The sequence below is a fragment of the Myotis daubentonii genome, chromosome 7 (genome assembly GCF_963259705.1).
Source record: "Myotis daubentonii chromosome 7, mMyoDau2.1, whole genome shotgun sequence".
NCBI classification, from domain to species: domain Eukaryota; kingdom Metazoa; phylum Chordata; class Mammalia; order Chiroptera; family Vespertilionidae; genus Myotis; species Myotis daubentonii.
In genome coordinates, this window is record NC_081846.1 from 43,355,075 (window position 1) to 43,499,253 (window position 144,179).

Genomic DNA, 144,179 nt, shown 5'->3' on the forward strand with positions numbered 1-144,179 from the left:
CATGAGTGAGGGACTGAGATTGTGCCCAGAGAGAAAATTATTTGTAATTTGAAGTTAAAACCACCTGTCAAAGCAAGGACTCAGTGTAAAAAGCAAATGGGCAGGTAGATCCATAGATGAGTGGCAGGGGATAAGAACCACCAAGGCAGCTGGCAACCTGGGCATCAGTCTAACTGTACAATCAGAAGAAGAGGCTATACCTGACCACAGAAGCTTCAAGTAACACTTTTGCCCCAGAGTTTTGTGAGGAACCCCTTACGTATTGTGCATGTCCCAATAAAACTCAATGTGCTTGAGCTGCTTAAGGTTGTATTTCACCTATGAGTCAAGAGCTTCTAATTCCCTATGTTCTTTTCATTTGCTGGTCTTGTAGGACACTGAAGTGTATCTGTGGGTGAGAGGAATAACAAACTCTTCAAGAATCAGAATGCTTTAAATTCTGCCTTTGCTTCTTGTTCTTAGTCTTTAAGTAGTTTGGGAGTAAAAACTATCTATTACAAAGGAAAGTATTAAGAGTTAAAAAATAAAAAGCGTATTATATCCAGCAGTTAGTTATTCGGTCCATCTTTGGTAACTATTCCCCTGGTTGATTGAAATCTGTCTTTTCTACGGCTTCCACCCATTGATTTTAGTTCTAACCCAGGACCACATAGAACAAATCCAAATGATCTCTGCCACACTATATAGTCCTCGAATATCCTGAGGCAGCTTGCATATGTGATCAGAAATCACTGAACTCATGAATATCATGTGCCTAGCACAGTGCTGGCTTGTGGTAGCACCTCATAAATGGTAGCTGTTGTTATTAGCTGTATTATCACTGTTTTGTTTTGTTATTTTTTAGCCTTTTTTTTTCATAAGCCAAATCCTTTTAGGAAAGTGGTTTATACTGCTGTCACAGAATTAACTAAACAGAGGTTCCAACTTAATTACATCAATAACTTTATGTGTAAATGTTAGACACCAGGGTGATGGACAACTGCAGATATCTTTTTTTACTCTTCACTACCTGTACTTTACCTTTGCTATGTGCCAAATTACCCCTGAAGGCTTGGCTCAAGTTATTTCCTCTTTGAATCCCCTTCCCCTCTTCCAAGGAGAACTGACCATCCCATTTCTTCCCTTGAGTTGAGATTGAATAATAATATTACTTCCAACTTTTTTTGGTATATATTTCTTTGTGTTCTAGTGTGAGTTTTTATTTGGGATGGGTTCCTAAATGTGGATTCAATAGGTCAAAGGTTATACATATTTTACATTTTGATAGATAATGTCAAATTGTCATGCAAAAAAATCTGTACCAATTATATTTCTTCCAAACATTGCATGAATGACACAAAAAAGCTTAACCTATCAAAAATATGAGGTTCCTCACTCTAAAAAAAATGATAAAACAGTTAAGTTTCCACTTTGACCCATTGAAAGACATTCTCAGTAAAAGTATATTTGCCATTTCAAAAGAGTATTTTATAGAGGGGCCTAAACATTGGTCTTTAGTTCTTTTAGACAAGTATTTATAGTTGAAACTATTTGCCATTTAAATTCAATTCACCAAAATTCAGTACTTAAACAACTGAACAACACTTCTGGTTTCTATTAGTTTTCTATCTTTGTATATCAGAGACTTTAGTAATAGCTCTGATGACTTATATCATAAACAAAGAATGTGCTTAACTCTTGATATTCAAGGAATGTGGCTAAATGACCTTCTATAGCTTCCAGTTTAAAAAGAAAAACATCAACCACAAATTTACTTAAATTCTTATACTTCTGATTTGAAATTCTAGCATCTCATATGTAAGCTTTTTCATTTATTAAATATTTTTATTAGTTCCTACAATATGCATGTGTATTCTGCTATGTACTAAGAGGATTGAAAAACTAGATATGGTTCTTCTAAGAACTTCCACACATATAAAAATATATTTAGAGGAATCTGTCCATCTATTTATTCATCCATCCATTCAATTATTCATTCAATAAACAGTGTCTCTGTTGTAATAATACAGTGGGAACTCAAAGTTGAATAAAAGGTGATCCCTGTCCTCAACAAAGGACAATCTAGTGGAAGAAACAGACATGCTTATGTCCTCCTGGGGGATTAGAGAAGGTTCTCCAGGAGAGGTTGGCTTCCTTTCCCCTCCACCAGCAAAAGGAAACCCTAATTATCTACAGGGAGATGTTTGAAGGGTACGTAGAACTTCAATAGATGATGTAAGAAGTTCATTCATGGTTGAAGAAATATGAAATATGCTGGGCAAAGGCGTGCAGATGCAAAAGTACATTGGAGACCAGGTTAGAGGGGGAAGGCAAGTAATATAGCAGATATTGAAACTGTAATTGGAAAAAGTTCGCTAGAGTCAGTAAGAAGGAAGGGTATCACTCTTATGGGTAAGAATGATTAGAGAAGACTTTATGGAGAAAGAGGAAATACTTAAACAGGAGTTGACTAGGGGTCTAACGTTCTTAGGGAACAAAGGAATGGATCTATTTCGGAAACAAGAAGTATCCAACATTGTATCACACTCTTTCCTGCTTTAGGGTTTTCACATGGACTATTTTCTCTGTCAAGAATCCTCTTTGCCTGTAACAGAATGCTTTTGGTAGCCATTAACAAAAAACTCAAGTTGGATGGACCAGTGGTTGGTTTGGCCTTCAGTTCATAATACCATCAGGGCTCCATCTCACTGTGTTTATGCTAGTTCTCTCCTGCATGTTGGCTTTATTTTTCAAGGCTGGGTTTTCTTCTGGTAGAGAGGTGGCTGCCTCTAGCTCCCAAGCTGCACGTCCTTGTTCACATCCAGGAAGACAAAACAGCTCTTTCCCTTCCACCTTCAAAAGGAAGCCCTGACCATCATTCTGATTAATTCAACGTAAGTCACATACCCACTAAGAATCAATTACTTTGACCTGAAGTCTGTCATATACTAATTGGCTTAGGCCAGTCCATCTCTGAACCAATCACTCTGACAAGGGTGCAGCAATCAGGGGCCCAGTCCTTGAGATGAGGGCAGGCTCTCTATACCAGTCCAAACTGGTGGTTAATATACTATGTGTGCAAGGGGTATGTGGGATGAAGGAGGAAGGAGGGAGGTAATCACAAAGTCTACTCTATTTCTCCATTAGGCTGCCCAGCCAACTCACTGCTTCTGTAGTTCTCATCTTAAATGTGAAGGTTGCAGAAAGGCTTTCCCTGATCTACCAAACTAAATTAGTCTTCCTGTTCTAGCTCATCATGGTGCCCTATAATTTTTCTTCATAACACTTAATCACCTTTAAGTTATATACTTCTTTGTGTGATTATTTGTTAGAAGTTTGGTTCGTTCACTAGACGCTAAGCTATATGACAGCAGGGACTATGGATTTTCCTTCACACAGGTCGCTAGCTGGCACATAAGAGGCATTCCATAGGAGTACGTGAAATGAATCAATGGATTCATCTCATCTCCTATTCAATAAGGAGAAATATTTTGATCAGCTTCAAAATTGTTATAGCAGGGGAGGGAACATAAAAGTGAATATTAAGCTCAGAGCTGTTATAATGTGAGCTGATAAGGATCACGTACAACAGATAAGGTACATGGATTAAAAGACTCACTGTTATTGTAAATGACACTGTCAAATTTCAGTTTTGCATAAAAAGTCTTGTCATTTGTAATAATATTTTCTTATCAAGGTTACATCTCACAGCAGAGTAAATTTTAAATGCACTTGCACAAACCAGTACTGTCTTGCTTTTCTTATAATAAATTATCTGCATCAGAAATGCATAATCATGGAATGATAAGGAGGTTTTTATATGGGCTAAAGAAATGATTATTATCCAGTAGAACTGCTGTCATTCAAAATATACATTTTGACTCCTGGCTGTTTCAAACTTTATTTTTTTAAAATATATTTTATTGATATTTTACAGAGAGGAAGGGAGAGAGATAGAGAGCTAGAAACATCGATGAGAGAGAAACATCGATCAGCCGCCTCCTGCACATCTCCCACTGGGGATGTGCCCGCAACCCAGGCACATGCCCCCGACCGGAATCGAACCTGGGACCCCCCAGTCCGCAAGCCGACACTCCATCCACTGAGCCAAACCGGTTTCGGCCAAACTTTATTTTCATATTAAGTTTAGTACAGTTTTCAATTAGAGGAATTTAGAAAAAAAATCAAGTTTTAACACTTTGACATATTTATGTCAGGAAAGGTGGGTCTAATCAGCATTTGGTAGGGTGACTGTGGGTTCATCTATCTAGTACAATAATTTCACTTTGTTAGGCAATCTCTGGGAATAAGCATTCATTTGAAAAAATAAATCATCAATGGATTTATTTATTCTGCTCCTCACCCATTGTTTGTCTTCATTATTTGCTATATTATATAGTACTGATTAAAATGTATAAGAATATCATTATATGAAGAAATGAAGACAGTATGCACAATAAAAAAATAGAAATCCCAGGCTTTTAGTTGACAATAATATATATTTTTTAGCTTGTGCAAGATACAGGTAAAGCAATGAGAGAGATTTTTGTGTGGTTAAAATATTTGTTGGGCCCTGGCTGGTTTGGCTCAGCATATAGAGCATTAGCCTGCGGACTGAAGGGTCCTGGGTTCAATTGTGGTCAAGGACACTTACCTCACTTTTAGGCCCTATCCCACATACAGTGGGGAGGCAACCAACTGATGTGTCTCTCCACATTGCTGTTTCTGTCTGTCTGTCTCTCTCTCCTTTCCACTCTCTCTCTCTCAAAAAAAATATATAATTTACATTATATATAATATATATAAAGTTTTATATATATTATATATATAATGTGTGTGTGTGTGCATGTGTGTGTGTGTATCACATATACATCTCAGTCTTCTTTTGTTCTGTTCAAGAACACACTTTAGGCATATTTGAAATCATTATACCTTGCACAAAACCAAAACAGGAAATGGGCTTGTCTTTAAAATGTTTTACTCTTTGAGAAGCTCCTGGCTGTTTCCTAAATCTAAGTGGGGTTTTTAACATCGCATTAAGAAAACTAGCTTAGTCTGGAGGCAAAAAAAAATCGACATTAGGACATTTGTTTTATCTCAACAGTGACTTTGATAATTGCACCAGATTCCTGTGCCTCAGTTTCTCCATCCATAAAATGCTTTTCAGTTAGGTGTTCAGTGTTTGTTGAATAAATGAATGAAATAATAATCAACACTTACTGAGTTTTCACCATGTGCTAGACACGTTATATACATGATCACATTGAAGCCCTATGAAGCACATGTGGTTATTAGCTATTTTATAGAGGAGAAAGTTAAGCTTAATTAACTTGCCCAAAGTCACACGGTTAGCAATGTGTGAAATTTGAACCAGGACCGGCTAACCCCAGTGCCTGTGATCTTAAACATGCTATGTCTGAGTTGTCCCTCTGCTCCAGGAGGAGAAAGTCAGCTAAAGGCAACTAACAACACTCCAGCTATCCCTTGCCTGGTGAACTTGTGCCTGTGCTTTGTCGTGTGACACTGTGTGAAGAAGGAGCTTGGCATGGCTGGAATCTCTCACCAAAATGACTGGTCTTGAAGATTGAGTCACTAAGGTCCTTCTAAACCAAAGAGAGAGTAATTGATCTCAAAATGTGTATTGCTCTTTGGCTCCTTTATGGTTAAGTGAGGGGCATAGAGCTAAGTATCACTGCCACCTCTTTCAGAAATCTAAATATAACGCCCTCAACAAAATTTGACACCTAGCAGAATAAATGACCCAGGGATGCCTCAGACCCAGATGGCAGTGGTTGGAGGTTTGGAGAAGGAGGCCCCACTACAGTTTATGGGAGACACCGAGTATCCTAATTAATATTTACAAAGTGTATACGTGAACATTGAAGTTGAGTTTATGAGACTCTGAAAACCTTCATTTCATTTTATAACAGTGCCACATACTGACCTGGCTCTGTGGAATTTGAGATGAGACTCTATGTTCTTCCTTAGAATTTAGAAATACATTCCATGTTTTGAAATCAGATTGAAATTGGATTGATATAGTGAACACATTCTGGGCATAAACTGAATATTTTATAAAGCTGAAGTGAAGTGACAGTGACTCCATACCACTGTGGGTGTCAAGGGTGTGCTCAGCAAGGCTAACCCTGTGAGTCTTGAACAAAATTGGAGAAGCCACAGCACATGTGAAAGGTCAAAGGGAACAAACGCACAACCTCTTAGGTCAGGCATGGAAAACAGGCATCACAAGCCTATAAGTATATGTCTTCCCTAATTTATTTTTAATATATCTTCCCTAATCTATTTTTAAAATATCTTTTAAAAAATTCAGTTTGGTTGAGAGGAAGAAAACAAAGAAATTACCCCAAGGAACAAAGAGAAGATAGGTAGAGTGGAGGAGAGAACTGTAAGGAAAACAGAAGAAATGTGATTTCTGAGTATTTTCTTAACTAGAATCAGATAACTAAAAGAGGTTAATGCTTCATAAATTCTAAAAAGTGCTTATCAAGCCCTAGCCAGTTGCTTAGACCATGGCCCCGAGGACCGAAGGGTCTCAGGTTTGATTCTGGTCAAGGGCATGACCTTGGTTTCAGGCCCAATCCCTAGTGCTGAGCCGGGGCACGTATAAGAGGCCACCAATTGATGTGTCTCTCTCACATCGATATTTCTCCCGCTCCCTTTCACTCTCTCTAAAAATCAATGGAAAAAATGTCCTTGGGTGAGGATTAACAACAATAACAAACAGTGCTTATCAAAACAAGAAGGTATTTTAAGGCCCTCCCTCTGGAATGAAACCAAACACAAAACTATTTAGATTGATACAAGCCAGCAGACAGCAAAATACTCTGTTAATTTTGGAAGCCTACCATATGTCGTGAATACAACAGAATCTCTTAACATACCCTGTGGTGTCTGAGTATTGGATGACATAATATCTTTCTGGTTTAATTGTGCATTTCCTTGCTTCCTTTGGTTTCTTTCTATCAAAATAGAAATATTCTATTGATGCATATAAATATAAAAAATTAATAGTTAATAATAGAACAACTTAGTATGCTCAAAACATTTAAAAAATCAAAGCAAAGCATACATAAAATATTATAGAAACTTCTAAAAGACAGTTTTCTGTGTTAATTATTTACCTTCCAAATAATATTCAGAGCAATAGGATTTTTAAAAAAATATTTATTTATTTATTTATTTATTGTCTAAAGTTTTAAATATGTCTCCTTTTCCCCCAATTGATCCCCCCAGCCATTCCCACCCCAGGCAAGCCCCCACCGCCCCAGTGTCTGTGTCCATTGGTTATGTTAATATGCATGCATACAAGTCCTTTGGTTGGAGAGCAATAGGTTTTAAGGTGGTTATTCATGCCATGTACAATGCATACTTATGAAAATGGCTGTAGAAAATAGAGGTAGCTAGCTCTGAAGAAATTACCTAAATTATGTAAAATAATTAAATGGTATTAAATTATTAACTTATAAAACTGAGTATCATAAATGTCTGACGTAACACACTTAGATATCTGAGCACAATTACTTTTATTTACTAGAAGTATTTTTCCTTGTATAAAATATATAAATAGCTGCACTTTAATCATTTGAAATACATTTATAAGAAGTTAAAATATTGTGTTTATGGAATCAAAATCCATTAAGACAACATCTAGATATTTGATTATATGTATTAGGGAAAAAAAGGTAAAATGGCTTCGTGTATGTTAAGGCAATATTAATACCGATGCACTCAAGAATGAAGACAAACAGAATTTTTACTCAAAATGCTGTACAGATAAATATCATCTTTTCTTTTCTCCACAGGTCCTTTTATTTCCATGTGAAACGTAAAGGGAGCTCCTTTTAAAGAATTTAAGGATAATGAAGTAGTATAATTAATATTCTAAGTAAAAACAAATTGCCACACATATGAAACTTTTAGTTCTGGATCATACATTTCAAGGAAACAGAATATAATAAGATGACTTTAACATCAAGACTAAGTCAAATGACTGCTTTGTGCTTCAGAAGGCACTTGCATCTTGCAGAGTGAAGGACCATCGGGAGCATAAGTTATCATTGTCTGACTACAGAGAATCCTGGTTATTTAGCTCTGGCTAGATAGCTGCTTATGTTATTTGCTTTAATTCTACTTTTGACTTCATATAAACAACAACTTAAGTTCTAGAACTTTTTTTAACTAATATTATAACATTAAGTATAACAATACATACTACATATATTAAATAGGAGTAAAAGTTTATCTATCTTCTATCTATCTATCTATCTATCTATCTATCTATCTATCTATCTATCTATCTATCATGGTGTCAGGTACATCAATGTAAAATTGCATTTAGGAAGTCCATGAGTGACAAAATAAAAGAATTAAAAAAATAAGAAAATAAAGTCCATGACTGAATAGTGACTCCAAATTAAGAACCAAGTTTAATTGGGAGATTAGAGGAGCAGATTCTTTTGAACTCTTCAATTTTTGAAACTATGTACATGTATTATTGTTTTATTTTCTAAAAAGAAAACAAAGTAGTTGACATTTTCTTAGGCTAGAATGGGGGCAATAATATGTTATTAGTTTTACCACAGGTAAAATGGCGTATTTTAAAAGTATCTTGCAAGGTCCGAATTAAAATTTTATTCAATTCTTTCTCATTGTTTTTTTTTTTAAGTAATACTATCTGAATTTCAGTTAGTATGGTATGATTGTGTCTAAAAAATAATTAAAGTCATAAAATCATCTTACAAGAACATTATGACTAAGATGAGAGATACTGAGAAGGTCTTTAATGTTTTGCAAAACATGTAAGAAAAAGAATTATGTTGAGTTGGGACAATGCATGGAGAGGCCGGTTTCACGGTGGTTCTTTAAGGGAGTTGACATTCCCCGTATTGGAATATGTAGAAAACAGGTGCCTGGCTGCAGGGCAGTTTATTTTTTCCAGCTGACCTAATAAAATCACATATATACATACACTTATGTTTTATTCATGGGAAGCAACAGGACATGTATGTTATTGTTGATTTAAAAAATGTTTTTATTGATTTCAGAGAAGGAGGAAGGGAGAGGAAGAGAGAAACATCGACATCGATCGATGGTTGCCTCCTGCACGCACTCCAACTGGGGATGGAACAGGAAGCCTGGGCATGTGCCCTGACCGGGAATCAAACGGGACTATGTGCAACCAGCTGAGCCACACCAGCCAGGGTGTTATTGTTGATTTTTAACTCAGGATAGTTTAGGACAAAAGGTAGGATCCAATAATCTGGTGTGTCAGTGTAATTATAGAGGTGAAATAATATTAAATGCTTGATTTTTGTGCCATAGGTTGAGATTTGGAAACTGACATCAACTTTTTTGAACTGGCCACCATGCAGCCTAAGTTACGGCAGTCACATAATTCTTACTTGCTTATGTCTCCAAGTTTTCTGGTGGTTTTTAATAACAATATTTTGTTGATTTAATTAATGAGATGACATTGTAAGATAACTTTCCTACTGGAGAGCCTTGCTTACTTCCGAATGTTCAGTTGAGTACATATAGCAATAGTTCCTTTTCATTGAGTGCTTACCATTTAGTCCTCTCAAAAATCTTTATAATGGTGCCACTATTGTTTTTGTACTTTACCAATAATGAAACTGAGACACAGAGAAGTTAAGAAACTTGTCCAAGAACCTGTTCATGAATGTCAGAAGTGGGATTAATTCAAGTCTGTCTATTTCTAAAACCTGAGCTCGTTCTACTATGCCATCTTCAGACTCCAGATCTTGTTTGCAACCATTTAGACAATATTTTGTTAAAAACACATCCATTTATTAAAGATTAATTATCTCTAAATGTTTTGACAAGTTTTCCTAATTCACTGACTTAACTAACAGGCCACCTATTTCTTCTGAGTTTTGTTCCTGTTCATTCAAAAATGTATAGTTTTATTATCTATCGTTCTTTTTATATTTTTACAGATTGTATCTAATCTGCACAGTTTCATTCCAGATCTTTAAAAGTGACTGACGGAATAAAGTGTTTCACATTTCCAGTTTCTTGCTGATTTACAAGGAAGTCATTGTCTTTACATCACCATAGAAAATCCCCAATGTTATTCTTACACCTTTCTGTGTCAAAGAACGGAATGCCAGGAAATTCTTCTGTCTATAAAATGCCACTCATTTAAAAAGAGTTAAAATCTGAGTTTGTTTTCAAAAGAAAATGATCAGCAATGCAGTGAAACGGCTTCTGATGAAGGAAGTAAATAAAGCCAATAAATCACCAGCAAAGGGTTGGCCATCATAATGGACTCTGTTTTACGTGCCCGAACACTTCCCCTTAGAACTTCTATGCATTATTTTGTACTTACTTATCTGTTGCTTTGTCACTGTTCTACACTTTCATGCATTCCTCTTTTGTCATCTCAACTACTTTATAGTTTCACCAGAACAGGATCCCCCATATTATAGTTTTATTTTAATTTTTTAAAGACATGATTCGAAAAGTCTCATGTTATGAATAATCGTCACTCAATAAATACCTAATGAAAAACACTAAAATAATCATTTCTACGTGAAAGGAAGAATTCACACCATAAACTAAGAAATGCTCTTTGTTTGTTAAATACCTTTTTTCTAATTCTAAAATCATAGTGTATGTTAAAATGTGTGCCTCCTCAAGAGCAAACACCAAAGGATTAATCTATCAACAAACTCAGTTTTTTTGTGAAAAAATCATGAGGACAAAAAATGTTTATTAAATTTTATGAAGGTGAAGGCTTAGTCTGTGGGTGGTGAATATCTCACCCATCTCAGTCGTAGGTTTTTAAAAAATTGAAATGGAAGGAGCATTGAAACCTTCTTGTCTTGGCACAAGAACATCACACTCTTCCTGAGAAACTGCTAGAGGTTTTGGTTTGTGGGCATGTTACTCAGGCTCTTATTCCTTCATTAAGCGACCCAAGAACATTGATTTTACTATGTAGTTTGTCTTTCTGTATTAGATTCATTTGGGATTATTTGCCAAGTATTATAGACTCATATTAGTTGGATCTAGATGCTCTGGACTAAACCTTTTTCAAGGCATAGGAGGAGAAAATGCCTTGCCCAGAGCCCTTTTCTTCTTAAATCTAATCTTTTCCCTCCTTGAGCCTGTTTTTGGGGGACAAGATAAACACCAGGTACAGCTAGAAATAAAACTTACCTCTGAAGACCCCAGAAAAGACACATGGGTTCTACTGGTATGTGTTTGATTTATAATTTAGACATAATTTTTGTTTTGTTTTGGATGATGGTTGAAGTAAGGTCTTCTGAAAAGGGCCCACAATATTCCTGACTCTTATAGCTGCTCTCCCCGCTACCCCATCAAAGTGCTTGCTAAATTTTCTGAAGTTAGGACAGCAATTAGACCCATAACAATGAAGTTCATTAATGAGAACTAATTGAAAATTAATTCACCACGACTCTACTTGTTGTGTTGTTAGTGAGCAAGTCTCGAATCATCAGAGCATGGCAAAATACTTCAAAATGACACATAGGTTAATGAGGTGGTGAAGCATCAGAAGGACAAAGTCTTGTAATATTAAAATAGCCACCAAGCTTAAAGCAGCTGCTCGTCCCTCCCTTCTGACTTCCCTTCCTGCCTCATTCCACTTTCTTGTTACATTGTCACTCGACAGAGTAGACACCAACACGCTATCTCTTTTCCCAACAAGTCTTTCCTAGAGAAGAAATTCCACAATATTTTCCAGCTTTTGATTACTAAATATGAACTTGGCAAATGTCAATTTATCTACTCTCCAAATCTTAAGGAATCCACTTTTTCATTTTAAAAAATGTTTACTATGGAAATTTTCAAGCATATACAAAAGAGAGAATGCAATAATGAAGTCTCCTTACCTGGCTTCTATAGTTAACTACCAGGAACCCATTTAAAACCATATCTTAGTAAATTTGAAAGAGCAAATATTTAGACTTAATATTAGAGCAAAAATTTTCTTTCTCATTAAATAGATATTGTGTCATAACAGGCTTGCATTTGTTTCTTTCTTATTTATCTAAAAAATGGTAAAGGCATTGTATGTACAAGGTGGAACTAGGAGAGATGGGACATTTATTCATTTAAAATGCTATCTATATCTCTTCTGAGAAATCATCTAGGATTCTCTCAAATCATATTTACATGCAGATAGTTTCTAATTTTATGTTTATATTTATGGAGTTTTCTTTTCCTCTGTTAGGTCTCAGCTGTCATTAACATTTCCCTGTGTCTTTTGGTCACTCCAAGTGGGCTTGTTCTCCATTTTCATTCTGTTCTAAACACAATTCATATGTATGCTGGTATTTAAAATACAAGTAAGCTGGTATGTGAAAGAATCTGATGAATCACTTCCTTTTTTCTCTATCGCATTATTTTATTATTTTTGAAAATGAGAAATTAAGGGAAGAATTTTGAAGATAAATTCTTCTCCATTTCATTATTGCCAGAGTCAATTTGTATTTCCTTTATCATTAATCCTTTTAGAAAATCTCATCTCTTGACTTGTCCAAAATTTATTATTCAAGCATTCTAGTTTCAATCTCAATCCAAAGAAGAGAATAAATACATTCTCTCTGTTATGTCTTTAAGAAAGTTTTCTAGGAAGCTATTCAAAGCTATTGAACTGTTCTGGAAATCTTTATACATTCTTTCAAGGAATAGAGTTTAGATATACCTTCACAGTAGAGCAAGGTCCTCTTGAAAGTCCTTCTTTCTTCACATATTCTGTGTATATATAAGTTTAATTCTCCACTTCTCACAAATCACTTCAGAAAAATTCTGCTTTATGTGCTTTCCAAATTTTATTTAAAAAAAAGATATTTCCTTCCATATGACATTATTCTGATTTAGTCAACTAAATTGTTTAGGCAAACGTATATTTATGAGGTTGCTTTATTATATTTTGAAATAAGAATTTTTAAAACGGGAAAACAGAAAACCTGACAGAGTAAAAAGTTAAACAGCCTATGAAAACACCTAGCACTGCCCTAGGTGGAGTAACAGATTGCTGTTGGGCTCTAACTTATTTATTTATATTTCTTATTTATTTAATTGCTAAGAAAAGTTCTTGTGTAAGTCAATTTTTAAAAGATTTGATGTAACACTAGCCATGACTTTATTAGTACTAGAGTCAACTTCAAAGGAGAACTGGAGACATGAAAAAAAAACACATGAATTATCTTAATTTTAATCTCTATTAAATTTATCTGATATGTTTGGTCAGATATTTTCCTCCTTTGGATTTCTTCTACACTTGCAGTTATTGATTTAAGGAATAATATGCATCTATTTAGGGTCCATCCATTGCCTAATTCTGGGATATGTGCAAGTATACTTAGTAAGAAATACAATGTGATGAGTTAACAGGAATCAGAGAACAGAAAAGGAAATAGACTGTTCAAATGAAGAGCTCCATTATGAGAGAGGAGTCCAAGACTAGATGCAAGAAGAGCACATAAAGTTGTCTTCTCCTTCACAGAAATACAAGCTTAAATACATCATGTTTACCAAGTGAAATTCATGTACATGGTATTTCTTGAATTTCTGCATGTCTCTTTATTTTCTAAAAGTCATACCCATTTTCTGTGCACCTTGGCAGTTGTCATGAACAGAGTATTTGAATGACAGTATCAAAGAAAATATGTCTGTTTTCCTTTATTATTAACAACCAGTCAATTAAATATATCTAATTTTCCTTCGATAACTTACAATGGAACTTACAGTTGAGACTTGATCGTGTAAAAATTTTTTTAACTGTAAAAAAACACACAACAACAACGAAAAAAAGAATCCTTGGCTTAATTTGACTGAGCATTTCAAAGCTGGTATTTGCAAACTCAGAAAAAAAGAGCTTTTCATTAATCCACGATTTGGAAACAGTTACTCTAACCCACAACCACATACAAATACAAAAATCCTAATGGGACTATTTTCTTACTAAGCCTGTAACAGTTTACATTCACCTAATGGCCTGGGGTTATGAGCAAACTACTCAATTAGAGAATTTAGGCTGGTTGCCCACATATTTTAGAGCAAATTATCCCTTCACAAATGCAGAACCCCCTATATAAAACGCCTAACCAGTATTTCCTGTAAAAAAATACTATTCCCTAAATTCCCACCTTAAACCTACTAAGAATTTCTCTTTTTGCTAGGGCAAAGATTTTATGGAAATATTTGTTTTTATATCACATACCTTACTGTTGGTCTTCCTGTGGGCTTGTGTTTTGACCTTAAAGCAGCTAAAAAATTATAATCAAAACACTTCTAAATAAGATATTTCTTTTCTAAGTACTTTTGCTAAGTACTTAAGTTAAGAACTTAAGTTGTAAAGAATAGAGCCCTGCCAATTCTTTGATAACAGATCTTCTGCTTGGGGGGTTAAATGAATTTCATGGTTATCCTTAACACTTACTATTTCTTCTTAGGCCTCTTTCATTTAAGAGGGGGTCGGTGCTTCCAATCTATAAACACCCATTAAAAGTTCTCCACCCTTTTATACTTGGCTGCTGGTCTTAATTGTCTGCAGATGGGTGGATCACTGCGTTTTTATTTCAAAGGTAGAGATTTGCAAAATGTAAACGAGCCTACTAAAAGTTCTAAATCAAGACTCAACATCCATTAAAGGGATCCATGTGTAAATGGGCATAGAACTCAATCTGAAAGTGTCCTTTCGTAAAAAAAGTTTTCACCCACATCTAAGTGAAAATGTGTATCACCTCCAATGCATTATACATGTATTCAACACAATCAGTGCATTGCCAGAGGGGTATTTAACATTTTCATGCAAAACTTGGAACTACGAAAAATGTTTGCAAAGCATTATGTTTTCTCTTATAATAGTTGATAGATAAGAGATTTCACATAACTTATCTTACATTATAAATTTCAGTAGGGTGAAAACAAACAAAACATTTTTATATTTTAAACAAGAAAATAAAAAAATCCAATACAATATAGACCTAGAGCATTAACAAACATATTTTATTGCATTTAATATAAAATCTTAGAAAGTGACTATTTTCAGTTCACCTACTAAATTATAATTTTCTATCCTGGCAAATCCTTTTTAAAAAATGAATCTCAATTCACAGTATTGCTGGTCACTGAGACCTGAAACCCGAGCCAGTTGTTCTTGGCACTGTGGTGTTCTGGCTTATCTTGCCTAAGGGACTGACAGTTTATCTCAGATTCTACAGTTTCTTCCATCCTTCTTTCACTAGCATTTCCCCTTAGTCTTGCTTTTCATTAGCCCACCCTGATGGCTAACCACTTCTAATCCATAAATTAAACAGAAGGAAAACACAAAAGTGTGCTTCTTTTATCTCTGGAAATCAAACCCATCACAAACTCAGTTTAGTTTGATTTCTCTGGGTGTAAAATAAATTATTTCAAGTACCACGAAATATTGCTAGAATACCTGTGCTTAAAAACAAGTCTTATATATATTCACCTTGCAAAAGAGGATGCGATGCAATTGTTTTGGTCTATTTTATCCACTTTGGCTTTGAGCCTTGTAATCTGTACCCAGTAGTCACATCAAGGTTTGAATATCTGACAAGTACATTTCCTTCATCTTTTTTTTTTTTTCTAAATGCAATGCACAATTTATTTAACGTTAGGGGAATGGTGTTTTTACTGAACTCCAGTTTTAATATACAGATTATAGTGACAATATTTAAAAGATGGTCCTGTCTTTGAAATTGCCTTTTCTTCTTTCTTTTTTTCTTCTTCTTTTTTTCTGCACCACAAAAAAAGGCAAGCAAACATTGGGTATCTAAATAGAAAGAAAAAAAACAATTTAAGTTATTCTCCTTCAGCTTGCAAAAATACATTTACAAGCTCTCAACAAAATTTTACTTTTAAAAGCCATTTTAATATTTGTTATCTTTTTTTGAGTAAAATAAGCTGATGCTTTTACATGTGGATCTTATTATGTGAAAAGCTGTCTAAGCCTGCTATTGAACATAATCATATGAATTACGAACTGTGACTTTATTTCTTTTATAATCTTTGTAGTTCTTGCCATTACTTTTACATGTCTATGTCTGGCATTATGTAGCTTTGAAACTATGCCAAAAATATTTATTGTCGTATATCTGGCATTCTCATACTACGTGGCTGAGTTTGGTTTCCAAGCTGGGCAAAACCTATTAGCAGATACAGTTCGTGGCATTTGTTTGAAAAAAATCATATGTAATTTTATTACCCCCCTGAAACACAACCTTTTGCACTCTTTGAAACATGTATGAAGTTGAAATGCCAATGCTCGAGCTATCTCTTTTTTTCAATTATTCAGCTATAAAGCACATAAAATGGAATGAAATAATAACAACCAAAGAAAACAGAAAAGGAAAGAATGAATTTAAGTGCAAACAGAAACATTTTGAAATATTCACGTGGATGGTCTGTATAAAAATATTTCCCTAGAATGCAGATCCCAGGAAGCTGGAGCAGGCCCCACTGGTACAGTGCAGTGCTAGTCCTTTGTGGTTACATGAATCAACACTAAAGATAGAAGGCAAAGCATGTATGAATAGTTCTTTTATAAATCTCTGTTGCTTGACCAGTAAAATTCTTTTAAAAAGTGTTATGAAGATATTCAGTTTCTGCACTTGTTTATTATGCTGAGGTATAACAAAGAGAACCTTGTGTATTTCATTCTCAATATATTTTTGTGTACATAGATAAACTATTAACATCATTTAAGATGCTTTCAAATTATTATTAAGGTTAAATAATATTTTCTAGAAAAAGGTAAAATGACTTATGTGAATCTAAATGAACACACATAAAATATTTTATTTAATGCATTAATTAATGAGGGAACCAGTGGAGTGTTATTATAAGCAAATCAAAAGAGAATCCAAAGAACCGCATGCATTTGGGCAATATGGAAAGTTAAAATACATTTACAAATAGATGCAAAACTGATGTATGCTTAGAGCAGCGTTTTCCAACTCATGGCACCCCTAAACTAATTATTAAAATTCGGTGGCACACCAAAAATTATGAAAGAGGAGTCCAAGACTGGATGCAAGAGCACATAAAGTTGTCTTCTCCTTCAGAGAAATACAAGCTTAAATACATCATGTTTACCAAATGAAATTTATTTCTCTGGATGAGGCTGATGGTGTAGGGTGGGATGTAGGAATAGAAAGATTAAATTAGATTAAATTAAATTAAAATTAACGATTTTAATTCAGTCACATTGAATGGCTATTGTTGTGTTGGCTGTTGTCATTTTTTAATTTGACAATCTAAGGGAAAAGAGGTCAGTGACATGAGTAAATAGTCCGGTATTGCATGTTTTAAAAATTCTTGCAGCACTCCAGTCTGCCGCTTCACACCGGATAAAGCTCACTGGCATAGAGCAATAATCAATTGCATTCTACTGGATATAATTTATTTGCATTTTTTATGAACAAGAATTATTTGTATTATCTATTTACTATAATTTAGAGATTAATAAATAATAATACTTGTGCCATGTACTTTAGATGGGAAAGATTCTTTTTTTTTTCTTTTTTTTAATTAAATCTTTATTGTTCAGATTATTACATTTGTTCCTCTTCCCCCCCCCCCTAGATGGGAAAGATTCTATTATTTGAAATGTAATGTAAATTATTCCACATTTATATATTTAGTAATGTTTTTGGTCAATAAAATACATATACACAATGTCAAGGAACTGTATTTGTTGCTGGAGATACAATGATAAAAAATAACCCTCATAGTTTTATAGTTCAGTATTGGAGACACACATTAATCAAATAAGCACAAAAATAAATGTACAATTGTAGCTGTGATCAGAGCCACAAAGATCTCTGAGAGAAGTCTTCAGGACCTGAAAGGGTAAAATTTGTAGAACAGTCATCTCAATGTAAGTTAATTTTACTTCAAGTAGCATCTGTATTTCCTGATTTTTGTATTGATCAAAGGTGATACTTTAAATTAAAAACACATTTAAGAAAATTTTTTATCTTACTGAGTCAATTATTCATATAAAACATAGTAATTCTGCAGCACACAAATAAGGCTAACATTTACATACTTCAAGTATTATTGTAAAAATACTGCATGACATAAACTTCTGTGTTAACTTAGTAATTGGGATCACAGAAGAGAATTATAGATGGTCATGATTAGTGAAGTCAAAATTAAATCAGCGAATCTTTTGCCGAAACCGGTTTGGCTCAGTGGATAGAGCGTCGGTCTGCGGACTTGAAAGGTCCCAGGTTCGATTCCGGTCAAGGGCATGTACCTGGGTTGCGGGCACATCCCCAGTGGGAGATGTGCAGGAGGCAGCTGATTGATGTTTCTCTCTCATCGATGTTTCTAACTCTCTATCTCTCTCCCTTCCTCTCTGTAAAAAATCAATAAAATATATTTAAAAAAAAATCAGCGAATCTTTTGCCAAATGCTTCTGGAGTCCTCCCTCCCCACACTCTTCTCCTTCATAGTTCAGTGGCCAATGTCCTTGTTCAAAAAAACTACATGCAACATACTTGGCCAATAGAAAGAGGTCACTTTTCATTCCATGACATCCTGTATTCTGAAGTCCCTGTTGGGTTACCCAGCGCTCAGTATCCCTGAGCACTTTTGTTGCCCATTTTCTTCATTCACTTAACTGTATTGGCACAATTCTAATTAGATTATTTTTATGAAGCTTAGTCTGATAAAATAGAATAAGCTTCAGATGCATCTCTTCTGCAAAAGGTTGTAAATATCTGCAGCACAAAAGCTAAATTTACACATATGAATGTGACCCTAGCAAAATAATATACATTCGATGTTTTTTTCCCATGGTAGTGGTGATAATGGTGAGCTAATGTATGGATGAGTCTGATCTTATGTGTGAAGCCATTAAAAATGATCCAGCATCTTTAATCCTTTACCTTGAGTCTTAGATTAGGTTTCCTAGAAGCAGACCATCAAATGAGGATTCATGTGCAAGTGAAATAAGAAAATACTCCTGGGGAAAAACCAATAAGGGGATGCAGAAAGCAGGGCAGAAAAGAAAATACAGCCAAGCAAGGATGAATCTCAGGCCAACTCCTACTGAGGGTAGCCTCATCCTTTGCCTGCATGGGAACTCTGGAAGGTAAGTTGTGGCTCAGAATGATCTTGACCAGAAGGTAAGAGAGTTAGCTGGCACTTTCCTGTGTTGGCAAAGTGAGATCCAGTGTCCTCAGAGCATCTTTTGAAAAATAGCTCAGTGTTTGCTGTTGAAAGCAGAAACACACAAAGGTAAAAAGGGATCTGAGGATATTGGGGATAAACATTGATAGTTTTGCAACATACTGTTTGGTCCCCCAAAATTCATTTTCTTCTTCTTCCTGGTCACATGGTTAGATTATGATTGCAGCTTCTCTTGCCAGTGTGGCCCTGTAGCTGTCTTCTCTTCAGTGGTACTGAGTGTAAGAGATGTGTGCCACTTCTGGGCCCAGGATAACTTCATCCATACTGTCTTTTCCTCCCTGATGGCTGGAACTCAGGGTGACCCAGTTTATACTATAAAAGTAATGGCAATAATAAAAGATTTGATGATGAGCCCTAGTCGGTTTGGCTCAGTGGATAGAGTGTTGGACTGCAGACTGAAGGGTCCTGGTTCAATTCTGGTCAAGGGCACATACCTGAGTTGCAGGCTTAATCGCTGTCCCTGGTCAGCGATTCTGTCTCCCTTCTACTCTTTCTAAAAGTCAATGGAAAAATATCCTCTGGTGAGGATTAACAACAACATCAAAAATTTAAGATTTGATGATGCACATGATAGAAGGACTGGAGTCCCTGAAAGACTTCACGGAGCTGAACTCCTTGATGTTCCAGAGCAATCACACTGGACTGTTAGGTAAAAAAACAAACCTCTTCTTCACACCACTGAATAATATTGTTGGTTCTCTAGCACAGCAACCTAACCTTTTGCTAATTAATACACGATGCCTATTTTATCATAACATTATGTTATATTACAGATCCATTTTTGCTTATTTCTGATTTCTTCTATTAGAATATATATTATAGGAGAGCAGGAAATTTGCCTATCTTTCTCTTGTTGGCACAAAATATCCAATGAGTACTTCTTTAGTGAATAAGTGAAAGTGCAGCTACCTTGCCCTACAACAATTAAAATTTTAAAAATTACATTACAATGAAAGAACTTACTGTAATATTGTTAGGAGTGACATAGAACAAATGGAAAAAGTTTAATGAAAAAAAACACAAATGACTAATAAGATAAATACTGATATATTAAAAATGGACAGAAGATAAATGATATAATCTTGAAAATAAAAGGGGTTGAAGGGCACCTTGGTAACTGTCTTTGTGTCTTAGAAAGGTGATTATAAAGAGGTTGCTGACCAACTGTTTTCCATGTCTGCAGAGGAAAAACTAGCAGGAAAGAGCTTAAACTGACCTGACAGTAATAGTGATTAAACATTAGAAAAGGCTCCAGAGTAATACTGTAGAATCTCTGTCCCTAGTGAATTTTAAGGACAAACCATCTGTCTTAGACATTTCAGGCAGAGCCTTGCAGGAAGAGAGAGGTCTGGATTAAATGATTCCTTGAGCTGGCTCCCTTTCAATTTCAGGAGTCTGTGCTCCTATACCGGGTAACAGGGAACCTGGCAGCGAAATCTTTCACTCCACTGACCAGTGGAACTGATTAATTGGCATCTCTTATCTGTAACTTGAGTTATTTCTCTGGGTGAGGCTGATGGTGTAGGGTGGGATGTAGGAACAGAAGCATTATTTTCTCAAATTAATGATATTAAGAAGTATATTTTGTACCTAGAGCTCTAAGATACTAAGTAATTTCCGTATGGTCAAACTAACTGGAAAAGTCTTGAGATTTTTTTTATACATTTCAAGTGCTAGGTTTTATTTAGTAAAATGTAACTTTAATAGCAATAATGGAAATATAATGATTTAATGTCAACAGTGAAATGACAGAACATAGAGAAAAAATACTTTTGATATTCATTTATAATATTTATTTACATTGGTGTTGCAAATCTAGAAACAATGTAAAAATGCTATTTATGGATACTGCATTAAAATTTATACTATGTTTAAATTACTCATCAATGGTCATATAGAAGTCTCTAAAGACAAACTTTCACTTTTTAGAAGTGAAATTTAGAAGAAAGATTTTCTGTCTTAGAAATTTGTGTTTTTATTACTGAATAATATCACAGCTTTAGTTTTGAAAAAAACTTTTTTATTGGTATACGTATTTTGCATTTGGCATGGAATTGTGAAACAATTACAATTGAGGAGTTATATATTGAAGGGATTTCTAACTGTACTAATAGATAATACTAGTGAAACTTTATACATTTGTTACAAATTCAAAGATGGAACTTTTGAATTCTTTCAGAAAAGGTGGAAAACCCTGCTTTTATACGCTAAGAGTCTATCTATCTATCTATCTATCTATCTATCTATCTATCATCTATCATCTATCTATATTCATTACACTCTTTATGTAATGAATCTTGAAAGTAAATGTTGCTCTTGAATGCATGAAGTCATGTTCAACCTCCCTCATAATTGGAAAAATACAAAACTATAATGAGATATTATTTTAAAAATAATATCTATAAAAAAAAACCCCACCTTTTAAATGTGATCATTCTCTGTGTTGTCCAGGGTTAGAAAAGGAGCACATTACTGATGGGACTAGGATTTAGTACAGCTTCTATAGAGGGAAGTTTGACAATATCTATTGAAATTACAATTGCGTATATCCTTTAACCCAGCATTTCCACTTCTCATGGGTATTTATTGACACATAAAGAAATGGCACATGTACAAGGTTATAGATTGCTGCGGTGTTTGTAATTGTAAAAGATCAGAAAGAACTTGAATGTTCATTAGTAGAAGACTAGACAAAGAATGCTACATTCTCTCAATTGAATGTAATGCAGCCACTAAAAATATTGAGAATTAATTCTTAAGATGTATGCAGAATAGTGTATAGAGTGAACTACTCTTTGTGCAAAATAAAAATTAACAAAAATTTAAAGAGAGAGATTTACATATTTACACAATATATCTGAAAAGCTACCGAAAAAATGGCAACAGTGGCTGCCTATAGGCAGGGGAACTATGAGTCCTGAGGACAGGGTGGGAGAGAGACTTAATTTTCACTGTATGCCCTTTAGCAACTTTTACATTTTGTGTTATATGTACGTATTACCCATTCAAAAAGTAAACAAAATAATTAAAAATAGAAATATCAGGAATGGTATAAGCACTCATTTATTTTTAGTTTGAGGAATATTATAATATTTACATTTAATATAAAATTATAGGCAATTCCAAAGTTTTTAAAACTCTGCCAAACTTTCTGAGTGGGTTATTAATATTTACAATATGAAAACACACCTCAAAGCAATTTAAAAACAACATCCTATATAAAGTCACAGGTTTTCATTATTTTCTCCTTTATCCTTAAAGTATGAGGTCCTTGAAGCTATACTCTTTCACCTAGAAGGATAGAATGGAAAAAACAACACACTACTTCTTTTTAAAATGATCATTTTTACTTACTAAAGTAATATGTGTCATGCATATTTCAAATTTGGTAGTTTTTAAAAATTGACCTTAAACAAGTACCAATTTGAACTTAAACAAGTACTTCCACCAACAGGGTGTAAGACTACACATTCAGAGCACATCTCAAGTAGAATATTCCAAGTGTGTTACTCCATTATCTCAGAAAAATGGCCAAAATATATTTATCTAAATAATGTAGATAGAGAATGAGAACAACTTGCCGATAGATATATAGGTAGAGTTACTACAGGAAGCATAAGGTCTCTGAAGCTCTCTGAAATGAGCCATTTTGCAAAGGGTTGAGAGTGAAATTTAAATAACTTTAGTGGAGGAAAACATGGAGTAGATCATTCTAGAGTGAAGTTATCTCTAATAGAAATTATTAAAAGGTTCCCCAAACAGCAAGCACTTTTTAGTAACACAAATAATGTTTGTAAGATAAAACCAAGATAATTTGCTCATATTCATCTGTTGTGGAGGGTCAAGTTTTAATGCTAGAAAAATTACTTTTGGAGGTATTAAAAGACGGCATCTGTCAAAACAATGGAATATAAAGAGAATAATTCAAATTTGCTCTTAATAAGTATAAAGAGAAATAATATTCCAAATTTTTTCATTAAGTTTTGAGAACCAGTACTAAGGCGAGCCATTTTAGATCCCAGAGCAAAAGAAAAAAATTAGTAAAACTGATCTTGTCATCATATAAAATTTTGATATTTTATTATAGATTTTGAATAATATTGAATTAAGTACTATTTATATTGATTACTGAGTTTTTTGATAACCCTTCCTATATTTTAGACTTGAGGCAGACACCTTGCTCATTTCATCCTAGTTCCAATTCTGTTGGTCACCCACAGAGTAAAATGTTAAAAGAAGAGAAATAAATAAAGCCTCTCAAGGGCCGTTTTCTCAATGTTCTTAATAGTCTATGGAGAGATATTAAAATTAGAAAAAATAGAATTGATGAAATGCTAATTCTAAAAAATTCTTATACATTAGCTATATATATATATATATATATATATATATATATATATATATATATATATATATATATATTCATATATATTATGAAGAAATCAAGATTCAAAGAAGTTAGTAATTTGCTTGTGACACACAAATGGCATATGACTCAGCCATAATTAAAACTTAGATCTGTTTTTTATTAAGGCCCAAATTCTTTCCAATATACTAAGTCCTTTCTCATGGAACTATTGACATTTGAATCAAGCCCCGAAAGAAGGGTAGGGATTGCCAGGAGCAGAAAAAGGGATATGGCATTCCAGGCAGTGGAGGGGATTGTGGATAAAGCCTGGAAGGAATGTCCAGAGACGGATTTACCATGAAACGAAGAAGGGCTGTGTGTCACGAATCCTGGGAGGAAACTGTTACAAAGCTTCTTCACGGGGACTCCAACGACGTGCTCACAGGATCATATATTTTTGCAAAATTTGCCCTAGTAAAATAATTTAATTCCAATCAGAGAAGATTGCTGTGTCTTTCCCTTTTGGCTTTCCTTCCATCATACGTCCCCTTGTGTTAGGTGGCTTTGCAATTGCTCAGGCAATTTTAGGGTCCAGCTTGGGAGCAGTTGATTTGGAGATAGGCCATTTGGGGTTTCGTGCGGTATATTTACATCGTTTACAGCTACTCCTGTGGTGATTGCTAGCCCTCTTCGGATAAGATAACTCATCGGCATATTCCAGTTGTCCATCCTGCCAATTCACTTGGCACGGTGGTATCAAGGTGCAAGGCCAGAGACTATCACAAAATGAGTGGTACCTAGTGAAAATTGTTTATTAGTGGAACAGAAACAAGATTTGCAATGTATGGAGCTAGAAGCTAGTCTGTGGAAAATTCATTCAATCAGATGAGTAAAATGTAAGTGAAGAATTGAGTTCCCATTAATATCTAGTGAAATTAAAAGTTATTTCACATCAGGAATGTACTTGATAATGCAGCATATGCAATTATATATGACTCACTTGTTTGTTTTTTGGCGGGAATTGTGCAAAGTAGGGTTTATCAAAATTCTGGTGTTTGTAGGGCATATACCTGTAGCAACACTAAAACAATGGACATTCTGTGAATTTTTCTGCATCCCAATGTATTAAAAAGTATCTTAGGCTAACTGATTCATCTTATTCTGACAAAAGCTGGTGGTTCAGGGGACTTGATATGCAAAATTACCACTAACACAGTGCAGACAAGTATTGCAGTGACAAAACCCCCGTATATATTCATCAATAAACCAATGTATGCAATATGAGTAGTTTAGTTACACAAGTTTCCAGCTCATAGTATAAATTCAAATTTAAAAAAAATGCATTTGAATTGCTCCTTTGTATGCTTTAATTTTGGAATTTAAAAAAAAAAATCAGGCTTATTGATCATTCTAAGATTCAAATACAGTGGAAAGAAAGTATCCTTTTGGAAGCCAAAAATTTAAACTGAAGACTCACAAAAGCTTCAAAAACTATCTTATATTAAAGTATGAACTAAAAGTGTCAAAATCATGGAGAAAAGAAAGCATTCATGAGGGCCAAGAAAATATAGATGGTTAAAATGACAACAGAAAAGATAAAGATGATAAGAATGAGGATTCTCCTAAAGAGGAAATGAAAACGCAGAAGAAATGGAAAATAGCAAAGCAAAATACAATTTGTGTAGCCAACAAAGGTTGGCAGCAGCTTCATGTTGATGACTTCCTTGACTTTAATAAAGACTCTGGTTTCATTAGATCTGTTACAAAAAGTAATAATGTCATTTAATACTTTAATTAAAGACTTTTTTCCTTCAAACTTGTGAGTCCAATAATATTTATATAGAATCAACAGAATATGAAATGGGCAAAAGAGATATTTCTCAAAAAGATTAAAAAATATTTTAAATAGTCATACTCTTAGATTCTAGCTAGTCTATTCCAAGGCAATAAGAAAAGGAGGTCATAAATATTGTTTTGTTTATAAATTATTTCCAACAAGACAGACATTACTTCTACTGGATGGTTTTTCAGACTTCATGAATATATTGAAAAAGCTGTGACTATTCCATGAGCAAAAGAAAACTACCTTCTTTAAGATCACACACAAATAAAAAAACAGCTAAGAAAGAATATCCCATATTATTTTGAAGTGTTCAATAGAATAGTTGAGGTTATTGCATTTTTAAGGGAATCTTCAGAGGTAATGATGAAAATAACAATCATGATTCAAAAACCAAGTTTAATGGGAATCCTAGAAATGATTGTTAAATGTAACTCATTTTTGCATGAGAACTTGGAAAGTACACAAAATGAAAAACAAGTAACGGTTAATGAACCGGAAAACCAGAAGACTTACAAATAACAAAAGGGTTAACAAGTAAATAAACCAGACACCAAATATTACTTCATTATTGTAGATTCTATGCCGGATGTATCCAACCCTGATTAGATGGCCATTATTGTGCTCTACTGCTGTGACTGAAAACTGTATAGTTTTAAACTTTTTCACTGACTGAAAACCAGCCTGTGGCTTTATTCAACAATGTGGAATAACTTTTGGACAATAGTAACCTGTGGTTGAAAACATTCATGGAGTGTTGTCCAACAACATGGCTGCTATGAAAGGTGAGGAAAAGGGCTCCTAGCACTCTTTAAAGATATTAATAAGTGTGCAGGATGTACACCATGTGCAGCTCATTTCTTTAATCTGGTAAGAGAAAAAGCTGCCTCCACAGTTGTTAACCACGTTGGCATTTTACGACAGTTATTTTCCTTTCAGGTTCCTCTCATAAATGGAGTATTTTACATACACATATTAACTTGGATTAAAAAAAAGTCTAAGTGTAATATAATGCGTTGTCTATTGTAAGTTGTTTAAGTCTTGCAACATGGGTCAAGGACAGTTTATGGACTCTAAAAAGCATTTTTCAAAGATTTGAAAGAAAAACCGCAACACAAAAAAGCAAAACGCTTATTCAAAAAGATAATAAAAATCAAATACAATGTTTTAACTGCAATTCAGAAAGATACTTTGAAACATTTCTGTAAGATACTTAAGAAATTGCAATCCCATTGTTTGAATTATATGAAGGGGATAATCGTTTGTCATGTTTGAATTTATTTGTAAAGAACTGAGAAAAAATTCAGATAAAAAATTAATGGAATATGACACAAAAATGAAAAAGATAAGTACCTAAGTCAATATAAAGTATTTTGATATCAAGAAGAATTTTAACTAGAATGATTTCAAATCATCACCAAAAACAGGAATTCACTAGATGAGATACATTTCAAATAGAAGTAATCGATAGGTTCTTGGATTATTTGCTAATCTACTTAATGAGAGGAGGGAGTCATATAAACACATTGAAACTGGTTGATTTGACATAAAATAATTCGTTTGAAAAAAGTAATATAAAACACATAATATGCCATTTCAACAAGGATATCACGGATGGGTAATAACTCTCGTTGTTTAAATGACATTTCAGATTAATTATTGCATAAGGAAATTTGAAAAGCCCTGAGATCTAATAGTACATATGTGAAAAAAATCTAACAATCTGATAGTACTTTTCCCACATTTGACAGCCATTCTAAAAATGTACATAATATTAATACAAAGCTGAAATATTTTTCTAAACTGTAAATAATGCATTTTTTAATCAACCAAAAGACTGAATTATCTTTCTATTCTTTATAGAAAATGACATTACAAAATCATTGTCATATGAAGAGGCAATTAGAAAGTATGCATGTTGAATTTCTGATGTGGCCTAGATGGAATCAGCCCACTGAAGCCTCTCTCTCTGCTAATTACAACTGAAAACTCAAGACAAAATACAAAAAGCAAACTATCTGGGGACTTCGATAAGTTAAGAAAAGCAGGCAGATTGGGGAAAGGAGTAAACCTAGAGAGTTTTTTGCTCATGTTCTTAAGCTGAGGGTGGGCCCCTGGCAGAGATGGGCATCCATACTGCAGAAAGCTAAAACTCAGAGAAATCCTATTTATGGCTTACAGAGGCCTGGCCTGAGCCATTGGTAATCATCCTCCTCTCTCTCCTTCCTGTAGGTTGGGGGATGGAGCTGAAAGTTCTAAGCTTCTAATCAAGGTTTAGTTCAGCTGTGGGCAAACTACGGCCTGCAGGCAGGAACACTAAAAAAAAAAAAAGACCGTACCCTTTTATGTAATGATGTTTACTTTGAATTTATATTAGTTCACACAAACACTCCATCCATGCTTTTATTCTGGCCCTCCGGTCCAGTTTAAGAACCCATTGTGGCCCTCAAGTCAAAAAGTTTGCCCACTCCTGGTTTAGTTTTTCTAGTGATTAGGTCCTATCCTGAAACTATCTAGGAGACCCTCAGGCAACAGTCAACTCTTAGCATTCCAAAGGCACTTTTATATAGGAGATTGTAAGGGTTTTAGGAGTTCTGTGCCAGGACCTGAGGATAAAGACCATATATGTATTTTTATTTTATCACAGTGGGAGACACAGGGTTACATAGCAAAGGCTTTGAGATTGGAATTACAAATCTCAAAACTCAGACTAACCTTTAAATGGAACATGAGACAAATATAAAACAGCCTAGCAAATCATTCAACCAACCAATCAAAACAAAACAAAAAACCCTGAATTAACATTGAAACCATCACCTTTATTTTTTTTAATTTTTTAAAAATATATTTTATTGATTTTTTACAGAGAGGAAGGGAGAGAGATAGAGAGCCAGAAACATCGATGAGAGAGCAACATCGATCAGCTGCCTCCTGCACATCTCCTACTGGGGATGTGCCTGCAACCCAGGTACATGTCCTTGACCGGAATCGAACCTGGGACCCCCCAGTCCGCAAGCCTACGCTCTACCCACTGAGCCAAACCGGTTTCAGCAGAAACCATCACCTTTAGAAAGAGAGATGAAACTTGTGTTTTGAGCTTATATAGATGGATTGCATGCTACCTAGAATTAGCTAAACCAGCGGTTCTCAACCTGTGGGTCGTGACCCCTTTGGGGGTCGAATGATCGTTTCACAGGGTCGCCTAAGACCATTGGAAAACACATATATAATTACATATTGTTTTTGTGATTAATAACTATTCTTTTTTTTTTTTTACTTGTTCTTTTTTTTTTTTAATTAAATCTTTATTGTTCAGATTATTACATTTGTTCCTCTTTTTTTTTCCCCCCATAACTCCCCTCCTCCCAGTTCCCGCCCCACCCTCCGCCCTCACTCCCCACCCACTGTCCTCATCCATAGGTGCACGATTTTTGTCCAGTCTCTTCCCACATCTCTCACACCCCTTTCCCCCCCAAGAATAGTCAGTCCATTCCCTTTCTATGTCCCTGATTCTATTATAATCAACAGTTCATTCTGTTCATCAGATTATTTATTCACTTGATTCTTAGATTCACTTGTTGATAGATGCATATTTGTTGTTCATAATTTGTATCTTTACCTTTTTCTTCCTCTTCCTCTTCTTAAAGGATACCTTTCAGCATTTCATATAATCCTGGTTTGGTGGTGATGAACTCCTTTAGCTTTTCCTTATCTGTGAAGCTCTTTATCTGACCTTCAATTCTGAATGATAGCTTTGCTGGATAAAGTAATCTTGGTTGTAGGTTCTTGGTATTCATCACTTTGAATATTTCTTGCCACTCCCTTCTGGCCTGCAAAGTTTCTGTTGAGAAATCAGCTGACAGTCGTATGGGTGTTCCCTTGTAGGTAACTGAGTTTCTTTCTCTTGCTGTTTTTAAGATTCTCTCTTTATCTTTTGCTCTTGGCATTTTAATTATGATGTGTCTTGGTGTGGTCCTCTTTGGATTCCTTTTGTTTGGGGTTCTCCGCGCTTCTTGGACCTGTAAGTCCATTTCTTTCACCAGGTGGGGGAAGTTTTCTGTCATTATTTCTTCAAATAGGTTTTCAATATCTTGCTCTCTCTCATCTTCTGGCACCCCTATAATTCTGATGTTGGTACGCTTGAAGCTGTCCCAGAGGCTCCTTACACTATCCTCGCATTTTTGGATTCTTTTTTCATTTTGCTTTTCCGGTTGGATGTTTTTTGCTTCCTCGCATTTCAAATCATTGACTTGATTCTTGCACTCCTCTGGTCTGCTGTCGGGCGTCTGTATAATATTCGTTATTTCAGTCCGTGTATGCTTAGTTTCTAGTTGGTTCCCCAATATAAGATCGAGGGTCTTATTAGTTTTGGTGTAGATCTCATTAAGTTTATCGGCAGCTTCTAAACAGTTCTTGAGAGACCTTAAAAGTGTGGTTCTGAACTCTATATCTTCCTTTGACAATTTTGTCCTGTTTCTTTGTCTCCGCATTTTGTTATGCTTCCTTGGTGCACCCCCTAGTGGTCTTTGTTCGCAGTCTTATAGTTAAATCTTGATTGTTGTAACTAATCCCAGGGAGGGTTTGACCTCCAGGCCAAGTGGCTATGAGAATCAGCTGTGTCAGCAGTGAGAGAACTTCTGTCCTCTAGGGAGGTGCTAATCTAGCCTTTGCCTGAGGCTATCTGGCAAATGCCTCTGTGCAGGGCTTGGGCGGGGCGGGTCGCACAGGATCAACAGGGTGGGCCGGAGAGAGCAGTTATGGCGGCTCTCAGTCCTGTCCCCAGGGGCTCTGCCTCTCTGAGTCCCAGCACCCGCTGCAAAGCTCGGAGAGAAAGCTGCACTCGCTCTGACCGAAGCCAGACAGTCCCGCTTCTCCCGTTTGAGTCTGGGTCCCTAAAGACTCGCCCGGATCCGGTGCTCAGAGTCTGCGACTCCCTCCCGATTGAAAACAACAACCGCGCCCTCCGCCGCCAGCCTGCTCCGCGCACTCCGCACCTCAGAATTTGACTTCAGCACTGCGCCTCCTCTGAGTGTCCGTGTGTGTTTCTCTTTCCTCCTAGTTGTAGGACTTCCACTCAGCCAGCGTTCCTGTGGTTCTGGGTGATGTTCCTTCCGTCTTTTAGTTTCACTTTTGAAGTAGTTGTTCAAAGCAGCAAACTCCGGCGTTAACCTATGTCGCCATCTTGGTTCCTACTATTCTTTAGTTATGTTCAATTTGTAACAATGAAATTGGGGGTCATCACAACATGAGGAACTGTATTAAAGGGTCGCAGCATTAGGAAGGTTGAGAACCACTGAGCTAAACTGTGAAGTCTCTAGACTGCCAAGTCCACCTAAGGTTTCTGACACCAACTGCAAGTTCAGAGGGGTTCTCAAAACCACATTCAGGTTTGGTCATTCACTAGAAGGATGCACAGAACTCTGTGAGAGTTATTATACTATGGTTACGGTTTTGTACGGGATTTAAGATTTGAAAATCAATATCAATCATCATATCTACTCAGTAAAGAAGAAAAATCATGTGATTTCAATAGATGCAGAAAAAGAATTTCACTATTTTTTTATTTGTTATACCTCACCTGAGGATATTTTTTTCATTGATTATTTTTATTTTTATTGTTTTTATTGTTGAGAGTATTATAGATGTCCCCCTTTTTTTTCTTCCCCCCTGTCTCTCCCCCCCACCCCCATCTCTCCCTCACCCCCTGTCCGGGTCTGTGTTCATGGACATGTCCATTGATTTTTAGAGAGAGTGGAAGGGAGGGAGGGTGGGAAGAAAAGAGAAACAACATTGATTGGTTGCCTCCTGAACTCGCCCTGGCCTGCAACCCAGGTTCATACCCTTGATCCGGAATTGAACCTGAGACCCTTTGGTGCTTGGGTTGAAGCTCTACCACTGAGCCAGCCACACTGGGCTGAGCAACAACCTTCTTTTTTTTTTTTTAAACTGATAATTCTCTGAGTATGATCTATCTGGGGAATAAAGAGAAGTCTTTAGCCTCTGTGTCCACAAAGGTAGTGCCTGGGAATGGTTTGGGCTCTGTATACTACACTGCACAGGAAGTTGGTCTCTATCTTGTAGGGAAATATTGGGTTGATTCAGTACTGCTTTAGCATTGGGACTTTTCTAGAACATATGTATATATAAAGAAAACTAGTGCTTTTGGCTATATCTTCTAAAGTGAAGTTCCTATTACACTATAGCTAAAAATTTAACTTTTTAAAGTTTTTCACAATTCAGCTGCATACAGATTTGTGTGGAATTTGTATACATACGTTATAGATAGAATAATATGGCTTGAACAAGAGATTTGTTTAATGCCTACTGTTTGGAAAACTAGATCTTAAGTTTATAAGAAATTAATTACATAGTTAGAATTTCTAGTCATCTAATTTCAGAGGTTTGTCAAGCAAATCAATCCTACCTTCTTTCTCATGTATTGGTTTGTATCTCACAGCATCAAGCATTTTCATTTACTTGTATCTTCCTCTGTCCTAATTTCTTACAACTTTGTCTTTCACTTCTCCATCTCTTTTTCATTCTTTGAGCTTTCACAGTCTCCTTCTATCTAAATCCTTGGCATTTTCCAATTCTTTCTTTTTATAGGACTTTTTTTAATACCCAGTCTTCCATTGGTGATCACTTTGTAAATCACCATGTCTTAATTTTTTTTCCTGTTAGCTATTGCCTGCATATGTTTTACTAAACTCCGTAGGGCAGAAAATTTGTCTTCCATATTTTATGCTTTGTTTTTACACCATGTACTCTTATGACTTTTATTAACAATAAATCTTAGTATGACTTAGATATAGCTACATCTTTCTTATTTTATGTGTAAACTTTACAAGCATACAAAAGAAGATTCAAGTTTCACCAGCTACCTGATTAGTCATGTGTATCATTATTTTTTAAGTAGCATTAGAAGGCCATATTTTGGAATTACTGGGCACCAAGCCAATAATTTATTTTAACCTGCTTAATTTATATATACAGTGTATTTTTTCCAGAACAAGCAAAGTTGTTTTTTTCCATTGTAAGAAGGAAATGTTCTTTTTTTTTTCAATAATTAGATTGACTTCACATGGAATTGTGCACATGACAGAATACCTTGTGTCCTAATTTTAAGTCATGCCTTTCAGATACAAATGGTCTTTGGAATTATGCTTTATTTATGATAATAGGAATCTTCAATGTTAGACTGGACAAATGTCAGTATCAAAATACATTGATAGCCCTAGCTGGTTTGGGTCAGTGGATAGAGTGTTGGACTGCGGAGTGAAGGGTCCTGGGTTCAATTCCAGTCAAGGGCACATGCCCAGGATTCAGGCTCAATTCCCAGTGGGGGGTGTGCAGGAGGCAGCCAATCAGTGATCCTCTCATCATTGATGTTTCTATCTCTCTCTCTCTCTGAAATAAAAGAAAATATATATGTGTATATATAATACATTGATGTTTTTAAAGTTATTTCTGTTGAGTGTTTCCTTCCCACGTCCCGCGTGGTTCAGGGTTCAGGACCTGGAAGTGGAGCCGCACACAAATGAAAGAGAAGAGACAAGAGATAATTTGGGAATATTGGGTTCCAGGCGGGCAAGTCCAACTCAGGAGGAAGGACTTCCTCCTGTGCTCAGGCCTCACCAAGCTTTTATTGATCTGGGATGCACCCATAGCATAGCCCTTAGGCAGGCGGCCCCCTGCAACAGGCAGACTAGCCCATCACCAAGGATTTACATAATAATAGATGGGGAAGTTGCTTCAGCTACCACTGTCTGGACAAACAGAGGTGGCGCCTAGCTCCAACCTTTGCTAGGGCTTCAAAGGCACCCAGCCTTGGGGGGCGGGGGGGGGGAGCGGGGGGGGGGGGGTTCTCTGTCTACGCTTATCAGATAGTGAAGACAATAAACTGTTTCCCACACATTTTCACAGAAGTCTAGACTTTATTTCCTACTTTTTTTTTTTTTTAATTGGAACCTGTGAACCAAATTTAGCACACATTTGCTTCAGGAAAGTGTGATGGATGAGTTTATATTGAAGTGGGCAAGCGGAGAGGTTGCGGAGCCACACTGCTCATTCTGCTGCACTTGGAGCTCTTGACTTTGGTGCTGTTTTTTCCTTGACTTGTTCCTCATCTCCCACATATTCTCTTGTCTTGTTTACTCAACCTACCTTCTGGAGGTAGCTGAGAATAGCTTTAAGTGCCACCTCACTTAGATATATGTGCATTTTCTTTAATCCTTTCCTGAGGATATGTTTTTATTGATTTTTAGAGAGAGAGGAGGAGAGAGAAACATCGATCAGTTGCCTCCTGTACATGCCTGAACCAGGAATCAAACCTGCAACATTTTGGTGTACAAGTTGATGCTCCAATCAACTGAACCACTCGGCCAGGGCAATATATGTGCATTTTTAGTCTGAATTCTAAAAGATGAAAAATCTCAGCGACAGGATTTGAGTAGTGTGACCTTCTTGGTATCATTGTACTTAAAGGCTTACTTGATGAGCCACCAAACATATTTTTGCTTAATAAGAAAGGTGTGTATGAAAGGATGTATTAGTTTTCTTTTCCTGCCGTAACACATTGCCACAACTTAAGTATCTTAAAACAGCACTCATTTATTATCTCACAGTTCTGTGAATCTGAAATTCAGGCAATTTGGCTCAGCTGGTTCTCAAAGACCTTGGATGCATATGTGCATAACCCATGGGCATAGACAAAAGGGTGATTCCTTGATTTCACAAGGCTGAAATCAAGTAATCAGCAGGCTAGCTATATACTTTTCTGAAGACTCCAAGGGAGAATCTGTTTCTAGGTGGTTTAGTTGCTGACAGAATTCAGTTCCATATAATTGTATGACTGAGTTTTCCAATTGCTTGCTAGTTATCAGATAGGAGGCATTCTCAGCTTTAGAGCCTGCCCACATTCCTTGGATTATGAGCCTTTCCCTTCATTTTCAGTCAGCAACAATGGGTCAAGTCAATGTGTGTGTGTGTGTGTGTGTGTGTGTGTGTGTGTGTGTGTGTGTATGAGAGAGAGAGAGAAACATCAATGATGAATATCATTCATTGACTATCTCCTGCATGCCCCCTACTGGGGATTGAGTCCACAACCCAGGCATGTGCCCTGACCAGGTCAGAAACAAAACCACACAATATGACTACTTGTTTTATTACCAAGATAGCACTGCAAGGGAGAGGGGAGAGGTCTGCTTGTCAATAAATGGTGCTGGTTTAAATTTCCACATTGGAAGGAGGTGGAGGGGTGTGAGGGCTACAGATGTCTCACATTCTTCATACATAAAGAAGTTAATTTCAGGTCTGCTTAGAACTAAATTTGAAAAGCAAAACAATAAAATTTTAGAAGACATATGCCCTTAGATTAGGAAAATATCTCTTAAACAAGATACAGACATCACTAATCATAAAGGAAAAGAGTGGTAAATGTGACTCCATTAAAATTTTCTTTTTTCTTGAAGGGAAGGTGTGTGTGTGTGGGGGGGTGGATGGGTGATAATCAACCAAAGACCTTGTATGCATATATGTATCACCCATGGATGCAGACAATAGGGTGGTGAAGGCCTGGGGGCGGGGGGGGGGCGGGCAGGGGTAGGCTGGAGGGGGTCATTGGGGGAAAATAGGGGACATATGTAATATTTCCAACAATAAAGGTTTAAAAAATATTTCTTTTAATTAAAGGACATTATTAAGATAGTGAAAAGGCAAGCCACAGAATGGGAAAAAATATCTGTAGCACACTATATAATCAATTAATACAAATAGATAAGAAAAAGACAAACAACCCAATATAAAAATGGGAAAACACCTGAACAATGAGTCCATGCTCATATAAAAAGATTCTATTCTTTAAAAAAATATATTTATATTGATTTCAGAGAGAAAGGGAGAGGGCAAGAGAGTTAGAAACAGCAAAGATGAGAATCATTGATCGGCTGCCTCCAGCAGACCCCACACTGGGGATTGAGCCCACAACCCGGGCATGTGCCCTTGACTAGAATTGAATCTGGGAACCTTCAGTCCACAGGCTGATGCTCTATCCACTGAGACAAACCAGCTAGGGCAAAAGATTCTATTCTTCATTAATAATCAGAGAAATACAAAATAGTGTCATAATAAGTTAGCAGTACACATCCTTTAGACCAGTGGTTCTCAACCTTCCTAATGCTGCGACCCTTTAATACAGTTCCTCATGTTGTGGTGACCCCCAAGAGGACCTGCCCACCTGCCGCAGCGCCGCCGGTCAGGTAGTTTGGGCTTCCTTTTTTGTGGCAATTGCTGAGTCCCTCCGATTGATTGTCCCGCCAGCCGGTGGCCTGGGCATCCCTCTGCGGGGCGATCATGGGGTGATGGTGGGACCCCCTGACTAATTGCATCTCCCCTGCCTTGGTAGGCCTGGTGCCAGTGCATGTCATAGCGTGATCGTCCGGATGGTCATTCTGCTGTTCGGCCGTTCAGTTGATTTGCTTATTACACTTTTATTATTATAGAAGATTGTTGGTTATATAAATTGGTACTATCATTTTGAAAAATTCTTGCATAGTCTTGTAGAGCTGAAGATAAACATGCCCTATAAACCAATAATTCCATTTCAAGCTAAAAATTCTATAGAAATCTGTTTAGGTGCTTGAGGACACACACACACACACACACACACACACTAAAAATGGCATCCTATCTAATAAAAGAGAAAAATGGTAATTGGCGTACGACGATACCCTTTTCATTGGCTAATCAGGGCTATATGCAAATTAACTGCCAACAAGATGGCGGTTAATTTGCATATGTAGGCACAATGCAGGGAGGTGAAAGGGAAAGCAGGAAGAAGCCCCCTGCCACTGACAGTGATCGGAAACCCAGGGGGGAGCTAAGAGCTGGGGGGCAGGGCAAAGGCGGCCCTGGGGCCACCTTTGCCCTGCCCCCCAGCCATGATCAGAGAATCAGGCGCCTTTGCTGCCCTGGCCAGTGATAGCAGGAAGTAGGGGTGGAGCCAGCGATGGGAGCTGGGCACGGTCGAAGCTGGCAGTCCCAGGAGCTAGGGGTCCCTTGCCGGGGCCTAAAGCGAAGCCCACGATCGCAGGGCCGCTGCAGCTGCGGGTCCCCGCTGCCCGGGCCGGACGCCTAGGCCAGAGGCATCAGGCCTGGGCAGGGGCGGAGCCTGCAACTGTGGGGAGCTGGGGGTCCCCTGCTCAGGCCTGACACCTCTGCCGGAGGCCTCAGGCCTGGTCAAGGGGCCGATCCGGTGATTGGTGATCGGAGGGTGATGAGGGTCAACTCCTCTGGCCGAGGCATCAGGCCTGGGTGGAGGGCGGAGCCGGGGATTGGGGGGATATGAGGGTCCCTTTGCCCAGGCCTGAAGCCTGGGTCAGAGGCGTCAGGCTTGGGCGGAGGGTGGAGCAAGCGATCAGAGGGAGATGGGAGTCCCCTGCCCAGGCATGATTCCTGGGCCAGAGGCCTCAGGCCTGGGCGGGGGCCAGAGCCAGTGATCAGGTGGAGATGGGGGTCCCCTGTCCAAGCCTGACTCCTCTGGTGGAGGCGTCAGGCCTGGGCAAGGGGCCGATCAGGCGATCGGAGGGTGATGGGGGTCTACGCCTCTGGCCGAGGCATCAGGCCTGGGCTGGGGGCAGAACCAGTGATGGGGGGAAATGAGGGTCCCCTGCCCAGGCCTGACGCCTCTGTCAGAGGCGTCAGGCCTGGGCAAGGGGCCGATCCTGCGATTGGAGGGTGATGGGGGTCAACGCCTGAGGGCTCCCAGTATGTGAGAGGGGGCAGGCTGGGCTGAGGGACACTCCCCCCCCCCCCACACACACCCAGTGCACGAATTTCGTGCACCGGGTCCCTAGTTGTTTATAATAGCCTACAGGTTGATATAGCCTACCTATATGTCCATCAATAATAGAGCAGATAAGTAAATTATGGTATATCCATGCAACATAGTAATCTAAGCAATGAAGACGAATAAACCACTGCCACATCCCATGGCTGAATTTTAAAGACATAACATTGATTAAAGAATTTTAATATGTATAAAAAACTTACTCTATAATTCCATTTATGTAGAGTTAAAAAAAAAAAACAGGCATAAACTATATTGTTTAAAAATGAGCAGTTAGGCAGTAAAACTACAAAGAATGTAAACAATTCGATAATCATTATAGTGGTTATTTCTGGGCACTTGGGGTTTATAAGTGAAGGGGCACATTGGGACCTTTAGGGATGTTGGTCATGTTCTACTTTTTGACCCAGTGGAGATACATGAGTATTTAAGTTATAGTCTTTAAGTAGCACACTCCTGTTTTATGGGCTTTTCTCTGTGTTTGCTATACTAACAATCACAAAAAATAATTCTAATCTTTTTCTCTCATTCTTCCTGATTCGTTCTCTAGTTAGAAGCATAGAGACTTAGAGCTGTTATAGCAAGACTACAAAGAGAACACACCGTTCCGTCTTTAAAAACAAAAACACTTCCAAAGTAGGTTCTCAACACCACCAAAAAAAGAAGCTTTGCCGAGAGTGAAACATAGCATTTGACCTTATTTCCCTCCCAGCCCTCGTCAGATTAGCTAAAAAAGTACTACACTGGGAGGAGTATATGGAGCATACCACTGAAGAAGATTGGGAAGCCAGGGAGGGAAGGATAGATTTGATGGGAGAGTGGAAAAACAGCATCAGAGTGGGCTGAGTGCCATTCCAGTGGACAGGAAAGGAGGCCTGGGCTAGAAGCCAGGAAAGCTGTTATCAGAGGAGCTTTTGAGGGCTGCCTACTGCCTACATAGGCATCATCCAGCAAAGGACACTAGCTTTCCTCCGAACTTCCTGACAGTGAGCCTAAGACGCCCCTGTCAAAGATGGAGGGTGAAGTTGTGGTACTGTACAATCTTCCTCTTTCCATTCCTCCCTTCTGTTATACCCCTAGAGATTTTAGTCTGCGGGGCCCAAGAATCTGTATTTTAGTAAGCACTGTGGGTAACTCTTCTGCAGGTGGCCTCTGGTACTGGGGTACCATTGCCCAGGGAAACGCCCATCAGCACTTGTTAAAAATCCGAATTTATGAGCCCCATACCAGACACGTAGAATCAGAATTTCCAGAGAAGGGGTCTGAGAGTTTACTTTTTAAAACAAAGACCCCAGGTGATTCACAGGGAAGCCTGGGAAACTGCTCGAGACTACTTTTTATTTTCTGTTTTTCTGCAATGTACTTAAAAACATCTGTTTATAATAATTGCATTTTGAAAAAAATAAGTACCTCATGGAAAAGAACAGATTACAAACTATATATTTTTTCTCCAGTCCAGATTTCTCCTCAGGGCTGAAGATTCATAATCTGTTTACGTGGCGTCTCTCCTTGCAGTCACAAAAACATCTTAAACTCAGTGTGTTCAAATTGAAATCACCCCCTTCCCCAAAACCCAACTCTATGTCAGTGTTCCCACATCTTAGTGATAGTAGCATTACTATCCACTCACTGTGCCTGACAGAAATCCTGTCATCTCTGACTCCTCCCTCTCCTTCAATCCCCATTCAGCCCCACCAAATCTAAATTCATCATCAAAAGCTAACATTTTCTTTCCTAAATTGTTCCAGTTCCCCGTTAACATAAAACAAACAAAAACAACCATTCAAACCTGTAAAGAATTTTTGTGTTTATTTGAGCCAAACTGTCAACAATTGCTGGGAAGCAAAACCTCTACGTGTTGGGATAATGCTCCGGAGAATGGCAGGTTTTTACCTTGTTTTTATAAATTACCATCAAAGGAGGAACCATAAGTGGGTTACAAGAATCCATTGGTGAAAGATTAGGGAGATCGGAGAACGCAAAGTGGGGAAACCTCTGGGATTGGATAAAAAGTGAAATGATGGACATATGGTTCTTTTCCATCGGTGGATACTCTTTTCCATAGGTGGATACAGGATAGTTAACAGTTGACAATTAACATGACAACAATAACAATGGGGGGAATTTGTGGTCTCCAGCTCTGGTTCCACATGTTGTGCCCTAAAGGGTCTTGAAAAAAGGAAATTAAAAGTTACCCAGACATTTCACAGGTATGCTATCTTAGATGCAGAAAGACAACAGGCTCAGTAAAGATTGAAGTTGATCATTGTCAGGGAAAATAGTGGCCTAGGAAATGACTACGGACTATAAACAGCTTTTAGTTAAATTTTTAATTTCAGACCATCCTTTGTGGTTACTTTAGGTCTTTGAGTTTGCAAAACCGCATGCAGGCCTTCCCTGAACTAGTCAGGTTAGCATGTGGCCTTTTTTTTCCCCACCCATGCCCCCACTTGTCTTTGTTATGCCCAGAATTCAAGATCCCCAAGATACCATGCCAGGGAGCCAGTCCGATGCAAAAGCAGAAGGTCCTTTATTGAGTTAGCTAACCCGACCCGGGCCTCCAGCCGACGCAGCGACCGGAAAACCGAGTGATATCCATGAGAAAATCAGGGCTTTAATAGTGGGGGGGGGAGGGGGGGGGCTAGCTGTGGGCCTTGCGGATTGGCCAGGCGCCAAGTCGGGTCTTGTTACACAGGATGTGGTCATCTCTATGGCGCGCACATCCCTTGCTTGTCATTGGCTAGTTCAAAGAAATCCCGGGCGTGGCCAGCAGGGGCCTGGGCTTCCGGGAAGAAGGCACTCTTCTGAGCACATGGCCTCTGCCCCAACATGGAGGATCCAGGGTAAGATGGAGGGCATAGCCCTCGCCCTTTCAGTCTTCATCTCCTTGTTCCCACCCCAATTCACTTGACTACTACCAACTCTAACCACCATCATAAATCCTAATTGGTCCACTGCTGGCCCTGTTCGTATTCTCACATTGCAGCTGGAATGATCTTTTCAAAACACAGTGCTGATCAGATCAAATTCCCTCCCCACTATGTTCTCAAGAAAATGATGAAGGTTCTCAGTATGGCCAGTGAGGCCTTGCTTAGTGTGGTCTTAGTGCTTCACACTGTAGCACCCTCTCCCTATGGCCTGCAACCTATGGCCCACTAGGCCACAATGGCCTCCTTTAAATCCATCAGACTTATAATGTTCCTTCCTGGCAAGATGCTGTTACATAAGATGTTCTGCTTCCTTTTCTCTGTTCTTCAGTTTTTCATCCTTCAGATCTCCATTCCAGAGTGACTGCCTCAACAAGGCCTTTCCTAAATGTTCTGACCAGGTCAATGGATGATCCACTGTAAGCCCCGTAGCACCTATTTTTTGCAACTTTCATTTATTTCTCTAAATACATGTGTCTCACTTAATTAGACCTTTTAAAATTCCTTTGGCTAGAATAGTTTCCTGTCTCATCTTTTCTGGTGCTCTTGCAATTTCACTTCCTGAGAATCTATCGCAGTATAATTTTAGAATTAGTAGGAAATAGCTCTAATATTTGGACTCAACTAAGCACCACTTTCATTGGCTTTCCCACATAACCTCTGGCTTATTATTTCCGAACCTTTTGAACATTTGTCTCCATCACAGTACTTAGTTTGTTGTTGTTTTCTTGAAGGGTTCTTTCACTAGTGTCAGTTGCTTCAGGGCAGCTGCTTTATTTATCTCAGTGTCCTCAGCACTTAACACAAGGTCTTGTCCTCAGTATTTAGATGGACCCTCGCAGCTTGTAGTCTAGCCATATAGGGCACATGTCCATTTCTCAGCTGGTAAGTCTTCCCTCACTGTGCCTAACACCCTTACCATTTGATAGAAAGGAGGCTGTGGGTACAGTGTTACCTTCAACAATAAAATCTACTTTTCAGTTTCCTCATTTGCAGAAGGATACCTTAAAAGTTGGTGGGGAGGATTAAAATAACGACTCAGTACTTCTCTCCCTCTCCTTGCCAGGCCAAATCTCTGCTCTTCTAGAGCAATTACCTAGAGAATTTTGTGGCTGGATTAGGTTTCTGGAATCTCATCCAGCTAACTCCTCTGTTTCCCACTTCCTGTTTCCTTCCCCTTTGCAAATAGACTCTCTGATGGCTCAATTAAAACTAGAGAATAAATCCTTAGCAAGTGGAAAACATTCCCTACCTATTCTTTTAGAAAAAGAGATCTTCCTGAGGGGAGATGCAGTATTTGCCTAACAGCACAGGCCTTCAAAAAAACACACACAAACCCACATGCTGAAATAGCGAAGGTTGAAAAACAAAATGCTTACTTTCTATATTAAACTAGGCGAACGGCTTTCCTTTTCTTCTGGATTTATTAAGTGCCTGACCCAGCGTACACAACAAGCAAACTCTGGTTCCCTTTCCTTCATCCTGCTACTAGAGATTTTTAGCAGCGAGGACAAGGAACTCCCCAGAGGATTATCTGGTAGCTTCAGAAATAAATTATTCTTACTATGTAGATATCACGTTCAGTTGCCTTTCTTGTTTGCATATTAAACAAAATTTACACTCTAAAAATCAGCGCCACTTTTCACCTTAGAACGTGTAACCAACAGAACAATCCCACGCACGTGTGTGAGCACGGGGTCCGAAACACATGCCACAGCGTAGGTGATACACAACAGCTTTTGCTGCGGCTTCTCTACGCTTCTGCTTCTCCGTGCTACCTGGTGTGGTCCAAGTATCTAGTTACTTAGGACTGTCATTCCCATTTGGCGGGGAAACTGAATGCTCGCCAGGCAACGTTTCCAAACGGGGGGGGGGGGGGGGGGGGCAAACGGGGGCTGGGAGGTTACGTTGTTTGGGCCCAGGTGTCAGATGGACCTTTGAAGGGAATGTTTTCGAGGTTTCAAGAAAGAAAACTCGGCTCATGTTGTCATCTCCATTTTGGAATCAGCCTCACTTGGCATCGGAAGCTCACCGCGCACGTGAGGGGAGCGTGCAGTTATCAAGTGACTCCTTGACGTTCTTGGTGGTAGGAGCCTCAGGCTCTCCTGGCTGTTTTCTCACCGATTTTTTTTTTTTTGGGGGGGGGGGGCTGGTCTCTTCTATGACGTGTAGCACTAACTTGCTCTGCTACCCGCTGGATGACGGCGACCAGGGGGGACTCTTCAGGGAGGAGAACCTCCCATCCGCACCCACCTCCACCTTCAACCCCATTCCTCGCTCGCTCGTGATGGTCCTAGAGGACCCATCTCGGGCGTTTTCTTTCTCCGAGGAGATCTGCAGAACGGGCTGAGGAGGCAGAGGAAGAGGGAGAATAATGGTACCGGTAAGAGTCAAAATCCATAGCATCCCACCTCCGGGTCGCGACGACCCGCACCCGCTTCGGCTGTGAAGTCACCGGGGGCGGCGCGCTCAGGACAGCCGCTCGCCCGCCCTCCCCAACGGCCCGCCCGCTCACAGTCACGTGACGGCGCGGCGCGCGCCGGCCGCGGCGCCGATTGGCTGGCGGCGGGAGCGCGGGGTTTGATGGGAAGGAGTTGGCCGGGCCGCTGTCTCTGTCAGTGGCGGCTGCTGCCTGCTCCGGAGGCGGGCTGCGCGGTAGCGACCGAAGCTGCCCGAGGCGGACGCCAGCGCCGGGCTGTGCCCGCTTATTGACGGTAAAGCGCTGACAATGAGGGCACTTGGGAGGGCTTGGCAGCGGGAAGGCGCGCTGAGCTTTTTCCTGGGAAACACGCTCCGGGTGCCCGCGCTCGCCCTCCACGCCGCCCCCGCCCCTGCCGAGTGGCCTAAGCGCTCCGCGGTGGCGGCCCGGCATACCCACTCCCTGCTGCGCGCTGACCCAGCCCCGCCGCCCGGGCCCTTGGTGTCCCCGCACAATGGCCGCGGCGGTTCTGGAATGCGGGAGACCCCTGCCTTCCCCCCGGGGCGGTGGTGCCCAGCCCTGTTCGCGGCGGGGGTGGGGTGGGGCGGGGCACCGGGGGTGGAGGGGGCTGAGGCGAGCTGAGCATCGGCTCTGCGGCCCACCTGCGTGGAGGCGGAGGGTCAGCAGGCCTTCCGCCGCGCCTTGGCGTTCAGTGTCCGACCCCGACTTTCTGAGTTGCGCGGAGGCGCCAAGAGTCGGACAGATCGGGAGGGACCGAAAACTGTCAGTGTCACGCGGCTCGGCCCCGGCGTGTGGGCGTGGATTGTGTACAGTTTAGGGAAGCCGGTGTGCGGCGGGTTGACCTGTTCTGAGGAATGGTGGGCCCCGGAGGGGGTGGGGGCACGGGCAGGGGCGCTCAGCTGTCGTGAGCATGGCAGCCGAAGAGCAAGTCGAGTCGGCACCAGTAGTTTTCACTCTTTAATATTGGGTGTTGGGGATGGAGAGGGAGTTGGGACCGGTGAACTCCGTTTTGCTGACGGCTCCCTCGCCGGACTAAGTAAAACCTGTGACTCACCAACTTTTCCATGGTTGGCTTTTCCTAATGAGCTCCTGGTTTGTGATGCCTAATGTCACCTGTTTTCTCCTTTCTCTGGGGCCTGGGCGTCACCACTGACAGAACTAACCCTGTTCTGCAGGGTTTTGTGTGGATGTGCATACGCTTGATTTCAGGCTTATGTTCAAACTGGCAGGGAATGCTAATCTCTCATCCTCAGCTGTCCCCACAGTTCCGTTGTAGGAGGACCAAGTTGATTTTGAACACATTTAAACAAATACGAGTGATGCATTTAAAATTAGGATTTCATATAGTGTTTATATATTGTTAAATCGGAAAAGGATATAAGAGGAGGAGGACATTATTGGCTAACATAACTTCATATAAAAAACTTTCTAATCAGATCATCATTTTTTGGTAGTGTTTAGTTCAGAATGAACATTGGCCTACCATGAAGACCAGAACATAATCATCATCTAGTAAAAGTGCTTTTGGAGGTGTACTTCTTTTCAGTAATTTTATTTTTAAGCAATAAATGTGGCAATTTGGGATATTTCAGAAATGCCTTTTCAGTTATGTACTCGAAAGTTAGAGTTTTGGAACAGACCACTTTTAATCTTAAATTGAATAGTACACTGTGTTATAGAGGTACTGTTGATAGTGATTGAGTAGTTTCTACTTAAGTTTTAAACTTGATAAACATAACACTAAACTTCCTTTGCTTTTAAAGGCCTACATGTTATTTTAATGGAAGAATCTGCAGAGTATTTTGGTTTATGTTTTATACTAAAGATGAGAGCAGTACAATTTCAGTAAAAAAAACCCTGCAATTTTATTTTGCAATTTTAAAATTATGAAGCAGGTTCTTTATAGGAAGTTAGAAAGAAATATGTTCATATTAGAAGTACTGTCTGTACTACATGTGTTTTCTGGTAATAGTAATGACAATGGCTACAATGCACTTAAAATTGTTGGATACTGTACCAAGTGATATATAATTTCATTTAATTCATACAATAATTCTGTGAAGTATAGATATTTTTGCCACTTTACAAATGCAGAAACTGAGGCTTAGAATTTAATTTACCCAAGATCACATAGCTAGTATGTGCTTGAGTCATATTTTGAACCTAGACTTTTTCTACTCCATTATTTTAATATGACTTGAAATGAGCTGAAAATCTAAAAATAACATGCCCCAAGATTTTAAATTTTGACATCCAAACCTGAGTGTGAATTGCAGTTAGTAGAAAAAAACATCATGTACTGTGGGGGCATTATTATTCATTGAAAACATATTAGATGCACCTCGTTTGTAAGGTCATGTCAAGTCCCATTATGATATCAGAGTGGAAAGAGACTCTCTGTACATGTTCATGGGAGAGTTCTTGGGGATAAGCCACTTGAAATTGAGCCATCTGTCCACTCAAGGACAAGCACATTGATTTATGCTTCAGAAAGAAATGCTAGTTATTTGGTCCCAATGTAATTTCCATGTGTTGAAAGAAAGCAGAGATGGGCTAGAAAACAGCAATGATCATAGCAGTTAAAACAACAGTTTGTATTGAGAAATTAATATGGGTCAGGCACTGTTTTAAATCGTTTTGAAGGCATGATGCCATTTAAGCCTTTCAACATTTAAGACGGTCATTAACTATCCCTCCTTTGAAGATGAAGATATTGAATAACTGAGGGTAACCTATTTGCCCAAGGTTTTATAGTAAGTAATGGGTCACAGGAATTGGAATTAAGATGTTTGGGTGGCAAGGAGGGAAAAAGTGTTTGAAAATAGAAGAGGTATGAAATTAAAGCTGTAGAGAAATAGTTGATTTATTTAACTTTGTTATACTTTTATATCTTTATAACATTACATGTGCATTATAGTAAGTTAGCTTCTTTAACAAATACCAGAAATTGGTAGGAAAATTGCTGGAATAATGAGGATTTACTGGTTCTTTGATTATGAGCCTGAAAGCATAGATATGGCATTTAATGACTGTTACTCTAATGTTTTAGAGGACAAATTGAAAAGCACAATCCTCTGCTTCAGGGATCTTGAAGGGTAAGCCATAGTTTGTTTCATTAATTCCAAAACAATTCTCCAAGCAAATAATTGATGTCAAAATCAGTATTAATTACAATTTTATGCATATATTTCACATTATATTTATTTTAAAAGTGCTATACAATAAACAAAGGAAGTGCCTGCAGGTTTCTAGTGTCAGTTCTGCTTCTAGCTGGAGTTGCCTGATTTTGGCAAACCATTAGCATCTCTTCCACGCAGATTTATGCATTCAAAGTTAATCAAATGAAGGAATTGGACTACATGATATACTATACTAACATGTCTCCTGTGTTTATAACTTATTTTCCACTTCAGTATCTCTGTTTACCAGCTATATGAGAATGGCACAGGTGCTTTCATGTATTTTATATATAAACTAGAGGCCCAGTGCACGAAAATTCGTGTAAGAGTAGGCCTTCCTTCCCCTGGCTGCTGGCACCTGGGACCCTGGCACCTGGGACCCTGGCTGCTGCCCTCCTCCGACCACCCGCAGGCACCTGGGACCTGGGCTGGCTTCCCTCCTCCGGCCGTCCGCAGGCACCCGGGACCTGTGCTGGCTTCCCTCGGGCCACCCACAGGCACCCAGGACCCAGGCTGGCTTCCCTCTGGCCCCGGCTTGGTCAGGAAGGATGTCCGGAATGACTTCAGGAAGACATCTGGTTTAATTAGCATATTACCCTTTTATTCTTATAGATAGTTCAATCACATATATAAACTAGACTTTATTTCTGATTTTGTGTTAACTGGTTGCTTTAAAAAAAATCAAAACTAAAATGTGTCTGGCTCTAATATATTTGGGGCCTTAATAAATTACTTCACTTCCCTAGCCTCAGTTTCCTCATTTATAAAATGGAGCAATAGTAGTATCTAAATGATAACATTCATGTAATAAAGCATTTATTTTAGGGCCTGCTAGAGTGTAAGTGCTTAGCAAGTGTTTAACTGATATTATCATTGTTGTTATTACTTTCAAATATTAAAAATTCTGATTTGTGATGGCTACAAACTTAACTTGGCATGTAAGTCTGTTACAAATCAAAATGTGTAGGTCAGTTGTGTACAAAACTAGATAACCATACATTAGTTTCAAAATAATGGGATGATGTATACTTTGAAAATACCAACTTAAAGTGGTTCATCTGAATCTCCCCTTCCCAGTCATCTTTCTTGATTATTTTTTAGCATCTTAAGAAGGTTTTAAGGTCTATTTAATGTCTTAACTCAGAAATGTATACTTTCATTCATTAAAGTTCCTGGATTTCCTACAACTGCATTTAGAAATTTGAATATTGAGTTAATATTGAAGGATTAATAATATTTAGATTGCAACTTAAATATGGCTTATAACATTCGTTATATTTATAAACTTCAAAAAATTTTGGGACTGATTATAGTTATTTCTGTCTGTAAAAATTATTCTATAAGTGAAAGTATTTTATAGTTAGGCTCTTTGTTACTTCTCTAACCAAAAAAGTCCAAGATAGGTATGGCTTGTGCTAATTCTAGCCTATTAGTAGTGTTCCAGAGAGTACTTACTTGGTACTGGCGTTATTATTATTTTTTTTTATTACATATATGGTTTAAAAATGTTAAGAATCATGACCCAACTTTTTATTTTATGGAAATGAAATAGTTTTATACATTGGCAGTATGTAACTATAACCTGGTAAAATATATATAAGTTTGAAAGTGTACTTTCACTGGTTCAACTTAAAAGAATAAAAAATTGTATAATTATTGACTGGTAAATTGACTTAGAATATAATTGCTGATACATTTTCAAGCATATGGTAATATTAGAACACATTTCAGAGTAATAGAAAAACAACTAAATGAAGAGGTTATACAGATAGCTGACATGAAGATCAACTAACTTGAGGGGGACTTAGATACAGTTTTAGAGAGAAATGTTTATTTGGGTTTTAAACAGTACTGAACAGATGAGAACTCTGAAGATAGAGTGGCTTTTGGCCATGTTTTTTTTCTGAGCTATTGGACAAATCACTAAACCTCTTTAACTTAATTTTCTTGTAAAATGGTAACAATGAAGGCTATTCTGTGAAAAGTGATAGCATTAACTCTAACTTACAGAAAAGAAAATTAAGGTTCAGAAACATGAAATGATTTACTCAAGGTCACAGGTAGCCTTGAAAACCTTGTTTTCTTATTCAAATCCAGTTGGGTTTCTATATTATTACTTGGAAGGTGATATTATTCTAAACATTGTAAAATACCTTTAATTTCAAATAACTAGTTGGAGACAGCTGAAAGAAAAAGTTGTGTTTAGTCATGTAGAATGAAAAAAAAAATTAAAACTTTTCTGACAAGAACAATACGGGGGACTTACTTTAAAGAACAGAAAATTGCAAAGTAGTATGAATATACACTTCTAAAATGCCTTGCCATTAAAAAGCTTTTCCAGCTTTATCTTCACTTTTAAATATGTCCTAGTTTGGAAGAAAGGATTTTTTAAAGGACGGACTCTATCCCAAGACTGTCTAAATTAAAATTTCACATAAGTGGAGTCCAAAGAAATTAATCTTCTGTGGTATTTTTAAGGAGTACTACAACATCTAAATTATAGTGGATAGGCTGTGTGTTGTAACTTAAATTTTTTAAGTGCTTGTTTTATTTCTAGCTGGGAATTTCTTTGGACAGTTGATGATATTTATCATTGTGCCCAGTTTCTACAATTAAAAGATGGGTGGATTATTTTCCCGATGGAGGGTAAGTTAACTTTTCTTTACAGTCAACTTTTTAGTCTGATATGAAAGTGTCCAATAAAGCTATTTGTGAGAGTCTCCTTTGTGATGTAGACTTGAATAGTAGTTTGATATTATCCCTGACTCTAATTTTTCTTCTCTTAGAAATTAGTTTTTTATTTGGACTTCAGAGTTCTACTTGCTATATAGGTGTCTAATGTCTCTGTTTAACAATTATTTCATTCTGATTTATGAATTGTTTTTATGTCTCTATGTATTCATGTACGAGTAGTTATCTTTTCTTGTTTTTTTCTCATAATACCTAAATTTCAATCTTATTTGAAAGATAGTTGAAAATAGTATTTTATACAGTACTTACGTTTTTACAGGTTATATTTCTTTGCTTAAAACTTGTTGCAAATATTTACTGAAGTCACACTAAATATACTTTCAGGAAATAATAGGTTAAACAGATTTAAAAATGCAGTCTGATTTTAATTGGTTAATTCTTTAGAGGAAATAGCTCAACTTTAGAGCTAGAAAATATAAAATACATTGATAAATATTCTTCTCTAATATAAGAGGAGGTAATATAGTCTAGGACAGTGATGGCGAACCTATGACACGCGTCAGAGGTGACATGCAAACTCATTTTTTTGGTTGATTTTTCTTTGTTAAATGGCATTAAATATATAAAATAAATGTCAAAAATATAAATCCTTGTTTTACTATGGTTGCAAATATCAAAACATTTCTATATGTGACACGGCACCAGAGTTAAGTTAGGGTTTTTCAAAATGCTGACACGCGGAGCTCAAAAGGTTCGCCATCACTGGTCTAGGAAAAATTACTTTGCTTATTTTAGACTCCTTTTTACCATAATAATGGAGTCTAGTAATACTTGGTACACAATTTAGTTTTCAGCTATTGCTGGAATTGCTCTGTTTTGGATTGGCATTATATTTACCCCTGCCCTCCTTTAGAAATCTTTTTACAGAAGATCAAATTTATCTATTTTTTTTGTCTCTTGTGTTAGGTTGGACCATATGAAATTGCCAATTTTCAACAGCTTTGACTTACATAAATAGCAATTTCATATGGTTCAACCTAATGTTAACAACTCTTGTGGGAACTACAATGAATTGATATTCATTACTCACTTAGATTGTTGAGTATATAATTGGTAAACATTTTCTCAAGTGTTGTATGAGTCATTTTGGCTGGTTTTTATTCTAGGTGGTATTAAAAACACCTTTAACAAACAAGCTCTGCTTTAATGAAGCATTTTTAGATGCCTTTTTAAAATCTGATCTTCAGAGAAGTACTTTAGGAATTCAGAATGATTTAGACCTCCAGAGTCCTAACTGACGTTTTAGCAATAGAAAATCAGACTAATTTTAGTCTTGAATTTTTAATATATGAATTTTTTTTGAATAATATCTGAGAAAATTTTCTTGGAGGAAAATTTGTTTCTCTTGATAAAAATATGTTCTGTTGTGTTTATGAATGGTAAAAACGGAGCTATCAGTTAAAGGTACTTCTAGGACTAAAAAGACGTTAAGTGAAAAATGCTTATTTAATCTTATTTATATAGTCTTGTTTATAATTATATTTTTTTAAATCTAAATTTTATTTATAAATAAACAGGAATATATATAGTTTGACAGCATTTGAAAAAACAATTTTCGGTTAAAGTGTTCTTTTATGATTATATAAATTAAGGTGTTTCTAAATTTGCAATACCAAGTTTTAATGCTGTGTCTCATTTCTGTTTCTGTAACAGACAAAACCTTCAACTGTAGAAGTTCTGGAAAATATAGATAAGGTAAGTTCTTTGTCTCTGGGGTGTTTTAAATCCATTTTAGGTATTATGTAAATACTATTTTAGTATATATTATTTTGGAGACTGGATCTGGTATGGGAATTTAGAGATGATAGAGAGTAAGCATGAAAACTCTGATGTTACATAATCTCAAAAAAATCCAGTCTATCACTGATTTAAGATTGTGCCAAGCGATAGTGCCTGTTCTAATGGAATTAGATGTGTACAGCATTGTGCAAATCAATGTTACAGGTGGATAAAGTAGATTATAAAATAGTCTGCAACAATTTTTACTAGTCTGCAAATTTCACAGCTTTTTATGCTCTCTATGATTATTAAAAATGGCTATTTCTTGGGAATACTGAGAGTGATGAATGGATTGAAAAATATAGTATAGATCACTGCTTCAATATTTATGAATTCTTTTTATAGCCAAATATTTTATAGACCTTATACAGGAGAATTCCTATTTGATTTAATACTATTTATTGATGCTAGTTTCAAACCTCCAATTTTTGATAGGTTAAAAACGGTATCTTAAAATATTGCATTTAAAAAAGTGATTTGTCAGAATAGGTATTTTTATTTATTTTTAATTTTAGTTTTTCATATTATGTTCTATTTTAAAATATTAAGATATTCTATTTCATTGAAATTTAAGAGTTCTGTCTATATAATCTCTATCATGTGAAAAATTTTTGTCAACATGTTTATGAAATTTGAGATTAAATAGTATAAAATAATTTTCTCTTAACAGGAAATTCAAGCATTGGAAGAATTTAGGGAAAAAAATCAGAGACTACAAAAATTATGGGTTGGAAGATTAATTCTTTACTCCTCAATTCTCTATCTGTTTACATGTTTAATTGTATACTTGTGGTATCTTCCCGATGAACTTACAGCAAGACTTGCCATGACACTCCCATTTTTTACTTTCCCATTGATGTAAGTAAATTGTTCTTTTTGTTGACCTTTCCTCTTTCTGATTAGATAGTTTTAATATATTTAGTCTTTTTTTAATTAGAAAAAAAAGCAATGCCTCAGATTGAATAAATATGTGTTGTTTTTGCATTTTGAAAAATATTTCTTTAAAAAAGTAAAATGATGTTTTAAGCCTTTTCATATAGTTCAACATACCTGAGGAATATGACCCAGTGACATTAGTAATAAAGACTCTGGCAATCTTTTGTGATTCTCTAATAGAGGTCTATCTTCCCTACGTGTATTGGGCATGGAATGGGCATTTCAAATTGTGGGTAGTGGCAAGTGAGGGAGGGTTTGTAAAACAAAAGGAACAACTGCCCCAATGATTCTGAATATATTCCATTCATTCTACTTGTTTTCCCATTTTTTTTAATCACTGCTATAAAACAATTGGCCCTTATAGAAATATTTTATAATTTAGTACACTACAGAAGATGTAATGTGATTGAGAATTGAATAAAAAATTTGTCCATTCAGTCAATACACCTTTATGGGTACCAACTGCATAGACATTGGATTATAATGGTGTATGGTACACAAAAATACAAAATTTTTGACTGTAGAGTTTAGATAGCATACATTAAATTAAGTACTAAGTATGATGAATATTATGAAAAAGAAGTGCCAAATGCTATGGGAGGATTAACAGGGGGCCCTCACACAATCTGGGGAGGAGGTGGGGGTCAGAGAACGGCCTTTGTATTCATTTTCTATTGCTGCCACAAATTTAGTGGCTTAAAACAACACCCATTTGTTGTATTACAGTTGTGCAGGTGAGAACAGAAGGCTTGACTGGTTCCCTGTATAGGGTCTTAGAGGTCTAAGTCAAGGTTATTAGCTGGTCTGGGATCTTATCTAGGGTCTCTGTGGGGAGAATCTTCATTCAACTTCTGCTGTATCTCTCTGGCTCTTCTGCTGTATTCTGCCCTCGGGTGTAGAAAGCTCTGCTTTTAGGGTTTAACAGATTATATTAGACCCACTAGGATAATCTTTCTATTTTATTTATTTGTTTGTAAATATGTTTTTATTGGTTTCAGAGAGAGAAAGGGAGAGAGAGGGAGAGAGATAGAATCAGTGATTAGAGAGAACCATTGATCGGCTGCCTCATGCACAACCCCCTACTGGGGATTGAGCTCGCAACCTGGGCATGTGCCCTGCGTGGGAATCTAACCATGACCTCCTGGTTCACAGATTGGTGCTCAACCATTGAGCCATACCAGCTGGGCTTAATGTGTTCTTTAAGTCCTAAAAACAACAACAAAATTCAAGAGTTGAGAGATCTTTCTAGTAATTCTCCTGTATAAGAAGAGAGAATAAAAAATGTAAAATCTGTAAAGTAAGAGCATGACTTATTTAAGGGTCAAAAAGATAGGTATATCTGGCATTTGTAATGGAGAGGAAGCGAGCTTGCAGAATCAGGCAGGATCTAGATCATGGAGAATCATGGAGAAAAGTTTGAATTTCATTTTGGGTGAAATGTGAAGTTTATAAAGGTTTTAATGGAAGAATGGCTTGCGATTTAACTTAAAAGGATCATGTGTGCTGCTTTGTAGAGATTAAGAGGAGGACAAGAGTAGAAATGGGGAGGAGGCTATTACAGAAGTAATCTAAAAATGGAAGATGGGTTGGATTGCCCAGTGGCAGTGGAGATGTGTAGATGACTTGTGTTTTGGAAGTAAAACTGAGATAGTTTGATGGTAGAAAATAAGAGGTAAGGGAAAAGGAATCAAGGTGGTGATTCTTAGTTTTTTTGGTTTGACATGGGGGAAGGATAGGATCTTTTTCTTAGGGATTACTATAATAAAAATTTTTTTTGTCTTAGTCTTTAGTGTAAGGTATATTTTCAAATTGGAACTCCTGGAGCTTATAAAATTTTAACTTTGTAGGTAGAAAAAAGAACCAAAAATTGAGGGCATACCATTACAGAATAAATGTCTTGCCATTTTATTTTTCTTTGGAAATCTTTTGGAATGCTTCTTACTTTAGGTCTAGTAGCAGACTTTATAATGCTGTGCGGCTTTCTCTCATTTTCCTTGTATTTTTTCATAAAAAGAGGGGAGAAAAGAAATTTGGAAAGGGAATTAGCATTACTGTGCTAATTTTAATGGCTACCCACAAACTGTGATTTTCTGGAACTGCTGTTATGAGTCAGAAGACTTTTTTTTTTTTTTTTTTTTTGCAAATCATATACTAATTGTTTTTAAAAGTAGAAAAATTTCTATTATTTAAAAATATTTGTTTTTCTTCATTTTGATCTTTCTACTATTTTGAGTATGAAGCTTTATTCTTCTTACTGTGTCCTCTGACTGTTCTGCATCACCTGCATCTAGTATTTCTTGGCTGGCTAAGCTTCAGAGCCATTTCTCACTTTGTCTCATTCATATCTGTGACCTGGTTCTCAACTGCTGCAGCTTCTATTTCAGTGAACTTTTCTCTCTTGGAAACATAGAACAGTTACCCAACAAAGAATAGAATTGTCCTTCTGATTGATGACAATCAAAAAAGCATGAAATAAAATACAACAACGTGAAAGTGGATGTTATGGTAGATAGAAGAAGACTTACCAAAGGACATTTTCTTTTGTGTGTAGTGTGAGTATTGCTCAAGCTTATCCCTGGACTCTTTTCCCTTGGAAATAAAAGTTTTGAGGGTTTGCTTAAAGAAATGGAGGCAAAAGGAGCAATAAAATGTATTGCTTTACTTATCACTGTCTTTATTGATTGCACAGCTTAGAAATCTATTCAGTAAGTGCAAAAAGTGACTATCTCTTGAGTCCAGGTTTTCCAAATACTTTTACTGGACTGAGAAGTCATGGATTCAGGGCTTAGCATATATTGCATAATCATAACTGTTTCAAAATTGTCTTTTATGGTAGATTATCAACATATTACATAAGATGCTTTGAGGTTTTATTATATCTTTTCAGGTTGTAATATGGAGGAACTTGCTGTGATTTCAACCTATTGTTTTTCTGCCTTTCAGATTCAATAATATATATGTCTCTGATCTTTGCAACTCTTACTAAAATGAAATTATAGTATAAATGCTGACCTTATTTCATAGGAGTATTAATGCTTAGTGAGGGGGAAGATATGGGTTACAGTTAAATTTTTGTATTTCTACATTATGCTGGCAGATATGCATTACCTCGAGAGTTGGTTCATTTTCTAAGAGCGAACAACCATGAAGCTTTGTCTCTATCTTGACAGACTCTACAAGCAATGTTTTTCTGCCACAGTGATTTTCAACCTTTTTCATCTCATGGCACACATAAACTAATTACTAAAATTATGTGACACCAAAGAATAATCTTTTGCCAATCTGACAAAAAAAATTAAAAAGGCATAATACTGATTTATTCACACCAGACCACTATTGTTGTGTTGGCTGTTGTCATTTTTTATTTGACAGTGTAAGAGAAAAGAGGTCAGTACTCCTGACTAAATAATCAGGTATTGCATGTTTTACAAATTCTTGTGCCATACCAGTATGATGTGGCATACTGGTTGAAAATCCCCGTTGTACTAAATTGAAAGCCATTTGAGGTTAGGGCTTTGATATTGTATAATTTTTATGCCTCTTTCACACACCTCCTTCTTCCAACTAGCTAGTAACATATTTTCTCAATCCAGCTAGAAGGTTGAAAAACATAATTTGTAGTCTTTTACACTGATAAAAACAGGTACTTGGCTTGATTTCAGCCAAAAGGCTGAGAAGTGATCATTTGTAGCCTTTTGAAGAAAGTTAAATATTTGTTTCATGGCACTCTAATAAGAATACAAAGTATCTCTCATCAACTATAGTTGGCTTTTAAAGGAGAAGATATCTGTGAACATTTCCTGATATTTTTACTCAAGGAGGATACAATTGACTCTTTTTTTTTCTTCTTCTTTTTCAGTTAATCAGCAGCCTAGCCAGGTTCTCCAGCCAGGTTCTCTCTTTATTCTCCTGTTACAGCTGTATTTTTTTGTGTGTGTGTGTGTTACAATTTTCTTTTTTTTTCTAAATTAAATCTTTATTGTTCAGATTATTACATTTGTTCCTCTTTTCCCCCCCCATAACTCCCCTCCTCCCAGTTCCCACCCCACCCTCTGCCCTCACTCCCCACCAACTGTCCTCATCCATAGGTGCACAATTTTTGTCCAGTCTCTTCCCGCATCCCCCACACCCCTTCCCCCCCCCCCAAGAACAGTCAGTCCATTCCCTTTCTATGTCCCTGATTCTATTATAATCACCAGTTCATTCTGTTCATCAGATTATTCACTTGATTTTTAGATTCACTTGTTGATAGATGTGTATTTGTTGTTCATAATTTGTATCTTTACCCTTTTCTTCTTCTTCCTCTTCTTAAAGGATACCTTTCAGCATTTCATATAATACTGGTTTGGCGGTGATGAACTCCTTTAGCTTTTCCTTACCTGTGAAGCTCTTTATCTGACCTTCAATTCTGAATGATAGCTTTGCTGGGTAAAATAATCTTGGTTGTAGGTTCTTGGTATTCATCACTTTGAATATTTCTTGCCACTCCCTTCTGGCCTGCATAGTTTCTGTTGAGAAATCAGCTGACAGTCATATGGGTACTCCCTTGTAGGTAACTGACTGTCTTTCTCTTGCTGCTTTTAAGATTCTTTGTCTTTTGCTCTTGGCATTTTAATTATGATGTGTCTTGGTGTGGTCCTCTTTGGATTCCTTTTGTTTGGGGTTCTCTGCACTTCCTGGACTTGTAAGTCTATTTCTTTCACCAGGTAGGGGAAGTTTTCTGTCATTATTTCATCAAATAGGTTTTCAATATCTTGCTCTCTCTCTTCTTCTGGCACCCCTATAATTTGGATGTTGGCACGCTTGAAGCTGTCCCAGAGGCTCCTTACACTATCTTCGTATTTTTGGATTCTTTTTTAATTTTGCTTTTCCGGTTGGGTGTTTTTTGCTTCTTCGTATTTCAAATCTTTGACTTGATTCTTGCAATCCTCTGGTCTGCTGTTGGGAGTCTGTATAATATTCTTTATTTCAGTCAGTGTATGCTTAATTTCTAGTTGGTCCTTTATCACAACATTGAGGGTCTCACTAGATTTCTTGAGGATCTCACTACATTTATTGGTGGTTTCTAGAAAGTTCTTGAAAAACCTTAAAAGTGTGGTTTTGAACTCTATATCCAGTAGCTTGCTCTCCTCTATTTCTGTCATTTGTGTCCTGTTTCTTTGTCTTGGCATTTTTTATGCTTCGCTATGTCGATAGAGTGGCTTTCTGTGCTAAGTGTCCTATAGGGCCCGGTGGCTCAGCCTCCCCAGTTACCTGAGGTAGACACTCTTGTGCACCCCCTTGTGGGCTTTGTGCACAGTTTTGTTGTAGTTAAGCCTTGATTGTTGTAGGTAACACTGGGAGGATTTGACCTCCAGGCCAATTGGCTGTGAGAATCAGCTGTGTCTACAGTGGGAGAACTTCTGTGCTGAAGACACCCTTATGGGGCAAGACTTGCTTCAATGGGGCTTTGGTGCTCACTGAGTCTGCCCCCTGAGTGTGTCCCTTATGGATCTGTGGAGTTATAATTGGATGGTCCCACTCTGACCACTGGGTACACTGACTCTTGGATCTAAGGAGGTGCTAATCTAGCCTCTGCCTGAGGCTACTCTGCAGAAGCCAGCTGTAAAGCAATGCAAGTTGCCCTGGGGCCTTGGGCAGCTGCAGTTTGTTAAGTAGTTTTCAGATTACAAAGGGCCGGGCCTTTCATATGCAAAAGCCTCCTAGCACAGCTTGGGCAGGGTGGAGCCCCAGGGGATCAACTGGATGGGTGGAGCGAGCAGTATGGCTTCTCTCAGTCTTGTCCTCAGAGGCCCCGGCAATGGCTGCATGTGCCTCCGAGAGAAAGCTGCCCTCGAGTTCCAACTGATGCCAGACAGTTCCGTTTCTCCCGTATGAGTCTGGGTTCCCAGAGACTCCCCTGGAACTGGTGCTTAGAGCCTGAGACTTCCTCCCAATTGAAAAAGACAATTGTGACCTCAGCCGCCAGCCCTCTCCGCATGCACCTCTGCACCTTTGTATTTTACTTCCGCACCGCACCTCCTCTGAGTCTCGGTATGCTTTTCTCTTTCCTTCTAGTTGTAGAATTTCCACTCAGCCAGCCTTCCTGTGGTTCTGGATGATGTCCGTTCCGTCTTTTAGTTGTATTTTTGAAGTGGTTGTGCGAGGCAGCAATCTCCGGTGTTTTGACAATTGACTCTTGAACCAGGTGGAGATAGGGGCAATGATCCCCCTACCCCCCCACTCTGATGCAGCTAGAAATCCATCCACATATAGCTTTTGACCCCCTCAAAGTTTTAACTACTAATAGCCTACTGTTGCCAGGAAGCCTTAATGATAACATAAATAATTGATTAATACATATTTTGTATGTTATGTGTATTATACTGTATTCTTAAAGTGAGCTAGAGAAAAGAAAATGTAATTAAAAAATAATAAGGAAGAGAAAATAACATTTATTGAAAAAAATTCCACATATAAGTGGACCCACATAGTTCAAATCTGTGTTGTCAAAAGTCAACTGTATTTACTTTGGTAGGTAAGAAAATCATTTTGCAAGTATTCCCTTTGCAATATTGATAATATTTGAATATTGATAATCACTTGATAGATTTTATACTTAAAGAATTATGTACTGAGACATAATTAAGAGACACATCCTATTCTTTGATTTGAAGACTCAATATTGTAATGAGATCAGTTTTCCCTGGATTAATCTAAAAAATGTGTTATAATAAAAATAACAATGCTTTAATAATCATGGTACCCTTCTTTAATTTTTAATGGAAAAATAAGCACCTAAAAATCGTCTTGGAAATTCTAAAAAAGGAGAAGAATGAGAAGCAGAGGCCTACGAGGCATCAAATTCATTATAAAACTTTGTTAATTAAAAGTTTGGTACAGCGTATAAATAGAGACAGAGACCAATGAAAGAGACACAGAATCCAGAAATAAATCCCCAAATGATTTTTTATGTATGGTTTTTCTATATGATAGAGATGACATTTCAAATCATTGGGGGGGAAATGATGTTGAGTTATACCGAAAAATAGATAAAAATTAAATATAAAGCTTGATGCCTGCCTTATATCAAAATAAATCATTCTTCTTCTGTCCGAATATGAAGATTAGTCTTGCTAAAACCTTTGATAGTTAAATAAACAGACAAAATAGTCAACATAATTATAAATATTGAGACCTATATATCTTTTCATTTTTAGTTTTATATAGTATTTAAATCTCACCTAAAAACATTTCAATAATTTGGATAGGGCTTATGTGGTTGTTGGAAAGAGAGCGCTTAAGTTTGGCAGAATGAATGAATGATTTCTCTTTAAGCTCCGCCTTCTCTGTGTCATTGATGGGACCAAACTAAGCAGTTTCTGCCTATAGCATGTATGTCTTATTTTCATTGTGATAAACAAGGCTTTATTACACTTTGAGAAGTTTCTCTTGCTACCTCTTTGTGAGATAAGCCATTTTTCTTCTCTGCTTCCACTCTTTTGAGTCCCAGCATGATTTCCATTGCTTTTGGGAGCCCTAACACATATTTTGAGGGTTGGGTTTTAACTATATTTTAGTTTTACCAGAAAAGGAATTTTTGATTTTGCTTTTTGGATTATTTCCAGAAGAGGAAGGGGAAATGTTGATTATGTCACGTTTCTCAAAGTAGGAGTCAGTAATGGTATCTTTAATGTCTTCAGAAAATATGTTGCCACATTTTCATAAATTATGTTTAATTTGGAGAGAAAAACCTTTCTTGAGATAACTAAAACATAGATTCCTGATGTACTTTAATTCTTTTTTGAAATTTTATTTTTAAAATGCTATGAATTTAATTTAGCCTTAAAGAATAACTTACATGCACTTTCAAGTCTTGAAGACTTGACACATGGAAATTTGATAGCTCATTTTCTCCTGCAGTAGTTCTGATCAAAACCAAAAAGAGAATTTATTGTCCATGATGGTGGATTAATGAGTTTTATTTTGAAGTAAGGGAGTCTATTTCAATTCTTGTAGTTTATACACTTTGAAAATTACATGTTTGGTTTTTTTTTTTTTAAAAAATATATGTTCTTATTAATTTTAGGGAAAGAGGAAGGTGGAGAGAGAAAGAGAGAGAGGGAGAAAGAAACATCTATGTGAGAGAGGAACATTAATCGGTTGCATGCACCCTGACCAGCTATCAAACCTACAACCTGGGCATGTGCCCTGACTGGGAATCGAATCAGCAATTTTTTTGTGCATTGGACGATGCTCAATCAACTGAGCCACACTGGCCAGGGCAAAAATTACTTATGTTTTCTAAAAAGTTTCTACTCATTTAAGAAAATTTACTGATTTACTGTAGAATTCCAGGCACTATCTCTGTGATTTTCTCTCTCATGTTTTCTGTTTTTGTTCCCTGTACTTTTTTTCTAATTCATCCCTCAGCTTGCCACTATTTCAATTTGTTTGAAGTGGAGAAATATCATGGGACTTTTTTACTGTTGTGGGATCCATGAGGGTTATGAGCCTTATGTTTAACCTCTTCTCTCATCTTCCTTTCCTTGATAAGGACAATATTCAAGGGTTTTTTAGTACTTAGGTAGCTGTTCAAGTACCATGTGGGAATCTGGTGTGGTTATTTGGTGTTTTCAGATCATAAAAATAACAATATAAAAAGCAAGTATTAGTTATCTGTTGCTGTCTAACAAATTGCCCCAGAATTTAGTAGCTTAAATCAACAAATGTTTATTATCTTTTATAGTTCTTGAGGGGCAGGAATGTGAGAGCAGCTTAGTTGGGCGGTTCTGGCTCAGGGTCTTTTATTCATATACAGAGTGTACAAATTTCATTTAAGCTGTTGGCTGGGGCTGTAATCATCTCAAGGCTTAACTAAGACTGGAGAATTTACTTCTAAGCTCACACATGTAGTTGTTGGCAGGCTTCAGCTCCTCACTGGCTGTTTGCCAGAGATCTCTGTCCCTTGCCACAAGGGCATTTCTATAGAGTTCCCTGAATGTCCTCATGTCATAGCAGCTGGCTTCTCTCAGAACGAGTACTCCAAGAGAGAGATAGATAGTGAGTGGAAAAGGAGGTCCAAGATGCAAGCTGTAATCTTTTATAACATAATCTTGTTGTGACATGCTATCCTTCCTGCCATGTGCTATTGGTCACACAGATCAACATTAATGAGAGAGGACTACACAAAGATGTGAATACCAGGAAATAGAGCACACTTGTGACTATCTCGTGAGCGCAATCCCAGGTGATTCTAATGTGCAGCCAAGATTGAGAACCACTGTCTTAATTGTTGATACTTAGTACAAAGGGATTCTAAATTTTGTTCCTAATCTTTTGTGGAGTTCATAGACCTCTTTGAGAACGTTGAAAGCAGTGATCTCTCCAGAGAAATGCGTTTATTTAAACAAAGGCAATTTTGCAATTCAAAAGAGCCTCAGAAGGCCCATGGATTTTAGATTGAGAACTCTTTTGAAAGCACAGGTAGACTTCTGATGTCTCTGAAAGAAAGGAGCACTTTTTGATTTTCAACATATAAAAGGAAACAGTGAACCTAACTCTAATGGGAAATGTGTATTTGTTTTAATTTTATATGGCTTCTAATTTACTTATTCTAATGATGATTTTTGTTTTTGAATTTTGCCACTTCTGTAGCATCTGGAGCATAAGAACAGTGCTTATCTTCTTCTTTTCCAAGAGAACAGAAAGAAATAGTAAGTTAAATTTCTAAGTTTGTATAAATGCATTAGAAAACTCATAGTGCATTGGTTTGTAATTAAATGGCAGGTTATGCAATGTTATATGGAAATGACAAACATGGTAAATATTGAAGAGTTGTTTACTGTGAAGCATAAGAAAGGTTATGAATGATCAAGATGGTTCTACTTTTCATTTGTGTTATTTCTGTCTTATTCATTTAGAATTTTTGTTTACACAAAACAAAATAATTCATCTAAGTCAAGAGAAATTATATTTGTTAAATTAATCTTTATATAAATCTTATGTTATTATGGAGTAAAATACAGTTAAAAATCTTTTGATTTATTTTATTAATTGCACCATTCTTTGTAACCTCACAGCCCCTAGGCTTTTGTTTTTATTGAAATATGCAAATTATGATGAAATAGTCTGTATTTGTTCTGTATGTGTACAGAATTTTCAGGTCTTAAAACTATGAGCTATAATTAACCAAAGATGCCAATTTAATTTTTAATAAAATTTATGTGACTTATGTTTTCTTTTCTTGTTTTAACTTTTCTTTTTCTGTGTGTTTTGTTTTTTTGTTTTAACATATACAAAAGTAGACTGAATAATATAATGAACCCTCTTATAGCTATCATACAACCTAAAGAGTCTTCAACTCATGGTCAATCTTGTTTCATTTCTACCCCCACTTATCTATCTTCTGTATTATTATTCTGAAGTATATCCCAAGTATATCAATCCATAACAGACTTTTAAAGCAATTAACATAATACATTATAACAGCTGGAAAAGAATTTTTAAAAATCCTGAGGTTAACATAGGGTAATAACATAAGTTTTAGGTGTACAACCTTGTAATTTGATATCTGTATACACTATAGTTTGCTAGCTACCAATAGTCTAGTTTCCATCATCACCATATATTTGACCCTCCCCTTCTCCTTCCCCACGGAAACCACCAATCTTGTCTGTATCTGTGAGGTTTTTTGGTTTTGTTTTGTTTGTTCATTTGTTTCTTTGAAAAGAATTCTTAATATCATTAAATATGAGAGTATTAAATTTCTAGTTATCTCATAAATATAATTTGCTTTAAAAGCATTTTGTTTGTTTGACTCAGGATCCAGATAAGGGTCGTACAGATATATGACTTTCAAACTGCCCTTCTTGCTCATTATTTGAACCCAGTTGAGGTTCTGTGGTCTAGCCCTGACCATCCCTTGCAGACTCTCTTGATTCATTTGCCCTCTTTCCCAGTCTACTTGTCTGGCAAAACCATACCCTGTTTAAACATAATTATATGCTTAATCAGTGACTGCCAAAACCCTGTCCTAGTTAAAAACATTTATATGCTTAATCTATGCCTGCATCAGAAAAGCTAAATTTGTTGGAGGAAAATCATACAACATGTTGACCAGACTTATTGCAAACACCAATGTACACTCAACATTGCACAGTCCTATTTTATAGTTCCCTAGACAGTGGTCGGCAAACTGCAGCTCGCGAGCCCCATGCGGCTCTTTGTCCCCTTGAGTGTGGCTCTTCCTAAGCCTTAGGAGTACCCTAATTAAGTTCATAACAATGTACCTACCTATATAGTTTAAGTTTAAAAAATTTGGCTCTCAAAAGAAATTTCAATCGTTGTACTGTTGATATTTAGCTCTGTTGACGAATGAGTTTGCCGACCACTGCCCTGGTAGATTCACTGTTTTCCTTTTTGAGAGCATTGTTTGAGATTGTATTTTTCCTCAAATTTCTAACATCTACCTCCCTGCCAAAATCTCAGAACCAAACCAAAATACAACAACCAACTAACAAACTAACCAACCAAATAAAAATTCAAAAGCCATAAACAAAACCACACAAAAATCTACCTGGCTACTCTCACCTGATAGTCTCACTTTATGGAGAAAATAGATGTAAACAGATGGGAGCTACCTCTACCACCAATTATATCGCTAGCTCCATCTGTTACTCAGTATGTTGTCATCCTTCATGAAATTCTGGAAGAATGACTTTGATCCTGTATGTGGCTAAGCCCCTCATTTATGCCCTGGATTCTAGATGCTGTCTGGCCATCTCAAGAACTTTGCTCTTATAATTACCCTTTCCTGGAATTATCCTCTCTTTTGCATCACCTGTTTCTGTTGGATTTTCTCTATTGCAGTGGTTCTCAACCTTGGCTGCACATTAGAATCACCTGGGAATCAAAAGATTCCCAGGTGATTCTAATGTGCAGCCAAGGTTGAGAACCACTGCTCTATTGGCATATAATTCTGCCTCAATGCAATCATCTAGAGGGGGAAAAACCTATTCGGCCCCCATTTCCCTTTAGTCTAATATGCATTTCTCTTTCCCCTTCAAAGTCCTATTATCTTTACCTCTAAAATTATCTTGAATCTTACTATTTCTAACCTTTATCACTAGTACAGTTCTACTTCAGGTCATCATCATTTCTTGCTTGCAGTACTGCAGTGGTTTTGTAACAGCCTATATATATAGATTTTTTAATCCTTACCTGAGGATTTATTTTCTTATTAATTTTAGAGGGAGAAAAAGGGGGGGGGGTGGAAAGAGAGAGAGAGAGAAAAGAAACAGAGATACGAGAGAGAGAGAGAGAGAGAGAGAGAGAGAGAGAGAGAGAGAGAGAGAAGAAACAGAGGAACAGATAGAGATGCAATGATGTGAGAGAGAAACATGGATCGGCTGCCTCCCACACACTCCCTGACTAGGGATTGAACCTGCAACCTAGGTATGTGCCCAGCCTGAGAATCGAACCTGCAATTGGAGTGGGGCAACACTCCAATTAACTGAGCCACCTGGCCAGGGCTATATAACCAATCTATTTTAAATTAGATCTTGTGTCTCTTCTATTTAAAATTTCTAATGGTTTCTTATGGCAACCAAAGTAAAATTTGAATTCTTACCTCAACTCTCTGGCTTATTCCATTTCTCTAACCTTAATCTCCTTCCACTCTCCTTTTTTCATTTTTGCTACAGCCATACTGGCCATCTTTTTGTCATACAAATAAATTTAAATTATCTAAGCCTCAATTTATAAAATGTAAAGAAATATTTGTTTTGGCAGGACTATTGCCAAGTACCAAGCAAAAATACATGTAAAAACATATAAACACTGTTAAGTGTTATACACATGTGGCCTGATGGTACTAATTTTTCTTTTTCTTTTTCTTTTTTTTTTTTAAAGTATATTTTATTGATTTTTTACAGAGAGGAAGGGAGAGAGATAGAGAGTCAGAAACATCGATGAGAGAGAAACATCGATCAGCCGCCTCCTGCACATCCCCCACTGGGGATGTGCCCGCAACCCAGGTACATGCCCTTGACCGGAATCGAACCTGGGACCTTTCAGTCCGCAGGCTGACGCTCTATCCACTGAGCCAAACCGGTTTTGGCGTCTTTTTCAATTCTTACTCTTTTAAAATGTTTCTTGCCTTAGTTAATGGGTTAAGACCCAGTATAATATTGAAGTGGGATAGCAGGTAAACTTGTCTAGTTCCTGATTAACCATTAAGTAGGATATTTGATATGGTTAAAAAAATATTGACATTTTTAAAAATCAGATTAAGGAAATTAAGTTTATTGTATTGTTTCCAGTGGTATTTAGTAATATAGCAGCTTCTGGGAGGATAGTAAGAAGTTTAAAACAAATATGCTTTCTGACTTCATGGAACTAACAAAATGGTAAAAAACACAGTAAGTCCTTGGAAACACTTTTCTAAGGAAATCAAATGTGTGAAATTTTTTATTTAAACATTTTTATTTCACCAGATATTGAGTTTGTTGTATATACTTTTTTCTCTTTTATTCAAATATGTGAATGAAAGAGAAAGAGGCACATCGGGACATGGTTATTATATAAAAAGATTATGCTTTAAAAATTTATTTTAGGGATCCTTTTGTTTAAAAAAATGTTACTAATTCATTTGAATAGGTATTGCATATACATTTAATATAGACTTTATAAAAGATTGTCTTGCAATCTTACACTTATTTTTAGCATAAAGTCAGGTTACATATATACATATATATGTATATACATACACACAAACACACATATATATGTATTTAAGCCTGAAGCTATTTGTCATGTTCTTGCCTTTTTTTTGGTTTGTTTTATTTTGTTATTGCTTTTTGTTCTCTATTAGTTTTATTTTCTTTGTTTTACAAGTTGGAAAGTATAGATTAAATTAAGAGTTGGCAACTACAGCCTGTGAGATAGGTCCTTGTATAGCTCATGATCTAGGAATGGTTTGAACACTTTCTTTTTTTAAATTCTTTATGTTGAAAGTATTACATATGTCTCCCTTTTCCCCATTGACCCCTCCCTGGCCACTCCCACCCCCCAGCACATGCCCTCACCCCATAGTGTCTGTGTCCATTGGTTATGCTTATATGCATGCATACAAGTCCTTTAGTTGGGTTTGAACATTTTTAAATCATTGAAAAGATTCAAAAGAATAATATTTTGTAGCATGTTAAATTTGTATGGAATTCAAATTTCTGCTTTTATTGAAATACAGCCATGCCTATTCACTTGTGTTGTGTATAGCTGCTTTCATTCTATAGTGGTAGAATTGAGTAGTTGTGACAGACTGTACTGTTGCTCTCAACACTTCAGACTTGTTGCAGCATGCATGACAAGTCACAGTGACATAGTTATAATTTGACAGCATTTCAAGTGCCACCTGTATTTCTGTTTTGTGACAACTTTATTTTTTGTTACCAGTGCATATTCATCATGAAAAAACAAAAACAGAAAATTGGACTTTGAATGTTGCACTTTTAGGGCACAATGCAGTATAGATTTTATTATCAAAATGCAAAGCATTGTGTTTATTATGCAATGACATTATAGTTGTGCTAAAAGAATACAAATATACATTGACATAACTACACTAAATACTCATGATATTCCCAACTCACAGGAAAGCAATGGTCAGAAAATTAGAACATTTAAAATGGAATATCTCATCATAGTAAAATTTCTTCGTCAAAATAAAAGGTGAAAATGGAATGTCTACCAAAGTAAGTTTCTGAGTGGCTTATGAAGCAAAGAAAGGCACTTACCAATGGTGAATTAATTAAATTGTGTGTGTTTGCTGCAGCTAAAGAAATGTATTCAGAGAAAATATATTTGTTTGACTAGTAATCTTTGGCAAGAATATTTGCTTGAAAAATTGAGAACATTGGCAGCAACATAGTCAATTTAAAAACAAGGCAAATGATTTCAAGTGATCTTCCTCGGCTCTTGATGAATTGACAGATGTTACATATACTACTCATTTGTAGTTTACTTAAGGAGTCATTGCTGAGCTTGAGATGACTGAAGAATTAGCCTCTATGAAGAGTCTGTAGAACAACTCCTGGAGAGAATATTTGTTAAGTTGTTAAGTTGAAAAAATACATACATGAACTCAGTACAACCTGAAGTGGAATCTGCTAAGATGCAACTTTTGGTAGTAAAAATATGTGTGAAACAAAAAAAGCTCGTGAAACTGTAGGTGTTTGAATTATATGGTTAGTCACTGTACTATTTAATAGCAGGTACTTAAAGATTATATTTGAATTTACATATTATTGAAATAGTAGTGTCAATGGGGAGCTTCATTTGCTCTTAAGACTTAACCATAATCAGATATGTGAATTGTATCAGAAGTAGAAGATGAATATCTTACTACACTTGATCTTAGCCAAAAGGCCGAGAAGCGATAGAAGATGAATATCTTGACCTCTTCTACCACACAGCTGTTTGATGGTTTAGCAGTGGTAAAGTTTTATTTGCTATTTTGAGCTCAGAGCCCAGATTGAAATTTTTCTGAGAGGAACCACCTTCAACCACTCACTGGCTTTGGAAATTAGCTTTTGCTGCAGACTTGATAATGGTTATTAATGAGTAAAACTAAGATTTCAAGACAGACAATCCTATATGTGAAACCTATACTGCCATAAAGTCATTTAGAAAACAAATAACGTTGTAATGACAAAAAGTAATTTTTTAAAAAAGTGCTATGAAAAGTTAAAACAAGAAGCAAGATCTCCATTCCACATAAATTTGTAGCAGATACATTATTTGAGTTCAAACTACAGTTTCAGCAGTTTTCCCCCCTGAGCTCTCACAACTATAAAGGATATCCTAATATTTCAAAATTCATTTAACTATACAATTGAGGAGCTTTCACTTACCTTTAATCAGAAGTGATTAATTTATCATGTACAGTGCTGACATGATAAAAGGCAAATATCAAGAAGAAAATAAAAATAATGATTCGGTTGATTTCCTGAGCCGGATGCAAGGATGATTTCTTTCCCGGGTATTTGTCCAGATGGATTTGAAGAACGAAGCCATGGACAAAAGGTGATAGGTGAAAAGGGTGGACATTTATTGGAAGCAAATACAAACTCCCATGTAGGGAGAGGGTCCCTTTTTTCTAAAGCTTATAAATGCTGTAGTTTTGTGTCTCTTCATGCTCCCTTTTAATTGGACCTCTTCCCGATTTTATGACTCTGTGCTTTTTAAATTGGTCAGTCTTTTGCAGAATATCAACTTCAAAGTCCAAAACCCATGTGGTTCCCCCCCTTTTTCTCTCCCTCTTGTATCATCTCTCTATCTCCTGTGAACATATGTTTACCTTTTTCCAGCATTTGTTGGCATTTCTCTATCCTCTGTGAAAGTATGTTTTCTTTTTCTCCACACTCTTGTGATTTCTCTTGATCCTTTGTGCATGTACTAGGTGTACCAGTTAATAGTGGCAAATTTTGTAATCAAAGAAAACACGATTATTTCAAGAGAAACATCAAAAGTGCTTTATTCAAAGTAATGTCCATCGCTAGCTACACATTTCCCCCACCTTTCAGGTAATTTGTGGATACCGTTCCAATAGAGCTTTTCTTGTTTTGAGGCAAACTGTTCAGAGACCCAATTTTCCACTTCTTTGTACGTTTTGAAGTGCTGCTCAGAAAGTGCGTGTGCCATCAATCAGAACAAGTGGTAATCTGAAGGAGCAAGGTCTGGTAATACAGCGGGTGGGTTAATACTTCCCAGGCAGGATCTTTTAATGTGTCTTTAACTGGTTTTGAAGTGTGTGATAGCGCATTATCATGAAGCAGAATTATTTTGTTGTGTCTTCTGGCACATTCTGGTTGTTACACGATCAAAGCATGGTTCAAATTGACTATTTGTTATCGGTAGCAATATTAACCATCAATATTAATGGTCTCACCAGGTTTTTAGAAGCTCATAATACACCACACCTTCTTGATCCCATCAAACGCAGGGCATTGTCTTCTTTCTGAAGCAATTTGGCCTTGCAGTCGATGTTGATGGTTGATCTGGATCAACCGATGATTTTGTGCATTTGGGATTTTCAAAATAAATCCACTTTTCATTGCCAGTCACAATTCGATGCAAAAAAGACTTTTTTCTGTGCCGTTGAAGCAACATTTTACTGATGACTTTTCGGTTTTCCATTTGTCTTTGTTCAGTTGATGTGGCACCCATTTTCCTTCCTTTAAAATCTTTCCCATTGCTTGTAAACGATCAGAAATTGTTTGCTGAGCAACGTTTAGTCTTTCTGCAAGTTGTTTTTGAGTTTGACACGCATCTTCATCCAATAATGCTTGTAATTGTTGGTCTTCAAACTTCATCGGTTGACCTGGACGTTCTTTGTCTTTCACATTGAAATCATCACTTTTAAAGCGTTTAAACCAGCGTTCACACATATCTTGAGTTGGAGCATGTTTACCATAAGCTTCCTGAAGTATATGATAACTTTTTCTTCAAAATAAAGTAATGAAGTAAAACTTCCCACAAATGCTCTTTTTTTTGCACAAAATTCAACATTTTTAAGCATAAAAATATCTATGATGTTAACACCTTCAGCAAATTTGACATATGAAGTTTTGAAGCTTACTGTCAATACAACAAAATAGCATACATATCAAATCGCATATATATCAACATATGTGTAACTCCATCTATTGAAAAAAATCTGCATTATTAACTTGGTACACCTAGTATGTCTTCCTCTCCTCTTATCCTGTGGCACCTTTCTGTTCTCTGTGAATGTATGCCTTCTGAGGGCTCCAAGGCCTCACCTATGCATTCCTCTCCCATGGACACTCTTTATTTCTAAGACTTCCTAAACCTGCCTATTTTATCCCTAAAATTCCTTTTAATAATGTGCTTTAAATTGGATATTCAGATATTTGCTATCCCAGAACTTGAATGAACAGATATTATTTATAAATTTAATTAAAAATTTAAGAAAATTTAAATTCTCTTTGATAAAAATATTTAAATCAAGGTATAACTCTTTTTCCCCCCAGCTGGAATAGTATTCCTCTTTGCACTAATTAAATATTTTTAGATAAAAACTCAAAACCTAAAATTAATTTGTAAAGCAGATGTTGACAATATTTCTAGAGAAAAACTAGAGACCTAAAATACATTTGTAAAGCAGACATCGACATTCATAATTCATTTGAATGATTCTTCACCACGCCAACCTAAAGCAGACAAATCTTAGAAAAGTTTAATTTTGAAAAGTGATTAGTGTTCTCTTCCTTTCCAAGTCCCTTCTCAGGTATAATACTATAGATTTTCAAAGTATTTTCTTTATTAGTGCTTAATACCTTGAAGGTTGAATAACTTAATAAAATATATTATGCACTTAATGTTTCTGAAAACTGAATAATATATTTTTGAATTTGGAAAAGTGTTGTAGTCTGTGTTAAGGCAATTTTTTCTCTATTTAAGTAGCTTGTAATATATAATATGGGCAAAATATGAAATATATGTGGTTAAAGATTGAGGTCATTTTTATCTGTATATATCAGTGAGAAATACTAAAATGAGAAAGTTTTCTTGCAGTTGCTTAATGTGTGTCATTTGGCATAATTTTTTTCTTTAAGTATCTTAATATCTCATTTAGCTTTGATTTAAATTTTTTTTTCTAGATGAAGCATTGGATGATTTAAAATCCCAGAAGAAAAAAATAGTAAGTTAACTTTTACTTAAAGTTAATTTATGTAAAACTAATAAAGAACTGAATAATGTTTATATGTTGTAAGTAATGACTCTTCTAAGAAATAAATATGCTTTTAGATAGCATTTTAATGATGAAGCTAAATTATGAATATTTTTGCTAGTTAATAATGATTGACAGGAAAAAGTAGCTAATGGACTTTTGAGATCCTGAGAATCTATATCAGTTGGAAGCTGAGAAGTAAGTAAATGAATAATATTGGAGGACTAAATAAGGCAGAGATATGAAAAAGTGGTGTCCAGATTGATTATTGATTAGGGGTAAAAAAGGACCAAACATTTACATATGTCAGTTTTTAAGTTTTCTTGACATGATAAGGGTAAGAGAGAGGGAATCAAGAAGATTGATTGTAAGAGACAAATTTAACATGAATAGACTTAAGAAAGGGAGAAAGAGATTTTTTTCCCCCTTTGGTTTCTTTCATTTTTTTTGTCAGCAACTCAGATTACATGGGTAGCTATTGTAGGGGCAGTTAAATGTATCTTTCTGATATGTTGGAAGGAGGGCCAAGAGTGAGAGAAAGGGCCCTAGATATTTAGAGGTTTATATATAGTAGTCTCTAATAAGTTAATTGAACTTTGCTTTTGACTTGAATTTACATGTACTTTTTTCATGTAATTATTTTTTTGAAGTATGAAAATGATAATTGATATTACTGTCATGTTAATTAGATGCAAATGATGAATATATTTTAGTCTAAATGTAATATGTAACAATTATATATGAAATCAGTAAAATTAATATGGTTAAGATTAATGTTAAAACTGGTTCTGTGAATGGGTAGTAAAAGACATTGGTCTTGAGGGTTTTAAGTACCTGAAAATAAACTAAGTTCGAAAGTCTTTCTTATCTGTTTTGTTTAGTGTTTCTTCAATGTTCTATGAGGTATTTATCAAAATTGCATTAACATTTTTCATGGTCCTAAATTGAAACATAGAAATATTTTCATTATATTGTATTATGTTTCTGGCATTCTGTATATTATGGAGCAGCTAGAATTCAAAGTGAGGAAATACTTCATTTATATGTGGAATTTAAAGAACAGTGTAAATAAATAAAACAGAAACAGACTCACAGATACAGAGAACAGACTGATAGGTGACAGAGGGGAGAGGAGTTGGGGGGCTGGGTGAAAAAGGTGAAGGGATTGAGGAGTACCGATTGGTAGTTACAAATTAGTCATGGAGATATAAATATAGGAAATATAGTCAATGATGTAATAACTATGTATTGTGCCAGATGTGTACTGGAAAGAATAGGGGGAACACTTTGTAAAGTGATTGTGTAACCACTATGCTGTACACCTGAAACTAATACAAAATAATATTGAATATAAACTTTAATTGAGAAAAAAACCAAAGTGAGGAAATAATGATGGTTCTCATAATCTAGAAGTTGTGATATGATTGATACAGTTTTCTGATACGATAAAAAGGAGCAGGTTGTGGTGGTCCGAGCTAAGCCCTGTATGTACTAAAATGGAGAAGTATTGATTAAAGTAGAAAAGACAAGGAAGACAAAAGAAAAAAGGAGAAAAAAACACAGAAGAAAATAAAAAATTCCAAGTGATGAGAAACCATTCCCATATTAGTGGCATCACATCACCAGAAAACAGAATCTTGGAGCAAACTTGAAAAATTCTGTGAAAGGGCAAGGCAAGCTATTTACTAATTCTTTAATAGCCATTGAAGGACTCACAACATAAAAGGTGCTTCATTTAGGCCTGACAGTTGGAAATTTCATTTCAGGGTTCAATAGTTGAATATTAAAATGGATTATGAAGCATTAGTATTACAGAATAGTTCAGTATGGCATTTTTCTTATAGTATGATTAAGGAAAAATAAGTTGGCTATTATAACTCATTAATTAGGAAACACAATTTATATTGACTTGAATGTTGCTGGTACTAGTCCCTGGCCTTCATTGCTGGAGCACTTAACAAAACTGCTTTGTTTGAGTAGCTTTACAATTTGTTTAGAACAATAGGTTTGTTAAGGGTGAAATAGTAGTAGGCCAGGACTAGCTAATGATTGTGCTGGTTATGAGAGGAAAAAGAAGGGACATTAGTTTGAGCAAAAGCTAAATAATTAAAACTGATCTGTGCCGCACCAGCATGGCCAAGGGTGAACCTGAGGAGGGGTGGTGAAGGATTGCAGAAAAGATAGACGAGAATACAGCTGGGGCTCGGTGGATCTCTGGTGCCTGGATGAGGACACAAAAGACCCAGCTTGCAAGCCGATGCTTTATTTTATAGTCTGATTAAAACAAAGGTAGATTAACATGTATACAAATGTTCTTGTTTTGGCAACACTTGCTGCACCTCCCACAAGCCCATTAGCTACTTAGGAAGGAATTAGGGAGTGCTACAAGGTCAGGCTTAATTATGCTAGGAGAGCTCTGCCCTCTAGGCTGGGACTTGTTTGTGGCCCTGCCACAGGTCAGCCTGAGGCTTGACCCTAGAGCCGCTCCCTACAGTGATCTTATTCATTGATGTTTAAGTTTTCACTCTACAGCTATAGCTTTAAAAATACTTTTATTGTTGAAATGTCTGCAGGAAAATGACTATCAGTCCAAAATTATCCAACTCCTAAACCTTCTCTTTTATTAACAAAATTAATACACTATATTTACTACTTGATATTTTATTAAAGGTGGTTTTCTTAGGGATGCATCTCTTTAATATGATTAGATTTGTAATGTAATTTGTAAAAGTATAATTTTTAACAGTGAACATGAATTACCAATTGATTAAAAAGTTAAATTACTTAGAAAGGAAAATGAGTAACATCTTAACAGTGTTTTAAATCTGAGGACTTAATGTAAATATTTGCTTATTAAAATAAAGCTAGGGATTAATCTTAAGTTAGCTAAAAAACTTTCAAGTCTGGATGTGTATATTTTGCCACTCACATATTTTGTGGTCTTTAAATTTTTTTTTCATTTTTTAAAAATCATTGTTAAATATATAACCCCTCTGCATCCATGAGCATCCTATCAAAAAGATTCAAAATCAAGATAGAACACACGAGTCAAAATGACCTCTTTAAATGGCTTCATGAAAATGCCATGTTTTTTCCAAGATAGCATTTCTGTGTGGTAACTTCTTCCTGGCATTTCTCAGGAAATTTACCAAATCCTGAAAAAAATCAGTTGAGAAATTGGAAACATGGGAAGAAGTGTTATAATTCTCAACTACAAATATTACTGGTTCAAAAGAATCCACTAGTGTCACTTGAAAACAAGAGCTAGAAATGCTTACATTCTGAGCTGTAAGTTAATGTGGACATATCTGGGAACAGGACCATGTACAAGAGAAGTGGAACAATCTAATTAGTCAGTCTTGCTCCTGTGACCATGTTATAAGTATGTTTTATGGGCCTGTCTTATTATTAATGGTGAGTTCTCACAAATAAATGTTAGTAAGTTTATACATATAGTATATTTTATACAAAATCATGCAAATGATCTTCCATGAAATAAATTTGGAAATAAAGGATGTCCTTAAATTGGCAATTTCAGCATGTGATTCTCTGTAAGGTTGTTAACCTCATTAGATGTTTCAAATATTACATTGTTATATTATCCAATAATGTTTGCTGGCATTTTCCAGTGTTTGAATATTCACTATAGGCTACAGATCTTTGTAAATACTTTAACAAAAAAGTGTAGAGAGAGAAAAGTTGTGACTATTATTGTGAAATACTCCTATATGAAATTAGAAAATGATGTAAAATCTGAATTAGTCAATGCAATATCGATTTCAACAGCAAAACACAAATCAGGGTAAACAGACAATATTTTCATTGTTGTAAAAAGATGAGTTTAAATGTCGCAACATATACCCTAATGTTCTGAATTGAAGATGCCTTTGAGCACATTCTTTTTTTTAAAATATATTTTATTGATTTTTTACAGAGAGGAAAGGAGAGAGATAGAGAGTTAGAAACATCGATGAGAGAGAAACATCAATCAGCTGCCTCCTGCACATTCCCCACTGGGGATGTGCCCGCAACCCAGGTACATGCCCTTGACCGGAATCGAACCTGGGACCTTTCAGTCCGCAGGCCGACGCTCCATCCACTGAGCCAAACCGGTTTCGGCTGAGCACATTCTTAATAATTTGACCTAAGCCAATGTAAAATGAAAGAAATTTTTCTACATTTGGGGTATTTTTCATGGAACAGAAATAAAAAATATTGGCTAGGGCAATTAATAAAGTGTGTATTTTAAAATTTCATTTCAATAATGATAATTTAAATATTAAATATGTGTAGAATTATCTTTCAAAATTAAATTTTTAAAAAAAGTTTAATCCCCCATTTTTGATATTTTTTTCTTTATTTCAGAGAGAGGAAGAGAGAGGGAGAGGGAGAGATAGATAGAAACATCAATGATGAGAGTATCATTGATTGGCTGCCTCCTGCATGCCCCCTACTGGGGTTCGAACCCGCAACTCAGGCATATACCCTGACCAGGAATGGAATGGTGACCTCCTGGTTCAGTGAGTTGATGCTCAACCAATGAGCGACACTAGCCAGGCTCACCATTAATAATAAGACTGGCCCATAAATTAAAAATTAAAATGTTTTTGACATTTATTTTGTGTTAGTGTTTCCTTTTAGGAAACACACTTGCTTAAAATTTTTCTGGATGATTAAGAATGGAGATGTGCTTTGAACCCAGATCTTTTCTGACTTCAAAGTTACAGGTTTATGTTCTTTCCACTGATCAAAATGTCTATTTAAAACAAGTTATTCACTTAAAATATTGTATAGATAAATGTGTTATGCTATTATGTGAAAAATTTTGGCTAGAAGCAAATGCAAAAGAAAAGGGGAATGGATTTATATCAGTGCTTTTAAAAATGGTTTTATTTAAGATACTTTACATGTACATGGACATAAACATTAATATTTGTTGAATGATATACCAGGAATTACAATCCTTTGATGAAGAGACATTTTGGTTTTGTGTTAAAGATCACAGTAGTAGCTAATCATATTTTTAAACCTAGCAGTAGTCTCAGTTTAGACCTGTACTGTCCAAATCAGTAACCACTAGCTTTTTTTTTTAGATTTTTAGATTGAATTTTAGAGAGAGAGGAAGGTGGAGGGAGGAAGGGAGAGAGGGAGAGAGAGAGAGAGAGAGAGAGAGAGAGAGAGAGAAAAAAAAACATCGATGTGAGGATGTAACATTGATCAGCTGCCTCCTGCATACCCCCTACTGGGGATGGAGCTTGAAACCCTAGCAACCCTGGCATGAACCAGCAATTCTTCCATGCATGGAATGACGCCCAACCAACAGAGCCATACCGGCCAGGGCTCCAAGTAGCTTTTAAAATTTACATTATTTATAATGGAATAAAATTACAATTTAGTTCCTCAGTTGCACAAACAGAATTTTAAGTGCGAATTTATCACATATGGCTCAGTGGCTACCACTTTTATTTAGATATAAACCATTTCTTTTCTATTTCTCTTTTTCATTGTTTAAAGTATCACATATGTCTCCTTTTTCCTGGATTGACACCCCCCCACACACACACCCGCCTCCCAGGACAAGCCTCCACTGCCCCAGTGTCTGTGTCCATTGGTTTTGGTTGACCTCTTATCTCCCCCACCATGCCCCCCCCCCCCCCCCCCCGGCTTCTCTGAGGTTGGACAGTCTTTTCAGTGTTTCTTTTGTCTCTGGATCTACTTTTGTTCATCAGTTTATGTTGTTCATTATATCCCACATATGAATGAGATCATGTGATATTTATCTCCAACTGGCTTATTTTGCTGAGCATAATGCTCTCCAGGTCCATCTATGCTGTTGCAAATGGTAAAAGTTCTTTCTTTTTTATAGCAACATAGTATTCCATTGTGTAGATGTACCACAGTTTGTGATCACCCACCTGCTGACGGGCGCTTAGGCTGTTTCCAAATCTTAGCTATTATAAATTGTGCTGCTATGAACATAGGGGTGCATATGTCCTTTCTGATTGGTGTTTCTGGTTTCTTGGGATAGATTCCTAGAACTGGGATTACTGGGTCGAATGAGAGTTCCATTCTTAGTTTTTTGAGGGATCTCCATACTGTTTTCCACAGTGGCTGTACCAGTCTGCATTCCCACCAGCAGTGCATGAGGGTTCCTTTTTCTCCACATCCTCTCTAGCACTTGTCATTTGTTGATTTGTTGATGATAGCCATTCTGATAGGTGTGAGGTGGTACCTCATTGTTGTTTTGATTTACATCTCTCAGATGATTAGTGACTTTGAGCATGTCTCCCAGCCTTCTGTATGTTCTCTTCAGAAAAATGTCCATTTAGGTCCTTGCCCATTTTTTGATTGGATTGTTTATCTTCCTTTTGTTAAGTTGTATGAGTTCCCTGTTAATTTTGGAGATTAAATCCTTATCTGAGATAGCGTTGGCAAATATGTTCTCCCATTCAGTGGGCTTTCTTTTTGTTTTGTTGATGGTATCTTTTGCTGTGCAGAAGCTTTTTATTTTGATATAGTTTCATTTGTTTATTTTCTCCTGTTTCCATTGCCCTAGGACAGTGATGGTGAACCTATGACACGCGAACTCATTTTTTTGGTTGATTTTTCTTTGTTAAATGGCATTTAAATATATAAAATAAATATCAAAAATATAAGTCTTTGTTTTACTATGGTTGCAAATATCAAAAAATTTCCATATGTGACACGGCACCAGAGTTAAGTTAGGGTTTTTCAAAATGCTGACACGCCGAGCTCAAAAGGTTCGCCATCACTGCCCTAGGAGCTGTATCAGTAAAGATATTGCTACAACATATGTCTTCTATTTTGCTGCCTATGGAGTCTTCTAAGATTTTTATGGTTTCCCATCTTACATTTAAGTCCTTTAACCGTTTTGAGTTTATTTTTGTGCGTGGTGTAAGTTGGTGATCTAGTTTCATTTTTTTTTTGCATGTATCTGACCAATTTTCCCAGCACCATTTATTGAAGAGACTGTCTTGACTCCATTGTATGCTCTTGCCTCCTTTGTCAAATATTAATTGAGCATAATAGCTTGGGTTGATTTCTGAGTTTTCTGTTATGTCTGTTCTTGTGCCTGTATCAGGCAGTTTTGGGAACAGTGGCTTTGTAATTTAGATTGATATCTGGTATTGTGATCCCTCCAACTTTGTTCTTCTTTCTCAGGATTGCTGTGGCTATTTGGGGTCTTTTTTTATTCCAGATGAATTTTTGGAGAGTTTGTTCTACGTCTGTGAAATATGCCATTGGTATTTTAATGAGAATTGCATTGAATCTATAAATTGCTTTGGGTACTATGTACTTTTTTTTTTTTTAACAAAAAATAAAATCACGAAGTTCAATTAAACATGCAGATTTTAAAGAAAGGGAATCTTTCTAGAAAGTCTGAGCTGAAGGAGTACTTTGGGGGATGGGTACTATGGTCAGACTTCAAATTCTTTCTGGGGTTTTGTGGCATGAATGCTGGGGACTGTGGCAGGAGGCAGAGAATGCTGGAATGAAATGTATGGGTAAGAACAGAAAGCTGCATGTGTGTGTGTGGGGGAGATAGTTTTCTTTTGGTGGTGGTGGGGGGAATTGTCAGCAGCTAGAGAGCCCATGAGAGGCAGGATGACCTCAGAAATGGGCAGAGGTGCCAGGGCAGCAAGAAATCTATATGGACTTTTTTGCCCTCATGTGGAGAAAAGCTCCTTCCCTCCAAAGTCTCTACCTAGGCATCCTCCAATAACGGCCCACAGGGCACCTGGCCCTAAGGGAAAGTCCAGACATCTACAGTCGTCATCAAATTCAAGTAACTCTTGGCACCCTCTTCTCTAAAGGGTGCCTTCCACATCTCTTTCTTCTTATAGAAGCACCAGCAGCTCAGTCCAGAGGTTCTGGAGCAGAGACTGCTACCTGGAGGTGACAGATAAACCTTGGGATGGCTGATACTCCAGCCTACTTGGGATACAAAGAGGACATGAGCATTCCTCTTCTCAGGAACAAGCAGACATAGGTGCCAGGGAGGGAAGATGATGTGATAACCCCAAGTCCTATGTCAGCCTTACAGAATAGAAGGCTCCTATGGGCAGGCTCTGGACCCCAGTGCTTGCTCTTAGCCCAGCAACACAGCACAATCAGAACCAGAATGCAATAAATAGAGGCAGGAGGCCAGGAGGTGAAGGGTGCCAGGATGGTGCTAGCTTTCTGAGGCTGTCTGCGGCGCTGCGACGCGTTTCAGGGGTGGGGCACCTGAGTCTTCCTCTTCCGTGGCCATCTGTGTCTCCAGTGGAACTGGTTCTTCGTTCGTGAGGGTGGGAGGTTCATCAGCCACTTCTGAGACAGGCAGGGAGGGCTCCTCAAGGATCTCCTGGCCCAGAGTAGGGGGCTGGGAGTCATCTGTGCGGAAGTCAGAGGTGTGTGCTGGGCTCAGGGACTCGCTCTGCTGGGGGCTGGGGCTTGAGTTGGTGCTGCTGTCCACCTTGAGTTGATAGACATCAGAAACAGAACTCTGGTTGCTGTTTTCATCCTGGAATTCAAGAAGGAGAGAGGAATTGGCTGAGGCATCAGAGGGAAAGCCATTAGGTTCCCAGGCTGCTGAACCATTCGATTTTGACTTTTCTTTCTCCTTGTTGTCGGTCACAGGAACCCACTTAAATATCCTAAGGGATGTGTCACCCACAGCAACCCATTTTTTCTCCCATTTCCGCACTTTCTCGATGGCAGCCATCACCTTCTTGATGTCGTCCTTAGCCCGGCTGCGGGTCTCCGCCCTGACTGACCTGCCCGACATCGGGCGGCGGCGGGAGTGGCGAGAGCCGGGGTACTGGTTCCAAGACGCGGGTATTCGCGCGCTTCACGCGCCGCCACCCGCCCGCCGCAGCAGCGTCACCGCGGCCGTCGCCCCCTCCGTGCGCCTGGACATTTTAATGATGTTGATTCTACCAGTCCATGAATACAGTATGCTCTTCCATTTGTTTATGTCTTCCTCTATCTCTTTTTTCAATGTCCTATAGTTTTCTGAGTATAGGTCTTTTACCTCCTTAGTTAAATTTATTCCTAGGTATCTTAATTTTTTTTGGTGGAATGGTAAATGGGATTGTTTTTTTTTTTTAGTTGCTCTTTCTGTGAGTTCATTATTGGTGTATAAAAAAAGCCATAGATTTCTGGGTGTTAATTTTGTATCCTGCTACATTGCTGAATTCATTTATTAAGTTTAGTAGTTTTTTGATGGAGTCTTTAGGGTTTTCTATGTACAATATCATGTCATCTGCGAATAATGACAGTTTTACTTCTTTTCCAATTTGGATGCCTTTTATTTCTTCTTCTTGTCTGATCGGTATGGCTAGCACTTCCAGTGTTATGTTGAACAGGAGTGGTGAAAGTGGGCATCCTTGTCTTGTTCCTTTTCTTAGGGGAAATGCTTTTTAGTTTTTGCCCATTGAGTATGATGTTGGCTGTAGTTTTGACACATAAGGCTTTTGTTATGTTGAGGTATGATCCCTCTATTCCCACTTTGCTGAGAGTTTTTATCAAGAAAGGATGTTGGATTTTGTCAAATGTTTTTTCTGCATCAATTGACATGATTATGTGATTTTTGTCTCTCAATTTGTTTATGTGATGTATCACATTTATTGACTTGCAGATACTGTACCATTCTTGCATCCCTAGAATAAATCCCACTTGGTCATGATGTATGATCTTTCTAATGTAATTCTAGATCTGATTTGCTAGAATTTTGTTGAGGATTTAGCATCTTTGTTCATCAAGGATATTGGCCTGTAGTTCTCTTTCTTTGTGGTGTCTTATCTGGTTTTGGAATTAGGGTAATGCTGGCTTCATAGAAAGAGTTGGGAGTGTGCCTTCCTCTTGAATTTTTTGGAATAGTCTGAGGAGAGTAGGTTTTAGTTCTTTGAATGTTGGTAGAACTCCCCTATAAAGCTGTCTGGACCAGGGCTTTTGTTTGCTGGAAGATTTTTGATTACTGCTTCAATTTCATTGGTAGTTATCTAGATATAAATCATTTCTATCACTACATAAAGTTCTATTGCCAAAACACTGGTCTAAAACATCAAAATTTAATTTGTAGAGATCAGGGATTCAGTTATTTGATATTCTATATAGATTATGTTGATTTGGGGACATATTCTATCCTATGTACTTTCTCTAACTTCATTACCAACTTTTCCCCAACGCTAAAGTGATATTTCCTTTACATCAGAAGATTAAATTTCCTTGCTTTGAGAATTTATTATAATTTTGAAATAATTAGGAAAATGTTTTAGTTTCACTAAACCTAGGTTAATAAATCATTCATCTAAAGCACGTAGCTGCTTAAATGTTAGATTGAGTTTTTCATGAGGAATCTATTAATTACTATTCTGGCAACGTATTTTTAACTGTATTTTTAATTTGGTATGTGTGTTCTGTGTTGCATTTTAAAATAAAAGTCCTTTGGAATATGACATTTAATGAATCCAAGAGGCTATCAGTGGTCACTGAAAAGGAAATGGTCCTGTTCCAATGTTTGCAAAAGCATTTTATTCCACCCATTAGCTATGTGTTATAACTATGACTGTCTTGTACTAAAGTTAAACTTTTTTTGATATTGGGCCATAACTGCTAAAATGATACTTTACTAGTAATTACTTTAAAATTGAACCCAGTATTAACCCATAAAGTGACTTGAATGCATTGTAAATAAAATGCTATAATAATGTATTTTAATTACAGTCTCTAGTGTGAGCATAGAACTCAGTAAAATTTTAACTTTAATTATTAGTATGTTCATTTTTTTCTCTTTAAAGTTATTTGACTCTAAGTATAAAAAGGGGGAGCTTTAGTTTTTAAAGTAATTTGAGCAAATTCCATGGCTGTTCTCCCAGTTTAGTGAGTGTTCGCTGCATTTGCAGCAAGCTAATTGCTTCTGCTAATAAATAATCTAAAATCGATGCTGACAGCAGTTAATTGGCACAGAGATTTTATTTTGTAAAGCTCTTGGCTAACGACCTTCTTTAAATTAATAGCATTAAGTGCTATGAGGAAATAAATCTAAGGAATTGCCTGTCATTTGCTTGTCATGTCTAATAACTTCCAATAATGATGGCTGATAGATTTTTGCACATTCCATTATTGAAGTTGGTGCATGTAATTATTCTCCTCATTATATGTAAACAATTAGCAATATTTGGTATTTCCTTGCAGTAAAACTGTTAAGTACAAGTAGCATATTAGAGGTTAGAAGTCATTTTAAAATCTGGATTTTAATTATTTGAATGTAGGAAGTCTTTCATGCTATCTGGATGTATTATGTGCTGTTTATTTTAAGCCTATACTTGAACACTTTTTGAATGGGACTTATAAAATAAATTGTGTGTGTTTTAAAGTGTGGAATTTATGGAAATTTTTGTTCACAGCTTGAAGAAGTCATGGAAAAAGAAACTTATAAAACAGCTAAATTAATTCTTGAAAGGTTTGATCCAGACTCAAAGAAAGCAACGGTAAGGCTGTGATACCACTACTATTTTATTATAAATTGCACATTGTAATAGATCACTGTAATAACATTATTGTAATTGACAGGAGTTTGAGCCGCCATCTGCTGGACCAGCTGTAACTGCAAGACCCGGACAAGGTAAATAACTTTGTAGAAACTGCTGCTGCTGTTGGAAAGATCCATATTTACCCAAGTGAGTTCAAAAATGTGTTAGAGGTGTATAAAAACTTGCGTAGAATGCTTTTGTGTTAATTTTTATTTGGTAATTGGGGGTATGACTTGGAATGATGGCAATATGTTTATCTCATTTTGATTTTATAGGATTATATTGACAAAGATGTTTTCTATTGAGACTAAATATACAGTTGGTTTGACTTTTTGAAATCTAAGTAATTTAAACAATATTTTTATAGTTTTTTTTTCTCCTCTAAGTAAGAATTTCTTGGACTATCTATTTTTAAGAAAATTTTTACATTTTTATTATTTTTTTGAGGTTAAGTTTAATGAGGATTTTTGTCAAATTTGAAGTTTCTCTGAAATAGCACTTCTATTTAGGAAGAGAAAATAATTTAGAAATGAGGAAAAAATTGAATTACTGCTATTTAATAACGTTAAATTTCTTTTGGAGGTTATATTGCCAGGTTATTAGTGAAACAATCACTATTGTGTTATTAGTTATTATGTAAATGTTAAAAGTCATCATTTTAAGTGGTTACATATTTTAAGTGGTCTTTTCCCAAGACTGGCAAGTGAAAAGATATTTTTGAGTTTTCATTGGCTTTCCTCTTTATTCTCTTGTCTAGAATAAAATGATGTAGTTTATAAGGCTTTTGTTGCAATATAGAATGTAGTATTTAAAATTTTTTAACATTTATTCTTATAAATCATCAGAATTATAGTCTGGCTTATAAAGTTGGGATGACATGTAGAACTTTGAGAAGTCAATTCTTTTATAAATGTCCCCAAAGACTAAGTATACTAAAGAAGCTATAATAGTTTTAGGTTTTCTAATTGGGAAAAATCCCATCCTCTCCTATAATTCCATAAATAGGATTTTGGTTTTCAGAAACATTAGCTTGCTCTTTTGATAAATGTAAAAGTTTACATATGATTAAAATAAATTAGGCATAGATACTTTCAAAGAAACTCCTACTTTCATAATCAGTTTAAATTTTCTACAATTTAAACTTTTTCCTAATAATTATAAAAACCTTTTTTTTGGTGTATAGGCTACATATCTATATTTTTGCAGTATTTTGTATAACTAGGACTTTTTTTTAAAAATTAAATCTTTATTATTCAGATTATTACAGTTGTTCCTCTTTTTTCCCCCCCATAGCTCCCCTCCACCCAGTTCCCACCCCACCCTCTGCCCTTATCCCCCCCCCCCCACTGTCCTCATCCATAGGTGTATGATTTTTGTCCAGTCTCTTCCCCCACCCCCACGCCCCTTTCCCCCCGAGAATTGTCAGTCCACTCCCTTTCTATGCCCCTGATTCTATTATATTCACCAGTTTATTCTGTTCATCAGATTATTTATTCACTTGATTTTTAGATTCACTTGTTGATAGATATGTATTTGTTGTTCATAATTTTTTTTTAATTATTATTTTACAGAGAGGAAGGGGAGGGATAGAGAGCTAGAAACATCAATGAGAGAGAAACATCTATCAGCTGCCTCCTGCACACCCCCTACTGGGGATGTGCCTGCAACCAAGGTACATACCCTTGACCGGAATTGAACCTGGGACCCTTGAGTCCGCAGGCCGACGCTCTATCCACTGAGCCAAACTGTTCATAATTTTTATCTTTACATTTTTCTTCTTCTTCCTCTTCTTAAAGGATACCTTTCAGCATTTCATACAGTACTGGTTTGGTGGTGATGAACTCCTTTAGCTTCTTATCTGTGAAGCTCTTTATCTGACTTTCAATTCTGAATGATAGCTTTGCTGGGTAAAGTAATCTTGGTTGTAGGTTCTTGCTATTCATCACTTTGAATATATCTTGCCACTCCCTTCTGGCCTGCATAGTTTCTGTTGAAAAATCAGCTGACAGTCGTATGGGTACTCCCTTGTAGGTAACTGACTTTTTTTCTCTTGCTGCTTTTAAGATTCGCTCTTTGTCTTTTGCTCTTGGCATTTTAAATTGGATTCCTTTTGTTTGGGGTTCTCTGCGCTTCCTGGACTTGTAAGTCTATTTCTTTCACCAGGTAGGGGAAGTTTTCTGTCACTATTTCTTCAAATAGGTTTTCAATATCTTGCTCTCTCTCTTCTTCTGGCACCCCCATCATTCGGATGTGGGTACGCTTGAAGCTGTCCCAGAGGCTCCTTACACTATCTTGATATTTTTGGGTTCTTTTTTCTTTTTGTTTTTCCGGTTGGGTGTTTTTTGCTTCTTCGTATTTCAAATCTTTGACTTGATTCTTGCGATCCTCTAGTCTGCTATTGGATCTCTGTGTAATATTCTTTATTTCAGTCAATGTATGCTTAATTTCTAGATGGTCCTTTTTCATATCCTCGAGGGTCTCACTAGATTTATGGAGGATTTCACTAAATTTATTGGCAATTTCTAGAAAATTCTTGAAAAACCTTATAACCATGGTTTTGAACTCTATATCCAGTAGTTTGCTTTCCTCCATTTCTGTCATTTGTAACCTGTTTCTTTGTCTCCACATTTTGGCTGCTTCCCTGTGTTGATAGAGTGGCTTTCTGTGCTAGGTATCCTATAGGGCCTGGTGGCTCAGCCTCCCCAGTTACCTGAGGTGAACACTCTTGGTGCACCCCTTTGTGAGCTTTGTGCACAGTCTTGTTGTAGTTAAGCCTTTTTTTTTATTTATTGCTTAAAGTATTACAAAGGGTATTACATATTTGTCCATTTTTCCCCCCTGCCCTAGACAGTCCCCTAGCCTCCCCTATCCCCCAGTGTCTTATGTCCATTGGTTATGCTTATATGCATGCATACAAGTCCTTTAGTTGATCTCTTACCGCCCTACCTCCTGCCCCCCAACCCTCCCCGGCCTTCCCGCTGCAGTTTGACAATCTGTTTGAGGCAGCTCTGCCTCTGTATCTATTATTGTTCAAAAGTTTATAATGGTCTCTATTATCTATGAATGAGTGAGATCATGTGGTATTTTTCCTTCATTGACTGGCTTATTTCACTTAGCATAATGCTCTCCAGTTCCATCCATGACGTTGCAAATGGTAAGAGTTCCTTTTTAGAGCAGCATAGTATTCCATCGTGTAGATGTACCACAGTTTTCTAATCCATTCATCTACTGATGGGCACTTAGGCTGTTTCCAGATCTTAGCTATGGTGAATTGTGCTGCTATGAACATAGGGGTGCATATATCCTTTCTGATTGGTGTTTCTGGTTTCTTGGGATATATTCCTAGAAGTGGGATCACAGGGTCAAATGGGAGTTCCATTTTCAGTTTTTTAAGGAAACTCCATACTGTCTTCCATAGTGGCTGCACCAGTCTGCATTCCCACCAGCAGTGCACAAGTGTTCCTTTTTCTCCACATCCTCTCCAGCACTTGTCGTTTGTTGATTTGTTGATGATAGCCAGTCTGACAGGTGTGAGATGGTACCTCATTGTTGTTTTGATTTGCATCTCTCGGATGATTTGTAGTTAAGCCTTGACTGTTGTTGGTATCACTGGGAGGAATTGACCTCCAGGCCAGTTGGCTGTGAGATTCAGCTGTGTCTACGGTGGGAGAACTTCTGTGCTGGAGACACCCTTATGGGGCAAGACTTGCTTCAGTGGGGCTTTGGTGCTCTCTGAGTCTGCCCCCTGAGTGTGTCCCTTATGGATCTGAGGAGTTGTAATCTGGATGGTCCCACTCTGACCACTGGGTACACTGGCTCTTGGATCTCTAAGGAGGTGCTAATTTAGCCTCTGCCTGAGGCTACCCAGCAGGAGCTATGGAGAGATCTGCAGATTCCTCTTCTTTGTTTGGGGTTTGGAGGTGTCCAGATGAGGCCCAGCTGTGAAGCAATGCAAGCTGCTGTGGGGCCTTGGGCCCTCTTTTGGATGTTCTGCGTCTCTCTGACCCAGCTTCAGCTTGTTAGATAATTTTAGATTGCAAAGGGCCAGGTCATTCATATGCAAAAGCCTCTGTGCACAGCTTGGGTGGGGCGGGGTCTCAGGGAATCAACAGGGCGGAGCAAACAGCTATGGCTGATCCTCAGCCCTGCCTTAAGAGGCCCTGGGTCTCAGTGTCCCCTGGTAATCGCTGCAAGCACCTCTGAGAGAAAGCCGCCCTCGAGTTCTGCCCACTGCCAGACAGTCCAGCTTCTCCCCGTATGAGTCTGGGTGCCCAGAGACTCTCCCGGAACTGGAGTTGAGAGCAGCCGGGAGCTTGTGACTCCCTCCCGATTGAAAAAGATAACTGCGTCCTCAGTTGCCAGCCCTTTCCGCATGCGCCTCCGTACCTCTGCACTTTACTTCCGCACCTCCTCTGAGTCTCAGTGTGCTTTTCTCTTTCCTTCTAGTTGTAGAATTTCCACTCAGCTAGCCTTCCTGTGGTTCTGGATGATGTCCGTTTTGTCTTTTAGTTATATTTTTGAAGTAGTTATGCGAGGCAGCAATTTCAGATGTTTACCTATGCCGCCATCTTGGTTTCTCTAGGACTAACTTTTTAAAAAATACTTTTTAAATAATCTTAGTGAATAAATTTTTAAAATGTGATATTTTTCAGTTACTTTTAAAAAATCGATTGCTAGCAGTTACTTAAAAAAAAATCTGACCTTTTCACTCTTATTTAAAAAGTACAGATATATGATTACCTCTACTGACATTCTTAAGTATTTATTAATATTCAGGCAACATAAGTTTTTTCAAGAAGCTAAACTTATCTTTACTTAGAAGCTTTGATATTCAAATACATTTTTTTCCTTCTGATGGTATATCATAATTATAGAAAAACCATTGCTAAAAACGACAACAATAAAACTTATTGTTGGTGGTCTCTCTGCTTTAGAATATTCTGCTTTCAAATATTCTTTTCTGGAGAATTGGCATTTAGCTACATATAAATGAAGTGTTCATGTAAAAGAATGTATTAACTTATGTACAGGCACCATGGAGAATAAACAGATGATTACAATATGGCTTTTTACTTTAAGAAGCTGATAATCTTTAAAAATATTTATTCTGGAGTGTATTGTTCCAGTATTCCTGGCTCTTCTAGGTCTATTGTAATTAACTGCTTTTTAGAGTTAAGGTGGTGAAGAACAGAGTTTATTTTGGACATATGTTTGAAATGCCTTTTAGACAGACATCCAAGTAGTGATATTAAGGAAACAGTTGAGTATGAGTCTGGCAAACAGGAGTTATCTGGGCTGGAGATACAAATTTGGGTGTCACTAGTATGTGGATGGTATTAACACAGTGAGACTGGATGTGATTACCACGGAAGTTAAATGTGGAGAAAGAAAAGGAGTAAGGCCACCCTAGGGTATGCTAACATTAAGCTGTTGGGAGCAATGAGGATGAACCAGAAAAGGAAGCTGGAAAGAGGTGGTCAGTGAGACAGGAAACCCGGGAGAGGTGAAGTCCTGGATGCTAACTGAAAAGAGTGTTTCACGGTAGTGGTCATCTGTTACAGAAACTACTGCCAAACAAACTGAGGATCAGTCATTGGCCATTGATTTTAGTAATGTGGAGTTCCTTGGTGACCTTGAAGAATGGGGGCAAAAGCCTGATTAGGGTGGGTTTAAGAAAGTACGGGAGTAGAGAAGTTGGAGACAATTGAACAAACAATTATTTTGAGTAAAAGGGAGTGGAAAAATAGGTAGCTGGAGGCAGAAGCATTTGTATTTTATCTGTTTTTTTAATGAGAATGCAGGGATGAGGAAGATGTTGGAGTTATGAAGAGAAGGTGTAAAATAATTCTCTAGGAAAGTATGAGAGTAAATAGATGAGGAAAATGTAGGAGTGCCGGAGGACACTAACATCCACTTGAAGTTAACTGTCATGCATTTAAAGCATGTCTTTTCCAGTTGTGTTTAGCTGTATGGGTACCAGGCATGGAGTAGGCAGAGAGTTGGCTTTAATCGGGACTAAGATTTTGCCTAATGGTTTCGATAAAGTGATAAAGGGCCAGGGAAGTGAAGTTGTATACAAAAAGGGAGGGATTGTAACACTGTATTACAAAATCTAAGATGATCATGAGGGAAACAAGGACAACGAGAGGGGAATAATGGACAGTCAGAGGTATTGTTAGTATTAAAATAAGGTTCTGCAAAGTCAATTGTATCCTGCCACAGCTAAATTTGAAATCAATAAGTATTGCAGAAAAATTTAATGGCTCTAGCAAATAGATTACAACTTCTTATTTAAGTAGGATTTTAGAGTTTACTTACTTCCGTGGCATATAGGGAAGATTAAAGTAGACATCATTAATATTTTTTGAGAGCAAAAAAATGGCACTTTATATTTTGCTGTTTTTTTTTCTTTTTTTTTTTTTCGGAGGATGTACATTTGATTAAGAAAATCTGGAAAACACCTTATAAAAATAGCAAATTTTCTTTTTTGGGTGTTCTTTACTTAAGTGTCATATCTATACTATTACAGTTATCTGTTGTTACAAACCACCTCAAAACTTAACGGCTGAAAACAGCATTCATTTGTTTTGCTCATGAATTTGTAATTTCGGCAAGGTTTGGTAGAAACAGCTCATCCCTGCCTCACATCAGTTAGAGCTATCTAACTGGAGCTGAAGGATGTATTATCAAGATGGCTTAACTCACAAGGCTAACATATTGGTGCTGGCTGTTGGTTTGTCTCCACCTGGACCTCTCTAATGGGGTCACTTGGGCTTGCTGCTAACATGGCGGCTGGGTTCTAAGAGCACACAGCTCAAGAGACAGAAAGTAGTCCTAGAAACTGGTACATCTATATTTGTGTGGTCAAACAGTAACAGCACAGATTCAAGGGAGGGGACATTTACATCCTCCCTCCTCCATTTGATGGGAGGCAAATCAAAGAATTTTGGACTCTTAAAACTGCCACATGTACCTTAATACAGTTAACAAAGGCATTTCTATCCCTATCCATTTTCAGTGTTCATCTTAAATGCCACCATTATTATGAACCCTTTCTTCATCCCATCACTGAGTTTATATCTTCCCCTTCTTGAACTCTCCATTGTACTTTATTGGTTCTTTTTTTATGGCACTTACCTTGCATATGTGTATTTTGTAATTTTGTATTATCTTTGCTTGCCACCTCTAATGCAGCTCTGGGTCCCATTCAGTAGTGCCTTCCTTATAATGGTTGCTTAATAAATGTGTTGAGCTTAAGAAAATAAAAGGAAACCTATTTTTAATTCATGAATTTTGTTTAAATGTTATGAAATAGTAATTTACCAAATGGGACAATCTTGGTGAACTTTCAGATCAAGTTTGCATTTTAGAAAGAACACTTTTTTTTGTAATATGGAGAATGGATTGGAGAAAGCAAGGCTGAGACTTGGAGATCAATTTGGATATCATCTAACATAGGTAAGAGATAAAGGCCTGAACTAAAGTTGTAGTGAAGGAGTTGAAAAGGAAGAGATTTAAGAGAATTCAGATTTAAGAGTAGATTGACAGGACTCAATGGCAATCAGATTTGGAAGAGGAGTCATAATATTGCCTAGGATTTTGGCTTGGGTAACTGGTTAGATGTTAGTGTTTTAAGCAAGATAAGGAACATAAGAATTGGAGTAGTAGGTTGTGTAAAAGATAATGAATTTGTTTTGTTGAGTGGGAATTATATTCTTTATAGAAAGTTGATTATTTGTAATGGAGCTCAGGAAAAAGGTTGAGGTTATAGATATAGATTAGAAATCATTGGGAAGTATAGGCAACATACTTATTGAAACCATGGGATTGAGTAAAATTTCCTAGGAAGAGAAAATAGAGGAGGAGGACCTATGGCAGAACTCTAGGGAACATTAATGTGTAAGGATAAATGGAAAAAGAAGAGCCCAGGAAAAAGACAGAAGCAATGAGCAGAGTTAAAAGTATAACTAAACTGGTATCTAAAAAATTGAAGTGTAGTAGAGAAGGCATCTCCTGTCATAGTTTGCAAAAAGTCAAGTACCAGTAAGTAGAAGACAAATGAGGCAATTGTAGCTGACAGGTTATATAACAGAGTGAGGGCATTGTTGTCATAAAAACTGGGATTTGAATCTTGGCTCCAGCTCTGAGCTGGAGTAATTTTTGGCAAGTTTCTTAGTTTCTGAGCTTTGGTTTCTTTTGAAAACTGAGGATAGGTACTATCTCAAAGAATTAACTAGTGCATAATATTGTATAAATACTACATAGATTAGTAAACTCACATAAAGCACCTGGTATAGTACCTAGCAGATAATAGGGATCGATAAAGAGCAGCTACACTAATGACAATAATGGCAATATGACCAAAACAATGGTCCTTTCAGTGGTGGGTGATACTGTGGAAGTTAGGAAGGAGCACAAAAATCCGATTGTGTTGTGTTGAGGAGTGAAATGTTAGGGAAGTTTTTCTTTTTTCAAAAAGCTTTGCCTTTATGGGAAGGAAGGTTTTGGAGTCATTTCTGTTAATAAAAAGCCATCAATCTATTAAGAAAATAATTTCAGTAGAGAAGTAGGGTAGAAGCTGTATTTAAAGGATCTCGGTATGAATAGGATTTGAAGATGATATAGTGAATGTAGACTTCAGAAAAATTTGAAAGTAAAAGGAAGAGATGTCATAGGCATGTTCTTTATTATTGGTTATTTAAAGGAATTATATGTATATACATTTATTCATTTATTTGTTTATTTAATCTGCCTACCTATTTATTTATTTATTTATTTTTGTCAATCCTCACCTGAGGATATTTTTCCATTGATTTTTAGAGAGAGTGGAAGAGAGGGGGAGAGACACAGAGAAATATCGATGTGTCTCACATGTATTGGTTGCCTCTGAACACACCCTGACCAGGGCCTGGGGATCTAGCCTGCAACCAAGGTAGGTGCCCTTGATCAGAATCCAACTCAGGACGCTTCAGTCCATGGCTGACGCTGTATTCACGGGGCCAAACTAACTAGGGCTATCTTCTATAATAATAAAAGCGTAATATGCTAATTAGACTGGATGTCCTTCCGGACGACCTTCCGGTGGAAGCTGGGGCTGCGAGGGAAGCCCTGGTTCCGGGTACCAGAGGGAAGCTGGTGCCAGCAGCTGGGGGAGGGAAGGCCTACTCTTGCACGAATTTCACACATCAGGCCTCTAGTATGTATATAAATTTAAACAATGAAACTTGAATTTATATAAATTGAAAAATAGAAACTCTCCTGAAGATAAACCCCCATACCCCATTTAAATACATCTCATATTTATAAAGAGCCAAATTCACCCTAGGTTTAAGTTTCCATATGCATGTGAATGACTCATAGGCTTAAAGTTTTTTCTCATTACTAAAATTCACTAAGTTTTGTGGTGTTTTTTTTTATTTGTTTGTTTTTGAGGCTAAGAACTGGACACAAAAATTCAGAAAGTCTTTGGCCAATACTAAGGAAAATATGAGGATTGTATTTGTAGATTTGCCAACACTATTTAAAGAAATATGAAACCCAGAGTGCATAAAAGACTTTTTAGTTCACAGGTGATATCAGCTAGGATGAAAAATCATGCCTCCTAAATATTATATAGTGTTCTTCCTACTATAGCTTGATACCAAAACAAATGCAGAATTTTTTTTATCAGTATGTAAAGAAGTAGTATTTAAAAATTTGATGAAATTGAGAGGTAATTATTTGTATTATAGCACATTTATCTCAAGAATTATTTAATACCAAGCTAGGGTTATAGATTTAAGTTTTTACATAAATTATGAATTTGCACTTTAAATATGTTCACAATAACTTTAGGAAAACATTTAATTTGAAAATTAATATATATTTTATTTTAATAATTGATTTAGAAATTGTAGATTGCTTAACTATTGATTTATTGTAATCTCTGGAACTTTTAGATGTATACTACTTCTATTAGTTATTGCTTATTAAATAATTTTCTGTGCTGTGGCTAAGTTCTTTGCATTGATTTATTTAATCTTTATAAAAACTATAAGAAGTAAATATTCTCATTATGAGGAAGCTGTACTGAGAGATGCTATCAACTTGGAAAAGGCTGCATGCACATCTAATAAATGGGGTGGAGCTAAAATTTAAATTAAAACAGTTTGATCCCAGAGTTTATGCTTTAGCAACTATCCTGTTAGTTGAGGGAAGGAGACTGGACTTTGGGTGGTGAACACACAATACAATATGTAGATGATGTAAAATAATGATGAACTGTTCATCATTATTTTAAACCTTTCTTTTGTATCATAATATAGTAGTTTAAAATCTTATTTTGATTTGTTTTATTATAATTTTAAAAATTTGTCCTCATATTCAGTGAGTGTGATTTTTATTGAATCCGTGATTGGTCATTGATAAGGATGTTAAAACATCCTCCAATGTAGAATTGACCTTATGGAATACCTGTTATACTATTCCAGATTGAGGTGGAATGCTAGGTAAATCTTTTGGGGGATGCTACTTTATATTTCAATGCAGGAAATATTTAATATAACCATATGACTACTTTGTTGAGTACTGGAAACTTTTTGGCATAGTAATAACACAAGGCATTTGTGAATGGCAAGTGGCTAAAAGTTAAGAAATCTTAGATATTTTATTTTTTAAAATTGATTTGAGAGAGAGAGAGGAGAGAGAGGAGAGAGAAACATCAGTGTGAGAGAGAAACATCACTTGGCTGCCTCTTGCACGCATCCCAACCGGGATTGAACTTGCAACCTGGGTATGTGCCCTGACCAGGAATTGAGCCCGCCACATTTTGGTGTATGGGACGACATTTCAACCAACTGAGCCATACTGACCAGGGCAAATCTTAGATATTTTAAATCAAGACTTACCAGAATATTTCATAACACTTTACCAAGTGTAGATTTAGATTGTATCACTAGCTATTTTTAACTATTGATATTGTAACTCTTATTAGGATGACATCCTATCTAATAAAAGAGAAAAATGGTAATTGGCGTACGACGATACCCTTTTCATTGGCTAATCAGGGCTATATGCAAATTAACTGTCAGCCAAGATGGCGGTTAACTGCCAACATAGGCGCAATGCTGGGAGGCGAAAGGGGAAGGAGTGAAGAAGCTGCTTGCCGCTGACTGCAATCGGAAACCCAGGCGGCAGCCAAGAGCCAGAGAACCCAGCTGCCTTTGCTCGGAGAAGCCAGGCCTCCCTTGCTGGCTTCTGTGATAAGAGAACCTGGCCGCCTTTGCCGGCCCTGGGCCAGTAATGGGAGAAGCTGGGTGGGGCAGGGAAGAGGCGGATGTCTGCCTGGCTTCTCAGATCACTGATCACCAGTGATGGGAGAACACCCAGAGGTGGGGCCAGAGGCCAGGCTGCATAGCTGCCTGGGGACACCATCTGGACCCCAGGGGCGACGCAGCCAGGCCCCAGAAGGAGACCCAGGGCCCCGGGCTGAGTTGCAGCTGTGGTACGCAATCCAGTGCCTGGGCTGAGGAGACCCAGAAGGAGACCCAGGCGCCGGGGCTGTTTTTGCCGCTGGGGCACGCAATCCGGTGCCCAGGCTGAGGAGACCCAGGGCCCGGGGCTGCGTTGCAGCTGGGGCACGCCATCCGGTCCGGGAGCGATACAGCCAGGCCCCAGAAGGAGACCCAGGCACCAGGGCTGTATCGCTGCTGGGGCATGCGATCCAGTACCTGGGCTGAGGAGACCCAGAAGGAGACCCAGGGGCCTCACAAGAGGAGAGTCTCCATGGTCAGATGGCGTGGTGTCGGGACAGGAATAAAGACCCGAGGTGACTCAGATGCCTGGCCACAGGGTTAGACCAGCCAGCAGGGCCTTTCAGTTGGGACTGGGGTGGGGGTGGGGCGAGGGAGGCAAGCCGGAAATAGAGAACTACAACTCCCAGGAGGCTTAGCGGCCAGGGCCTGGGTGCCTGGCTGTGAAATCCGATGGGCTGTAGTTTCGCAAGCCACTTTAAACTAGAGGCTTGCAAGGTTGGAAGTTCTGCGCCTGGAGCCAGGGAGAAACGGAGCTGGAGCAGAGAGAGGGGGCCATGGCAGCTGTGGGCTTTGAGGAGTTCTCAGCACCTCCCGGCTGGGAGCTGGCGCTGCCTCCGCTGAAGGTGGTCACATCCTGGAGAGCGAGCTTGAGACCGAAGTGGAGTTCGTGTCTGGGAGTCTGTCTGGGCAGCTCCAGCCTCCAGGAGCGAGACGAAGAGGAGGAGGCAGCCTGAGGCCAGCAAGGGCGGCGCCAACAGGAACTCAATCGCAGGAAGTACCAGGCGCTGGATCGGCGCTGCAGGGAGATTGAGCAGGCGAAGGAGCAGGTCCTGAACAGGCTCCATCAGATATAGAGGATAACATGGAGACTCCAGCAGGAGCGGAGGTTCCTCATGAAGGTGCTGGACTCCTACGGTGACAACTACCAGGCCAGCCAGTTCACCATCTTACTGGAGGATGAGGGCAGCCAGGGCAGAGACGCCGCCCCCAACCCAGGCAACGCTGAGAACGAGCCTCCAGAGAAAGAGGGGCTGTCCCCGCCCAGGAGGACACCAGCGCCCACAGAAGCCAGCAGCCTGGCCCCTGGCAAGGGGCCCAGCAGTTGGAAGAGGTGGCGAGTGCCATAGGAAGGGCACTGGGCAGGAGTCCCGCTGACTCCGGAGCTGGCCCCCGTGCAGATAAAGGTGGAGGAAGACTTTGGCTTCTAAGCCCTCGAGGCTCTGGACTTAAGTTGGGTTTCTCGGGGGCCAGACAAGCTGCTGCCCTACCCCACCCTAGCCAGCTCCCCCTTTGACTGACCCCCCAATAAATGGACCCGATGCAAAAAAAAAAAAAAAGCTTACAGAGGCATGTTTATAGGATCAAATAGTATAAATATAGATGTAACGGGACAATAAAAAGAGAACCTGGCTATGATGATAACCTGAATGCTGCCTCTGTGTCATTCCTTCTTTGGGAACCCCTGGACCTGCTGGGGCTGGACCCCAACATTCCTCTTCTTATAAGGACTTCAGTGAGATGGGCTCAGGGTCCCACTGGAACTGCCACAATTTAATGTAATCCCCTCTTTAAAGATCTTATCTCCATATACAGGTACATTCTGAGGTTCTGGGGATTAGGATTTTAACATACATTTTGTTGATTACCCAAATCAGCCCTTAACAACCAGCATGTTTCAGAAAGTAGATTCCTACAGGGTTATTTACCAAACATTCAGAAGTATTTTTAAAAGAGCTAAGCCCCTCGCCCACCGTGTGGGCCCCTCCCAGCGAAGAGCGAAGGCCTGGGTTCCGGGCACCGGAGGAAAACTGGTGCCAGCAGCCAGGGGAAGGGGCCCCCAAGGGGCCCCAGATTGCGAGAGGGCACAGGGTGGGCTGAGGGACCCACCCGAGTGCACAAATTTTTGTGCACCGGGCCTCTAGTAGGTTAATAAAATTATATAGGTTTCAGTTGTACAATTCTATAATACATCATCTACATATTGTATTGTGTGTTCACCACCCTAAGTCCAGTCTCCTTCCCTCAACGTTTATCCCCCTATACCCTCTTTTACCTTCCTAACCCCCTTTTCTCTCTAGTAATCACGATACTGTCTTTATTACCTGCTTTGCCTTTGAAAATGATGATAATATTTTCTCCCTTTCCTGACTCTTGTATATCATTTACCCCCCTTTGTCTGCTTAAATTTAAATTTTGAAACTATTATGCTAAGTCTCTTTTATGGAATGTTAGACATAGTGCTCTTTGCTTACCAGTTAGTTATAAACCTCACCTTATAGTAGCGCATGAGTAATGTTAAAAATGTGCTTTGGTTAGTTTTCACAGGGTAAATGCACATTCAGAGGAAGCACATCATAAAACTTTCTGTAAAGGGCCAGATAGTAAATATAATAAACTAGAGACCCAGTGCATGAAATTCGTGCACTCGGTGGGGTGGGGGGAGTCCCCTCAGCCTGGCCTGCGCCCTCTCGCAGTCTGGGAGCCCTTGGGGGATGTCCAAATGATGGCTTAGGCCCACTCCAGTCGGACATCCTTAGCGCTGCCACAGAGGTGGAAGAGGCTCCCACCACCACTGCTGCGCTTGCCAGCCATGAGCCTGGCTTCTGGTTGAGTGGCACTCCCCCTGTGGGAGCACACTGACCACCAGGGGGCAGCTCCTGCATTGAGCTTCTGCCCCTTGTAGTCAGTGCGCATCATAGCAACCAGTTGTTCCATGGTTCGGTCGATTTGTATATTAGCCTTTTATTATATAGGACTAGAGGCCTGTTGCATGAAAAGATTCGTGTAATAGGTCTTCCCTTCCCCTGGCTGCCTGCACCTGTTTTCCTTCGGCACCAGGGACCCAGGCCTTCGCTACGGCCAGAGCCGCTTTCAAAGCCTTCGCTGCTCCGGCCGGAGCCGCCTTCAGTCTTTGCTCAGCCACTTCGCGCCTACATATTGGCACCATCTTTGTTGGCAGTTAATTTGCATATCTCGCTGATTAGCCAATGGGAAGCATAGCGAAGGTACGGTCAATTACTCTGTCTATTATTAGATAGGATAGGATGGCTTTGAGAGCCATATGGTCTCTGTTGCAACTACTCAGCTCTTTTAAAGCAGCTACTGACAATCTGTAAACAAAAGAGCATTGTATTTTAGTAAAACTACAAAAAGAAGCAGCAGCCTGGATATGGCACATTTGCCAACCCGTTACAGAAAATCTTTTAATTTCTGCAACTAAATATAAGATTTATTTATGGCGATACATTATTTATGCTGAGTAGGAAGTTTTCTTTTATTGAATGTATGGGCAAAAAGAAAGTAGTATACTAAGAAAATAGCAGTAGTGTAAAGGAGAATAGGCATGGTACCTAATAGTAAAGAATACTTTTGCTACATTTCTATGACTACTTAGATTAATTACCTCATAAATTATTTGATAATTCCAGAATATACTTATTCACTCATTTTTTAGAGTTACCATTGTTTTTATCTTGAAAAACCTGCAATTTTCACTAAATTCTGGTAAACTTTCCTTTCTTTATTATAAATTAGGAAGGGTTACTGTAAAAGACACGACACATTGGGTGATGATTTTATTTTACTTGAATTTATTTTGAAAAGTGATATCAGTGGATGGATTGAGATCAAGGCTTATTGTGTAAATATATGCAGTTGACTTGTAGGTTCAGAAATGGAGTACTCTGTTATAGTCAGTTTTCAATGTTACATTTTATAGATTTCTTATTACAAGCAGTTTTAGCCCTACAAATGCCTTTTGATGTCACAAAATTAAATTAAATGTAAATAATGTGGTATTGACTAATATGGTATATTGGATATTAAATGTAATTTATACTTTTTATTCTTTTTCTCAGAGATTCGTCAGCGAACTGCAGCTCAAAGAAACCTTTCTCCAACACCAGTAAGGTCTAGCCAGGGCCCTCCTCCACAAGTTCCAGTATCTCCTGGTCCAACAAAGGACACTTCAGCCCCTGGTGGGCCCCCAGAAAGAACTGCTACTCCAGCCCTATCGTCAAATGTGTTACCAAGACGTCTTGGATCCCCTGCTACTTCTGTGCCTGGAATGGGTAAACAGAGCACTAAATGTTATTTACAGTTTATATTGTTTTCTCTGGTTACCAATAAAACGGGCCATTTTCAGACAGTATGGAAATGGCATTTCATTTGGAAATAGCAGAGCAGTTATCTGATTAAGCAGGAGTTCCATATTCAATTAGCCATAACTCTTTACAGCTGGCACCTTGTGATACTGAAACCTATTTCTTGAGCTCATTTAACTGTTATGGCTTCTTTGTTTAAATGGCGATAAAACTTTGTAGTATTTGTAGTCAACAGTATAGCATATCTTTTTATATTCACCTTTAGAATGGCTCCAGATTTATTTAACATGGGGATAGAAGAGAACATTTTTGGAATATATTTATGCTTTTTGCTACACCCTTCACATATATTTTTAAACAGGACAATTAACATATTTCAGGAAGAATATTCCTTTATTGTGGTGTACAGTACTACTGTTGTTAATATGGACTGGTATTAAAGTATTCTTTTTTTAAGCCAAAGAATCTTAGTATTTTGTGACAGATACTTTAGCATAAAGTCCATTTAAATTAGCATATTTTCTTTACTATTATTTTATTCCTTTGGATTCTCTCTTTTTTTAAAAAAAATATGTTTTTATTGATTCAGAGAGGAAGGGAGAGGGAGAGAGAGAGAGAGAAACATCAATGTTGAGAGAGAATCAACAATCGGCTGCTTCCTGCACACCCTCTACTGGGGAATAAGACTGCAAGCTGGCATGTTTTCTGATGGGAATTGAACCCTGACCCCCGGTTTCATAGGTCGAACGCTCAGCCACTGAGCCACACTGATCAGGCAGATTCTCCTTTTTTAGTGTGGAGGATCACTAGGGAAGATCCCATTTTTGGAGTGTAATATATTACGTTACCCTGCAATTATCTTTTGGGTGTGATTGGGACTTGGAAGTTCATTGCTTTAGCAAATCACATTATTTTATGTAGATTCCATGTCAGGTTCTTGACTCTGATTGTAAATTATACTATTTTAGGATATTTAATTCTAATTTAGATTATGTTGGTATTTTTATGACTAATTACTAATATAATTTATAATGATTTTGAGGCTAGTCAGTAGTTGATATCAGATATTCAAGACACTTATGTAATAAAATCAATAACCAATCTAAATGTTAATATTACAGTAGATTGTTTTTCCTGCTTTTCCTTCAAAAAAAGCAGCATTACATTTTAGAAAACTAGAAAACTGTTAATTTATAAACATTAAGAAATCTGGCTGTAAATGAAATATATACAAATAATATTTTTCAAAAAGCAGTTATTGAAATAATACGTTTAAACTTGACATACAATGATGTTCCTTAAGGTAGCCATGTATTTTGTGAAATTGAGAAAAATGAAATTGATGGAAAATTATTTATCTTTCAATTGTTATCTGACTGATTTGAGATACCCATGATGTTTAAAGTTCTTAGTTGTTTAATGAAATACTGTTTTGATGAGAATGCATGTATTATATACAGTTGTGTATCTAATTAGTTTTAAAGAAATACAAGTTTAGCAACTTACATAAAGTAAAAACTGTATTGCATATTTCAGAATAAGGTTAGAAGGAATAATGGCCTAAATTTCATGATCATGTCAATATAACATTTTACCAAAGTTTTAAATTAGTTTCTGTGTAAAAGACTATATTTAAGTTGTGCATTGCCAAAAAATATGAATGAGTTAAGTGATTTCTTATAGAGAAGATTAATAATTCATTTTTTCATTATGCCATATTTGTGGAAGAGAATCAATTTAATGTGTATTACCACAGGGCACCCATATGTTTGAAAATTAATAAGCAGCAGGTACTTGATAATTTGCCAAGCTATATAAAAATGACCAGTATTCCTACAATGATTGCACTTGATGTTTGTATTAATTACTGTAAATCCTTAACAGTATGAAGATGAATATGCATTATTTTAAAAGTTACTAAGTATGTAAGGATTTTAAGATATTTTTATGAAATCTGTTATTTTATGTATTCAGATTCCATTATGGGCATTTTCATTTTAAACATGTAGAAGTAAAATATTCCAGCAAAAGTTAAGTTGGCTTAAATGCTTTCTAAATCTCATTTGGCATGCTTATTCAAGTTGAAAATTTTATGAGTTAACACTGCCTGCATTAATGTTTATTTTGTTATGATAATGATTGAATGTTGTTAGTACAAGTAAACAGATAACTTACCTGGTAAAACCAGAAAAATGTACATGATTTGTAATACTAATTACTTTTTCTAGAACCTAAATTTTATTTACTAATAGCTATAATTTTGGTATCTTTTGCTTATTTTTAAGTTGGTAATAGTTTTTAGGTTTGTGATTATTTACAAAGCAAATCTCTTATTCTTTAAAGTATTAATATAATATTCCTACCTTAAGCCTATCTTAACTGCTTTAAAGTTTTTGTCATAGACAATTTGTAAACCTTGTATCCTTGTGTGGCAAGGCTTGTTCCAACAAGGCCTCATTTTGTTTCAAAAGCTTCTGTGGGGTCTCCCTGTAAATCTCCATTGCTGCTCATATTACTCTTATGTTCATCCTGCCTTGTTTTACAAAGGCAGACATCACATCTTTATCCTCCCACTTTCTTCTCAGTGCTTCTTCTGTGTTGTCTTTTCGTTCAGAGTATTTCCTGTAGACAATTCTCTTTCACTTTTGAGAGATTGTGGAGTAACAATTCATAGTTTGTGTAACTCTCTATTCTTGTTATTATTTTTATATGATATAAATAAATCATTAACTAAATTCTAGGTAATTCTTCCACTCCCCACTCTCCATTCCTCTCTTCTGATATTACCTAATTTATTACACGAACATAATATATTTTTCTATTTATTTAGATGTTTAGTTTTTCTCAGCAATGTTTTATAATGATCAGTATATAGGTTTTGCACATTTTTGTTAAATGTACTAGTACATCTATTTTATATTTTTGATCAAATTATAAATTATATTTTTAAAAACTATGTCCAGTTGTTCATTTTAATATATATATAGAAATGCAATTGATTTTTGTATATTAATTTTATATTCTATAATCTTGCTAAACTCATCTCAATAGCTTTTTTATAGATTCCATAGTATTTTCTACATAGACTATCAAATTGTGAATGCAGTACTACTTCTTCCTTTCTACTTGATTTCTTTTATTTCTTTTTCTTGCCTTATTACACTCACTAGAACCTTTATTAGTAAAATGCTGAATAGAAGTGGTGAGAATAGACCTCCTTGCCTTATTGCTGATCTTAGGAGGAAAGCATGATATTAGCTATCATTTGTTTTTTGTAGATAGCGTTTATCAGGTTGAGGAGTACCTTTCTATTCCTAGTTAGCTGAAGGTTTTTATTAGTAATGGATTATGAATTTTGTCAAATGCTTTTTCTGCATCAATTAAGATGCTTACATGGGGTTTTATTTTATTTTATTTTTTAAAAATATCTTCATTTAGTGAAATACATTAATTTTTAAATGTTAAATGACCTTGCTTTCTTGGGATAAATCCCATTTGGTCATGATGTTTTATTTTATACACACACGCACACATATATTGTTGAGTATAGTGTGCGAAATTTTTGTTAAAAATATTTACATTAGGAATATCAGTTAATAGTATTTTTTTTTCTTCTGTCAGTGGAATGCTGGCCTTATATGAGTAGTAAGTATTTCCTTCAGTTTATGGACAAGTTTGTATGTAATTGATATCATTTATTTCTTAAATGTTTGGTAGAATTTATAGGTTGAAACATCTTGGCCTGGTGTTTTATTTGTAGGAGAGTTTTTTTTTAATTAAAAAAAATTTTTTTTAAAGAAAAATGACAGACTGATATTCCTTATCAACATAGATGTAAAAATTCTTAACAAAATTTTAGCAAATTGAATTGTTATCTATTTCTTGTTGAGCAAGTTGTGGTAACTTTGTAGTCTTTCAATCAATCTGTGTCATCCAACTTATAAAATTATTTGGCATAATGCTATTCATACTATACCCTTATTATATTTGTAATATCTTTACAATTTGGATTTATGTCATTTCTCTTATTCCCGATATTGGTATTTTGTATTTTCCCTTTCTTTTTCTGGTAAGTCTGGCTAGAAGTTTACCAGTTTTATTGATCTTCTCAAACAACTAGCTTTTCTATATTATTCTTGTATTTTCCAATTTATTTGTTTTCTCTCTAATCTTTATTATTTCTTTTATTCTGTTCACATTGGATTTTATTTGCTTTTCATTTTTAGTTTCTTAAGATGGAAGCTGAATTCATGGATTTTAGACCTATCTTGTCTTCTTTTGTAAGTGGTTAGTGTTATAGGTATTTAGTGTTATAACATTTTCTCTAAGTACTGCTTAGCTGCATATCATAATTTGATGTTTTAAAGTGTTTTATTTATTTAAAAATACTTTCTAATTTCCCTTTGAACCCTGAATTTTTTCATGGATATTCTTTCGTCTCCAAATACTTGGAGATTTCTTTTTGCTTATTTTTAATTTAAATCAGTTATGGCCAGAAAACATACTTTGTATTATTTGAATCTTCTTAAATGTATTGAGATTTGTCTTATGTCTTTGAATATCATCTGTTTTGGTAAATGCTTTTTTTTCCTACTTGAGAAGAATATATAGTCATGTGCCACATATGGTGTTTTGGTGAGTGATGGACCTCATATACATATGATGGTGGTCCCATAAGATTTTAATGGAGATGAATTTCCTGTAAGAAATGGAAGGATATGTGGTTCAGGAGGAATTTTTTTTCTTGGACAGAAACAATATCTGTTTGGCTTAGCAATAGATTCCCTCTCACTCTCAGAACCTCAATTTTGAGTGTATAGATTATATCCCAACCACTCAGCCACTCACCTGTATCAGCACAGAGGAGCTGTTTCCCCCAGCACTCTACATTCAGAGGGCACTACAGCCCTCTCAGATCTAGCTGATGATGTTCAGAGAACATTGCTATAAATTCTTAGTTGAAGAACTAAGATCCTGTACAAGGACACAGGTCCACAGGTGCTACCTTAAAAAGTATTAAGTGCTGCTGCCACTTTAGTAAAAGCTTTCTGTAGTAGTGTGGAGCCAGCCTGTCCCTGAACTTTGCAAATATTTTCAGGCTCTATTTTCAGGCCAAGGCCAGAGAGAGTCTTTTGTGCCAGACAGGGTGAATGGAACCAAAACATATTTCCAAAGTAAAGGTATTTCCTCAATTCTGTACCCTCTCCATCTTAAACACTGTTTTTTCATGGATACCACAAAGTTTCTTAATCTGACTACTACTCCAACAGGTAGCCAAAAACAACATTGCCATGACAATCCTTTATGTTCATTTATATATTCATCTGATTTCTTACTTTACTGAATCTCAGGCCACCTTTCACTCCCTCCTAACAGTCACTACTATGCTGATCTATGCCTTATCTAGACAGTTTCTCTTCAGTGATTCTAATAAGTCCAGCCCATATCCCTGTTCACGGAGAAACATTGACAGCTTCAGTGGTCTATTTCTGACCCTGTTGGAAGAAAGCGGGGGGAGGGCTTGTGGAACATTATTTATAAAGCCTGTAGTAGTGTGTAGCAATATCTTAGCCCAGTGATGGCGAACCTTTTGAGCTCCGCGTGTCAGCATTTTGAAAAACCCTAACTTAACTGTGGTGCCGTGTCACATATAGAAATTTTTTGATATTTGCAACCATAGTGAAACAAAGATTTATATTTTTGATATTTATTTTATGTATTTAAATGCCATTTAACAAAGAAAAATCAACCAAAAAAATGAGTTCGCGTGTCACCTCTCTGACACGCATGTCATAGGTTCGCCATCACTGTCTTGGGCCTTCACATTCACTTACTATTTACTCACTGACTCACCCAGAGCAACTTCCAGTTCTGCAAGCTCCATTCATGGTAAGTGCCCTATACAAGTGTACCATTTTTAATCTTTCTGTGTTTGGATACACAAATAACATCCTATATAATAAAACCCTAATATGCAGATTGACCAAATGTGCTGTGTTGAGCATCTTCCCCTCCCCCACAGAGGGAGATGACCAGCTGTGGCGATGGGGGGGGGGGGGGGGGCGGGGCTGGCCAGCAGATGGTGCCAGGCCACCAGCCATGGCGGGTACCAGTGGGGGCCCCCCAATCGTCCCTCTTGCCGGGTGCCCCACAGATGGCTCTGATTGCCAGCCAGGTCTACGGACCCTATCCTATGTATTGGGAACAGTTTCTTAGATTTAAAAATTAAAACCTGGCAAGGCTACTCTAACTGAAAAAACAGGATGATGCAGTGATGACATGCATGGACTCTGGCTTGCACATTTTGTGGTCAGCCCTGATTCTGCCACTTGTAACTGTGTGACAAAGCCAATAACTTAACTTCTCTCTGCTTCAGTTTTTCCACCCATAAGATGAGGAAAATGGTACTACTGCCTCAGAAGTATCATGTTATGTACTACTTTTCATAATCAGGGCAAAAAAATGTAGCTGCCCATACAATAGCAAGATGCCTTTCATCTGGATGAAAAGTGTGGTCATTGGTCCATGCAGTCTCCCGGATGTCCGACTGCTGGTTTAGGGGTCCCGGATTGCGAGAGGACGCAGGCTGGGCTGAGGGACCTCCCCCCCACAACGCGTGCATGAATTTTGTATACCAGACCTCTAGTTGTGTTGTAATCACTTACGGTGTCCAGTACAGTAATGTGCTGTACAGGTTTGTAACCTGGGATCAATAGGCAGTATTATACCATATGGCTTAGGTGTATAGTAGGTTATATACTGTCTAGGTTTGTATAAGTGCAAATTTGATATTTGCACAATGATGAAATTGTTTAATGATGCATTTTTCAGAACATATCCCTGTCATTAAGCAATTAATGACTATATGCTGTTTCTGTTGGGTAGAGTGGCTATAAATGTCAACTAGGTCAAGTTGGTAGTAGATAATGTTCTTTTTTTTTTTAAAATATATTTTATTGATTTTTTTACAGAGAGTAAGGGAGAGAGATAGAGAGTTAGAAACATCGATGAGAGAGAAACATCAATCAGCTGCCTCCTGCACATCTCCTACTGGGGATGTGCCCGCAACCCAGGTACATGCCCTTGACTGGAATCGAACCTGGGACCTTTCAGTCCGCAGGCTGACGCTCTATCCACTGAGCCAAACCGGTTTCGGCGATAATGTTGTTCTTTATCAACACTAAATGATTTGCTGACCTGCCAGCTATTGAGAGAAGGCTGTTGAAATCTCCAACTATAATTGTGTATTTGTTTATTTCTTTTCATAGTTCTATAATTTTGCTTTATGTGTTTTAAAGCTCTGTTATGATGCACATATAAATTTAGGATTGCTATGCCCACTTGATGAATTGACTTTTTTGTGATTATGAAATTACTCTTTTATTTTATCCCTGAGAATATTCTTTGTTCAAAAATCTACTGTGCTTGCTTGATATTAATACAGCTACTATAGATTTTTTTATTGGTGTTAATATATGTGTGTGTGTAAATGTATGTTTTTCTATCATTTACTTTTAACTTATTTGGTCTTTATATATAAAATGTCTTTTTTTTGTAAGTAGCTTATGTTGGTCCTTGCTTTCTTGTTCATTTTGTCAATCATTGCCTCAGAATGAGGATGTTCAGGCCACATACATTTAATATAATAATTGGTATGTATAGGTTTGAGTTAAATGTTCTGTTGTGCTATTTTTCCTCCCTATTTGTCCTATCTGTTCTGCGAACTTTCTTATGTTCTGCCTTCTTTTGGATTATTAATATCTTTAAAAATTAATTTTATTTTATTGATTTCAGAGAGAAAGGGAGAGGGAGAGAGAGATAGAAACATCAATGATGAGAAAGAATCATTGATCAGCTGCTTTCTGCACACCCCCTACTGGGGACCGAGTTCTCAACCTGGGCATGTGCCCTGCCTGGGAATTGAACCCTGACCTCCTGGTTCATAGGTCCACATTCAGCCACTGAGCCACACTAGTTGGGCTGGATTATTTTTTTTTATGATTCCATTTTATACATTTTGTTGCCTGATTAGCTATATTGCTTTTATGTGTAATTTTAGTATTAGAATTCCATATTAGTGAAAAAATTTTTTTAAAAATAAAGGCATAGATGAAGACTTTTTCAGACATACAAACTAGAAAACTTCATCACTAGAACAATTTCATTGAAAGAAATGTTAAAAGAAGTCCTTCAAGCAGAAGGAAAATGACACCAGATGAAAAGCTGGATCCAAAAAAAGAGGAGTACCAGAAATGATTATTACCATATGGGTAAAAAGATCATTGATGGTATAAAGGAAAAAATTAATTTTTTAAAAATATGTTTTATTGATCTCAGAAAGGAAGCTAGAGGGAGGGGGAGAGAGAGAGAGAGAAACATTGATGAGATGTTTTGGGTTTTACAGTATATATCTTTGATTTATCAAAATTTATCTACACATGATAGGGTACCAGTTCATATATAGTTTAAGACTCTAACAACAGTATACTTACATTTTTCCTTTCCTAGCCTTTGTGCTGTTGTTGTCATGCATTTCGTTTCTACATATGTTATAAATCCCACAACAAATTATTTTTTTCCTGCCCTGCCGGTATGGCTCAGTGGTTGAGCATTGACTAGGAGGTCACTGTTCCTTTCTTGGTAGGGGGGCTTGCAGGAGGCAGCCAATGTTCCTCTCTCATCGATGTTTCTATCTCCTTTCTCTTGCCTCCTCTCTCTGAGATCAATAAAAACATATTTTTAAAAAATTAATTTTTTCCTTTATACCATCAATTATCTTTTAAAAGTAGTTGTTTTGTATTTTTACCCACATGGTAACCATTTCTACTACTCCTCTTTTCTTTGGATCCAGTTTTTCATCTGGTGTCATTTTCTTTCTGCTTGAAGGACTTCTTTTAACATTTCTTGTAATGAAATTGTTCTAGTGATGAATTTTTTCAGTTTGTATGCCTGAAAAAGTCTTCATCTTTGCCTTCATTTTTAAAAGACTTTTTTCACTAATATGGAATTTTAATTTGATAGTTTTTCCTCAGAATTTCTAACATATTGTTTCGTTGTCTTCTGGCTTGCTTATTTTTCTGATAAGAAATGTGCTGTCATTCCTATCTCTGTTTCTCTGTACATAATGTATCTTTTTCTGACTGCTTTTAAGGTGTTCTCTTTATCACTAGTTTTAAACAATTTGAATATATTGTGTCCTTTTGCAAAATTATGCTTCTTGTGCTTAAGGTTTGTTGATATTTTTGTATCTATGGGTTTATAGTTTTCATCAAAGTTGAAAAATTTGGGTGCATTATTTATTCAAATATTACTTTCTTTTCCTTTTTCCTCTTCTTCTGGACTCCAATTATATGTATGTTAGAGTAGACTGCTTGAGGTTCTATAGCTCACTGATGATTTTTTTTCCTATTTATTTATTTATTTATTTTTATTGCTTAAAGTATTACAAAGGGTATTACATATGTGTCCTTTTTACTGATGATTTTTTCATTTAAAAATGTTTTTAGTCTGTGTTTTGTATGGTTTTAATTGCTATATCTTTATAATTACTATTTTTTTTTTCTGTAATGTGCAAACTGTTATTCATCCCATGTCTGGATTTTTCATCCTAGACGTTGTAGTTTTCATCTGCAGAAGTTCATTTTGGGTCTTTTCAATTTTTTCCGTGCCTCTATTTAACATTGAATGGCTCCTCTAGATTCTCAAGCATATGGAATGTAGTCATAACTGTTTAAACATATTTGTCTATGCATCCTATTATTATCTCTGTCATTTCAAGGTCATTTTTGATTGATTTTTCTCATGATGGGATGCATTTTTCTGCTTGCTTGGTTGTGGGATATTTCTATATTCCTATACAAAACTCCACTGAATACTTGATCAGTGACCTGTGAGTTATGAAGTTTTCCACTCTGACTGGTGGAAACATGCAACATTTTTGGCCCCGTGTGAGTTACTGTTACCTTTAAATACTTCGGAGCAGTTTTCTCTGTCCTCAGGTAGTTTCCTCATATGCATGTGCCAATCAGTACTCTCTTGAATAGTCTGTAGATCTTTGCTCTGTGCATTCTCTTCTACTCTTTCCTGTGAACTCAAGCTGCTTTGGCGTCCCCAGAGTTCCAGCTTTATCTCCTCATCTCAGGGAGACTTCACCTGGGATTACCCTCCCTGAGTTGTTGCCTGGAAATTCTTTCTAGACAACAAGCTGGGGCAATTGTAGGGCTCATCTTATTTGCTTTTTGTCTGTCAGAAATTTTTATCCTACATTGCCTGATATCCAGTGTCTTTAAAACTGTTGCATCATATATTTTGCACAGTATTCTAGTTGGGAAGGTAAATGTGACCCCCTGTGACTATTATGGTCCAAAGTGGAATTCCATAATTTATTATTACATACACTTTTAAGAGTCTGGCCATTTTAAAAATTAGTTTGTACAGAACCTAACATCATTTTATGTCTTCATAGATTATGTATGTTGAATGCTTTACAGAGATTTATAATATTCAATGTTATTTTGTTTTGTTAAAATTTAAATTCTGAAAAGCATAGGTAGTTCTTGGTAAACTGAATTAAAATTTATATGTTTTATACATATAATTTTTATGTGTTTATTTATATACTAGGTCTTCATCCTCCGGGTCCACCTTTAGCTAGACCCATTCTCCCCCGAGAACGAAGTGCTTTGGATAGAGTTGTTGAATATTTAGTTGGTGATGGTCCACAAAACAGGTAATGTTTACTAAGGTGGCAAAAAAAAAGAAAATGAAGAAAACGTCTATTGGTCATGTTGTGTATGTTGTGTGTGCATGTACTAGATTTCTGTAGTTTTGTGGTTCCTGTTTCTTTATTTTAAAACATAATGGAATATTTCATAGCCCTGCAAAGGAGTATGCATTCAGTTGTTGTTTTTTTCAGTAGGAGTTTGGATAAAGTATGGAGGTAAAATACTGAAAAATATATATATACATTGCAGCCCTACTATATTATAATCCTACTCTACAGTTATTCTTAGAGAAATTGATTCTTTTCACTAAAACTTAAAATACAAATAGTGAAAACTTGATAGGTTATAAGAAATAGAATTTTATAGATGTCAGTACTAGACTTGGCGATAGTGATAATTTTAATAACAATGAGGACAATTTATATGTATTTGGCACTTACAGTTTTCAGAATGTTCTTTCAATTGTTATTTTATTTGATCCTTACAATAACTTTAGGAGGAGAGTTACGATATAGCAATTGTCATAGTATAGACTTAAGAATTATTTTTAGGATAGTAGAGTAGATATTTGATAAGGTTATTGGTTAATGTTATCAATTTAATAAAGGGACTAGATAAAGTTAACATAATAAATTATATGTTATTTAAAACAGAATGTCATTTAATAGGGCCAAATATTTTGTTAAGTACATACACAGAGAATAGAATGAGTCTGTAAATAGAAAGTGAGGAAGATGTTAAGTGTAACTAGGATAAATACAGGAATTATGGTGTACAGAAATTAACCTTTGGATTGAACTAAATAAAATTAATTTCTTTACTATAAGACTTCTCATTGTGAATCTCTAAGAAGTTCCATCTTTTCCAATCTTATGTGACTACACATTTTGAGTCTATCATCCCCAGCAAGGCACTTTAGGAAACACTGAAGTGTTCTGTTACCAAATGTTTCTGCTAACTTAAAAGTAAGATGTATTTATTTGACTGGCTGCTTAGTTTTTTTAAAATTTGATGCATAAATTATATTTTAAAATGGTTGAAATTTTGACTGTTATGTTTAAAGAGTATTGTTTATTGTTTACTAAGAACATCTAGTTTGTTATGACATATTTAGCTATGTTAAAATATAAGTTCGCTATGTTGGCTAAAGTAGCCTCTCCCATGGGCTTTGTTTGCATTTGTAACTAGTCTATTTTTCCTTTTGGTATAGGTATGCCCTTATATGTCAGCAGTGTTTTTCTCATAATGGCATGGCTTTGAAAGAAGAATTTGAATACATTGGTAAGAATTATTAGGCAGATTTAAATAATTTACGCTCAAATTTTTCATTCTATGCCCGTTCCCATATAATGTCATTTTATTTTTGGTACTGTCTCTGTATATATTTTTCAGCATATTGTCCTTATTATAGAACACAGCAAAGCAGGAAAGACAAATCAGATTTTTCTCACAACAATGTACGATCTTTAGGCCAGCTGTTCTGAAACTTCACTGTGTATCAGAATCATCTGAATAGCTTTTAAAAAGTATGATGCCCAGGGCCCACCTACAGAAAGTCTGCCTTAATTGATATGGGGTGGGGTTCTGGGCATCAGCATGGTTTTAAAGCTCCTCAGATGATTCTCATGAGCAGCCACTATTAAAAAACTTTATACTAAGTTAATTATGTTTCTCATCTATGATATACTACACTTTCTTGGGTAAATGAGCAAGGTTCTGGATTTAAAAATACCTAATGACTCTGGTGACTAGAAATGTAATTTCTATAATACACTTAGGTCATTATTAATATTGTTTTGCTATTACTAGTTAACCTGCTATATAACTTATCTTTTCTATTTAAAATTAATATTCTAATAATAATTAGAAAGTATACTTTAAAATTAGTTTTGGTTAGAATACCTGCAGTAATATTACTAAAACTATATGTAATTTCACTAGGGATAAAATAACTTTTTTTTTTTGGATAAAATAACTTTTGAAGAGTTCTTTGACTATTTGCAAAAGTAATCTTGTGAGTTATCTGACTAGTCCTTGAGTTTTCTTTGGTTTGTGGTTTTATTTTTTTAAAAATTCTCTGCAGCTTTTCGATGTGCCTACTGTTTTTTCTTGAATCCTGCAAGAAAAACCAGACCTCAGGCTCCAAGATTGCCAGAGTTTAGTTTTGAGAAGAGGCAGGCTGTGGAAGGCTCAAGTTCAATTGGCCCCTTGCCCTCAGGAAGTGTGATTTCATCAGAGAACCAGATAAGTGAAGGTATGAATATGTTAATTAAAAAGTTTTGTCTCTTAAAAATGTTTACTATTTAACAATAACAGCATAATGCTTTTAAATAAGAATGGATTTATCAGATTTTGCAGCATGCATATATCACTTATCACTCTGATACTGTAGCCTCCTGTATAATTGGTATGATGTGTTTTAGTTTTAAAATATACAGATTATAACTTGTTAAGCAGTATCCAGCAATAGCTAGGCAAACATTGTTTATGGCGTGACCTCTTCTAATAACTGTTGGAAGGTTTGACTAATGTTTTATGGAATAATTTTTTCCCAATTTATTTAAATGAAGCAGATTATGATAATTGTGGAGCAACTATAAGATACAGTTTTTTAAAATTTGCAATTAACATTGATGAAATAAGTTTGTGCTTAACACTTGAATTAGTAGAAGTTATTGCAAGCAGGAAACCTTGGTATTGGAAAGTCATCCTTGCATCCTTTAGATGACTGTGTTGATACGACTGGTAGTCCTTTGAAACAATTTATCTTGATCAATGAGACTAACATTGCTGACACATGCCTTGATGTAAACAACCTTATTTTAGAGAAACAGTGTTCATCGGAATTCATTGGATTTTAGGCCTTATCTTGCAATTCTATTTTAGGAATTCTTGAGGAAGTTTCATGAAAAAAATGGAAAAGATGAGTTGGAAGAGCTGACTATTAATTGCCAACTATTTCTTGCTGTTAATAATGAGGTGAGGAGCTGTTTGTTAAGCAGCTCTGAATTCTGAAGATTGCTAAAATTATGATACAGGCCATGATATTTTGGTGCTATGGCTGATAGAGAAAAAAAATCCATTTTGGAAGTTTAGCTCACATAGTTTATTTAGCAATCAATATTCATCCTTTTAATTTCTAGGAATTATCATTTACATGTATTTGATTTCCTTCTTTATAAAAGCATTGAGTAGGGGAAAATTGCTTTAAAAATAATATGAGAGGGAATTTTCATATACCAGAAGTTTATTATGAAAATTTGTGTATCTTTTTTTAAAAAATTTGAATAATAAAATACATGTGTTGACTCAGGCTTGGCTTTGGGCTTAATGACAAATACCAAAAGGAATTTGAATAGATAGGCATGACAAGAGGTCTGTTACTTCCAAAAGTGAATCAATGCATTCATCTTCTCCAAGTCTGCAACATCAACTCCAAACATAATATCAGATTTTTTTCTTTTGCTTAAGTCATGCTCTGAGCTTCATACTGTTACATGAAAATCATCTGCCTCACCAGTGTGCACCCTCTTGGAACTGAAAAATGAAAGACTTTCTTACTGAAGATGCCTAGAGGAAACATTGAAGTCCTTTCCATGAGTAGCCTTGCTTATGAAAGCTAAAGTGAATTATTTGAAAGCCAGTAGTTGGGACAAAAAGAAAAAGAAAAATCAGCCAACAAAATAAAATCTTGATAATGAGCCCAATGCTTTATATTTTCTGCTAAGATCAATATAGATAGTTAGCAAACAACACCGAGCTATACCTTTCCTTCTCATCTAATCTAGGAGGAGCAATACCCCAGATGTCTCATTTTCTGTCTGAAATCTCTGGAGTGAAGTCTAACTGGCTCATATTCAACCCTAATAAGGTAATATTAATAGGTGAAGAAAACTTGAGGCAGGGACAGAGGTTCTCAACGTGTGGGTCGTTACCCCGTTGGCGGTCGAATGACCCTTTCACAGGGGTCGCCTAAGACCATCCTGCATATCAGATATTTACATTACGATTCATAACAGTAGCAACATGACAGTTATGAAGTAGCAACGAAAATAATTTTATGGTTGGGTCACAACATGAGGAACTGTATTTAAAGGGCCAGAAGATTGAGAACCACTGGTAGTAACTTCATAGTGCTAGAAACTAAAGCAACACTTGAATTTGGTTTAAGATAATCTTTAGAGTAGTAACTTTTATACTTCTCTTTGGATTCATTAAAATGGCTATGAGCACCCTTTACTTCTTTGGCTTTCTAGAAGATTGAACTTTTCTCCAAGACTCCTATCTCAACACTATGATATACAGTTATCAATTTCAAGCTGGATTCCTTTAGTAAATGACTGGAACTATTTTTGATGAACAGAGAAGCTGCATTTGTTTTGAACACCGGAGGCATATCTTTATGATTAAATTGAACTATTAAGATCATATTATCTCAATCATCTATTCTCTATGCTGACAGCCAATGTAATTGCGGGCTTAGATTTCTGATTTCTACAACTTTTCTGCTATAATTTTTATATTTTTTAAGTATTGCAATAGCTCCTTGATAGCAGCAAAAGCTATAGAAATTCGGTTATTGAATTTACAGATGGAATGAGAAGGTAACTTTCTTCCATTTGAATTTTCTTTCAATGAATATTCTAAAACCATTTATATGAATAATCTAGAATTAATAGAAGATACCGTCTTAAAAATCTATGATGTGAGACTTTGAAATTAAGTTGTGTCTATAGATTCTGCTACTGGAAGATTTTGCATTTAGGATGAGGCATAAGGCTTTTGAAATTTTTGGGCCACTCTTTAGAACAACACATGAAATCTTGGAAAGTTTTACTAAAGAAGGAGATCTAGAAGAAATTTCTCCCATTAATTGCTCATTTGAATTCCTAGATATTTTTTTTTAGAATTGTCTATAGAAAATGCTTCGTGAATAGAATATTAAAGAAACACAAGAAATTAGGACTATGGATTGTCCTTGTATCTAAGAGCATCCTGGGTATGGTATTCCAAAGTAATGAATTACGTTTAGGTTCCTCAGTTTCTTTTATGATTAAATGAATGGTACAGTAATACTTGAATCTGCTAAGCCACATTAAAGTGGTTTATCAGTTTTGCTTTTAAAAAATATGCAATCCAAAATACCTGACATAGCATATTTTTTTTGTTACATATGGTAAGAGAGTATGAAGTTTTTACATTGTTAATATACTAGTACAGTGGTTTTAGGCTAGCATGCTTGAAAATATTAATATTATTATTTTCATTGCTCAGTTGTATTTGTCTAGATTTTATGTAATTATATTAGGAAAAAATAGCTTTTATTCAACTGGAAATAACTTGCTAATAAAACTCATGGCATCTAATCAATACTATAAAAAATAAGTAAAATTTATATAAGGTAGAAATTTATTTTGATATCTTGATTTCTGCTCTTCCCTTCCTTTCTTTTAAGCAATATACTGTTACTGTTAGATTCTGTTGATCTAGAGGAAATTCTGTTGTAGTATTGTTTGTTATGATGCTCTAAGACCGTGGTCGGCAAACTACGGCTCGCGAGCCATATGCAGCTTTTTGGCCCCTTGAGTGTGGCTCTTCCTAAGCCTTAGGAGTACCCTAATTAAGTTAATAACAGTGTACCTACCTGTATAGTTTAAGTTTTAAAAATTCGGCTCTCCAAAGAAATTTCAATCGTTGTACTGTTGATACTTGGCTCTGTTGACTAATGAGCTTGCCGACCACTGCTCTAAGATACTGAACTATTTGATAACGTAAATTTTGTTGAATTCTGTATATTTACTAGATCTACTAGTATAAAGCTTATACTTATATATTTAATTATGTACAGTTTACTCAAGATGTAAATTTAACCGTAGTATCAGTTTGCATGCTTCTTTTATTCATAGAGATTTTTTTGGCCTGCAGATTCTCTTTTCTAAAATACCTTCACCAAAAAAAAAAAAATAGTTTTATACCATTGCTTAATAATGACATTCTTACTCATCTAATGGATTTGTTCACCAATGGTATATAAGCAATATTTTGTGTATTGAATACTAGAGGCCTGGTGCACGAATGCATGCACGGGTGGGGTCCCTCGGGGTGGCCTGCAGAGATCGGGCCCCAGCTCATGCCCCCAGCCTCACAGCCCCACCTGGCACCCTGCTGTGGCCTGGCACCACCCCCTCACCTGCTCCATTATCCCTCCTGTGGGGCGATCAATGGGGGCCGGGCCCTCCCCCCTTGCCGCCACTGGTCACCGTCTGCAGGGCGATCAGGCCCCTGCTCGCACCCGCTTTGGCCTGGTGCTGCCTGCTCACCTTTTCCACTATCCCGCCGTGGTCCCAGTCCCACTCTGCTGTGGTCCCGTTCCCGTCGGGGCCCATCAGGGCCGGCAGTGCCTCCACTGCCACCCGCTGCCAGCGCTGCGTTGCCGATGCCCGCCATGTTCCACACCGCCCCCTGGTGGTCAGTGCACATCATAGTGAGCGGTTGAACTCCCTGTCTCTCCTGGTTGACCTCCTGGTCAAACCACCACTCGGGGCAATTTGCATATTAAGCTTTTATTATATAAGATGAGCTGTTATCTCCTAGGTGGTTATTATTTAATTGAAGTTTATTCATTGAGCCTGTGAATATTCATGTCTTTGTTTCTTAAAATAAGTTGGCCAGTTTCTTTAAGAGAGAAAAATCTTGTAAACACTTCTTTGTTTAAAACCTGCAAGTTCAAAGACAAATTGTCTATTTTAATTTAGTAAATTTCATATGAGCAAGTTTATAGTCTATAGTGAGTACTGCTGTGTTAGCAAGGCAGATTTGTTGTTATTGTGAAAAGGAATAAAATATAAAGAATCTAAATAAATTCACCAAAATACGAGGGTTTAAAATATATATATATATATATTGATTTCAGAGAGGAAAGGAAAGGGGGGGAGAGAGAGAGAGAGAGAAACATCAATGATGAGAGAGAACCATTGATCACCCTACTGAGGATTGAGCCTGCAACCCAGACGTGTGTGTGCCTTGACAGAGAATCGAATGGTAAACTCCTGTTCATAGATTGATGCTCAGCACAAGGGGTTTTTAAAGGCATACTCTAAATAGAATTATGTATTTTTCTGTGAAAATGTCATATATTTTTCTAAAGTAAATATATGAAATTGTTTTGCTAGACTAGTCTTTAATTTTCTTAGAAAATTATTCTCTCGAGCTAGACTAAGAGTCTAAAGGTAAGTTGATGTTCTTATATGTTTTTGCATGTGTGTGCTTTATAGGTGAGGCAGTAGTGCTAGTTTTACAATTATACTGTTTTGTGATTTTGAGTTGTCTAGTTAAGGCTTTACCTAAACAACTGGAAGCCAGTTTTTTACACTCAGTAGAAAAAGTTTCTCTCTTAAGATTATTGGGGTGGGCGTGGGGCAGTGGGTAGGAGTGGGGAAAGGAACACATTTCATGGGTCATTTTTGTCTCATCACATTGCAATATATTGTTTTCTTGGCATTACAGATGCCATTTTTTCTTTTTTTAAATCCTCACCCAAGGACATGCTTAGAGATGGGGGCCTGGGGGAGGGATGTCATTTGCCTTCCCTCAGCTCCCTGACTGGGGATCAAATCAGCAATTCAGGTATGTGCCCTGGCTGGGAATTGAACCGGCAGCGTTTTGGTACATGGGCCGATGCTCGACCAACTGAGCCACTCCAATGGGGCAACAGTTGATTTTTAAAATTTCTTATAGATGGGATTAGATTCTTCAGGTAATTTTGTTTCATTTTTAGTCTAAACTGGTGTGACCCCAAAGGCTGGTTTTTCTTTTAGTATTTTATGCCCAAATGTTGACATCTCATTAAATTACAACTTCACAGAAAAAATTTATTGTTTTATTAGACTAGGCAAATGATACTATCTCATAGAAATAAAGTCAGTACCTTTAGAATATATTTAATGATATTATAAAGCTCTTTGGTTTAGTTAATAAACTGGTAAGTATTTCTCTGTTCTTGCTCACCTAGTTCACTTAAATCTTTTTTGGATGACTTCTCATAAAGTAGCGTTGGTATCCAAACATTGAATATCTAAGTCATTTAGACTAGCCAATACCTGCATTATAGGCATCGTGGCACATGCCAGTTTTTTTGTAGTGTTAGTGCTATTAAAATTACTTTTCTGCAAATTAACCTGGGAGAAGTTGTCATTAGTAGGCTTTTTGAATATTTTTAAGCACTATCATTTTACCAATTTTTAATCTTTCATATATTCTGTGAAATACAACACAGTATATAATATCCTTTGTATATAAATAATATCCTTTTCTAGTTATAATAGCACAGGGTATTTCTTAGAATTCACCTTTACAGACATTTAAAATTTTAAGTATGGTAGTTCTGTTGTTTAACTACATTTTTAAAATCCAAGAATTTTAAAATTAAATGGATTTGAGAGGTGATGTGTTTCTGAAAATAGTTGTATCACAGAGCTTTAACAGAATAAACCATAGACTTTGATACCTCTCTTGTGTAGTACTGAGGCAGTCTGACAGAATATGACAAACTGTGGGCCTATGTTCACTTCAACATGTTTATTGGTGAATTGAGTTGTGGATTCTGAACTTTTTTCATTTTGTTTGGCTTTATTGGTTTGATTCAGAAGACTTACTATATTTTAACAAATTGTAAAGTTCTTGGCAAGTAAGTATTGTGGAAAACCATAACTTAAAATTGTATTGATAAATTTTGTGAGGGTAGAATTACAAATGGTTGGTGACTCCTAAAGTTTTCCATTGAAGGCCTTACTTGCCCAGGTAGCAGAATATCTGTACATGTCCATAGAATTTTATCTGCACTATTTATTTGCTTTTGCTTTTTGTACACTGAAACATTCAAATAACAAACTCAGTCAGTCTATGGCTTTTTACCTTGGATTTTTGTAAGATTTGAAGTGGTGCAGCAATGCCATTTTAAGTTCCTTTTGAAATAAAAATAGCATTTTTGTGACATTTGGTATAATATGATTTGAGAACCATTCCTTACTACTTTTTGTGGTTATATGAAGTTTTTATATAGTAAGACCTCATTAACTCGGATGTTCCTAACTGTATAATTTTGGTCCTTCATCCTATAAAAATTGGAAAAAAGTTTACAATTCTGTAAACTATACTTTAAAATATATGTGTAGAAATAATTGTTTTAAAATATCACACACACACACACTTTGTACTATATAAGGAACTAAACTAGTACATTTTACTGATGTAGACTGGTCTTTACTCCATAAATGTTGAATCAATAACATTTGTTGTATGTCATAAGGAATCTTTTATGAGGGTAGGAAAATCTGCCCATTTGTTTAGCTGATGTGGTTTAACCTTATCTTCCTAGCAAAAATATTAGTTGCTATTTATTATAAAAACTGCTCTGGTCATTCCCTCTCCCATTCCATTCTTTAAACATAAAGAATTATAGAGACTTTATATAATAAAATTGTTGTCATTAAATTATTATTAAGAGATTTGAATTTAATGAAACTTACTAGAGCGTTTAAAGGGAACAAATTTTCAGGTAGGGAACAAGACCTTTAATTAGTTTCCGTTTTAGAGACAGGAACAAAAGACCCTTCTCTTTCTCTCCCTACCATTGTAGGTATGTAGCATATTCTGACCCAGAGGTTTAAATCCTGAGGATTTGGCTTGTATAGAGGGATGAGGGGAGACTTGTCATGCCTTTGGAAAAGGTGGATCCTGACTTCTAAGGTCTTGGATAATAGAGATGTAAATCAGTGTGGTAAATAGCACCACCTACATACACGCAAAGGTACATATTTACACACTGCCCACAGGATTGCCTGGGCACAAGGGAGACAGTTCCTTCAAGAAACATAATCTGAGATTTAATACATTTGTTTTGTTTGCTGGGCTGTTGTCTTACAGCACATAATTCTATTGGGGCTTTGTTTGGGCATTCAACTTTCAAATGCATCTTTAGGAAAATTCTTAAATATTAAGAAAGTTCCTAAATTTTATGAAAATATGGGGCTTTAGATACAAGTTTGGATTTGTTTCCCCAAATTGTTTTTTTTCCTGTTTTTGTACCAATTCATATACCTTATTTAGCAATTTTAATATTTTTGTATTCCTGAAGTCTTAACTCTTTGTCTTTTCAGAATCTTTAGAAGAACAAGATGTTTTGGATAACACTACAGAGCAGACAGAGGACAAAATAACAAATACAGAGCAGACAAATGAAGTGATTGAAAAAGCATCTGGTACAGAGGAACCAGAAGAGAAGCAAGAAGAGACTGAGAATGAGGAAACTTCAGTGAATGAAGCCAAATCAATAGTTCCCAAAGCTGATTCTATTCCTGATTCTATTTCTGATACTGTTCCTGATTCTATTACTAATCCTGAATTAAGTGGAGAATCATTGATGACAATGTAGTAAATGCTTCCACATGCCTTCAACTGGATAGTTGTAGTTTTGTTGATGTCAGTTATTGCTTTTTAGGTGGTGCTTGATATCATTTGAATTCAGATTGCCTAGCTATTTCAATGTCAAAATTGTATCTACTAGGTATTAAAACTACAAGCAAGTGATATCAGTAAAATAAGATCTTTTTGAATTTACAAAGACCCATACTGGCTTTTAAAAATTTTTTTTTTTTTGCATTCTAAAAGTAAACAAACATGATAGCATTCTTGTTTTCTGTATGTGTGACCTGTAAATAATATCCATTTTGACATAGGAAGAACTTTGGTTAGGAATAAGTTCTAATAGTGTTTGTTTAAAGGAATGGAACTCAAGATTTTCAATAGTTCATCATTAAAAATGGATAGAAGTTTTACTCTCAAGATATTTGCCGGGGGGTGGGGGCGTTGGGGGGGGGAATGGATGTCTATTTAGGCATTTACATTAAGTAGTATGAAAGTTTTAACTATATAGGCATTGGTATGAATTCTCAGTAAGAATGCAATTGAACAGTCAAGTGCAGTGTTTCTTTTTGATGTCTCTTATTTTGCAGCTGGGCCAAAGGCACATAATATTATAATTAGCTTATGTTTACATAGTAACATATAGGAAATATTTCTGCACTTGACTGTAACTTGAATTCTGAACATTATTTATACTTGTAAAATAATGATATTATAAGTGAATTTTGTGCTCTTGTGTGTATTTTGTTAAGGAAAATAAAGATTATCTGGCAGTAGTTTCTTTTTGTTAAATATCTAGACTTCTTCAGACAGAATCTTGGTGGATGACTTAGCTACCTGAAAATATCTTAGTAGGAAGAACTCACAATACAACAACTCTGTAGATACTCCTGAGGGCAAATTATGATGCTTTTATTGAGACTTGTTACCTTCTGAATTCAGGGAACTAGTGACATTGAGAGGTTCTAATCAGAGATTAGGGTTTTCTGATTCAGGAAAGCCATAGGCCATTTGTAATTTTTAATTTTGAGAGATACCTAAGTTTTATGAGAATAGGTAGTTCATTGGATTTAATATGTGTTTTAAAGATTAACTGAAAAAAATTTGACCCAGAATGGTAATTCTGGTACCTTAAATACAGTGTGGTTATCTTTTCTGTCTTTTACCTCTCTTCTCCATTATTAAAAATATTTAAATCAAGTTATGACAAAAGTAGAAATGTATAGGAATGGTGTGTATAGAAAATATTTCTAAGTTGTACATAGTTTATTAAAAATTTAATAAAATGACATTTATTTAAAATTCATGGTTATGATTTAATAACTTATTTAGGTATTTTTAAGAAACTCAATCTGTTAATAGTCTGAAGCATTATGGTTTAGTGACCCAATTTTTCGATATTACAGAACTGGGCTTAAATTTTGCCTCTGCAGTCTTAGTATGAGGATGATTAAACATAATTTATGTAATGTTCCTACCTCAGTGCCTGATAATAGATATCAAGTAAATAGCATTTTATGTTATTGATATTCTTATGAAATAGGAAAGGGCCATAAATTCTTCCTCTTGCAGATAAGGAAATGGAAAAACTATGAACATATAATTCAGCTGCTCAGAATCAAGCCAATGTTTTCTGCATCAACTTTTATCTATGATATACATGTATATAAATATATAAAGGAGATAGGAATCTAAGATAGAATATAAACTCTATGGAAATTTTTTTGGATGAATTTAATCAGGTTTTAGTAACACCTTGCTGATTCTTGTTATATTCAAATTCTGATGTACATTGCTTGAAAATACTCCAGAGAAATATAATTTAGTCATAGAATCAAGCAGATATGAGAAATATCTTTGAAAGAAATATGTACAGTTAAAAGGGGATTAGTAATATTAATGTCAGAGGTAACATGCTATAATCATAATGTCTTCTAAAATAGAAAAGTTTATTCTGATATTGTTGTAATAAACAGTTAATGGTTGAAAGAGTGGTGACATGTCCTATTTCTGATAATTAAGGCTAGTATAAATGAGGAGAAGCAAACAACTAAGTGCTGTTAGCTAGAGTGACCTTAACTTCCCTATTTACATGCTTAACAGTCATCATCTAAACTTTTCTCACTATGCCCTCAGCATAATCTGCAAACATGCCTGTCTTCTCTCTCTCCATCCCTCCACCACTGTTATGCTGTGGCCTTAATGGCTTCTTTCAATTCTCTGACCATGCTGAGCCCTTTCCTGCTTTAGGTCTCAGTTTAGATATTCCCTCCTTAGAGAGATGCCCTCCCAAACTCACTAAAGTGGTCTGCTTTTTACTCTCATATATGTCACTTTACAATTTCAAATAAAATAAGTGTTTACTAGTTTACTCTCTACCTTCACAACATAGAGTCTGTGTGTGCAAGGCTCTTGTTGACTTATTTACTACTGCATCTCCACGCCTGGTGCCTGACACATATTTATTATGTGCATGAATAATTTGTTGCTAGACGAAGTGAAAACTGTCCTTATTTTGCTGCTTCACAGTATTGACATTGCTGAGCACTTCCCTCTGTTTGAAACACTTTTTTTTTCTTTTGGTTTTGCGTTCTCTCACTGTTGTTCTCTTATTTCTTGGCCCGCCTTCTCTCCGTGTCCTTTGCAGGCTTCCTTTAATGTTGCTGTTCCATAGCTTCTACCTAGTGCCGGCTTTTCTTCATCCCACATGTCCTTTCTCCAGGGGCTCTCACCAACCTCCATGGATTAGATTACCATCTGTTGCTCAGATTCTCAGACCTCCAACCTTGATGTGTTTCTTCACTTCAGAGTACTACATTCACCTGCTTGCTGGAATGTCTCTCACTATCAACATACCAAAAAATGAACACTATTTTCTCTTTCAAACCTTCAGAACTTTCAAACCACCTGTGTTTCTCATCTCATCAAATAGAGCCATTATTCAAGCCAGGAACTAGAGTCTAATTTTTTCCCCCTTTGTCCTATATCTTCACTGTCAATTTCTGTCTCCTAAACATCTTCCAGTTAATATTCTCATTTCTCTGCCCACTAACAATACATTAATGATGAACATTAGCATTCTTACTCTGCCTGGCAACATGCTGTTTATGAATATTATTTTATTTGTTCTTTGGCAATAACCCTGTGAAGATTTTTTATCTCTGGATTATAGAAGAGAAAACAGGTAGAAACAGCAAGTTGGTAAGTGGAAAATCTGGGATTCGAATGCAGGCAACTGACTGCAGAAGTTTTCCTATTAATTACTGTTGTACTGCCTTCTAATTCATCATCTCAAAACTGTCTCTTAAGTGGTTTTCTTGTTTCCAGTCTTGCCTTGCTATCCTGTGCACTGGAGTTTTCAAAATTAGAAATTGAATCATACCACCACACCATTGCTTAAACCCTTTAATGATTCCTCTCTGGTCTTGGGAAGAGGTCTGAATTTATTGATATGGCCTACAGAGCCTGTGTAATTTTGCTGCTAATTACCTCTGGCATTTCTTACCATAATTACTGCCACTGTCCCCCCTCTCCCCTCCCCACATATACATTTTTAATGTAGCTACATTAATATTTTCTGTGGTGGGCATATGCAAAGTGTTTCTAATCCCCCAACCTCCTTGTGTTCTTCCTCTGCCTGCAATATTTTTCCACTCACAGGGACCAGGTACACTCAATAAATAGTTGTTGACTTGAAAAAGTTGCAGTTAAAACTCATGTTTAGAAATTTTGCTAGCTGTTATGCTTTTTATTTTTGAAATGGATCTTTCTCATTTTATACATTGGACACAATATTGTTATGGAGAATATAACTGAATCAGAGCTATAGCTTCGTGTGTGTGTGTTGAGAGGTTTAATTAATAATTCATTAAATATGTATGCTAAGTGTTAGAAAAGCTAAATGACTTATAAAAGTTCATAGCAATAAATAGCATGTCAACTAAGCCAAAACTCAGATCTCAACTCTTAGTGCAAGATGTTTTATATTGAAACACCAATTTTACACTGTCAATCAATATTGGTGTTAGTGGTTAATATTAAAAATGTTACATGTTTACTTCTATTTCTAGCCGACAGCTACTTAACTCTTAAAACTAAAAAAAAAAAAAATTCCTGTAAATTATTTTACAATATTACTCTCCAATACTACCTGTTGAATTGTGTGCAAATCCGCTAGACAAAGGGTCAAAGAATGGCGATAACTTATGGATAGATTGTGAAACAATTATGGAGAACAGAGCTGCTTTAGAAAATTGGAAGAAAATGCAGTGTTTTTATCTAGGATAACTTTAATTCATTGTAAAAATTATATGTGATTTAGTGTATGAGCTACCAAAGAGCTATTAAAAATAATATGTAAAGATGAAGCAAAACAGAGATGGTTGTGAATCGATGGTCTGCTAAATCTTAGTTTGTAATTTGACTTGTTTCAAAAATTATTTCATCTGAATGTATAAACTCTACCTGGTTAGTAAGTTAATATATTCAGGCTCTGAATTTAGGTAGATAAATATATAAATACAGAAAAGTACTTTATTAGAATATAAACTTAAGAATAAAAATTAAACAAGTACTGAATTAAAACATTAAATTGTATCAGTCTATAAACTATTGTCTCAGCTGAATTTCTTTCCTCCTCAGAAATTAATCCACATTTTATACTTTAATACTATTTTAAAATGCCTTTTTAGAAATTGTTGCATTTACTGATAGTAGGTGGCTCCCAATTGCCCTTTATCAGTTTGTCTTTGTGTGAAACTTAGATGCCATTTTTCATTCTTTCTCCTCCAGAGGTCCTGTTGTATGTGGTTTAATTTATGCTAGCCATGGGCTTTAGGAGGAGAAAACACTATTTACATACATAGTTCTATCTAATTCGATGTTTTTTAAAACTTAGATTTTCTGCTTTTTGCATTTTTCCCCAGATTTAAAAAAATATTTATACCTTTCTTTTTTCTTTGGCAGTAAACTTGGTAGAAGTTGGAAGCACTCTGAGAAGATTAAAAAGTGTTCTCAAAAATCTCCCTCATAAATTAGTTTTTTTTAAAGTTCTTATTCCAGGATTATATGAGAATAAGCCAAATTTTCAGCTGCCAAAGACTTTTACCAGATCCCTGGCACTTGATTTAGGAAAACTGGGAAAAATAATTTACTTTTGTGAAAATAAATATTTCTATCATAGTCTGATTTTGAAGGGTGAAGAAAGTGTGGAATTAAATGAACATTTTTTGGATACCTACTTTTGGTCAGGCACTGTGCTCTGGGTACTTTCACAAGTACATTCTCTTACAGTTCTCACAGCCACTATGTGAGGAGATGGAATTCTATTCAAGCAGGGATTACATTAATTTCCCAGGACCTCTTAATTTATGGATGTTGTAAATGAAATTGGAACCTAGGATCGTCAAGTCCTTGTCTTTCACTACCTATGAGTTCTCTCCTTTGGTAGCTGAAAGAAATAGACTAATGCTCTTTTAGGTTCTCATATTTTTGTGATAACTCAAGTGTTACTTCACCAGCCGTCTTCTCTTAACCTAACACTTGTCAGACTCTCCACTCATAACCCTCCCCTTGAAATTCTTTCATAATATGAAGGCAGAGCCATATCTGTTTTTGTTCATCATTACATTCCTAGTGTCTGGCATCTAGAAGACACAATAAATTATCTGTTGAGTAGATGGTATGCATGCACGTGCACACACAGAATGGCAAATACTGCTGTCATTTAGTAAAGATTTTAGAGTTTGGGGAATTTTGCAAATATCCTATTAGTTGAATTATTCAGTAGGGAAAGGGCCAGATAACTTTTAACTCATAATTTCGGCAAATTCCAATGGACTCTTTTTTTTATTGATCCATTACCTGCATTGTTGGAGCTTTCTAAAACATAATTAAAAATTCTAAAGCTCATTTGAGGATGGTAGACTCCTTAGGTGGTTTGTAAGGATGCCCTTCAGAATGTGAATTACTTTTCCAGACTTCTCTCCCACTACTCTCCCTTATGCTCTGATCGCAGATGAGTATTCCATACTTCTGAGAGATGCTCAACTCTGATCTCATATGATGCTATCCTTGTTAAACTCTCCTTTCAGTAAGACCTAGCTTTATCTGTAATCTCCTGAGTGCTATCTTTCTCAGCTTTCCTAAGCAGTTACTTGCTTTTTGTTCGCCCTGCACTTGATGCACTATATGTAACTTGTAGTGTCCTGACCTCTTGTTATTGTCAGCCTCCCTTATTTGACTGTAAACACTGAAGATGGGCTATGTTTCTCAATTTTTATTTTCTCTTGCTCTCCTCAAACAAAACAACACAAATTAAAACTTTAGCCTGGCATGGTGTCTGCTACATGCATGTTTAGAGAGTGGATTTGTATAAATATGTGGTAGAACTGACTTGGTCAGCACTAACTAGTGGTCGGTGTGCTGCTTTTCTATCTAAAGTAGTTGAGTCTGGAAAGTGAGGACTAGCTCAAGATATGAGAATATGGAAACTGTTAGCACATTGAGGGTAGGGAGGAATAATTTGTTTTTGTATTCTTAGTGCCTGACATAAATGTTCAATAACTATGAATAAATTGAAAGGGAGATGATCTAAGAGCCATATGCTAGGGTGAGATTACAGTGTAGGAACTCTTTTCTAATTCACATGAATCCATCATTTGGGTAAGGTTTCTAAATCGCATATAAAATAAGTTGGAGTTTTTTTTTTTTTTTTTTTTTAACAAACTCCCTTATTTTTGTTTGTTTTGTCACCTAAGGATATTTTTTTCCATTGATTTTAGAGAGAGGAAGGAAGATAGGGAAGGAGGGAGAGAAAGAGGGAAATATCGATGTGAGAGACACACATCAATTGGTTGCCTCTTGCAGTCTCCCCAACTGGGACTGGGGATGGAACTGCTACCTAGGTGAGTGCCCTTGACCAGGAATCAAAACCATGACCCCTTGGTGCACAGGCCGGTGCTCTAACCACTGTACACACTGGTCAGGGCCAAACTCCAGTTCTTGAAGATTCCTACATTCCCCATCCCCTGAGCCTACATTTTACTTACCTATGGAATGAGGTATTTAAAAATCTTTTTCTTTTTATTTATTAGCTCATATCTGACCCATTACTGTTACAGCTGGCATTAAGTTAGGAATTTTTCTGGATAAAGTTATTGCTTTCTTGACACTACCTGGTGGAGTCTGGATACACACACACACACACACACACACAAACACACACTCACACACACAAGAATATTTTCACTTTCAGTATATAGGTCATAAGAATTCAGACCTTAAAGTTGAGTACTTGCTGTAAAAAAAACAGATTAAAAGGCAATGTATACTGTACATGGCATGTATAATTAAAACTTGCATTAGTGAGGTATATTTTATGACTTATAATCACCTAGGTTAATCATTTTTATTTAAAAATGAAACAAGTGCCCAGCTAGTGTGGCTCAATGGTTGAGCATAGACCTTTGAACCAGGAGGCCACGTTTTGATTCCCAGTCAGGGCATATGCCTGGGTTGCTGGCTTGATCCCAGGTAGAGGGCATGGAGGAGGCAGCCAATCAATGGTTCTCTGTCATTATTGATGTTTCTCCGTCTCAAATTGATTATATATATATATATTTTTTTAAATAAAATAAAAATGAAACAAGCAACTTGTGCCTTACTGTCTATAGCAAGGATTCTAAAGGCTTTGCCTACCTGCCAAGAGTTGACACATTTTATGAAGTTATAGTGCTTTGCTTTTTAAAAAGTATTTTTTTCTAGGAATAAAAAGGAATCACATTTTGGAAAACATATTCTCAATTATGAATGTTCACACAGCCAAAGGATACATGAATTTTCGGAATAAGATACTGTGAATTTTATAAAATAATCTAAGCTGAGTACAGTCTGAAATAAAATTGATATGCTTGAAACATGTTTTGAGTGGACATTGTGGATTGTTTTCAGCACATCTTTTTTTTCTTTTAGCTTTGAAGCCCTGGATTCTTCTTGCATGTTTCTATGATGTTTCTTCTTTCCAATAAGACAATCTCCTGTAGCTGGGCTTAATGAAATTAATTGTACTTTATTTAAGTACAACCACCACCATTGCTGAAGAGTGGGGATTTTCTCTTTCCTGCTGTCCACACCCACCTCTTGCCCTCCCCCCTCTCCCCCGCCCACTGCCACCTCCCACCCTCACATGCAGCAGCTGCTCAGGTTTTAGTAGATTCTGATAAGACCAATTTATCCACCCAGCAAACAATTGTAAGCAATACTTTGCAGCAAGCCTAACTGTCCAGCACTCCTTTTAGGTCAGGATGGCACCAGACTACTAAATTGGGTGTCAGGACAGCAGTGCTGTGTTCTTGGAGTTGGAAGAGCAGAGGTGGGAAGCAGATGACTTGCTTTCTAATAAAGTGGCTGAATTTGAGGCTGCTGTTTTCCAGGTGACTAACAAGAGGCATGGCCATGGCTGACACTTCTGTTTTTAGCAGTGCCTCCAATGCACATGTAAACAATTCAATTTGTGCATTATAGGTTTTATTGTCTCTAAAGAGTGATTTATGTCCTTATTTCTGCATTATTTTCCACAAGGCATTGCCCTCTGTCAGCGGGCCGGTGCTATCTAATTTTTTAGACCTTCGTCTTCATTAATACAGCAATGTTAGCTTGTGATCATTGTGCTAGACCTCATTGATAAGCTACGACAGTATGAGATTCATAGCGCTGACATCTAACCTTGCCACTGGCTTCCTGACCCTTCTGCTTCTGAAACATAGGTTCATTGTTTTAAAAACCCAAGGTAGAACTCCATCTATTTCTCACAAACATTGTGGGCAGTTTAAAGGTTGGTCAGAATCAAATATTGTGCTTTCAAATTTGATAATGTATGAGTACAGAAGGATGACCTTTGATACATAGTGATACATCACCATGACATGAGCAGTAAATGCAGCAATTACCTTTACTACATTGAAATGGTGCTTTAGTTTTCATCTTCAGAGCAATTATTGCAAAAACAAAAATGCATTTAAGTTCTTACTATGAAATTTTAAAAATTAAGTATCTTTATACATAGTCCTAATTTATGCACTTATTTTCAACATTGGTCTTACCATGTGTGTTTTAAAATATATTGAAATCACCTGGCTTGTGTGGCTCAGTGATTGAGAGCGACCTATGAACCAGGAGGTCACAGTCAATCCTGGTCATGGTACATGCTGGGGTTTCTGGCTTGATCCCCAGTAGGGTGTCAGTGCAGGAGGCAGCCAGTAGATGATTCTCATCATTAATGTTTCTATCTCTCCCTCTTCCTTTCTTTCTGAAGTCAATTTAAAAAATAAAATGTTGAAATCTGTGTCTAGTGGTCATGTAAAGGAATATTTGGTGATGACAAGGAGGACTTTTGTGTTGTGGTAACACACAGCTACATATAACTTCTGCCATGGGATTGCTGCACCAGTGTTTTAATTTATCCATTCATTTCTCCTTTAATGAGTACCTTCTATGTATCAGGCCCTGGAGATATAAAGTAACTGAGACATGGGCACTACTCTCAGGGAGCGCACTATCTACTAGGTACATTTAGCCTCACAGTTCAATTCTACCTTGAGAAGCCCCAAGATGAAAAAGCAGTTAAGTTGACATAGGAAGTGCAAAGTAAAATGTGCATTGGACTTAAGAAGTCAGGAGGTTCGATTTGCATTTGACTCTGCCACTTTCCAGTAGTCTGATCTTGTAGGAAAGTCACATAACCTTTCTGAACCTTAATTTCCTGGATATTAAAAGAAAAATCTGGCCGAAACCGGTTTGGCTCAGTGGATAGAGCGTCGGCCTGCGGACTGAGAGGTCCCAGGTTCGATTCCGGTCAAGGGCATGTACCTGGGTTGCGGGCATATCCCCAGTAGGAGATGTGCAGGAGGCAGCTGATCGATGATTCTCTCTCATCGATGTTTCTAACTCTCTATCTCTCTCCCTTCCTCTCTGTAAAAAATCAATAAAATATATTAAAAAAGAAAAAAGAAAAATCTGTAGTACACGGAGCTGCTGTGGAAAGTAAATAATAGGAAAAGTTTAGGCCAAGCCCAGAAAGGAAAACTTCCTTTTATATTTTTCATCCTTCCTTTATCTCCATCTACACCTCTCAGTCAGTCAGTTTACTATTTTTCTGGTATAGATGTTTACTAACGGAGTCAGGGAGTCCAAGTGCCTTTGGAAATTTTCTGCAGAATTTGTGTGTGCCTGCACATTTTTCCAGAAAGAGAATACTTACTCTCATCTACTTTTCAAGGGGGACCATGAGTCAGTAGAGCAGGAATGCTGTAGCTCTCTCCTAGGATAATGGCTATCAAAGATTGCGTAGCATTACCGTAATATTTGGATTAATGATGTAAAAAAACAACAACCCACAATTGAATCGTATGTACCTTTTCTTTGGGCTTAAAGAATCTTTCAAATTATCCCCATGGCCAGGAGCTATATTCCAGATACAAAGCAGCAATGTCTGCTAGTGGTAAAGTTAGTATAAAAATGAAACTACAGTTTAGTATGTGGGTCTTGGTGGTGTGTGTGTGTGTGTGTGTGTGTGTGTGTGTGTGTGTTTAAATATACTAATTTTATTAATCCTCCCCTGAGGATATGTTGTTTTTTTAAATTGATTTTAAGAGAGTGAGGAAGGGAGAGGGAGAGAGAGCACGCAGGAAACATTGGAGAGAGAAACATCGATCCCACACGTCAGGGAGAAGCATGATTAGTTGCCTCCCACATGTGCCCCAACCAGGTTCCTGCAACCTGAGTATGTGCCCTGACCTGGACTTGAACCCACGACTCTGAAGTGCACAGGATGGTGCTCCAACCCATTGAGCAACACTGGCCAGGGCAAGTCTTGCATGTTTTTAGACAACTGATAGCTTTAGCAATGATCACTTTACACATGAGAATTGCTTAAAACTTGTCAGGTTTTAGTGAAGTTGAATTTTAAAAGTAAAAGGGTGGTATTGTAAGGAATCACAAATCTGTTACTGAATTTTGGTATTATAAATATTGTTCCTTCATCACCCCCAGCTTGTTCTTTAATTGTCCCTGCCACATCCCTACCCCCAATTAACCTAATGCAATAATGTCATTATATTAGTTTGTTTTGCCAACACATGGCTATTTTTCTCATTTGGTTTTTAATTTAAGAATTCTAAAGCTCAACTTTAAGAGAAAAATTTGAAAAGCTATTTCACTGTATTCTGTCATTGTAATGCATTAACTGTTTTCTCTTAGGTTTTCTTCTAGTCTTTATTCCTTTTAGCTCATATACTTTATAAATTGATATGTACACAGCTGTATCCTTAAACCAAACCGCAACTGAAGCAGGTACTCTGTGTGGGATCCTACTTGCCTCTTGTAGCTTCTCTCACCTGAACTGTGATCAGACTCTGAGTCCATTACTATCCACTCTGCAACACCTGAAGCCGTGGACACTGGAAGAGGTTTGAACCTGTAACTGCTTACAGACCACGGAGCAGCTGTCACGGGTGATGAGCTTTCCCGCTCCTGCTCAGGCAAACGGACGCTGAGGGCTTGGATACCTGGTCTCGCTCCTTCCCCAGGTGTCTCCTCTTCCATTTCTCCTTCAGAATACACCTTGAGTTTGAGTTTGTATAACTTTTTTTTTTAGGTCTAAACCTGTTGCATTGTAAAATGAGTTTCATCACATGATTATTTATGATAGTAAAAAAAAAAAAAAAAAAAAAAAAAGATGACCCAAATGTGCAGGAATGGGAGAATGTTTAAATAATGCATTTAAGTATTTTTAATAATGTGCGAAAGTGCTCGTGATTTAATATTAAGAGAAACGTGGGTACAGTTGTCTATGGTTACACAGTATATGTAAGTCTGGTCTCAAGTTTACACATGTGTGTATATGTGTGTGTCTCTATATAAAGAGTCAGGGAAGAAATACAACAAATTAGCCCTTCATCCCTCTCCATCCCCCCAGTCCTCCCGGCTACCGAGAGTGGCTCCTAGAGCGGCGCTTCTCCCTTCCTCAGGGGCCCGCCCAGGGGCCCACGGAAGTGCAGACACCTGCGAGGGCTCACATTCACCCCACGAGTGATTCTTGGGTGCCCGGCCTTTGGCGATGAACGAGGCGCAGCCCTTGTCCGCATAATGGGTGCATAGAAGGAAACTCTCCGGAAGGTGAGGCCTCGAGCCCGGCGGTAGGCACGCAAGTGTTCTTGTTTGTTTGTTGTTGTTGTTCTCTGATCTTTATTTTTTCTGTTTTATTATTTACCCCCCGCCCCCCCGTTAATATTAAATATTAGATTAGGTTCAGGTGCTCAGCATAGAGGTTACATATTTATATAACTTCCCGAGGGACACCCCTGACATCACACGTAATTATTACAGTATTATCGACTACATTCCCTATGCTGTACTTTACATCCTTGTGGCTGTTTTATAACCTCCAATTTGCACTTCCTAATCCCTTCCCCTTTTCTTCAGGTGTTTGGGGGACGGAGGGCACTCGAGTGGAAGAAAGGTGGCAGCCGTGGAAAGGTCCGGGTGCGTAGGTCGTGTGGGTGCCTGGAGATGCAGCTGGAGAGGTAAGCAGGGGGATCCCCAAGGGCTTCCTGTGCATAGTAAGACATTTAAACAATGTCCCGAATAGCCGAGGTGGTATTTAATCAGGACAGATGAGCTCTGATTTGCCATTTAAAATACAGCTGTCAGCCACCAGGACTGGAGGAGGAAAAACATCTGAAGGCTGTTTCGGTGTGGTGACAGAATGGAGGGAGGAGCCTGACATGCATTTGTTTAGCCATTAACAGTCTTGTCTCTTCTGCTAAGGTGTAACTCCCATGAGCCAAGGACTATGTCTGTTCAGTGCATTTCTCTTGCCCAACACTTGGAAGAGTACCGGGCACACAGTAGGCAGTGAACAAATGTTTGTTGGACGGATGAATCAGTTTGCCATTGATAGGACTCCCTAACTGATTGGGTGGTAGATGAAGGTGGGAAGACCAATCACTGAAGGTTGGAAGAACATAAATAGTGACATCCTGTTCCATGGGTGTTTCCTGGGCTGACCACAGACAAGATGCTGTGGGGCAGAGTCCAGAAGAAGCTCCAACTTCCCATGTAGTGAAAGGAGGGCCCAGGTCCAGAACCTGCTAACAATACCAGTTCTAGGGTTTCGTCCCATCAACAAAAATGTCAGTTTGCTTTCTGCACACTTGCATGACTGCATTTGAGAACACGCTCTTTTGTTTTACTTTGAATACTACCCATCCACATACATAGAATCTGTGATTAGTTGCTTGTTTACCTTCACAGATAATGCAGAAATGAGTATCTTCATACCTTCCTTTTTTCTTTTGTTGAATATTTTCCCACAAGAGAGTAATAGTCAAATAATATTACATCTCATACGTCTTATTATATGTATATTGCCCCATTGCTTTCCAAAAAGTTAATCATGACAACATCCCATTATGCAACAATTACAAGTTGCGTTTCTGCTGGTGTAGGGCACTGAGCTTGGCTCCACGGGCATGAGAAGAGCAAAATAGACACAGACCCTGCCTCCATGTGGCTTTTTCAGATCACCACACAAGTGTATCATTACAAACTGACAAATAGTGTGAATTAAAAATACAGCTGCTCACTAAGTGGCAGAAACTAGTTTTCCAACAATTTCAGCAGCACTGGTGGTGGTTTGGGGGTATTGTTTTTTTAAAAAATATATTTTATTGATTTTTTTACAGAGAGGAAGGGAGAGGGATAGAGAGTTAGAAACATCGATGAGAGAGAAGCTGCCTCCTGCACACTCCCTACTGGGGATGTGCCCGCAACCAAGGTACATGTCCTTGACCGGAATCGAACCTGGGACCCTTGAGTCCACAGGCTGACGCTCTATCCACTGAGCCAAACCAGTTAGGGCTGTTTTTTTTTTTATTTTACTACTGTATTAGCTAAAAAAATGGTTTCTCAGGATTGCTTTGCCTATTTTGGTTTCAAAATAAACTGATTTGTGCCTTCTTAATTCACCCGCGGCTTAAGGGAAGTTCTCCTTTGTAAACCAACAACAACAACAAAAAAATTATAAATGTATGCCTAAATTTTTGGCTGAATAGTGTATTCAGAAACTTGTCCTATCTTTTCTTCCTGCTTATCCTTTAACTGAGTGCTGTCTTTTAGCTGAAGCAGGACCAGGGTTTGACTCCCAGCCCCTTCACTTCTAGCTCTGTGAGCTTGGACAGGTTACTTAAACTTTTTCAGCCTCAGTTTCCTCAAGAGCCAAATGGAGTTAATAATAGTACCTTTTTGGTGTGAATTTGGGGTGTGAGCATTCCTTTATGTGGGAAAAAAAATAGACTAGAGCAGACTAGAGGCTCTGGATGCTGGCAGATTTTATTAGCATACCCAAATCAATACTTGCGTGGGTCACAAAAATACCGTGCTCACCAAGACAGGAATGTGCAGGTTACAGTTTTATATTTTGAACATGTAGGATGGATAACGCGCCCCTGCTCTCCAGGAGACCTCACCTACTCTGGATGCCAGAGAAGGTCTTCCCTAGGGAAGGATCTTAGAACTGAGAACTCAGGTCAACCAGGGCAAAACCTCTCTGTCAGCCTACTCTCACACATTCAATCAATCAGCAAATCCTGCCCACTACACCTTCTAACCACATGTCCTAAATCCCTTTACCTCCACTACTGCTGCTGTAGACCAGGCCACCACAGCAGCCTCCTGACTGACCTCCCATTTCATTCTCGCTCCTACACTCTTCTCCAATAGCAGAAGGGATTCTTTCACAATGGATCATTTCACTCCATTGCTCAAAACGCTCTCAGGCTTCCCCATCACATGATCTGCCCCTGGCTATCCCACTGCTCTCACTTTCTGTCACTCCTTCCTTTGCCCACCCCACTCCAGTCATATTGGCTTCCTGACAAATTGGTGGGGTCACAATCCTGGAACATTCCCTCCTCGACATGCTTGCACTTGCTGTGTTCTCTGCTTACCTGTGAGGCTCATTCACTCATTTCAGTGCCCTGCCCAGGTGTCACGTCTCCGGAGCGAGCTTCTTTGGGCACTCTTGCAATAGTGTCTTCTTCTCTCACAAGTCCTTTACCCTGCTTTATTTATTTTCATAGAAATTCAACTCCTGACATTATTATTTTCAGTTATTTACTTGTTCAATTATTTTTTTCTGTTTTCCCCATGAAAACAGGAATTTAACTTTACTCAGTGCTGCCCCCAGCACTTAAATAGTATCTGTCACATAGTAGGTCCGTGATGGCGAACCTTTTGAGCTCGGCGTGTAAGCATTTTGATAAACCCTAACTTAACTCTGGTGCTGTGTCACATATAGAAATTTTTTGATATTTGCAACTATAGTAAAACAAAGATTTATACTTTTGATATTTATTTTATATATTTAAATGCCATTTAACAAAGAAAAATCAACCAAAAAAATGAGTTCGTGTGTCACCTCTGACACGCGTGTCATAGATTCGCCATCACTATACTAGGTACTCTATAAGTATTTGTTGAATGATTAGATCATGAATGAATGAATGAGCCAAATAAGCAAAGGGGGAGGGAATAGATGTTCCAAATAGAGGGGACTGACTGTGCATAGGGCTTGTGGCCACTGAGGGTTTTCACAACTGAAAAAAGGCCTGTGGGCAATACAGACAAGGAGTGTTAGCGTTAAAGAGGAAAGAAACCATAGGCCCACAATGGTATCACTAGTGCTAAAGGCCATGACGCCAAACCTAGATTTAATAACCTGACCTAATTGTTGTTTCAACCTCTCCCAGAAATGTAATCTTAATGAGCCAGTCTGGAATCTTCTGGTCCAGCACCAATAAGGTAACCTGTCATGTGGACCCTCTGCACACTCACCTGCCCCCAATCTGCACGATAACATTTCTTGTCATTCCCTTCCCCTCCAAAGGAGATGTCCTGGCCTAAAAGTAATCTTTTCTTTTGTATGTAATAGCTCCCTTGCCCCACCCTTCTTCCTATAAAAACCTTCCATTTTGTATAATTCCTCAGAGGCCCTTTTAGTTGCTAGATGGGATGCTGCCCTCAATGAATTGTTTAATCAAGCTAATGAGATCTTTTTTTTTTTTTAAAGAAATTCAAAAAAATTTAACTAATTATATTTGGATTGTAGAATATGAGTTACTTTTATCTTTATCTTTTCCCCTAATTTTCCAAATTGAATATCAAGAATTTTTTTTTTTTTATAGAGAACCCACAATTCAGTTTTATTCAGAGCAAAGAAAAGATATTTTGATCAGACTGGAAGAAACTCCGCCATAGGTTTGGAATCTGTACCCAAACTACACATGCAATGAAGACAGTATTCTGCTCATACAGTTGATTGGCTGCTGCATCTGTCTACTGTTTGCCTAATAGTAACAATTATAAACAGAGCAGTGCAGCTAGTATCTGGAACAGTCCCTACAGTGTTACAGCGTCGGGCACAGCTTTTCACTCTCTTCGCACCACGGGTTCTCCTTGCGTACCTGGGATTCCTCTTCTTCAGGGAAGTCATTTTTGAGATGGAAGGTCTTGCGAATCTCTTCGGGGGTTTTCCCCTTGATCATATTGGCAACAGTCTTGCATGTCACATCAAGCAAACCTTTGATGTCTAAATAGTTTGCAGCCAGAATTAGTTCAAAGAGTGTTCCTTGGTCAACTTTGAGGAATTCTTTTTTTTTTTTTTTTTTTTATTGCTTAAAGTATTACAAAGGGTATTACATATGTATCCATTTTATCCCCCCGCCCTAGACAGTCCCCTAGCCTCCCCTATCACCCAGTGTCTTATGTCCATTGGTTATGCTTATATGCATGCATACAAGTCCTTTAGTTGATCTCTTACCCCACTACCTCCTGCCCCCCAACCCTCCCCGGCCTTCCCGCTGCAGTTTGACAATCTGTTTGAGGCAGCTCTGCCTCTGTATCTATTATTGTTCAAAAGTTTATAATGGTCTCTATTGTCCATGAATGAGTGAGATCATGTGGTATTTTTCCTTTATTGACTGGGGTATTTCACTTAGCATAATGCTCTCCAGTTCCATCCATGACGTTGCAAATGGTAAGAGTTCCTTCCTTTTTACAGCAGCATAGTATTCCATCGTGTAGATGTACCACAGTTTTCTAATCCATTCATCTACTGATGGGCACTTAGGCTGTTTCCAGATCTTAGCTATGGTGAATTGTGCTGCTATGAACATAGGGGTGCATATATCCTTTCTGATTGGTGTTTCTGGTTTCTTGGGATATATTCCTAGAAGTGGGATCACAGGGTCAAATGGGAGTTCCATTTTCAGTTTTTTAAGGAAACTCCATACTGTCTTCCATAGTGGCTGCACCAGTCTGCATTCCCACCAGCAGTGCACAAGTGTTCCTTTTTCTCCACAACCTCTCCAGCACTTGTCGTTTGTTGATTTGTTGATGATAGCCAGTCTGACAGGTGTGAGATGGTACCTCATTGCTGTTTTGATTTGCATCTCTCGGATGATTAGTGACTTTGAGCATGTTTTCATATGTCTCTTGGCTTTCTGAATGTCCTCTTTTGAAAGGTGTCTATTTAGGTCCTTTGCCCATTTTTTGATTGGATTGTTTATCTTCCTTTTGTTAAGTTGTATGAGTTCCCTATAAATTTTGGAGATTAGGCCCTTATCAGATATGTCATTGGCAAATATGTTTTCCCACACAGTGGGTTTTCTCGTTGTTTTGTTGATGGTTTCTTTTGCTGTGCAGAAGCTTTTTATTTTGATGTAGTCCCATTTGTTCATTTTTTCTTTAGTTTCAAGTGCCCTAGGAGCTGTATCAGTGAAGAAATTGCTTCGGCATATGTCTGAAATTTTCTTGCCTTTGGATTCTTCTAGAATTTTTATGGTATCCTGTCGTACATTTAAGTCCTTTATCCATTTTGAGTTTATTTTTGTATATGGTGTAAGTTGGTGGTCTAGTTTCATTTTCTTGCATATATCTGTCCAATTTTCCCAACACCATTTATTGAAGAGACTATCTTGGCTCCATTGTATGTTCTTGCCTCCTTTGTCAAATATTAATTGAGCATATTGGTTCGGGCCGATTTCTGGGCTCTCTATTCTATTCCATTGATCTATATGCCTATTCTTGTGCCAGTACCAGGCAGTTTTGAGAACAGTGGCTTTGTAATACAACTTGATATCTGGTATTGAGATCCCACCTACTTTGTTCTTTTTCAGGATTGCTGCAGCTATTCGGGGTCTTCTTTTATTCCAGATGAATTTTTGGAAAGTTCGTTCTAGATCTCTGAAGTATGCTGTTGGTATTTTAATGGGAAGTGCGTTGAATTTATAGATTGCTTTGGGTAGTATGGACATTTTAATGATGTTGATTCTACCAATCCATGAACACGGTATGTTCTTCCATCTGTTTATGTCTTCCTCTATGTCTTTTTTCAACGCTTTGAGGAATTCTTGGTCCCAAACAGGAATATCATCTGTTCGCTTCTCTTTGTTCTCGTCGTCCTCAGGAGGAGGAGGGTCGTCCTTGTGGTGGGCGCACCACTGAATGGCCTTTTTTAACGTTGCTGCATTAACATTTGGTAGAGGAACTGGTCATCATCGCCTTCATCATCCATTCCCAAATCTTCTAACATGGTCTTGATAGTCACAGATTGTTTGGCAATTTCAACATCAACTTCATATATCTCTCCATCAGAACTCTGCAATTTAATTGAAGGCATGGTGCTCGGTCTCAAGGAGAGAGCGGGCCGGAGGCTGACGAGAGCCGGGCAGCGTCAGCAGAACCAAAGGAAAAAGGTGGAGAACAAGGCCACTTACCGAATATCAAGAATTTATATTACTTTTAGCAAAGCTAATTTTTAAAGGAAAAAAATTAAAAATCTAGAATGACTTACAAAACATCACTGTGTTCTGAGTTCAGTGAATACGTCAGATATTCCCAAATTCAGAACATTTTTATATGAGTCTTGGGAAAAAGTTGACTTAAGTTCAAATTTAAAATGAAGAGAAAAAAAGTGAGTATCTGAGCAGTAAAAATATAGAGACCTTTCTTACCTTGGAATAAAGCAGAAAGATGAATGGCTTATGAATGATATGAACTTAAAAGTTAGGAAGAAATCTGAGAAGCTTAAGTTTATTTATTTATTGCAGTTCAAAGTGCTCACAGCTTGTAGAGTGGTATGAATGCCCCCCACACTTACATCTTTTCTCCATCTCCTTTTATAAGCATATATATGGAGGCGTACACAGCCCATTAACTTATTTAATCAAAAGAATGAATCAAATGTTTTGTTTTATAATAAGTAGTTGCTTTGTTATACACAATATATCACCATAATCTTTGATCTTCCCTGAATATATTTCTTTGGAAATCTTACAACTAATTCCATATTGAGACTGCTTCTTATGGATGTTCCAGTAATTCCCTAAATCTGGGTTCTGATAAACATTTAGAAATCATCACAGTGTAGTATGCAGTAATGCATTTAAAAATTTTTTTTCTATAGAGCATTTGCAAGTTGTACTTTTAAAAAAAATTTTTTATTGATTAAGGTATTACATATGTGTCCTTATTCCCCCATTTCTCCCCCGGCCCCCTCACTCATGCCCTCACCCCCTTGGCATCTGTGTCCATTGGTTAGGCTTATATGCATGCATGCAAGTCCTTTGGTTGATCTCTCCTCCTTACCCTCTCCCTCCCCTACCTTCCCTCTGAGGTTTGACAGTCTGCAGTAATGCATTTTAGTACAGTTTGGTCCACCATTGTCTTGTGACCAATTTATGTATACCAGTATCTGGAGCTACTCTGATATACTGGAAAAAGAATACTGTATTGCTTACTGGTCTCCTACTGGGGAAATCATAATGTTATCAGAAAGGGGACCTGGCCCTTGGTGGGTCTGCCTAGGACCAGCCAGCAGTGTGTGGGTTCTTGACTGTGTGCAGGAAAAATTTTCAACATGAGTCCAGGTGACTGTGAGGGAACATTTATTAAAGCTGGGGACAGTAAAACAAGAAAGGGCTTAGCATAGACGAAGCAACAGGAGAGCCTAGGCTGGGCGCCCTAGCTCTCTGGGAAGTCAGAGAAAAGGGGGCCTTGGGACCAGGTTCAGGGTCCTAGCCTGCACGCTGCTGCTGCCCATTGCTCCTCAGGTTGCAAGTCTCATGGGGTCCTTTAGGGGAGATGCATGCCTGTGGGGGAAGAGGTGGAGGAATCAGAGGGCGAAGGGAATGGTGGGGGTTGCTCCCCAGAGGGAGAGCGTGGGCTAGGTCCTTTGTCTCTTTATCAGAGTCTTTCTCGAAGGAGGAGGCCAGAATCTTGGAGGAGGTCTCGGGGAGGGTGTCAGCAGAACATTAATTAGCCCTTTAGGTGTGCTTCTTCAGGGCCATGATCCTCACGGATCGGTGAGTCTCAGGGCAGGGGTCGTCCGCCATCGCAGGGGGTCCTGGTGTTGCCCACCTGGTTTTGCTGCTTTTCTGGATCTGGAGCTGAAATACAACTGAGGTCTGGATGTTATCTAGGTAGGTGACCTTCTGTATCTCTGCAAATTGCTCTGCCAGTTTGTTCTGCTATCTGCCTCAGTTTCCCTGTTCCACTTGTCCTGGCTTACTGGCCTGTCTCAATAATTGACAGAATAAATACTCAACCTGCTGTAAGGCATCTCATATATGCAATATCATTCGATCCTTAGGAGAATTCTTTGAAATGGACAATTTTCATCTTCATCCTGAAGTTCATACAAATTCATTAACTCATCTAAGGTCACACAGCTAGGAAGTGGCAAAGGGAGGCTTTGAACCTAGGTTGATCCATAAATGTTTCACTGTATCCCACCACCTCCAGTCTTATTCATTTATTAAAGTTGGTTCTTTGTTAGCAACACTGTCTTTACCTTGTATACTTTAAATGATTAAAATATCCTGTAAAAATGTTCCATAGTAACATTTTTGATTAAATATTCTGAAGACTATCTTGAAGAACCCCTTTAGTAAGATGACCACTCTTTAGGTTGCACTAATTTTGTGAAACACTATTAGAGATGTTAACTATCCTATATAATAAAAGGGTAATATGCAAATTGACCCTAACAGTGGAACAACCGGTCGCTATGACGCACACTGACCACCAGGGAGCAGACGCTCAATGCAGGAGCTGTCCCTTAGTGGTCATTAGCTTCCACAGGGGGAGCGCAGCTCAGCCAGAAGCCGGCTCATGGCTGGCCAGCACAGCGGTGGTGGCAGGAGCCTCTCCCGCCTTTGCGGCAGTACTAGGGATGTCTGACTAACAGCTTAGGCCCGCTCCTCAGGTTGAGGCATCCCCCCCTCTAGTTATTTTAGAAGCTGAAAAAAGAATACTGTAATGCTTGCTGGCTTCTCCTCCACTTGGTAAGGTGAGTTTGCATTCACTCCACTTTCACTGTTGGCTGTGTCTTTTGGGGTACCATGTAGAGTTGAGTTGATTTGTGACAACAGCAGAAAAGATGATTATAGGTTGCTCTGTATATAAATTATACTTCTGTTCTTGATACTAAGTGAATTTATAAAACCAGCATCTAAATTCTTTGATTCTGTGCCATTTAAAAAATTAGTCTTTCCAGCCTGGCTGGTATAGCTCAGTGGTTGAGCATCGACCTATGAACCAGGAGGTCATCGTTTGATTCCTGGTGAGGGCACATTCCAGGCTTGGGGGCTTGATCCCCAGTGGGAGGCGTGAAGGAAGCAGCCAATCAATGATTCGCTCTCATCATTTTTTTTTCTTTTTTTTTTTAATTAAATCTTTATTGTTCAGATTATTACATTTGTTCCTCTTTTTCCCCCCATAACTCCCCTCCTCCCAGGTCCCGCCCCACCCTCCGCCCTCACTCCCCACCCACTGTCCTCATCCATAGGTGCACGATTTTTGTCCAGTCTCTTCCCGCATCTCCCACATCCCTTTCCCCCCCAAGAATAGTCAGTCCATTCCCTTTCTATGTCCCTGATTCTATTATGATCACCAGATTATTTATTCACTTGATTCTTAGATTCACTTGTTGATAAATGCATGTTTGTTGTTCATAATTTGTATCTTTACCTTTTTCTTCTTCTTCCTCTTCTTAAAGGATACCTTTCAGCATTTCATATAATACTGGTTTGGTGGTGATGAACTCCTTTAGCTTTTCCTTATCTGTGAAGCTCTTTATCTGACCTTCAGTTCTGAATGATAGCTTTGCTGGATAAAGTAATCTTGGTTGTAGGTTCTTGGTATTCATCACTTTGAATATTTCTTGCCATTCCCTTCTGGCCTGCAAAGTTTCTGTTGAGAAATCAGCTGACAGTCGTATGGGTATTCCCTTGTAGGTAACTGAGTTTCTTTCTCTTGCTGCTTTTAAGATTCTCTCTTTTTTTTTTGCTCTTGGCATTTTAATTATGATGTGTCTTGGTGTGGTCCTCTTTGGATTCCTTTTGTTTGGGGTTCTCTGCACTTCCTGGACCTGTAAGTCTATTTCTCTCACCAGGTGGGGGAAGTTTTCTTTCATTATTTCTTCAAATAGGTTTTCAATATCTTGTTCTCTCTCATCTTCTGGCACCCCTATAATTCTGATGTTGGTACGCTTGAAGCTGTCCCAGAGGCTCCTTACACTATCTTCGTATTTTCGGATTCTTTTTTCATTTTGCTTTTCCAGTCGGGTGTTTTTTGCTTCTTTGCGTTTTGAATCTTTGACTTGATTCTTGCGCTCCTCTGGTCTGCTGTTGGGTGTCTGTATAATATTCTTTATTTCAGTCAGTGTATGCCTAATTTCTAGTTGGTTCTTTATCATAACATCGAGGGTCTCATTAGATTTCTTGAGGATCTCACTACATTTATCGGCGGCTTCTAGACAGTTCTTGAGAGACCTTAAAAGTGTGGTTCTGAACTCTATGTCCTCCATGGACAATTTTGTCCTGTTTCTTTGTCTCCGCATATTTTATGCTTTCTTGGTGCACCCCCTAGTGTTCTTTGTGCGCAGTCTTGTTGTAGTTAAGCCTTGATTGTTGTCGGCAATACCGGGGGTGATTTGACCTCCAGGCTAACTGGCTATGAGAGTCAGCTGTGTCTGCAATGGGAGAGCTTCTGTGCTGGATCTCTAGGGTGGTGCTAATCTAGCATTTGCCTGAGGCTATTCAGCAAATGGCTCTGCGCAGGGCTTGGGCGGGGCTGGTCCCTGGGGATCTACAGGGCGGGCGGGAGCGGGCAGTTATGGCTGCTCTCAGTTCCGTCCCTAGGGGCTCTGCCTCACAGAGTCCCAGCAACTGCTGCAAACCTTGGAGAGAAAGCTGCCTTCGAGTTCCGACTGAAGCCAGACAGTCCCACTTCTCCTGTTTGAGTCTGGGTCCCTAGAGACTCACCCGGATCTGGAGCTCAGAGTCTGAAACTCCCTCCCGATTGAAAACAACAACCTCGCCCTCCGCTGCCAGCCCGCTCCGCGCGCACTCCGCACCTTAGTATTTCACTTCAGCACTGCGCCTCCTCTGAGTCTGGGTATGATATTCTCTTTCCTCCTAGTTGTAGAATTTCCACTGAGCCAGCCTTCCTGTGGTTCTGGATGATGTCCGTTCCGTCTTTAGTTGTTTTTTGAAGTGGTTGTTCGAGGCAGCAATCTCCTGCATTAACCTATGCCGCCATCTTGGTCTAAATTCCCGCTCTCATCATTGATGTTACTATCTCTCTCCCTTTCTCTTCCTCTCTGAAATTAGTAAAAAAAAAAATTTTTATATATATATATATATATATATATATATATATATGTATATATATATATATATATATATATATATATATATATATATAAACTATACATATATTAGTCTTTCCAATGAGATTTTCAGTGAAAGCACTGAAAAATAACTAATATTTCTTGTCTATCAAAATGTTTTTCTGAGCACATGTTAAATGTTGGTTTGGTTTATGCAAAGGATGTAGACTTCTTTCTGGACTGTACATTCACTGAGGGACTAATTGTGAATTAGGTATATTGTCTGCTCTCCACTCAAAACATTGCTTGGCAAACGGTATGGTTTCAGTGCACGTTCGTTGAATTGAATTGTTTCTTAGCAGGACACTGTGCCCTTGATATTGATGCTTATCTTCTCTGAGATTTGGGATTCTGGAATGGAATGAAGAAACCTCCATTTCGGTTTTCTTTGTGTTTCTAGGTCTTCTATTGAAGCCAGGAAGGGAAGGGGATGGCCATTCCCATCTTGTTGGTTTTTACCTAGACATTCAGGCACTGATGAGCAGCTGCCTTTCCCCACTTCACCTTTGGTGAGAGGCCCTGGCACCACAAAGGATCCCATACTAGTCAGCCGCCTTGTCTGGCCCTTCTCTCCTTCCTTCCTTTGTGATCATCCTTTGTGCACTCAGCACTTGCATACCAGTCGTTGGCACATCTTCCTATTGACACTGGGGTGGGTATCAACTACTCCCTTAGCTCTTATGGCTTTTCTGGGTGGTTTTCACGACTCCTGTTTATTATATGTAATTCATGCGTTGTGATGGTGCTTTTCACAAAGAGTATGCTTCTATATAAACTTCTGCCAACACATTTTGCTGTCAAACATTATTGCCAGATGTTTGGTGAGGCAGGTAAGGAAGTAGTTTGGGGCTGTGCGATCAGGCCCTCCCAGGAGAGTGAAGAGGAAGTGGGCTAGCCTATTGCTTCCAGTCACTTCAACAGTTCTTTACTCAAATATCAACTTGCTTTCCCTGACCCAACAACACCCTCCTTAACATATCCCTTTCCTGCTTTTTTCCTCCATTAAAATTGTCTATAATTTCTCTATTATCACTAACATTCCATAGCAATGCTATTACCATCTAACATCTTTGTTTATTGTACCCCTTCCCCCAGTAGAAAGCAATCCATGTTGCCAGGAATTTCTGAATGTTTTGCTTTTTGCTCTACTCCCATTACCTAGCAGTTGGTAGGGTATCAGTAAATATTTGAATTCTCTAGAATAATCCATAAGCTTCAGAACATGAGTAAATAGACTAAATTTTCCTGGGACTTTTGCAAGAGACATGGACAAGATGGTTTATGTCCAAGAGGAGAGTCTCCTTTCAGTTTCTCCTTTCCAGAGACTCAAGTCCAAATTGTTTTGACTTAGATCTGCTCTCCAGTGCCTTGGATACCACTATAAACAAATCCCTTTTAGGTCAGTAAAACATTTAATCAAGCAGACTAGGTAGTGATGTGCATGAGAATCTGAGAGTGAGATGTGCCATAATGCAAACGATTTTAGAGGAAAAAAGATTTATGAAAATTCTTTTTCATATTACTTTGGATGCAGTATAAGCATTTGACCTATATAGCCTAAATAAGTAACTGAATTTTTTTTGCCCAACCACCAACCACCTCCCTCCTCACCTCTACCACAGCCCTATTGATGAGGTAAAGCCAAATATATTGTCCAAATGGTAGAATATCCAAGCCATTTGCTTTTTCCTCACCCATTTTCTATTTCTACATTTTTGGCCATTTCTCTGTTTGTCACTCTTTCCCACCTGGGATGAGAGTATAAAAAGATGCAATGAAGGTAGTTAGTGTTATCACATACGTTAAAAAGTTTTGTGGGGAGAAAAGAACAATTATTGGCTAAAAGGAAACTTGAAGGGTCTATATGGATTGTATCTCCATGTATTTTATTAGCACGCATAATTAATAGTAATACTAATTCATTAAAATTATATTTTTTACTTCCAAGTTTGCATTATTAGTACACCTGTATTTCACGCATACGCAAGAGCAATACACATGTAGTAACAAATGTGACTTCTTTACTAGCCATTTTGAAAAGTTGATGAGGGGCTATTTTTAAGGTTGATGTACTAGTGTATGTAAATGTAAACACC

The 144,179-nt window shown here is 37.3% G+C and overlaps 2 protein-coding genes and 1 pseudogene across 5 annotated transcripts; 1 reads left to right on the forward strand and 2 right to left on the reverse strand.

Moving 5' to 3' along the window:
- The first annotated feature begins 42,759 nt into the window (after positions 1-42,759).
- Positions 42,760-119,071, forward strand: LNPK (lunapark, ER junction formation factor). 4 transcript variants are annotated; one of them, XR_009453810.1, is made up of 15 exons: positions 42,760-42,892; positions 48,355-48,443; positions 50,202-50,243; positions 50,998-51,185; positions 60,900-60,958; positions 69,926-69,966; positions 81,408-81,491; positions 81,574-81,625; positions 96,904-97,116; positions 107,773-107,878; positions 109,084-109,154; positions 109,957-110,127; positions 110,760-110,852; positions 111,662-111,744; positions 118,031-118,103. XR_009453810.1 is itself a non-coding variant. In XM_059704017.1 (14 exons), the coding sequence occupies exons 2-14, from the start codon at positions 48,417-48,419 to the stop codon at positions 118,037-118,039; spliced, it is 1,146 nt and encodes a 381-aa protein (XP_059560000.1). In that variant the 5' UTR covers positions 42,760-42,892; positions 48,355-48,416; the 3' UTR covers positions 118,040-118,103. The 4 variants fall into 4 exon arrangements, 2 of the variants coding, with proteins under 2 accessions (XP_059560000.1, XP_059559999.1); XR_009453811.1 differs by lacking the exon at positions 111,662-111,744; XM_059704017.1 differs by lacking the exon at positions 110,760-110,852.
- Positions 77,326-78,846, reverse strand: LOC132238505 (B-cell CLL/lymphoma 7 protein family member B-like). Its single transcript, XM_059704014.1, has one exon. It carries the CDS (start codon positions 78,782-78,784, stop codon positions 78,191-78,193), a length of 594 nt encoding a protein of 197 aa, XP_059559997.1. The 5' UTR covers positions 78,785-78,846; the 3' UTR covers positions 77,326-78,190.
- A 15,687-nt stretch (positions 119,072-134,758) lies between the features above and the next one.
- LOC132238760 (S-phase kinase-associated protein 1-like) lies at positions 134,759-137,123 on the reverse strand (annotated as a pseudogene).
- Between the last annotated feature and the right edge of the window lie 7,056 nt (positions 137,124-144,179).

Bases quoted from the DNA above. Each gene is read 5' to 3' on its own strand.
- LNPK (XM_059704016.1), top strand. From the start codon at position 48,417: ATGGGTGGATTATTTTCCCGATGGAGG. The intron at 60,959-69,925 runs GTAAGTTAAATT...TTTTTTTTCTAG, and splicing joins CAAGAGAACAGAAAGAAATA to ATGAAGCATTGGATGATTTA. The intron at 110,128-118,030 runs GTATGAATATGT...TTGTCTTTTCAG, and splicing joins AGAGAACCAGATAAGTGAAG to AATCTTTAGAAGAACAAGAT.
- LOC132238505 (XM_059704014.1), bottom strand. From the start codon at position 78,784: ATGTCGGGCAGGTCAGTCAGGGCGGAGACCCGCAGCCGGGCTAAGGAC.